Source organism: Artemia sp. Qi Xiang Cuo, chromosome 12, assembly GCF_049724085.1.
Source record: "Artemia sp. Qi Xiang Cuo chromosome 12, ASM4972408v1, whole genome shotgun sequence".
In the NCBI taxonomy this organism is placed as follows: Eukaryota; Metazoa; Arthropoda; class Branchiopoda; order Anostraca; family Artemiidae; genus Artemia; species Artemia sp. Qi Xiang Cuo.
This window is the reverse complement of record NC_142805.1, coordinates 31,995,721-32,119,777: the sequence shown is the minus strand read 5'-3', so window position 1 is coordinate 32,119,777 and position 124,057 is coordinate 31,995,721. Positions and strand designations below refer to the sequence as shown.

Genomic DNA, 124,057 nt, shown 5'->3' with positions numbered 1-124,057 from the left:
GAACTTCCTGAGAATCAATTGACCAAAAGGAAATATATGCACGCTACTACTAATAATCCTACCACTGTTACATTTACTAGTTATACTACTACTATTGATATTACTCCAACTACTACTTCTAGTTCAACTACTTTTAAGACTATGAGCACTTGTAAGACAAAAGTTATTTTTAAACAATAAAAAAAAGTTATTAAAAAAAAAAACAGATCCAAAAGCCGCACCTTGGTATTAATGCACAGTTGTTCTCGTGAAGGAAACATGTTAAGAAAACAATTCTTACTTCATAATATGCAGAAAAATTTTAACTAACATATGTTTAAGGCGCTTCCACCATTTTCATAAATTTGAGCCTTCCCACACCGGCTGGTGCATAAGTTGGCACTATCCACGACGACCTTTTCAATGTTTTGGATCAAGGATCCTCCAGGAACAACCACAACAGCGTAGCATCCTTCTCGGTATGGCGTTCAACAGCCACTCTCTCTCTCGTCCCCGTGTTATGATTCCAGTAGGGAGCCTACCAAGGCCACATTCAGGGAGGAGCTAAGGAGTTTTAAGTGCAGAATGTTGCATTAGTGCAACTGACCTTCGGGGAGGGGGGACACGCCTTTTGCCACCCCTGAATGTATATTTTTGAGGGCGGTAATATATTTCTGAGAAGTGTTAACATATTTATTTACTAATATATCTTTTATGTATTATGCGTTATATAAGACTTGTAAGACTATGTTAGTTCAGTGATCTGATCTTGATGTTTAGTGAACTCTTGTGAAATCGTTGGATTTTGATGCTATGGTTGATATTTTTGGAAAAATTGAGACCTCGTCGATTCCCAGTGTTGGAATAAAACTGTATATTACTTTCAAACTTAGGTTCTCTCTGTATTCATTAAACACTTTAAAATTGCTTTTTACTATTATTTGTCAATTTTGGGAGAGACCAGTGCTAACCACTGTGAAAAAATATAGCTCTTAAACAACTATGAGCCGGTAACTTTAGGGGGCCCAGAGAGGTATCTTAGACCTCCCTTGGTTCACAATGAAATGACTCCGCTGGGCATCATGAGGGGAATGTTCAACTAACCAAAAGGCAACATGTACATAATACTGCTATTATTAATACTGCTGCTATTGCTGTTACTATTACTACTAATATAACACTAATACTGCTGCAACCTTTCCAACTACTACCACTTCTGCTGTGACAATAATACTATTAAAGCTAAGTCTATGAAGGTGAAAATTTGAGAGAATATTGAGGGCAAATTTGAACTAAATCAAAAGAAACTATGTGCATTCAGATTGTGAAATGGGCCTTTCTCAAGACCTGATTTGGGTAATAAGTTGGAACTATCTGAGAATCCTTAAAGGGGAAGATCAATTGACCAAAAGGCAATATAAGCACGCTACTACTAATAATACTACCACTGCTACATTTACTGGTTCTGCTACCTCTATTGATGTTACTCCAACTACTACTTCTAGTTCAATTACTCGTATGACTATGAGCATAAAGGTGAAAATTTCAAGGTTATCAAAAGGTATATCGGCAATGTCAATGGCTAATCGCATTAATTTGAAATTTCCAGAACTTGACGACATGAATGTTCAACTGACCAAAACGCAATATTTTAATACTACTGTTGCTTTTAGTACCAGTGCTATTGCTATCAATACTACTACTAGTACTACTAACGCTTATACTACTACTATGACTACTATTACAACTGTACCAAATGGTATAAAGGTGAAATTTTCAAGGAATTTTCAGGAGGAGGGTGAACTGAATCGCAACACGCCGTCCGTGTGCAAGTTGTCGAAAAGGACACATAAGCAATATCGCTACTCTTCTATGAACTGGACTTTTTTATGCATTGCAGGTTTGGTTAATGCTAATGAAATAAAAAAGGATGACTATATAATAGTTTAGAAACAAATTTGGGCTATATATTTGCACATTAGGGGGGGGGGCAAAGCATAGCATATATTAAGTATGTGACCTAACCTAACCTAGGCACCTCTTTCCCCCCCCCCCCCAAAAAAAAAAAAAAAAAAAAATAACACTTGAAATATCGTATACGCAATTAAAACCACGCTATACATTGTATTTCTCTCCAGCAGAGTCTTGTATCATCCCGTTGAAAAACAGGTTTTTCAACGTGTCTCAAGTTTGAGATATAAAATGAGTCCAGCTAATAGAAGAGTACCGCAATATCTTAGCAACAGTTTTATGTGCGAAGTTGGAAGTTACAAGGATTATTGTGGGAGATGTTGAACTGACCAAAAGACAATATTTGCAGCCCATTGCTATTGCTTCGACTCATACTACTACTACTACTACCGCTACTACTACTATTATTACTACTGCTTCTACTGCTACTAAAACTATGGCTACTAATGATAACTCTACTGCTACTGTCAATACTAACAGTGCTACTACTAAAGCTACTAAAGCCAAGGATAATAAGGTGAAAATTTTGGCAATATTATAACTTTATTGAACTAAATCAAAACAAACAATGCACACACAGTTTTTCAAGAAGACTTATCAGCAGTGCTTTGGGAACGGTTGATGGCATATGGTAGCTGTGACTCTAGGGATATGGGGTTGTTCAACCCCCCACGCTTAAGCAATTTTCCCATTATGCTTTAAAAGTAAATGTTCCATTAAAAATAAATCAAAAGGCACTTTGCGTATGCTGGTTGCCAATAGGACCTTTCAACAATATCCCAAGAATGGCTGAGGGTATTGGGTTGAAACTTTTATCGCGTGTTAAAGGGGACGTCGAAGTAAACCAAGGTGCTTAGTGCATACTGCTATTAATGATAATACTGCTACTACAACAATTGCTACTACACAAGGGTATTAAGGTGAACCTTTTAAGGAATATGGCATAAACTTAGGACCATTCCAGGTCATAAGGAGACATGTTAAGAAAAAAATTCTTACTTCATAATATGCATAATAATCTTAAAGCGCGTCTCCATTTGGCAGATTCTGCAAATCTGCACCGCCAATCTGCAAATTTAATTTCAATGGAGACTTCGTTTCCAGCTCCGTATTGGCAGTTTGCAGATAGTGCAACCTTCGTCGTTGCTTTTTCTGTAAGATGGCAGAACCAAGGGTAATGGAGATCAAAATTAGCCGATACAAAATAACTACCGGACAAATAAAAGACTTTTGTAAATATTTTCAGAAAAGAATTTTTAAAAGAAATTGTTGGTGATTTATAAAGAAGGGTAAAACAGCTAAAGATGCAGAAGCTATAAAGGGGTTCTAGAAAATGTACATCAGAAGAGGTGGTTGCATTAATAGAATTTATGAATTTTGTGTCATTTGTTTGTATAGCATTTTCTACTTAATTCACAATCCAATAAAAGCTGTCCCAGTTTATTCTAAAATAATTGTGTAACTCAGCATTGGTGTATCCTTCACGAACATTATCCCACTCGTGAGTTTGGGGTATAACCCAAATCCTTTTGGACTAAAGCCCCCTCCTTAGTTTTTGCAGCTCCATAAGCTGTAAATTTACATTGACTCTCCTCCTTCTAGACCTTGATAAATTAATGAAGATTGAGTTTCCTATCATAGCTAGACTCTGCATCAAGATCATTAATTCTAAATTTGACTGAACCAGACACATCTGAAGCATTTCCCTTATGTTTTTTTTATACTCACGGATCTTTTGTTTAAATATTTGGCCAAATGACCGCAAATGGAGATTACAATGATTGTGGATTCGGCATTCTGGCAGATTTGCAGAATCTGCCAAATGGAGACGCGCTTTTAGTAACAAATTTTCCAGGCGGAGCACCGTTATCCTCACTATTCTCACTGTTGTACAATTTTTTTTAACAAAATTGTGAAAAATAAAGACATTCGACTGCTTTATCCGTTTTCAAATATTCTATAAATCAAAGCTAAACACCATCACTGCCATCTAACAAAATATACAAATATGCTAATATTAATAAATTTAGGTTAGGTTAGATTAGCTAGATGGCTCTTGGGTGTTTGTTTTATAAACAATTTTCAAGACTTGGAGAAAAGACAAAATATTGAAAAATGTGATTGAAAAACTGGAAAAACAAGGAAAATAGTTACGATAAAGGTGCTCCCCCTGGAAAATATGTTAACTAGGATACATTTGCATATTATGAAGTAAGAATTGTTTTCTTAACATCTCTCCTAATGACCGGGACAAACTATGAGCATATATATTATCAAGCGGGGGACAAAGCACTATCAAGAAGAGCTTACATTATTAAGACCTTTTCAGGGTAAGTTTTGGCGGATTTTCAACTAGCAAGATGATACTATGTGTATACTTTTAATAGTACTTCTACGGTTACTGTAACTAATAAAATTAAGGGTATAAAGGTAAAACTTTTAGTGAACATTTTAGAGGATTCTTAATTAAACGAAAATACTACTTTCATGCAGATTTTCAAAAGGGCATATAAGCAATATCATAGGCAGCGCTGCTCTATCATAGCTAGTAATATTGCTGATCTTTTAAAGGAGCTAATTCGATTGGAAAATAAAAGTCCAGTGCCCTTTTTAAGAGTCAAGGTGAATGAAGTGCAAGCCATCCTCCTCCTTTGCCCACATTTTCTCAAACACTTCCAACAAAAGTTTGAGACAGTCATTTTTTTAGGCATAGTTGAACGATATAAAGTTATCTTTCATAGTTGAAAGATATGGGGGTTTGTCAACCCCCCACACTTACGCAATTTGCCCATTATGCTTTAAAACTAAATGTACCCTTAAAAATAAATCAAAAGGCACTTTGCGTATGCTGGTTGCCAATAGGACATTTCAACAATATCCCAAGAATGGCTGAGGGTATTGAGTTGAAACTTTTGGGGCTACTACTCTTACAGTTTAACTAAATAAAAACAGTGTAGGGAAGATCAGGGTTGAACTGGGCACGGGTGAACTGAACGCCCTCAATTACTCATACCATTTGGTGAAAAATTCTACAAATAGTTGGCAAGAGTACCATCTAACTTTCATGTATCAAACAAGAATTCCTAGGTTAGTTGATGGATTCTTTCAAAAGTTAAAATGCAAAAACTGTTTTAGACAGGTCAACTTTTTTTATAGCACCTTGCAAATTGTTGTGCTATGCTGTAATTATAGAGCCAGAAATTTTTTCGCTTTTTTCTTTAAATTCTTGTGTCATTCTACATCTGTGAAAAGTTGCGCTATCTACCTTTTCTTTAATGCTCTTAGTCTACATGACTTCTCTGTCAGATTGGGATGGGGGTTGATCCGGACTTTTTTTTTTGGGTTGAACCGGACGGTTTTTGTTCTACCCTACATACGCAAGAGTAGATGATTGTTTTCGTTTAAGATAAGATAAGATAAGATTTATTGCTGATAAATGGCTATCACATGCCCAAAAGGGCCGAATTCGCACTTTAGCGTCAAATACAGCGAAAAAAGAACAACAAAAACAAACAATCAAACAACAACAGCCAATTACAAAAGGGCCAATGTCAAATACGTAAAAACTTTAAAAACAAAAATAAAGTACAAAGTAAACTCATAAAATTATAAGGCAAATATTATCATCAAAACTATAACAACGTAAAAAGTCAGCAAACAAAAAAAAAACCTACTTTGTATTTTTAAAAACAATCGAATATCTAAGCCCCGCATCAGTGCAAAATTGGTCTTAATTTAAGACCACTTCATTAAGGAGCGAGTGAGGGGGGGGGCAGTAGCTCTGCAGCGTGTGACAATTTCAAACATTTATGGTATAAAGTTTATTATATATCTTACCGTGCAATCTCTTATTGGGGCGAGACGGGGGATTTTTGTTGACACAGAACGCGGGAGGCGGGGTCGAAGGGGTGAATATTGACCGGGGAAAAGGGGAGTTGTTCGAGGGTTATGAAGGGCATTGTTAGCAAAACGCAAGATAATTTTTCCTCTCCTTTCCTTAAGGGTGACAAGATTAGCTCTCCTAAGAAGGGAAATATAAGGTACTTTACCCTCATTGAAGATAATCCTTAGGCACCTTTTTTGTACTGCTTCTATTCTGTCCAACAATTCAATGGAAATGCCAGGATACCAAACAGGACAGGCGTACTCAAGGGTTGGGCGTACAAATGACAAGAAAATCCTCAAACAGTGCGATTTAGGGCATTTAAATTTTTTAAGGAAGGAAAATGCGGCATTTGCACGTTTTAAGATGTCATTAATATGACAATCCCATTTTAAGTCGCTTGAGATGGTAACGCCCATTAATTTCATAGTGGTAATGGACATTTCAGGGGGGATTGGACAGGAGAAAGAAGGAGGAGTTTTAAGGAAATTAATAGTAAGAACAGTTGACTTTAAAGGGTTTACTTTCATATCATCAGTAAGAGCTTCGCCTGATATCGATTCCAAGATGTACATTGGGTTGCTTTTGGAATTTTTGGAACATGTCTCTAAGACAGTTAGATCATCAACGAATTTCCATCTATCCGGGAAATAAACGCCAAGGTTGTTTATCATTGTAAGAAATAAAATTGGACCTAAGAGGGTTCCTTGGGGCACACCATTATAAATTGGGAGGGGATCAGAATATACATTCAGGTATTTCACGACTTGCATTCTGTTAGAGAGGAAAGACGCAATTATTCTAATTAAATAAGGGTCAACTTGAAAGTCAGTGATAGCTTTTCTAATAGTATATTGTGGTTGATTAAATCAAAAGCTTTTGCGAGTCAACAGCAATAACATTGAGCCAGGTATTGGGTTTTTCGAGTGTGTTACATATTGTGCCCATAAGGTGAACAAGATAGTGGGTAGTAGATGCAGAGCGTAGGTTTCCGAATTGTCTTTGGTTAACATTTGGGATTATTTTTAATTTCAACCACTCAGCTAAAAAGCTTTCATATAACTTCGAAAAAACTGGAGTAAGAGTAATGGGACGGACACAATCAAAATCTTGATTTTTACCTTTCTTTTTTACGAGAGCAATAAAACCTAATTTCCAACAATTTGGAAATTTACCAGTAGAGGTAATTTCATTAAAAAGTAAGGACAAAGGCTCTGAGAGGTTGTCGGCAAAGGCTTTAATTAGTACAATCAGAATGTCTAATGGACATGTACTACACTTTTTAATGTTCTTAATTTTTGCCTCTACATCCAAGGGCGAAATAACGGGAAAATTGAGAGAGCACAAATCATAAGGAGAGTCAGAAGAAAGGGGAGGGAGGTTCTGAACTATGGAAGAAAGAAACCTGTTCAGATCATTGGCTGTAACTAAAGGGTCTTCTTGGAAATGGAAATCTATATTATTATGTGTTTTCCCACTAATTTTCTTTATTCTATTATACCATTGTTTTAGCTTTGTAGAAAATAAATCCTGGACTCTGCATTTGTAATATGAAGGAGCAGATTTATGTATTTCTTTTTTTGTATGTTTAACCAGAGAGTTCGCTTCGGATGTTTCACCACACTTTTGTGGAATCAATTTAGTTCTAACTATTTTTTTCAATTGGCTAGTAATGTATGGTTTGTCTTTAGAACATATTTTTACTTTTATCACAGGGAAGGAGTTTATGTATTTCTTGTTAATCAGATTTTGAAATTCGGAGATTTTAAAATTAATGTCATTTTTTCCTTTGAGGGCCAGCCAGTTTTCATTGGTAATCCAAGATCCAAATGTGGGCCAGCCCGTTTTCATTGGTAATCCAAGATCCAAATCCAAGATCAGTAACAGAAAAAGTATGATTAAAGCTATTGAGAGGCTTCGTTAATAAACAAAAATGGTAACTTCCTCCTAACGGGGGCATAGAAAGCCTGCAAATTGGTGCAAATCAAATCAAGGGTTGAATTTCCTTTTGTTGTTGGTATTTCTACTATTTGTTTTAAGTTTAGGGAACTACAAAGGGGATTTAACTTGAGATCATTAGCATCACCTTCTAAGAAAATACCAGCGTTCGGCGTTCGTTTCTTTGCTTATGACCAAGAATCTTAAATGATTTTAATCTTAAATCTTAATTAATTTCTATATTCAGTAATTAGTGACTGATTGTGAAAAATACCTACTTAGCCACTTCAAGGATAGCTTGTGTGTTTCAGCCTCAGTCTTCTCTCATGTTCTCTTCTTCTTCTTCGTGATCTCTCTCTCTCTCTCGTAAGGGTAGATGATTGTTTTATTTCTTCCCTTACGACTGTCTTTTTTTTGTAGGAATGCCCAGAAAGCACACACGAAAGATGGTTGTGAAATTTTACAAGATGGGACACCAATAGAGGTTAAGACTGTCCACAATATTCCAGCAAACAAAACTATAATTGATGCAGCTCTTGCAAAGGGCCTTGTCAAAGACTTCTTTCTGCACAGCATCAGCTTAGATATTAAGCTCAAAACCACTCACAAGTCTTATAGCCAAATCCAAGGACAGCTTGAAATTTCAAATCAAGAAAAATGTTGCCTGCTTGTCTATAATAACGAGAAGGATTGGGAAGTACTTACAATTGAACGCAATAGAGAGCATTGGGCCCGAGTATTCCCAAGCCTTTTAAGCTTCTGGAAGCAAGTCTTTTGCCAGAAATTGTTGATTCGCGCCTTCTTAGGAATCTAGAGCCCAGAGAACCAATATCTGATGGAGCAGCTATGAAAAAATCGGGCTATAATAGCGGTAAGAGGCAGATTTTGAACCCAAATAACACAAACCACAAAAAACCGAGAAAAGAAGAATTAGCAGCTGAAGAATTGTTGCCAATCATTTGGTCTGGCCTTGAACCTGAGCCATAGTTTTTTTTATTTTTATGACAATTTAATGAGCGATGAACATATATATCATTTATCAGTTTATTTAATATGGTTTTGAGTCAAATTTGATGAAAAGAAAAAAATCTTTGATAAAATTCAAGGCTTATCAGATTAATGATTCTTGGTTGATTGGTTATGGTAAATATATACCCAAAGGACGCTCTGGCTTTTGATGGGTTAAGAAGAAAGGCGGTCAACGTCTTATTTGTGATAAGATCTGACTTCTCATTTTAATGCTAGGACCTAGTGGGTTTCGTCTTTTCATCCAAAGTAAAATCTCTTATATTTATTTTTGATGTAATTACTCATTTAGTTGATATTTGTTTTATATTTAATTTATTCGATCATATCAATTTATGTTCATATTAAGTTTGACTTTTCATATGAATTTATTTCGGGTCATTTCAGATTATATTATGGCTCTTTACTTTTCGTTGAAAAGCTTATTTGAAAATGTGTTGTTTTTTGTTTTGTTTTTATCGCATTTATTGAAAGAGTTTCATTGAAGGTTATTCGTCGAAGTGTTTTTAGAGTTTTTCATTGCTGGATTGTCAGTTGTTTTATTTTTACCAAAAATACTGGAATGCGACAAAGATTTTCAAAATTAGAAAAATTTAAACATTTTGTCAAAATTTTCGATCATCCGTAGTTTTGTGCAATACCTTTTTACTAATATTTTTTTCACGGGAAGGAAGCTTTTAATTACACGGATTGAATATTAATATTTTCAGTCTAGCCTTGAGGCCGTTTCGACCCTTGGCTAGTAGAAGGCAGAAAAAGGCAGGCGGTCAAGGTCTTATTTGTGATAAGACCTTGATAAAATGTGATAAAAATGAACAAAAATAGAATCAAATAATCTACCAAGCATACAACTACCACAAATCAGTATCAATAAACAAATGAAACGCAAAACAAACATAAATCAAAATAAATCACAGAGTCAAACTCAAAACGAGCAGAAATTAATATGAATAGGGTTCTAAACCCCTATACTTTCTAAAAGCCAGAATATAATTTATACTTTACTGAAAAACATTCAAATGAATTTACTGAACAAAATGTGCATTGTCAGTTTAATATACATATGCTGATATTTATTCCTTAAAATCTTAATTAATTTTGATTTCTTAAAGTTATAAAAATGAAAACATTTAAAATAATTTTTTCAGTAAAGTACTTAATTTCTGAATATTCTGGCTTTTAGAAAGCAAAGGTGTTTTCGTTTATCTCCCTTCGTCCTTTTCTTATGCCCTGTAAGTTTCAAGCCAAAGAGGAGAATTTAAGGTTTTTAGAAATTCACGTGTCCCCACTTGATGTAACCGATTTTTATTAATACTTTCTTTGTCTTTATATGCTGATTAAAGGGGGCCTTTATTGGTTCTGTCTATATGTCCAGTAAGTTTAAGGCAAGTGAGAAAAGTTTTTTGGGCATTTTTATGCGCTTAATATTGATACAACGAAACTTCTAAATGTTATGTCTTTATTAGGGTCTAGTTCACCCTGTTTCATAAACACTGTAAGTTTCCGGACTGTTTGAGACTGAACAATTTTTAGGGTTCAAGAATTGATACAGCCAAAAATTAGTCTCAATCTATGTAACAGTAATAATCTTATTTTTTATGTCTTTCTTTTTTTTACTTTCCAGAATTGTTTTTCTTTCCGTAAAGACGATTCAACTAAGTTTAGTCAAACTTTTATTCCCGAGGCTCTTTATAAAAACTATACGGATGCACGTGACCTCGGGACCTGGAGGCTGAAATCCTAATCGACCTGAGGCCTAAAATCCTAATTTTTTCTGGAAATATCTGTATTTTTATTATTCAAATTATTATATTTTTGTATTTTATGTTAGAGTCTTCCTCGAGAAATATTCATGCACACATCCGTCCCACTAAAAAATTTCAATCACCAACCTGATCTGACTATATCTACATATGATGGGGGGGGGGTGCATAAGAGAGCTTAGAAATTAACCGAAAAAGTGTGGTTTTCGTATTGATTGGTTCTGCATAAATAACTTAATGATATTGAACCAACAGGATAAAAATTATATTGGGTCAAGGGTTTTGAGTGGATTATAATTCAGATACATTCAATTGGAACTTCAATTTCAAACATAAATTGAACAAGTTGTTTCGGCACCCTTGCTAATTTATAAACTTGATAACTGAATGACGACCATATTTTCATTGGCAGTCTGCCAATGCTATTATCTGGTTTTCAATGACTGTCCTACAATTTATCATTGCTTTAATCTGCTTTCTGAAATTATTGTTTTCTGGACTTAGACATTATGCTAGCAAAGATATGGGACCCATAGATTCGCATTCAACACTATTCCCATATGTAATGGCTGCTACCGTGATAATACCGTATCCCAGATCCCCTCCCAAATATGGTTCGATATAGCCCTAGCCAAACAGTTCATGGTAACGAACTGTAAGTAAGGAGCGACCCGGCTCAGTAGTAACCGAAACTCTAAAAAACGAAGTTTTGATACCAGTAGATATATCAAAAGAATCGAATTTTTATGCTCATTTTAAATATGTAAGTTTCATTAAGTTTAGTCTTACCCGGGGGTGATCGTACCGACTCATTGGTCCTAGAAGATCTTGAGAGGGCGCATTAAAACGGAAATTAAAAGTTCTAGTAGTCTTTTTAAGTAACCAAAAAATTGTAGGGCAACTAGGCCCCCTCCAACGCCCCTTTTATCGCAAAACAGTCCGATAAAAATTTTGAGAAAGCCATTTTCTTCAGCACAGTTGAAAGGCCAAGTAACCATGCCTTTGGAGATATCATGGCCCCCCACAGCCCGTGGGGAAAGGTCTTTACGTTAGAAAATGTGCCCATTATTCACGTATAGTATTTATTATTGGGAAGTTTGCATACATTTTTCAGGGGGGGGGGGGCGTCTGCTGGTGGGATTCTCCACGGGTATAATTTTTCATGGAGAGGGTAGTATCCAGGGGGTAAATTTTTCAGGAGAAATTTTACACTAAGGGAATTTGCCAGAATTCCTTAACGAAATTCTTCTTATATATTACCGACTCAATTTGAGGCTAGGAAATGTTAAGGGTAATTCTTCGGGGTAAATTTTTACCAGGACTGAATTTTCTGGAGAATAAATCCATGGACAAGAGAGATTTTTCCGTGGGGATGTAGTCAGATTTCCTGGAATTACTTAAAAAACGATCAGAAATTAAATTAAAAAAACAAGTTTTTCAACTGAAAGTAAGGAGCAAAATTAAAACTTAAAACGAACAGAAATTATTACGCATGTGAGGAGGGTTACTCCTCCTCAACACCTCACTCTTTACGCCAAAGTTTGAATTATGTCCCAATTCTTTAAGAACGACTCCCGTAACACTGTTTGTTTAATTAGAACAATAAGAAGCTTTTTTAAGTACTAAAAAACTTTAACGTCAAGAGCGAGTTTTTGAGGAGTAGCAACCCCCTCATATACGTAATAATTTCTGTTTGTTATAAGTTTTAATGTTGTTCCTTACTTTCAGTTGAAAAAACTCTTTTTATTTAATTTCTATACAAAACTGTTACTTCCTTTGTCGGCTGGCATGATTTTTTGGCGCTTTTCTCATCATCTTTGGCTTCAAAGCGCAAAAAAAAATATATTTTGAAAAAGAATATCAGTAACTTTGTATATAACTTAGGTCTATATCTTGACTCCTATGAGGGAAGACGCAATAGTCACGTTAGTGACCATGGGTAATAGATCGATGCAATGCCTGTTCTTTTGTTGCTACAGTGATGGGTTCAAAAGAGGCCTTGCACAATCGTGCTAACAACTAATGCCCCCCCCCTCAAAAAACAATCAGGGGCTTTTTCAAGATTTGAGGGCCAATTAGAGTTATACAACTTATTATCTCCCAATCAAGCATTCAGTCAACATACTCATAATACAATCAAGGAATAAATCGCCCTACGGGGTGAATCTATTAGTGAGCGGGTTATAAATGGGCGTGTGTCAAATTCGCCTGGTCTGTGTCTTCAATGTTAAGAATTTAAGTAAATTAACCTTAACGCAAACACAGAAAAAAAATTAACGCAAACACATAAATTCAACGTAAGCGATTTATTATACAATAAATTATATTAGTTACAATCAAAGCAAATCATATGTCGCCTTCTGGTAAAAATTATTGAAAAAAACTAAAAAATGACTCATCAATTACAATAATTTGGATCTACTCAAAGGAAATCAAATACAAAATAATTTGACCAAAGATAATTTATTTCTTTATTTTAAAAATTTCGAAAAACTGTTTTTAAAGAAGATTTTTTCTTTTTTTATAAGGACCAGTTTTTATATCATAAAATAGGAAATTAAAAATTAAAATCGTTTGAATAAACAGGGACAAAGAGAAACCTATATACAAATTTACACTGAAAACCATCGCCATACATCCTGCATTTTCTTTGTTGGTACGAAATTTATTAATTGTTAATTTATTAATTTCTTATTGTAAGAGCTAAAAGAGGATATTATAGAAGTGGGCCGTCCCAGCCATGACCCCTAGCCATGACAGATTTCTTACAGCATTTCTTTTATTTCTAATAAAGAATAATTCCCCGACTTTATCACCGAAATGTTTAAGTACCAAGCAGGGGGGTGGTACTAAAAAACTCAAAAACGCATCAAAAATTTATTTATATTCATTTTTGTTACGTTTCTACGAGTCAGAAAAACCTTTCAGGGGGTGGGGAGGAGGTACAAACCCCTTAACCCTCTCCTGGATACGGCATTGGTACCAAGGACAGTGAAATGAAATGTTATCAAGTTGTTGAAATGTTGAATTCAACTTATCAAGTATTTTGCAGTAGGTTACATCAAGACATGGCTAATTGTAGAAAGAGACAAGCCAAGACAGATAGTCCAAATAATTGAGAGGCAAATGTTTAAATGGCTGCGGCACGGGTAAATGGAGGGAGTAAGTATGACTCTCTTATTGGACACATACTTGTCAGGTTAGTTTTTGGAAAGGCAAGCGCAAACAGATGATGGAGCTGCAGCTTTTTTGAAGATGTAGCTGTCATTGAGAATTTATAAATTATTAATGTTTGATTTTTTTACGGACGAACAGCGTTGTCAAATATAAATAATTATATTTACTTAGTTACTTCAACAATTCAACCTGGCAACACTGAGTTAATTTGTTTCCCACAATACAAACATTAAATCTATTGACTTTTTTTTCACACAAAAATCAACAATATTTAAGAAAAATGTGTAAAAACTAAAACGCATAGCTTTATGACGAGATCATATTCAATAATATGGCCTCAATGTGTTACAGACTACTTTAAACTATTTTATATATTAAGTATCAATTTCTTGGTCATGCTGTACATATATTCTATTGATGTATTATTTTTTCTTTAAAAAAATCTTTAACTGAAAAGTATAGCTTAATAATGAGGTCATATTAAATAATATGGCCAAATTTTCTTGAAAAAAATTTTTCAAGACAGAAATATTTAGAAACGAAAGGGCACAGCTTTATGATGAGGCCACATTAGATATGGCCTCAACATCGCCTCTACTAATATCTACCTATGTTATAAATAAAAGAGTAGTGTTATAAATAAAAAAGTAGAAAATAAATTTTGTTGTTACGAACAACAAACCTAGTGATATAAATTTCCTTTTCATTGTCTTTTTTTATATTTTTAACATTGATTTATATTTTATATTAAAAAAAAACAACAGAGACAAATAAATTATCTTGGTCAAGCAAAATGATAAAAACACAAAATATACTATTGTGCTATGCTTTCATATAGATATGTATTTCCCTAAATTCCGTATACAAAGAATATACCATAATATACACATAACATTTAAGAAATAATATTATATCTTCATACGACAAATAACAAACTTGAGATCACAAATAAAACCCTAAATTAATATTTGGCAGCTATATCATATAATTGTCAAAAAAAGTAAACTAAATCAGGCACGTACCAAAGAGTTTACGTTCAGGCGCGGGGGGGGGGGGTAGTGAAAAAAATCTGGGAGGGGCACTAATATAAAAACTAATTTTCTTTCGGAATTGTAATAATTCGAGAAGATATATGATTTCGGGAGGACTGCCCCCCCCCAGTTACGTCCTTCGACTCAAGGTTCGTTCGTTTTAAAGGAATCTTCGTCTATTATTATCTTTATTAAACTGAATCATTGAAATAAATGTTGCCCGTTCAAAAAAGATAACCGTGGAGCATGTACACATACACGACTTTGTTATTCGGGGAGGGAAGGGAAATTCGTGCAACTCCCAAAAGTGAAATGTTAAATTAATATTTGGCAGATGTATCATATAATTATCAAAATAAAAGGTGGAATCAATCAACCCCCCTGACAATAAAGAAAAATTCTGAAGAGACACTATAATAAAAAGGTAAATTTTGTTTTTGATCTGAATAATTCAAGAATTTATGATTGCTGAGGAAGGTTTGGTTCTCGAGGACCCCCCCCCCCCCGAGGTATGTCCTTCGACTCAAGATTCAACCGTTTTAAAGGGATCTCCGTCTATTATTAAACTGAATCATATTAATAACCATCATCCGTTCAAAGAAACAACTGTCGAATAGATGCGTACACACGATTTCGTTTGTGGGGGAGGGAGGGGGAGTTCGTACAACCTCAAGAACATGGTTAAAAATAGGTAAATTCTATGGTAAATAGAATAAATCACAAAATTTATATATAACACCTCAAATCTCGAGGGTGGTGAATACAGGGGCATAGCTCCAGTACTTTTATTGGGGGGCAAGAGGGGCTCTATCCGGAGAGTCAAGGGGCGTGGGCTATATAATAACTATTTCTTCAAGTAATCGGGAGGAGACAACAGACCCCCCTTACCCCCGAAAAGGCGCAACTGGTGGAATATACCCCCTCTCCTTTGTCTACATTTTTGATGTAAGATAAACTCCTTAACAAGCTATGGAGTTGCCGTAAAGATTAAGAAAGAAAAGATGAAAGGCTACCCAAAAGGGACATTAACATAATTTCAAAGTGAAAGGCAAAATAATATTCTAAATCATTTATAATGGAACTAATTAAATCTGGTTCAAACTACTTAATTTATGATAAAGAATAATGTCCTTTAATATAATTCCAATATTTCTTGGTGGTGTGATTAGAAATTATATTGGATTTTGGCGGGTTTATATGTGTGTCTGCTCAAGTCAGGTAGTTGGAAGCCTTTCTTTAACATTTATAAGCTACTGTCATGTTTCATAAGCATTTCAACTCATTGAATAGGTTTATAACACTATTAGCAAGTAATATAATAGCCCTTCAGTATACTCCTCCCCCACGCTCATTACTACCCAATTATGCTACCATAAGTAGAAATAAAATTTCCCTATTTTTGAAAAAAAAATGGAAATGGGGATAATATCCCTTACATTCTCGCGTACGTGCCTGACTATTAGCTATCAACGTCGGGGCTGGTCCACTTAAATATGCTCTTAAATTTCGATCAAAAGCAAAATGCTGTAAATGTCACGTCACCCCTTGTCAGCACCATACCCGTGGCAAACTCGATTTTACTTGATTTTTTTCAATTATTTTTGCTAGTAATAAAATTATTTGCATGACTTTCTATGCTAAGACATATACCTAAGTCCAAGACTAAGTTATTTAATTTTATGGATAAAATAATTATAAATGATTGAAAAAAAGCGCATTAAATATTAAGACAAGATAGTCAGGTCCTTGTCGACGCCCCAGGGTGTGACAAGTCCATTTCTGTTTCCCCAGATAATGCTGCTATCAGATCCCTTGTTATCAGATATATATTTGATATATACGTGAAAGAGCAGAGGCAAGCTACAAGATAGGAAACTGTCGCTACTGTCGAAGAAAAAAAATAGATGGCTTTGGTGATTTCCTTTGTTTTCAGAAGAACCAGTTTCTACTCTTATCCATCTCTCTTTGATACACGTCTCTTATATCCCAAAAAACAATTAATCTGAAATTTATTTCACATTTAGGAATGCCGCAAGCCAGTTAAATATGTGAATTTACTAAAATTTATCAGCAACTTTCTTAAAAAAAGTAGCTAAAAAGACAGAGAACTGAAAAACGCCTAGAAAAATGGTTGAGGATTGCACTTGCCAATGGGCAGGGTTGCCATTATGTAATTTTTAAGTCTCCTAAATAGAGCTAAATAATATGACCTTTACTGACTTTGCTGTCTATAACTGACGTTTATATAATTTTTGTTTAGTTATTATATTTATAGTTTTTCTGTAAGTATATGTGTATATACCATAAAATAGTCTATAAAACAGGTTTACTAAAAATTTTAACCATTTTATATAAAAAATTAAATTTTTTAAAGCTCTAAATCTTGAAGTAAAGTTTTTTTCTTTTCCTATTTAAGGCATTTCCTCCTCAGAAATGCACCCTTGACTATTAGTTTATTCTAGAGATGGACATTGTCTACCCCCTAGCGATTTAATTAGTGATATGTGCCAAAATGTAATACTATCAATATAACAGAATTAGAAAAATTTACAATGTGTATCACCAAAATCTCCAGTATATACCCAAATCCTTCAGGTTATTCTAGAGATGGGCGCAGTCTACCCTCTATCAACTTTTCAAGTGAGGAAAGATTTTATGGAGATATATTTTGCCTATGCAAATCGGAGACATGTGCCAAACTGAATCGGCTGAAACACATGACAATTTAGCACAAATAGAAAAGATTACAAAGTTTAGCTGCAATTTGTTTCTCCATTTGCCAAAGTAAGCATTAAGCAGTCCAATTGTTGGAGGAATTTGCTTCGCAGTTTTTCTGTAAACTTCATCGGATATATACCCCCATCCTTCAGTTGAGATTGACACCATCTGCCCCCTAACCTCTTTTTATTTGAGGAATGTATTACGGGGAGGCATTTTGGCGATGCAATTAAAGACTTGTACCAAACTAAATTGGCTGAAATATATGGCAATTTAGCAAAAATACAAAAAAAAAATAATGTGCAGCTGGGAAAAGCATCTCCATTTAAGTTTTTTTTTTTTATCTCCATTAAGTTTAAAATCTCCATCTCTAAATGCTTTTTTTAGTATTCAAGGTAACCACCCCAGGTATATACCGTTGATCTTCAGTATATTTCAGAGATGGACGCCATTTACAACATAGCCTCTCCCCATATGAAGAAATGTATAAAACACATTTTGGTGGTGAATACTAGAGACATTACTGCAAAAAGACATTACCTAAAAAGTGTCTATTTTTGGATTCAGTATTTCAAATTATGTTAAGAGGTTTTGGAGCATTTTAGTCATAACTAAGGCTAACCCTCCCTACAGAGGCTGTAATTCACGAAAATGTATTCTCAAAATAGAGGGGGAGGCAAAATAATCTAGGGGAAGCACCTCTCTTTTCTCCCCCAACAGGCACCCCTGCTTCCCTACTATCCTCCCATCAATCAAATATCCCTCTAAAAACAAATACAGTGAATTTATCCATATTGGTACGAAATCACAAACCTTATTTTCTTTTTAAAGAACGAATCAAAAACTCTATGAGAACTAGAGAATTTTAAACAAAAATCAGAATTTGATCAGAATAATGGTCACGTGATAAAAATTGTCAACATGGCAACCCTGTCTATGAGCCGATACTGGTCTCGTCTTGATTGACATCATTTACCCTGCCAGCAGCATCTTTTGTAGGCGGATCATTTTTAAGCCGGTGACTATGATTGGACAGTCAATGTAACTGGGCAGTCTTCGAATATTCCGACGGCTATGATTGGATGTCCCTGCTACTGCCAGGGTGAATGGTGTCAATCAAGACAAGGCTTAATACTAAGAACAATATTACAAAGTAAAAAACCACTTCACTTTGATAAACAAAACCCAGCTTTGTCTCCTGATTTCGGGACGGAAAAAAATGAAACCACTGATCATATTGAAAAACTGTACAAATTATAATGAAATGCCTATAATACATGCATTTCCTAAAAAGTGCTCGAATTACGTCAAAGGAAGACGGAAAATAAATAAGCGACAACACTGTTGAGCAGAAAAATTTAGCAACAGGATATCACAACTTGAAAGTACAGCTTCCACAATTAACTCAATGTCAGCACGATGCGAACATTTTCCTAAATGTTCGGGTCCATTTTAAGTTGAAACATAAACGGCAACGCTGTCTAGCAAATCCGTTTTGCCATTGTTGGACTTTATAAGCTCATTTATCTATTTGCGATACTTCCATCAGTCAAACTATACCTAACTGTTAAACTTTTAGGCTAAACGTTTATTAATTAACTTTGATAATTTAAGTCACTGTGTGAGCATCTTATTTATCAAAAACTAAAAATTGGTAACAGCTAGCCCAATTGATAGACGAATAATTGAGAACCAATTGAGTCAATTGATTACAATCTCCAAAAAATAATTTATATTTAAATGACAAGGCTTAAAAAATCTAAATGACAAGACAAATTAAAGACTGAGTTCAAAAATTGAAAATAGTATGACTTAATTACTGATAAATAGTCAAGACCTGATAATTAGTGTCGTCTTTTTTTAAAGGAGTAAATATGTTTTTAATACAACTTTAAAATAAAACCCAGGGGCCAAACACGAGCTCTTAAACTAACATTTTCCCTCATCAAACCGATTCTTAAAATTGTTTCAATTTCTTGGAAATTACCAATTATAACCTTAAAACAAATTGATTTAGTTCCTGCTATAATTAATTTACATTTGCTTACTTAATTTATTATTTAAATTTGTTCAAAGTGTTATGTTAACTAATACAAAAGAATTTTATGTTAAAAATAAGGCAAAAAAGAATAAGTTTTAGAATTTAGACACAGTGTCAGTGTCAATATGTAAGGTTGATGAGAGCTACAAAGGGCGCAGGGACGTTAGCCCTTTGCCCCGTCCATTTAACAGGCCTTGAAATTGCATTACTTATCGTATCGTGGAAAGTCTATGAAGCTCACGTAGTTACTTGTCTTTTCACGAAAAAAAAAATCAAAGCAAGAACAACATATGACCGACTATTAATAAAATAGGTCAACAATTATAAACATTCACTTTTGAGCATTCAAATACTTATAAATCAAGTCTATCACAACCCCATCTATACAAGGAACCCCTCACTAACTGAAGCACTATTGGCCATTTGAGTCCTTAGAGTTTGGGCACTCGCGATAATTTTCTTCTGATGACCTAACAATGTGACACCCATGGCAGATAGGTCATTTGGTTCAAGACGTGCAACTGATTCGAGCGTCGTAATGTTGGCACGTTGAAAGTTGTCTAAATACCGCGACATTTTGATGGTTGCTAGCCATTCTTCAAGGGAATGAAGTCGGGTTAGGTCTGGAGCGTCAGGAGCCAATGCATGAGCATGTCTAAAATAGATAAGGTATTTGAGGCTATAGAAGTCACACTACAGAAGGGTACCACTACTGCTAACAACTGACTACAGCACCAAGCCACCTGAGGCTAACACACCTGCGCACGCTCCTCCTCCATCCCAATCTATCCTAAGCTTCCATCTTTACATCCTTCCAAGAGGGAATCAGTGGAGATTATGGAGATAAGAAGTAAGATAGCATAGAAACAAGAAGGTATAGAAGAATATGTGAATATGTGAACACTTTACCTATAGAACAAGAGTAAGAAAAACCAGTTTTGCTTGGATAACTTCACACGATAAACGTTTTGGCATTAGACAGTAAGATGGCTATGGAACTCTGTAAATATTACCATACTTTATTCATTGTTTATTTATTGATATCAATATTTTTGTTATACTTTATTTATTGAAAGAGTCAAAAATAGCAGTTTTGCTTCAAATACACGATGAAGGTTTTTAAAAAGGTTTTTGTGGATGAATTTTGCAATTATATACAATACACACACGTTATTTGTTAAAAAAATTAACAGTTCGGCTTCAAAACTTATATGAAAAAGTTTTCGTATTACAGACCATTCCATGGTCTTGCCCCATCTTTTTCGTCTGCTTGATTGTATTATTTTTCTTTTTGCTCTTCTTTCCTTTTTAAAACTTTATATACGTGTTTTTTTTTTCGTTGTCTCAATTAAAAGATTTAGCCGTTTCTTTCATTTCATTTTAATAATATTTCATAATCTTTTATTTAATATTTTTATATCGTTCTAATCGCTTGCTTCTCCGTTAAGGTTAAAGCCGTCAAAGGTTAAAGGCTAGCGTGGCGGGTCTTTAGTTAGTCCAATCAAGTCAAACCATTTTCGCTTATTAAATCTTCATCAAGAAATTAATAAAATAAAATGATTCAATATACTAAAACAATTCCAACGATTTTGATTCATTTTAATATTTCATGGTAATTGTCAAGTTTGAATCCTGAAGCAAACTCCGTGCAGTTGACTCACACTTTGAAGGACATCAAATCGCCTTACGACACTAAAGACAATATTTTTATCCTAACAATGTAAAGAATTTGCAATTCAGTAAGAATCGGGCAAGGCTTAACACCAGCACAAAACCTTTCAATCTCCGTCCGTACAGCAGGGGACGAAGGGTTACAAACACAATCCTCCTGATTATAAAATTTGCCCCCTTTTTTGCTATTTTGAAAACTTGACCCCCTTCAAAATCTTTTTTTCTCTATAAACGTAATTTTTCCACGAAAAAACATGCTCCCAATATCTCAGTTTTTACCGACGAAAAATAAAATCCGAACACCGGACCTGACATTGTGAGCCTGGTGCTCGACAAAATGATATAGAGACTTTCTACAATCTGAGATAGCCGGGCTTTTTAGTTGGTTTTACACCTTTGCCGTATCAATGTATACTAATAAACTGGTTTCCTATGAACGCGTTTTCATTGGAGTGGAAGACATTTACAAATTATATGCCATAAAGTAATATTTTGAAACAGTTTAATTTCTTTCGTTAATAGTTGAAACCTCAAATTAAATATGATTAATTAAGCATTTCCGTTGTCTTAAATATATTTAAATACATTTCCTTTATTTCTTGAGTGTATTTACTCTCATCATTTTTCACTCGTCGATCAATGTAAAGATCCACGTCGATCCATAGTACTGTGGATCCACATAGATTTACTGATCCAAAGTGTCCGTGAATGCTAGATTGAGAGGGGACAAGAATACTAAAGTGAGAGGGGTATATGCATTTGACTTTCCAGACAAAAAAAAAAAAGAAATGCAGCACTTATTTTGTCAAAACGACATATTTTTGGTAGAAAATCCACTATCAGCGAAAACTGGATGGAGAAAGAACAAGAATGTTGACATGGAAGGAGTACGCGCATTTGACACCCCAGAATGTCAAAAAGATATAGAAGGACAGCATTTCTTTCTCCAAAACTATATATTTTAGGCGGAAAACGCATTACCCGTGGATGCTGGACGAGGAGGGAATATGAGTACCGAAGTGGCAGGGGGATAGGCATTTGGATCTCCAGAAAATATAACAAGTGCATCCTTTGTTTAAAAAAACAACGTATTTCAGGTAGAAAATCCGTTACTCGTGAATACTGGATGGGGAGGGAACATGTGTGCCGAAGTGGGAGGGCAAAGGGGTGCCAAAGTGGGAGGGAAAGAGGCATTTGTCTCCCTATAAAGACAAAAAGTATAATAAGTGCAGCATTTCTTTTTCCATATCGGCATATTTTAGGTGGAAAACCATTTAATGGGAAGGGGATACGAGTGCCGAGGTGGGAGGGAGACAGGCATTTGACTCCCCACTAAGACGGAAAGACATAACAAGTACCCAATTATTTTGCCGAAACGACATGTTTTATGCAGAACATCTATTATCCGTGAGTGCTAGATGGTTAAGGGACATGGGTGAGGAGGTGGGAGGGGGAGAGGCATTTGACTCCCGAGAAAGTAAAAAAGATATAACAAGTGCAACATTTCTTTTGCCGAAACGACATATTTTAGGCGGAAAATCTATTATGCGTGAACGCTGGAATGGGGAGGGAACACGAGTACCGAAGTGGGAGGGGGGCAGGCATTTGGATTTCCAGAAAAATTAAATAAGTGCGCCTCTGTTTTTAAAAACGGCGTATTTCAGGTAGAAAATCCATTACTCGTGAATGCTGGATGGGGAAGGGACAGGGGAGCCAAAGAGGGAGGGGAAGAGGTGTTTGAGTCCCCAGAAACTAGAAGACAAATGCAGCATTTTTTTTAAGATAACATATTTTAAATAGAAAATCCATTATCTAGATTGTGAGAAAACAAAAAATCGCGTAAAAAGGAAGAAAATGAGGACAATTAACAGCCAGTGAAAAAATTGAAAAATTATGCAAATATTTCGGTCAAGACCTGAGCGGAGGTCTTGATGCATGCAGACCCCCTATACATTTGAAAATGTATTTTTCAAAATCTAGCGGGGAATTTGTTGGGTTCTTTCCAACAAAAATAGCCCCCCCCCCCCCAAAAAAAAAATGTAATTTTCGTTTATAAATCGGGGTTATTGTTGATATATTAAAACCATAAAAAGGCAGAAAAGCAAATAGATCATTTCTTAGATCCAGCTTTTCTTCACTAATGATAATTAAAGTACGAAATATTCGAATTTTATTATCATTAGTAAAAAAGGTTTTTCTTTTTTGGTTGTTTTCCGCTGTTTTATGACCAGTTTTTCTATATTTTATTTCTATAAAAAAATAATATAGCAAAACTTTCACAGATAACGTAAACCTTAACCAATTCAAACAAATCAGATTGCATTTCACTGACCGTGGTACTTCCAAAGCGCCATGCATCTGGCTCTTTAGTCTCCAATGTTCTTTTAATCGTTCTTTTTCTCAAGTGTTTTCTTTCGGTAAAATAAGGTGCCATATATTATAAGCCAAATTCCTTTAATATCGTTCGCTTACTTTGGATATAGCCCAGTAAAAACTCTTCCTCTTTGCCTTTTGGAATCATAAAAGAAAAGTTCAATTCTCTAGGAAAGTACATGTTTTTATGGCTTGGGCTATTCCCCAAGTTCTAAGGAATATTTCTCTATGGTTGGAAAAAAATTACCTTTTATCTCTTTTTCTTTAGACCGTATTAGAAGAAATATTCCTTAAGCAATTTTAGAGCTTTTTCAGAAACGGTTTTAACGGAAATTCCTTGAAAAGTTTGGTAAAAGTGAATAGTAAAGAAGGTCTGAAGCGTCTATATTTTGCTTGAAGAACAGGGTAAACAATCGATTTTTGAAAGAACTTTCTTTAATTTTGAAGATAAATAGTTAAGATTGGTCAATGAAATTTTCAGAAGTTTCCGGGATTTGACATTTTAGCTGATTTCTGACAAGTTTCATTCACCTGGCTCTACTATCTCTGAAATATCAAGAAGAGTTTATCTGGAGAGTGATCGTTTACCTAGTTCAAGACCTCACAATCTAGATAATTTCTGAGACCACACTGGCAAATCCTGATAAAACAAAAAATCGCGAAAAAAGGAAGAAAACAAGGACAATTAACAGCCAGTGAAAAAATTGAAAAATTATGCAAATATTTCGGTCAAGATCTCCGCTTGACCGTTAGGTACAATTACACTGCATATTATGAAAAAATACATTGCTAAATGCATTGTTTTCTAACTTCAAACTGTCCAAATACTTTGTCCCCCCCCTTAATGTGGTAATATATAGCCCAAGTTATATATTTCCCATCTATTATAGCAATCCTGAATTATGATACTATTTATACTTTCTTGGAAAGTAACCTAAACTTGCTTAAAAAACAGGAGCATTTTAACCGGTTTTCAACCTCTTTTTTCAACCTCTTTTCAACCGCTTTCAACCTTTTTTTAACCGGTTTTCAACCGGTTTTCAACCTCTTTCTACCTGACCGGTTTTCAACCTCTTTTTTTCAGTATTTAAATTTTGCTAACCCTTCATAGCTGAGATTTAGTTCTACGCCTATTAACCAAATTACATTTTTGAAATTTTATGGACAAAAAAAAAAGAAAAAAAAAACAACTTGAAAACGCTTCAAAAATTTTTTATATATATTTTTGCTACGTTTTAACGATTCGGAGGTGTCAGCAGTGTCGGCAAAAATGCAATTATTGAAAAAAAAATTAACAAATTACTGTGTTATTGAAAACTTTGCAATAATTCAATTTTTAGAAAATTTAACTTTGAATAATCTACACTAATCTACACTAAAATTGAGGATGAGGACTATCTGCAGAAATAGATTTGGGTTTTTCTTAAATTTCTCAGATTAAAGATACATTGAAAATTGGTTGAAAATCATTCAATTTACTTATTTTTAACCTAGTTTAGATCCTTCTCAAAGAAAAAGTCTGAAGAATATCACTATTCTGGCTTGGTGATTGGCTACGAGACCTTTAAATTCAATAGCATAAGAGCCATCTTCTTTTGTTGCAAGTTACATCTGCAGGCTTGTCGCAAAGTCGCTAGTTTTAGATGGAACATATACCTTAATTGGAAACTAACACACCCTATAGATCTTTAAAATTGGCAAAACAAATTTATTTTTAATTGTTTTTTTTTATTATTGGCAAAAAAATAAAACTGGCAATTTTTAATGAAAAAGACACCAAGATGTACAGTGGCGTCATTTCGTCAAAATCCTGGGAGAGAAAGGGCAAAGTTAGAGCCGATAATGTGAAAAGGATAAAGTGAAAAGTGAAAAAGTGAAAAAAGTGATTAAGTGAAAAGGATAAAGTGAAAAGGATAATGAAAACTGAAAAATGAGTCGTAGAGGACCATAAAGGCAAAGATATACTAAAGAAAACTAACCCTTTTCTGTGAACGCTTGAGTTATGCAGGCTCATCTTAGTTTTGACAAGATTTTTGAATAAACAAAATTTCAGCTGGAGGGAGCAAACTGGGGTATGGGGGGGCAAGGTCACAGAGGGGCAGTTGCCCCCTATCCCATAGCAAATTACGCCCCTGAAGATGTGGTTCTGCAGTTTTTGGTAGTAGCGGGTGCCAAATTATAAATAAGAAACGTGAGCTAAAAAGCAGCAACAAAATCAGCTAAAAACACGTGGTACTAAAAAAAATTAAGGAGTAGCTTTCCTTTGAAGGTATAGTTTTTCGGAATTAACATAGTTAATGTTTGGCTTCTTTGTTTTCAAGATTCAGCATGATAACACTGATGAAAATGTGGTAATGCCCTGAAAACTTCAGTTTTGAAACAACCAGAACAACAATCTTAGAAAATTGCAGTTGTCATAAACAATTGAACCGAGAATGGGTTCAAGAGATCAAGTTTTCATTTTAATATCATTGGTACTATACGATTTGGTGGTGAATGGAGCTTGTCCGGAGGGATGCAAACTTTGTTTGCTGATCACGTGCCACTGGATATGGGGCTTAAACCCGTGACTAATCGCTCCGAATACGGCTGCCCCAACTTCATGGGCGCGGGTGGAGCCCACCCTAGGGTTTCTTAATCAGAACCCAGGCCTAGGGACGGTTGGGCTTGCGGGACGGTCCCTCCTCCTGAAAATAATTGCAATGAAAAGAAATATTACTCAATCCTCAAATCATATTGGTTTTAATTTATTCCGACCTCGGCACGCCCCTGGGCATCCTTTGAACCTTGCTGACTAAGGTGGGTTGAGAATAGCCACCTGGAATGTTTTAACCATGAAAAAGCCGGGATCCAAACACTTTCTAGGGCTGGAAATGTTAAGATGTGGGATTGACATACTTGGAATGACAGAAACACATTTGACGAGATCAGGCAATGAAGAAATCGCCAGTACAGGTCACAGGATGAATTGGTCAGATCAAACCTCCAGTAGAAGCAGCGGTGTAGGCCTGCTCCTAAACAAGAAGGCAAAGAAATGCCTCATATCCCACAACCCAATATCAGATAGACTACTCACTGCCTGCTCCAACCACAAGCATGGGAAGATGTCGATTATTGTGTGCAAGCATGGGAAGATGTCAATTATTGTGTGCTACGCACCGACAAATGTCTCCCCAGAGGACGAAAAAGACAAGTTCTACTCAGCTCTGACATCTGCTCTATCCTGGATTTCCCCTCACGATGTTTTGTCGTGGGCGATTTCAATGCAACTTTATCCAACTCCAGCGGAGCTTTTAAATCTGTAGTTGGATCGGTTACCCCTGATTCTTTAAATGGAAATGGGACCCGACTCCTTCAGCTGTGCGCTATGCACAAATTGGTCATTGCCAACACCCTGCTTCACAGGAAGGACATCTATAAGCCAACATGGTACAGCAACGATGGGCGAACGCGGAAGATGATTGACTATAACATAGTCAACCAAAGATGGCGCTTATCAGTTACGAACTGAAGAATATATCGTGGCGTTAAGATAAGGAATACAGACCATCGATTAGTTGCCGCAAACTTCCGCCTGGGTCTTAAAGACCTGCCTTCAAAACGGCACCAGCCAAAGTTAGCCACCCAGAAACTAAATATTGAGGCATTCCACCAAAAGTATTCAGTTGAAATTCAGAATAGGTTTGAATGCCTGGATACACTTGTTGACCCCGACACGTTCTGGCAGACTTATAAAAAGGGGGTACTGGATGTTGCCACTAATGCCGTCGGTCGTATGATGGATTCAAAGATAGCCCTGGCTATCGCAAGAAGCACTGCAAATCATTGAACAGCACCGGAAAGCGCGGTTGGCCGGAGATATGCCCTCTTACAGACGGCTAAACAGGATTAGAAACAATATTATTCACCGTGATAAACAACAATTTGTTGATAAAAAGCTGAAGAGTTAGAAGATGCTGCACAAAAAGGTAACGTCATGTCACTATTCAAGCTTGTCAGAGACCTTAGCGACGTGAAACTACCAAAGATGGCGCAGTTAAAACCTTCTCTGGCGAAATGCTAGAAGATGAAAATGCGCAACTTGATCGATGGAGGGAGAACTTCGTAAAGCTATTAAACGCCGAAAGAATCACCATTGACCCCAACATAACTGCATCCACTCAGCAAACAACATATAAAAATCTACCAGAGACTGATCCTCCCTCGGTAGAAGAGATACAAAATGCCCTGCGGAGAATGAAGAACGACAAGGCACCAGGAACCTGCAAGATCACCGTCGAAATGTTAAAGTTCGGAGGACTGACAATACTGTTTCGGCTTCACATGCTGTTCTCCTTCATCTGGTCAACTGAATTTGTACCTGAAGAATGTAAGGAAGAATAATCCTTCCTCTATGGAAGCGGAAAGGTAGCCGTAGCGACTGATCGAATCACAGAGGAATCACCCTCCTGCCAGTGCCTGGCAAACTATTCACGATGACGTTGCTTGATAAAAGTATCCAGTTCATTCGTAAGTGCCACCGGATTCAGCAAGCGGGTTTCATGCCCAACAGATCCACAACCGAGCAGATATACACTATTCGACAGGTCATCGAGAAAGCCCGTGAGTTCCAGCGTACAGCTAATATTGCATTTGTTGACTCTTAAAGCAGCTTTCGACTCGATCGACCGTGAGTCCCTTTGGCTTATACTAAAACAAACGGGTCTTCCTGATAAATATTGCCACCTGTTCAAGGTGCTCTACACTGGTACAAAAAGCTCCGTCCAGGTTAATGGTCACTGAAGCCCACTATTCGAAATAGATACTGGTGTAAGGCAAGGCTGTGTTGCTGCTCCTGAGCTTTTCAGGAGCATGTTCAGATTGATTATGTCATGGATCGAACCACGAATTGGCTCCTATTCAGACTGAAATATGGCGATAGAGTCCAAGCCGATTGCGACTTCGCAGATTATATTGCCCTGATATGCACTTCTCCAGCTGAACTCGAGGTAGCTTTCAATACACTGTCGGAATAAGCCCTGAAAGTGGGACTACATATTAGCAGGCAGAAAACAAAAATAATGATCATCGAACCGGCAGGAAATTCCGCCAACTCACCATCATTCAACGTATTAGGGTACACTATCGAAGTTGTCAAGTCCTTTACTTGCCTTGGGTCTGTCGTCTCGGATAACGGCTCAACTGAAATGGAAGCCCAGTCGTGCATCGCGAAAGCCGCGTCTATTGTGGCTCGATTATGCCGTTCCTTGTGGTCAAAGCCCGAAATTAGCCGAAAAACAAAAATGAGGATCTAAAACACGACCGTAACGCAAGTCCTTCTCTACGGTGCTGAAACTCGGCCGGCAGCTGCTTCTGTTCGTGATGCCATAGAAGTGGCCCAAACAAACTTCCTAAGACGAATCGAAGAGATAAAGTGGTACGACTTCGTCTCAAACACCCGACTGCTGACACTAACGGATCAGACCCTCAACTCTCGTCAGCTCGCCGTAAGAACCCTACGGTGGTTTGGCCGCTTAATTCGCATGCCAAAAAAAGCACTCACCAGCACACTTTTCAATTTTGATCCCCCCCCCTCAACATGGCTAAAAGCACCCTCGTGGAAGACCTCGGTTCAGATTGAGGGACAGCCTTACCCAGTACCTCTCGATGATCGGTACTGATCTCCAAGAAGCAGTCACGCTTGCGCAGGACCGTTCGGAATGGAGGCGAAGAGTCACATCTCTCTCTACACTGGACCACCAGCAGGAGCTTTAAGTCCAGTAAGTCAAGTCAAGTATTGTAAGATGACTCTGAAAATCATTAGCGTCATGCATAGAACAGCAAGACAAGTGAATTTTTCGGCCGGGAAACAGTGGCGTGATTTCGTCAAAATCATGGTAGGAGGGGGGGGGGGCAAATTTGGAGCCAATATTCCCAAATTAAGCAAAACTGACAGGTGAAAACAGAAAAAATAGCCAGATAATAACAAAAATTTCTAAAGACAACTAAATTACTAAAGATATAATAAAGAAAATTGACCTGTTTCTGTGGATGCTTGAAATATATAGGTTTATCTTAGTTTTGACAATATTTTTAAATTTCAGCTGGGACGGGGGAAACTGGGGTTGGGGGCAAACTGAGGTCTGGGAGGGGCAGTTGCTCCCGTGTCCCATAGAAAATAATGCCCCCACCGGGAAGTGAATAAAAAAAACGTTTGGTATTTTGAATCAAAATTGCCAAACAATTCGGGAGAATTTACGATTAGAGCCCCAAAACTCTTCCCCTTGCGCACACCTCTGCGTGTAGTTTTACTGAGTTTGACTGAAAAAGTTAAAAAAAAAGTTTTAACACAAACATCGCGTGCGGACTAGCGATACATGGTTGAATCAAAGAAAGCATAGACGGGATAACAGCCTCACTTGGAGAAATTAGATGGCGCTGATATCTCGAGTTTCCATTCGAATGTCGGCTATATTAATCTAAAAGTTTCACCCTAGGTTATTTATATAGGCTACTGCCCAAAGGTTTTGGCTTTACCATTCCCAAAAACGTACATTATGCTTTTTCTTTCTGCTCTTTTCTGCTCTTTTCTTCTGCTTTTTCTAAATCTAGAGGGAAATTTTGCAATTTTTTTTAATGAAAATACCAAAAAACACCATTTTTAATGAAAAAAACCCACTAGAGGTTTCTTTAAAAAATCTAGGGGGGGGGGACGATTGAGGATAAATTGACGCCACTTAATATACATGGCTATGTTAGTTTCAACCTAGCCAATTCAAACAATCATTTTGCATTTTCACTTCTTGGTATTTTAAATGAAATTATTGGAAAAAACAAACTGTTCTAAAAAAGGGGGAAATGAAGGGGACAATATTAATAAAGCCAGCTGTTACTATATTATCCCACTTCTCGGGTTTGATCAAACGCCATAACAAATGTGTTTACACATTATATTGAACATGATATGATGTTATTGAATGATTACCAGCATAAAAGAACTAGATATTGTTTTATCCCTGATCTAATTGTTAAACTCCATGCAAGGCGAGATACAAAAAATTGTTTTCCCGAAAATTTTTTCAAAGAAGCAAAGCAATTGATTGTGATTAAATCTATACTCCTAAGGGCATAATTTATAAAAACATAGTAAAATCGTAACGAAAAAAAAAATGAAAAAAAAATTAAAAGTTACCAATGTTAAGTACACCAAGACAGTATTCCAACATAAACAATCGTACGTTCATAATGACAAACAATTGTTAAGAACGAACCTAGGTAAACGTTGAACTTTAAGCTGAACGAGCTTAAGATCAACAATATGATAAATGAAGAGATCTGCTGCACCTAGGAACTGCACCACAAATAATGACCGACTTTCACCTTTAAACGAAAGATTTAAGTTGGCTTCAATAAACATACTTTGCAAATAAAATACAAACAGCTCATAACAGGGGCGGATCCAGGATTTTTTTTAGTGGGGGGGGGGGCAAAATAGGTTGATCCGATAAAAAAATTTAGGGGGGAGACGCAAAATAGGTTGATCCGATAAACTTGCGTTAGGTGCAAGTTTAATTATCGCAAACGTGAGTTAATTAAGTAAAATACACTACTTTAGACTACGATAGGGGGGGGGGAGGGTAGTGTCGGATCCAGGGTGGCGCCCCCTAGCGTAGTCTAAAGTAGTGTAATTTACTTAATTAATTCAAGTTTGCGTTAATTTAACTTGCTCCTAGCGCAAGTTTACCGGATCAACCTATTTTGCCCCCCCCCCTTAAATTTTTTATCGAGTCAACCTATTTTGCGCTCCCCCTAAAAAATCCTGGATCCGCCCTTGGGGGTGCCCCCCTCGCCCCCTGGATCCGCAACTGGCTCATAAGCTCGTAACGTAAAAAAGAAAACAAACTCCACTTTTGAGACTTAGGAATTTATGTATTTTCACCTTTTATCCTTGGGTCTGTTTTAATTCAAACTATTTTTATTTTTCGGCAGAAATTACGACCAATTGACGCATTTAAAGTGCTTTGCTTTACTTCCTCATTGGGAAACCGCCCCTTCAGGATATGCCTCCCTAATCAGAATTTCCAATTAGTGCTTAACTTAGATATATACGATTGTTCCCTAAAATATATCAGGAAAATATCCCCTCCCCCCTTCATGTGTATATGATAATAGCATAAAATAAAACCAGAACTGTCATGACGTTGTTCAAAACCGAATCCTTCTTGCAACTCAACTTAATTTTGACATTATTTATAGAGTTAATATTAATTAATATCTAATCTTAAACGTACCCAAAATTAGAATTATTTTAAATTCAATTAACATCATTTTAAATAGGCATAATATTTATTGTACTATCCGAAATAACTATAGGAATTTACCCAAACTATGCCTGAACGATCCTTACCCAAAATCTGAAAAAAATATTTTGTTGCTGTTCGTTTTTTTTTCTATTTCTTTAAAGCCAAAGAAGTGCAATTTTTTGCGACTCCTGCAAAATTTTGCACTCTTTAATCATGTTTGGTCTTTGCACCGTATACAGTTGTCAGTCCACCTGTGTCGATTGGTGGCCATAAAAAGGCCACCCATGGCATTTCTCCCTTTTTCTAAAATTCAATATCATTCTTTATTCTCTTACTTGTATTCATTTTCCGGCTAACTTGGTGACTTACCATTAAAATTATTCAATTTTGTTTGCCCTTTTTTGTGGCATTTAAAAGTACAACTAAACGGTCTTAGATTGACTAAACAGGAGAATTACTCAGCTTTTTTTGTCCTTTTTATGTAGCATTAAAAAGTAGAATTTAACGGTTTTAGATTGATTTACCAAGAAAATTACTCAATTTTTTTGTCCTTTTTATATAGCATTAAAAAGTAGAATTAAACGGTTTTAGATTGACTTACCAAGAAAATTACTCAATTTTTTTGTCCTTTTTATATAGCATTAAAAAGTAGAATTAAACGGTTTTAGATTGACTTACCAAGAAAATTACTCAATTTTTTGTCCTTTTTATATAGCATTAAAAAGTAGAATTAAACGGTTTTAGATTGACTTACCAAGAAAATTACTCAATTTTTTTGTCCTTTTTATATAGCATTAAAAAGTAGAATTAAACGGTTTTAGATTGACTTACCAAGAAAATTACTCAATTTTTTGTCCTTTTTATATAGCATTAAAAAGTAGAATTAAACGGTTTTAGATTGACTTACCAAGAAAATTACTCAATTTTTTCTGTCCTTTTTATATAGCATTAAAAAGTAGAATTTAAAGGTCTTAGATTGATTTACCAAGAAAATTATTTAATTTTTTTGTCCTTTTTATATAGCATTAAAAAGTAGAATTAAACGGTTTTAGATTGACTTACCAAGAAAATTACTCAATTTTTTTGTCCTTTTTATATAGCATTAAAAAGTAGAATTTAACGATTTTAGATATTAAAGATAAAGAGACGAAAACTGACAGCGGTATAATTTTTTACTCTTTGCACATTTTTGGTCTTTGCACTATACATTGTCAACCATGTTGTATCCATTGGTGGTATCTGCAAATTCGTAATTCTTCTTCTTTTTGAAATTCTTGTTCAACAGTATTTTTGATTAAAAATTATTTGACTTCATTTTCCATCCAAGTTCTAACTGGAATAAATCAAGTCTTTATTTTATTTTTCTCAGAATTAAAAAAAATGGAATTACAAGATTTTAAATACTAAGCAGTAAATAACAAAAGACAACACTGCCTTTCTATAATACATAACAAACGGCAGATAACGAGGAATTATTTTAAGACAGTGAATTTTAAGACAGTGAATTATTTTAAGACTTTAAATAGTCGAAAGTGATTTGAGGGCAACTAGCCCCCCCCCCCACGCCCATCAGTCACCCAAACACATCCAATAAAAATATTGAGATAGCATTTTGTTCAGCGTAGTTGATTTCCAGATGGGAAATATGTTTTTGAGGAGGACACTCCCCCACAACCCTCAGGGCAAGGGTTTTAAGTTGTGTCCTGGGGGCATATAAGGTTTTTATAGAAGGCGTCGTCGTAAAAACTTCAAAAGAGGCTCATTCGATGGGAAGTTCAAAGGGCTGGTACCATTTTTAATAGTCGAAAGTGATTGGAGGGCAAGTAGCCCCCCCCCCCACGCCCATCATTCCCCCAAACACATCCAATCAAAATTTTGAGATAGCCATTTTACTTAGCATAGTTGATTTCCAGATAGAAAATATGTTTTTGAGGAGAACACTCCCCCACAACCCTAGGGGAAAGGGTTTTAAGTTATGACCTGGGGGCATATAAAGTTTTTTATCGAAGGCGTTGTCGTAGAAACTTCGAAAAGGGCTCATTCGATTGGAAATTGGAGTGCCTGGTGCCATTTTTAAGAGTCGAAATTGATTGGATGGCTACTAGCCCCCCCCCTACGCCCATCATTCCCCCAAACAAATCCAATCAAAATTTTGAGATAGCCATTTTGTTCAGCGTAGTTGATTTCCAAATAGAAAATATGTTGCCCTAGAGGGCAACTAGCCCCCTCCCCACGCCCCTTCAGTAAAGAACGATGTGGCCACAATATATTTTTTTGAAGGAGTTGTCGTAGAAACTTCGAAAAGGGCTAATTCGATTGGAAATTGGAGTGGCTAGTGCCCTTTTTATAGTCAAAAGTGATTGGAGGGCAACTAGCCCCCCCTCCACGCCCGTCATTCCCCCAACGCCAGAACAAAATTTTCACTTTACTGAAAAGATACAAATTAATGTGCATTGTCATTTTAATATACATATACTGATATTTAGTAATCAAAATGTTTATAATATTTGATTTATTAAAGTTATAAAAGTAAAAACATTCATATTTTTTCAGTAAAGTGCAAATTTTGTTCTGGCTTTAGGAAGGCATAGGGGTTCTGCGCCCACCTTTTCCCCAAACAAATCAAATCAAAATTTTTAGATAGCCATCTTTTTCAACGTAGTTGAAAGTTTTGGAAATTAGGTCTTTTAGGATGAAAACCCCTCCCCCCACAGCACGCATGACCCGGGTTTTAAGTAATACCCTGGGGGCATATAAAGTTTTTATTGAAAGCGTTGTCGTAGAAACTTCAAAAGGGCTCATTCAATTCCAAAATACATCCAATCAAAATTTTGAGATATCCATTTTGTTCAACGTAGTTTAACGTTCTGGAAATTTGGTCTTTTAGGATGATAATCCCCTCAGAGCCGTCAGTGCAAGGGTTGTAAGCTATGCCCTGGGGGCATATAAGGTTTATATAGAAAGTTGTTGTATAAATCATAGGCAGCACGATCGCGCTGCCTAAGTAAAGAACAGGGACACTTGAGAACCAGACAAGAAACGGGGACTAAGCAAAGAGGTTGGCACTCCCCCACAATCCTCAGGGCAAGAGTTTTAAGTTTAGCCCTGGGTGCATATAAGAACGATGTTGGCACAATGTATTATTTATTAATTTTTTCCTTTAGAACAGGGCACTTCTTATCGAAGAAATTGTGGTAGAAACTTCAAAAAGCGCTCATTCAATTGGAAATTGGAGTGGCTTGTGCCCTTTTTAATAGTTGAAAGTGATTGGAAGGCGACTAAAACCCCGCTCACGCCCACCATTTCCCCAAACACATCCAATCAAAATTTTGATACTGCCATGTTGTTTAACATAGTTGAAAGTTCTGGAAATCCGGCGTTCGAGGATGACAACCACCCTAACAGACCTTAGGGTAAGGGTTGTAATTTATGCCCTGGGGACATATAAGGTGTTTACAGAAAGCGTTGACGTTTCCAAAAGTAATAGTCGAAAGTGATTGGAAGGCTTGACATTTTTATAGTAAAGATCACAGTGGGTATAATGTATTATTTTTGAAAAAATTATTTTGTGGAAAAAGTTTTTTAAATTAATTTAAAGCAAAGAACGATATTTTTCAACCATAAATAGGAGGATCAATACTAAAGTGAACATAATCTGTGTATCATCACAATACTCTCTGGAATGACACTACGTTTCTGTGTTTTATAGCGCAATTCAAGCGTTAATAAGAATTAAAAAATTACACAATATTTATAAATTTGCTTATCGAGGAACTTGTTTTAAGGTAGTGGAATCATTTGAAGCTTTTCCTGTTTTTAGGGGATACACACATGTGCCGGGACACAGGTGCCTGAGAATCCCACCCTGAAATGTTTTTCCGACTCTAAAAACGTAATAGTAAAGAATGCAAAAACATTTTTGAGTTGGTTTTTAAAGTTTTGTAGCCCCCCCCCCCCGAAAAAAAATCCTGGATGAAGGCAATTGCCACCTCCCTTATGCACAACTATTGTAATAAAGAAATTTTCAGGCGTGAAAAAGCTGCTGTTTTAGCAAATCATTCAATAATTTTTAGCTTATTCATTTTACCATAGAACCAAACTTGTTTTCTGGAACACAATGAAGGCGTTATTGTTTTGGACATTTTAAGTTTAGACAAATATAAATAGAGAAGGCAAACATAAATATGATCCCTCAACATATCAAAAAAAGCGAAAATATCTGAATTTTCAAGAAAATGTGGACTTGAAAACGACATAAGCTTGAAGACAAACATCTAACAACCTTCGTCGAAAATCTACGAAAAATTCGAACATAAAACATTTTAAAGGGAAGTAATCAAATTCATTACATCAAACAGTTCGTGGTAACGAACTGTAAGTAAGGATACTTAAGGGACTGATAGTAACCGAAACTATAAAAAAAATGGGACTTTGATACCAATAGATACATCAAAAGAATCAGATTTTAATACTGATTTCAAAATATATAAGTTTCATCAAGTTTAGTCCTACCCATCAAAAGCTACGCGCCTGAGAAAATTTGGCTGATTTTCGAAAAAAAGGGGAAAGACCCTCTAAAAGCTATAGAACCTTAATGAAACTCACACCATCAGATTCAGCGTATCAGAAAACCCAACTGTAGAGGTTTACAGCTCCTATCTGCAACAATGTGGAATTTTGTATTTTTTGCCAGAAGAAAGATCACGGATGCGTGTTTATTTGTTTTTTTTTTTTTTTTTTTTCCAGGGGTGATCGTATCGACACAGTGGTCCTAGAATACCGTGGGAGGGTTCCCTCGAACGAAAATTAAAAGTTCTTGTACCCTTTTTAAGTGACCAAAAAAAAATGGAGGACAACTAGGCCCCCTCCCACGCTCATTTGTTTCTAAAGTCACCCGATCAAAAATTTGAGATAGCCATTTTGTTCAGCGTGGTCGAAAATATTATAAATATGTCTTTTTGGATGACTTAATCCCCCAAAGTCCCCTGGGGAAGGGCTGAAAGTTATGAACTTCACCCAGTGTTTACATATAGTATTGGTTATTGGGAAGTATACAGACTTTTTCAAGGGGGATTTTTTCTGGTAGTGGGGGGGGGGGGTTTGGGGGGTATGTGGGAGGTTCTTTCCATGGAGGATGTTTTCATGGGTAAGAAAGGACATTTCTATGAAGGGGGTGCCGGATTTCCGATCAGAAATTAAATCGATCAGAAATTAAATAAAAAATTAAATAGAAATTAAATAGATTAAATAGAACGATCAGAAATTAAATAAAAAAAATAAACAAGTTTGTCAACTGAAAGTAAGGAGCCACATCAAAACTTAAAACGAACAGAAATTATTAAGTATATGATTGGGTTCGCCCCCCCCCCCCGCCATTCAATAGCTCGCTCTTTAAGCCAAAGATTTTCTAGTACTTTCATAAGAGCTATTTACTCTAATTAACGGCCTTTGTGATTAAGGGGTCATTTTTAAAAAATTGGAACAAAATTTGAACTTTAGTGTAAAGAACGAGGTATTGACTAGGGGGCGAACCCCCTAATATATGTATTAAAAATATATGGATATAGAAGTTCGTTACGTAAGTTAATTCGTAAGTTGCGTATATTTATTACTAATAAAAACGTTTGTAAATAAAATTAAATCACTTTCGAGAAAGCCATTTAACCAAATACAAGTAAAATTAATATACAATTTTTTTTTTAATTATTCATGTACGGTGAGCCAAAATCAAAACCTCCATTGATTCAAAAACGTTCAAAAATTAAATTAAAAAAAAAACAAGTTTTTTAACTGAAAGTAAGGAGCAACATTAAAACTTAAAACGAACAAAAATTATTCTGCATATGAAAGGGGCTGTCCCCTCATCAATGCCTCGCTCTTTACGCTGAAGTTAGACTCTTTCTCACAACTCTAGTTTTTAAAACAATAAAAACTTTAGTGTAAAGAGCGAGGCGTTGAGGAGGGGACAGCCCCTTTCATATACGGAATAATTTTTTTTCGTGTTAAGTTTAATGTTGCTCCTTACTTTCAGTTAAAAAGACTTGTTTTTTTTTTATTTAATTACCATAAGCATTGAATCAAACTAGCTGATTTCAAGGTTTATACAATCTTAAATACTGACGATCCAAATCGTAAGATTACATTTAAAAAAAAAACAGATTAGAATTACAGGCGTCACATTAACGTTCTAACGAATTGTTTCCCCATGTCCCAAAAAGTAAAAGAGAAAAATCTGAAAAAAAAAACATTAAATTAAATTAGTACTAAAATGAAGCCACATAACAAACCAACAAACAAATGCTTACAGGAGGTCTCAGTCCATCCGGTAGAGAGATATGACATCGCAAAAATGTGTCAAATATTTCTCTTTTCAGATCATCAGATATTAAATCCTCGCATCCCATGATTTTCCATCAATTCAGCATCAATTCAAAGGCTTCCGAGTACAGATGATCGTCTGAATTCTGAATTATATCCTCTTGCATAGACATCACACAAAATTGGCAAGTTAATTGACCAAATCTAAAAAAAAAGATTATATCAGTGGAAATCCAGTCTGGAGGTTACTTTTTGACAACTTTAAACCTACTTCCTCTCCCTCTTCCTCTGTTAAAATATGCCCTTCCATTGCTACTATTCAATTCTTTTCTTTTGCTGCCTCGTCTGAAGTCTGACCTTCCTTGGCCTCGGTTAAAATTTGACCTTCCTCTACCTCTGTTAAAGTCAGACACCCTTCTACCTATGTTAAATTCGGTTCCTCCTCAACCTCTGTTAAAGTCCGAATCTCCTCTGCCCCGGGCACAGAAATTTTAGAGGTTATAATCATTTTGAAATTTATTTTATTAAAATACAGTAGAGGATGCAGTTGGCAGTAAGTATAAGCAAATTGAATCCAAAATTTCCAATTTTCTCATAATTTCATCACCATTCCTTGAAATTTACATTGGTGGAAAAGTAGACTTAGTAAAGAGCAATGTAGTTCTCACTTTTTTTTTTCCTGAGCTTCATTTGATAGAGCAGGTTATTTGAGACGGTTGTAGAAGAGCCGCGAGGTCTCAACTTGTGAGATCTAGTAGTCTTATTAGTAGACGACACAAATAGAAGAGCACCCAACTGTGTTTCCAAATTATTGAACGTGTTATTAGAACGTGTTTCCAAATTATTGCATAACATTGCAAATTATATTGCATAATATTGCAAATAATTTGCATAATAATTTGCATAATATTGCATAATAATTTGCATAATATTGCATAATAATTTGCATATAATTTGCATATAATTTGGTCAGGAACTGTGCACACAAGGTATGTGATCAAAATGGTATGTGATCATGGTATGTGATCAACTACTTTGAACAGAATGACCAAAAAGCCTAAAAATACGACTCTAGAGCAATGGGATGTATGTAGCCTTTGCGGCAATGGTATTAAATCACTTAAATACGCTTTTTTTTAAACAAAGGTATATTTTATTAAAATTCAAAAATGTTCGACCTGGTTGAAATCAGAGTTATGCCAAAATTCTTAATTTAACTACACGGAGCATCAAAAGTTGGACCTTTGGGCCAGATTCCCTGCTCAATTTTATTAACATAGACAGGGTGAATTATTTTTGACTCATGACATTTCAATGGCTACGTGTAGTATTATATATAATTGCATTAACAAAGTAAGTAAGAATATAAAATTGGAAGAAGTTTTTCAATAAAGAAAGTATCCAACACACAAAATATAAGGCTAGTTTTCTGACATGTATCCAGTCTTACTTCCGCTACTTCTACCACTACTACTCCTACTATAACTGTTTTAGTTGATGGCAATGCTCGCACTGCGACTACTACTGCTCATTTGGAAACGAATTATACACCGACTACTAATACTCCCACTACTGCTACTAATCCTGCCACTGCTCCTGCCTCAACAACTACTAGTAAAACGAATTGAGAGTAATACCACTAGTCGTGGTATTACTCTCAACATAAATACTTTTACCATGGCTATTACTGCTGCTACAACCGATACTCACAGCTACGGCTCACGATGCCCCTATTACTACGGCTCCTACTGTAATGTGTATATGCCCTGTGACACGGACGAAAGATTTTACAAATATCACACTCAAAAACGAAGCTTCATACATATGTTTTAAAAAAAAGGCAGACATTTTCCATCTTGTTGAATCAGAATCGTGCCAGGAATTACAGTCTGTATTATTAGTATTCATGAAGAATATATTGCGGTCTAAATTATCCCCCATCCCACCACTCCAACTTCGTAAATATTGCACGCCTTTTGATCCAGGCTATGCACGACAATCTATTGAGCTACCTAGAAATTTTTGAAACATGTTTCTAGGATAGTTAGGTCATCAACAAAACTCTATCAATTCCAAAATCAACATAATAGATATCTTATCACCTTGTCCATTTTAGACTGAAAACAATTACATTATAAATAGTTTTTTATCTTCATAACATCCAAAAATAAAATAAATTACATTGACGTCAATTCTTGAATTGCTGAGTTTCCAAGGTTTGACATCATTATATATATCAAATATTCTGTTTATTTTCATTAGTTCTTTATAATTATCTTGATTATTATAATGATTTATTAAAATACACATAGTTTTCAAATAACACAAATGACACAACAGGGTTCAGAACTTTTACGGAAAGGGTAGAGAGAAGGGTTCAGTAGCCAAACTACTTTATGTAAAGGAGTTTCCATATTGACCCCTGAGGAGCGTCAATTGAGGTGTTAAATATTAGGGTCCTTTTACAAAGAAAAGATATTATAATTTTAGAAGAGCCAGCTTGAAATGCATTGACAGATTTATCAACCAGTGTATTATTTTTAATTAAATCAAAACACGTGTATTGTCTATTGTTTTAGAGCCAGGTTTTTCAAGTTATTTTATAATTTGTTTCCATGAATAGAGCAAAATGGTGGATGAGCAAAGAAGAATGTAAGGTTCAGAACTGTTTGGGATTAATTTTCGGGATTTCAGTCCAGTTAGTAGATTTTTTTATCATCGGTAAACGTTGATTACTATCATCAAACGGTTCGTGGTAACAAACTGTAAGGAGCAACCCGGCTCAATAGTAACCAAAACTCTAAAAAACGGAATTTTGATACCAATAGATACATCAAAAGAACAAGATTTTTATTCTGATTTCAAATATATATGTTTCATAATGTTTAATTTTAACCATCAAAAGTTACAGGTCTGAAAATATTTGCTTTATTTTCGAAAAAAAAGGAAAAAATACCCTACAAGTCATATAATCTTAATCACACCATCAGATTCAGCGTAGAAGAACCCTGCTGTAGAGGTTTCAAGCTCCTATCTGCAAAAATGTAGAATTTCGTATTTTTTGCCCAAAGAAAGATCACAGATGCATGTTTTTTTTTCCTCAGGGGCGATCGTATCGACCCAGTGGTCCTAGAATATTGCAAGAGGGCTCATTCAAATGGAAATTAAGAGTTCTAGTGCCGTTTTAAGTGACCAAAAATTGGAGGGCAACAAGACCCCCTCCCACACTCATTTTTCCCAAAGTCACCCAATCACAATTTTGAGATAGCCATTTTGTTCAGCATAGTCGAAATATCTAAAAACTATGTCTTTGGGGATTACTTAATCTCCCACAGTCCCCCGGGGAAGGGCTACAAGTTGTGAACTTTGGTCTTTGTTTACATATAGTATTGGTTATTGAGAAGTATACAGACGTTTTCAGGGTAGATTTTTTCTGGTGGGGGGTCGGAGGGAAAAGGTTACGTGGGAGGATTTTTCCATGGAGGAATTTTTCATGGGGGAAGGGAATTTTATATGTAGGGAGCCGGATTTCCCAGCATTATTTAAAAAGATCAGAAACTAAATAAAAAAAAATAATTTTTTTCAACTGAAAGTAAGGAGCAACATTAAAATTTAAAACAAACAGAAAAAATTACGTATATGAGGGGGGTGGCCTCTCCTCAATAGCCCTGTCTTACGCTAAAGTTTTGTTTAACTTTTAAAAGAGGTCATTATTCTACTGAAACAGTCTTTGTGATTCAGGAGTCATTCTTAAATAACTGGAACAAAAATCAAATTTAGGTTATTATAAGGTTGTTATTAGTTTAAAAAAAGTAAAATTAATATGCAAATTTTCTTTTAGTTATTCATATACGGTGAGCAATCTTCAAAACCAGCATTAATTCAAAAACGTTCAGAAATTAAATAAAAAAAAGTTTGTTTAACTGAAAGTAAGAAGCAACATTAAAACTTAAAACGAACAGAAAGTATTCTGTATATGAAAGGGGGCTGTCCCCTTTTCAAAGTCCCGCTCTTTACGCTAAAGTTTTTTATTGTTTTAAAAAGCAGAGTTGTGAGAAAGAGTCAAACTCTAGCGTAAAGAGCTAGAGGTAAAGGCATTGAGGAGGGGACAGTCCCTTTCATATACCAAAAATTTCTGTTCGTTTTAAGTTTTAATGTCGCTCCTTACTTTCAGTTAAACAAACTTTTTTTTATTTAATTATGATAAAGTAGGTATTTCAGCTATCAAAGACGTATTTTATTAAGAAACTTTCTAAAATGTAGGGGAGGTCAAAGATCCTCAAATTCAAGTTGAACTTTTGCATATGTCATTGTTCTTAAGTATCTTTCTATCCGAGTCCGTTTTACGGAACTGACCTATTCTAAGATTGTGTATATTTTTTACCTTTTCACTTTTTATTACATTGTTTGTCCAGTCGATCTACTCGTATAATGATTTACGACAGCGCAGATCATTTTTTTTTGATTCTTTTAACTGAAGAAAAAAATACAAATTTGAGTTCCACTTGTGATAGTTCTTTTGGAATAATAATAAAAAAAAATAATTCATCATTAAAGACCCCAAATCCTTGTCATCGGTACCGGTTTAATCTCAGGTAGCCTTCACAACCTACAAAGGTTTTCCCAAGTTAACCTAGCTGAAAAAAATATGTCCTTAAATTATCAATAAATCTATTATTTTATTTATTTCTTTATGTTTCATTTAATTTTATTATGTTATTTATTTATTTAATTACTCCTTTAAATTATTTCATTTTCCACTAGCCAGGGAAAAAGCTTCCGCATATTACGACAAACATTAGTACTGCTACCACGGCTATCACCACTAATGTTACTATAATTTTCAACTTTATGTTACTACCTACTGTTACAACAACTTAATGAAAACGGTATTTAAGCTCACCTTAGCTACGAAAAGGCAGTCTTCACAATACAATACTCAAGCAATAATTTCAACAGGACTTGTGCCAAGCCATCTTCAGACTCGTTAAATTTGAAAACGCGCGCCAGAGGTAGATAAAAAGGACACAAAAATGAAATCACTGTTCAAGTCAAAGTAACAACATTATGACATCTACATTAATTTGAAATAGTAGAAATTTTCATCAACCTGGCTGGCGCGTACTTTCACACTTAACAAGCTTGAGGATAACCTGAAGCAGGTCCCTTGAAATTATTGCTTGAATGTTAAATCGTATAGCCTGTTTTTGCATACCTACGGTGAACTCAACATAATTTTCACGATGTTAAATAATAAACCCATCCTAAGCGGTAGCGCAAATATAACTAATATAACTTTCAGGTTTATATCTGAGGCGGAAAGGCTTTTTAAAACAGTAAGTCACCCAGAAGCACAGTTTCCTTTATTTTTTACACCTGAGGAAGTGTAGAACTCAAATAAGGCTGAACGAGATTGAATAAAAAATTAATTCCATCGCTGTTATACTAAAAGAGTGTATCTGACATTTTCACACTTACGAGGCAATTGCCAAGACTATTTACAAAATAATTCTCAAAGGGCGGACCAAGAGGTTATTACAGATCAGGATGATAAATAATTTCTGAAACCACACTCGCTAATTATGACAAAACGAAAACAAATATCGTAAAGAAGAGAGAAACGAGTAATCTTGTAATCTACGTTTTTCACTGGCTTGTTTTATCCTCGTTTCTCTCTTCTTTACGGTTTTTTTTTCGTTTTATCAGGATTATTGACACATTACTAAATATACATTGCCCCGCCAATCTTCCCTTTGAGAGCAGCTCAACAAACGATTTTTGGAAATTATTTCAGAAGTTTGAAAATGTTAGATACGATCTTTAGTGACGATTCCATCGCTGAAAACTGCATTATTTTATTATTGTTTCTCTCAGAAGATTCTGCAGAATATATTTCTTTTTATTGCCAAATAGATAGCAGCAAATCTGAATCATGGCTAATGCGTTCAGTCGTCAAGTTGGAGAGTAACAACGTCAAACTTATTTCTAACAGCACTGCAAACTAATTCTTAATTAATCAATTTTCAGATATTCAGTGAATCTTGGCCATCAGCCAGAGGTTGACGCTTCTTCACAAGTAAGTCGTGATACACAACAGGAAGATTCATGATTCCCCACTTGCTCTGGTGGTTTAGTGTGGATGTTTGTTTTCGGCTCACCTTCTTTCTCCTTTTTGGTTTGTGCATTCAAAAAGCGGATGAACATTTGCTAGATGTTTTCCAGAGAAATTGCTTAAGGATTGTTCTGGGTACCCGGCTGACTGACCGTATTTCAAACAATAGGCTGTACGAAAAATGTGGTTCAATACCGCTCTCTAGGGCTATGATGAAAGAAAGGCTGAAGTGGCTAGGGCACGTTGTGCGGATGAAGGAGGACAGATTGCCGAAGATTGTTCTTTTCGGCCAACCGTCTAGGGATAAACAGAAAGCAGGTCGTCCTCCTCTGGGGTGGGAGGACGTTATAAAGAAAGATTTAAAGGAAATGGGAACTTCGTGGAAGGGTGTAAAAAGGGAGGCGCTGAATAGATTGGGATGGAGGAGGAGGAGCGTGCGCAGCTGCGTTTTTCTCAGGCGGCTTGGTGCTGCGGTGAGTTGCTAGTAGTAGTAGTAGTATAATGAGGCAAATATAGTGAGAAAAAAAAGAAAAACAAGTAGAAATTTACGAAAAACTTATACTTAAAAGAAACATAAAAAGCTCAGGATGTGTTCTCCGTGAGATGATAGCTTGGTGAAAATCAATGCAAGCAATCAATTTTTTTCTAGATTTTCTCAGCTGTTTATTTTATGAGCTTGATCATTAGTCACATAAATAAAGAAATGAATAAGAAGGAAAATAGAAAAATAAATAGTACAAGGAAGCGAAAGGAGGAAAAGGCGGATATATAATTAAATATAAGAAGAATAAACATTTTCCGAGAACAGAGCAGAGCTTGTGGGACTGGGAGAAAACTAACCAACAATCATAATAGATGAAATCTATCTCCATGATCAAGTAATATAATAAAGAAAGAAATGAAGAAAAAAGACGAGGATAGAAATAAATTGTATGAGGAAAGGAAAAAAACAGACACATAATTAAAATAAGCATTTTCCCAGCAGAGCTCGAGGAGTTGGGAGAAAGACCAACACTAAGAAATAATAATGAAAACGAGAGTGAAATTGCAAAATAAACAAAGACATTGAAAAAGAAGGAAATAAAAGAAAAATAAATAAAACATAGTAGGGTTAAAGGGTAAAACAAATACACAAAAAGAACAAAACCACGGCGCTGAAAAGTGCAGAGATCGTTTAATAATATAACAAAAAAAAGAAGAAAACAGCTCAGTAGGAACAGCAGCGACAGTACTATGGAATCAAAATTGACTGAATTTATAAAAATAAAATGATCTTTGGCCTCCTTTTAGAAATATGAACAAAAATTATCTGTCATAATCTATATATATTCTCCTTTCAGAAATATTTATTAGTGAATTCGGTACCTTAACAAAAATACTGATCCCTCAAAACAACAAGGAGTTCCTCCTATATTTTCGTGAATTGGCACCGCCCTCCCCTTTGTAATTATATTAAATATTACATAAAAAAAAACTTTACTCTCTTCAAGCACCAGATAAAAATAGCTAAATGAAAAGCACCAGCGTTTCAATTATATTCCCTTTTATGTTCGTTTTTTATTCCTATTCTGAATTTATTTAGGGAGTTTGTATATTTAGTGATAAGTTATTTTATAATTTGTGTTTCTTACTGTTATTGATTAGTATATTATAGCGATTAGTATATTGTAATGTTATTATGCTGAGTAGTTATTCTTAGTTATTTACGTTTAATTTGTACAGTGTAGTCAGTCTATTTCAACTGTATTTTTTTAATTTGGAGGATTTTTTTTGTGGAGGATCAGCAGATCAAAGGAGTTTTTATTAATTACTCTTTCTTTCCAGAATTTTGCCTTTATTTTGCCAGAATATTTTTATTTTCTCTCCCTTTTTGCAAATTATTGGAACTAAATGAAATAATATTATCCAGAGGTTAAGTTCACAGAGGGGAATATTATTCAATTTGACCTTCATCTAAAGTCAGAATCTGTGAGGAATCCATAAATGTGAGTCCTAAAGACTCTCTCTGGAGTCCAAAAGAGAGTCCAAAGAACTCTCTTAAAGTTTACTATATTATATCTCCTCTTTGAAACCTCCTCTTTGAAAAAGAGGAGGCTCCCCTATTCTTTGAAAAAAACATTCACGTTGAGTTTTATTGTTCCTTTTGTTTTTTTTTTCTTCTTCTTGTTTTGCTTAGCTTTTCAGCCTACCTTTTTGCTCCGTTTACTGAGAGAAAAATTTGTAACTATTATGCTTCAGGAAATAGCGTAGAAAATTACCAAAAAAAAAATAGTGTAAAAAAAAATTAATATCCTTCCACGTTGTTTTTTTCCTTCCAAAAATAACAAGTTGGTGGTTAGAAGCCACCTTAAGAAAACGTGGCTTCAAATACTCCACCTGTCCAAAATCTCAAAATTAGTCAAAACTTCCTTGTTATTTATATTAATTCTATGAAATATATCCATTTTTTGATTTCCTCTTTTAAATGTATGTATCTATATAAATTCCTGCACAGGTACCTGAATCAGATCCATCAGGTCCTTAGACCCCTCCCCCCCCTCGAACAAAACATCTTGTTTTAGGAGAGAGCCCATACTTACCGTTCAGCAAAGGCTTTCACTAACTCAGGCGAGAGTCTTTGGATGGATTCAGATTGATAGTTATACGCTAATCGTCGAAATACCATTGCTATCCCAACGACTTCTCTTTCATTCAACTCAACACTGAAAAGAAATAGTTTTCAGGCTAACTATAATATATATCAACTATATAACTATATATATATATATCAAAATCCAAGTATCAAACTACTATCATTAAATAAATCTTGAAAAAAATGCACAGGAATTATAAAATTCAATATAGATAAGTAAAAATTCCTTACTGATAATCCTGTAAATGTCCTACATTAAGCACTTACAATGTTTAGCCAAGACTGTCATCAACATTTTCCATTTATCATTCAATCTAGTTATCCTTCAGTAATCAGAAGTGCTAATGAATACCTTCTACATATCCTCAAGTCTACTTATCATACAGGAAGTAGAAGTATCGTGAAAACCTCCAACTTATCCTCTAGGAAGCAGAAGTATCACAAACACTAGCTTATCCTCCAGCGCGCAAAGGTATAACGAACACCTTCTACTTATCCTTAAATCAACTTATCATCCAGAGAGCAGAAGTCTAACGAACACTTACTTATCGTCCAGAACGCAGAAGTATCATGAACACCTTCTACATATCCTTAAATCTATTTATCCTACAGGAAGCTGAAGTGTCAAAAACACCTTCAACCTATCCTCGAATCTACTTATTCCCCAGGAAGCAGAAGTTTCATCCGATCTAATTATCCTTCAGCGAAAAGTTAAGTTAGGAACACCTTTTATACGTCGTCCATTCTACTTGTCCTGCAAGAACCAGAAGCGTCACGAACAGCTACTTGTCGAATTTTCTCCAATCCTATGAACTTTTAAAATGAAAATGCCTGAATAGTATTTCATTATCCATCTACTATTTATCCATCTAATATTTATCCAATCTACTATTCTACTATACTACTTATTCTACGAATCTACTTTTCAATTTACTATTGGAGGATTGGAGATAGTACTGAATAGTCATAGTTTCAGTTATTAGCATCTAAAAACCCTTGTATGTAGGATTAATTTAAAAATCTGTTTCCACAAATTAAGTTTTTCAAAGAAAAGTAAAGAGCTACATTAAAACAAAAATGAGCAGAAATAAAGTCAAATAGTTTTCCAAGCCGGAAATCACCATCAATAAACATCATCACAACCAAGATTACTGTAAAAACCAACAAATGAATGTAGATTGTCAGCTTATCTAGAATGTGTCAAAATGAAAGTCAAGCACAAACAATTATGCGGTTAGCAGACACGCGAAAGCGAGCATCAGAACATGTCAAAAATGAAAGTAAAGAACAAAGACTTGTCCTGTTAGAAGGCAAGCAACAGGGTTGAGGAAGGGGCAGTGCCCCTCCTATACAGAATAATTTCTATTCGTTTTAAGTTTTAATGTTGCTCCTTACTTTCAGTTGAAAAAATTTTTTTATGATTATTATTTAGTCTATGTCTAGGACGAATGTTTAAGAGCATTTAACGTATTATGATAATTTTCTTTTCCTGGGTAAAAACAGCTCTATTATGTCGGTAAATTTAAGATGCACTTTATTTCCTAGAATTGTAGAGTTTTCGATTTGTAAATTCTTTTTTAAGAGGTATGACAATTGATTCTGAGCTTTCCGGGACTGCTTTTTTAATTGTGCTCTAACACAAAATTTATATGATTTATATATAGTGGCGTCGTTGAGGGGGGCAGTTGCCCCCCCCCAAAAAATTGGTAACAAATTATTGTTTATTAGGTAGCTTTAAAACCGTTGCTCGTTTAAAGTATCAAATTTGGTCATTTCTTTGAGCAGATAACTTTTTCAATTGATCCATGCTCGTTTTCAACATAAGGATTACATTACATAATATATTCCACATTAGTATTTTCCTAAATAAACTGCTTTGAAACCTTATCATCAAGTAAAAATGTAAGCCTAGTTAATGGCAAGATGGCAAAATGTAAGCTTAGTTAATAGCAAAATTGAAAATGTTCTATGCTTCCTTTTTCGCCTCATTTGTCCAGGTCAATTCTTCCCCTGATATTTAAGGTGCTTTTACTTCCAAAATCTATAAGTTCAATACTAGATTCTCTTGCTTTAAAACTTTCAAAAGTGGAAATGAATACACCCTCTACATCTGCAAATAGGGCAGAAATGGAATCATTGAAGAATAGGAAGGTAGAAATACAGTGAATATAATTTCCTGAATGAACAAAAAACCATTGAAAAAGAAAATAAGGGTTATTGCTCTTTATAATGATATTCGTACTATAACTAGATAGGTCAAATCGGTCACTTTGGTCATGGAATTTGGTAGAGGGGGAACCGCTCCAGGAATCATTTAATTGTTTTAATTTTTATTTCCAGTATTTAATTCAAACTCCGATTCTCTTATTTGTCATTGAAATGCCTAATAAACACTGATAACGCCCTATTCCTTGCGTTTTGGATTCACATACTAACACATAAATATTGAACAGCCTCTATATTCAATACCATGCTGACTTCTCGTTATTTTTGCTTTTCTAAATATTTCTTTGAACAAGCTCCAAAAAAATTGACATCAATATGCTAAGAATTATGACTGAAATTAGTCGCATTTCACTCAACGCCAGCGCTACTTCTGATACATTTATCTCTGCATCAGCATGCTGTACGAAATGTCTTCTGAGAATAGAACAAAGTGAATTTAAACAAAACATGTATATGTTTCTCACAATTTAGAAGATTTTGTGCGCACGTTTAAGTGGTACCACCCCATTCGCTTTTTCTATCGTTATCAGTTTCATCAAGCAGCACAGGGAGACCAAGCACATAGAATTCGTTTTTTTTTTAAAAAGATCAGGGGCGTCGTTTTTGGGGGGCAGTTCCCCTCCCCCTAATAATGTGGAGAAAAACATTATATATCACATGCCACTTGACTATCCGGATATGGACCCCTCTTGCCCCTCCCCCTCCTCCAATAAAATGCTGGAGATTCGCCCCTGACAAAGATACAAAGGGGAAGGTAATTTTCAAACTCTAGGAGTAAATTTTCCCGTCCAATTGGCATCCCTGGAAATTTTTAATTAATTTAAGGTTTCGGCTGCATTGATGCTAAAAATTGTTCAGCATCAATGCATATTTTCTGGATATTCTTTGTCAAACAATGCCCAACGGATAATTTAATAATTCTAACTTTATTTTTCGAATACTTCCAAATTTGAAATACGGTCGCTATTTAAGTGGGGGAATATGTCACCTTATAATGTTACAAAATATGTGGTAATACTTTGATTTATCCTGTATCTTTAAGAAGACAGCGTTATTGCGCTGCCTATGATTTTTGTTTCGGCTTTATCTGGCCCGCTGATACCAATACTGTTTATTAATATAAATCGATGAACCCAATAATGAATCAATTTAATAAAAAATCATAAATAATATTTCAACAAATCACGTATATTATAAGTTTATTACAACAAATTAAATCTTACAGAGTCAAAATCCATTCAAAATTACGAGCAAACGAATATCACGGTACCCTGGGCTATTAGAATAGAGCTTGGTTCAATTATGAGATTGAGCCTCCTGTGCTGGCATGGGGGTTTGGCGAAATGGTGGGGGGATATGTACTGCAGCATTGGTGATGAATCTGGCTGAAAAAAGCCAAGTGTATACGACATTCACAATCGCCCACTCGAAAGCTTGTTTGCGGTATACTACTGTTGTTTGCAGCAGCTCATTGCTGACAATTTTAGTAAAAACCAGCACCTCAGTAAAAAAAAGCTGACAATTTTAGTAAAAAAGCACCAGCACCAGCACTTATATTTATGATTGTTTAGTTTGTGTTTATTGTTTATAATGTATTGGGTAATATTTTTCAATTCACCAAGTAACGTATTTGTTAAATAGTTACTTTTCTTCACTCCCACTTGAATAGCACCTACTTCAATAGCACCCTCCCATACCCCCTCCCCCGTCCAATAAAAATTATGTAGCTACATCCCTGTACATATATTAATGGTTATAGTTGTGCAATATGTTGTTTTTTTATATTTATTAAGCTAACAATAATAAAATAACAGCACCATTTTTCAATACACCTAGTAAAACTCTAACTCGATGGCTCTAAGAAATGTTTTGATTTTTAATTAAATATTGCCAATTGAAACAATTAAATCCAGATTCACTTAATTATGCATATCGCCCTGGAGTGTCCCGGATTTGCGGGAGCAGAGTAGTGCTGAGACAAAATTGCGACGATAGGATATCATTATATCTTTGATTTATTTATCTTTTCCGCCACTCGTTATGTGTCATACCAGAATATTACCTTTTCATGTTTTGAAATACCAATCGATATAAATAAAACCTAAAGTCTGCTGACAGCTAAAAAGAAGTGGTTATACATTAATTATTATAACTCAGTATAAATTTAAAACTGTGACTTATCATAAGGAGACATGTTAAGAAAATAATTTTTACTTTATAATATGTATAATGATCCTAGTAAACATATTATCCAAGGGCAGTGCTGCCAGATGGGCTTGTTTTCCGCCCCGAGGGCTTGTTTTAGCCGTCAGGGGCGGGCTGAATTTTGGAGTGGGCGTGGGCGGGAATGTGGGCTTTTTTTTTAAAGCCCTGCTATACATTACCCCCAGGCCCTCCCCCTGAATGTGCAAATACATAGCTGAGATTCGTCCAGTGTACCAGTAACTATAATCAACTGTGAAAAAACAAGAGCCAGAAAAGCAAGTGATGGGTGGCAGAATGCATTGGGAATATATAATTTGGGCTATATATTTGCATATTAGGGGAGGGAGTTAGGGATAAAGTATAGGTGGGATGCATGGGATATGTGTTACAATTATTCTGCATATTATGAATTGTTTTCTTAACATGTTTTCGTCTCTTCGTGTCCTTCTCTAGACTGTTGTTATTAACACTTTTTAACTGCAAGTTTACTATACTTTAACCCCCGCCCCCCATAATGTGCAAAAATATATAGTCTGAATTATATACGGTAAAATTCCAGACAAGCTACTTCTTGCTATCCTGGGAAGGGGTTAGGTTACGAAAAAGATACTTTCTGGGATGGGTTTACAGACTAAAGTGTGTCCTGGGAAGATATTTTGAAGTAGCCAACCCATCTCTACTCCTTTTCCCTACAGAGGGCACTGACCTTTGATGACCTTTAAAAATATTTGTTTTATAAAAGTGAAACCATGTAAAATAGATCTTCTGCTTAAAAAACAAGTAAAAGAAAAGTGTTTTCAGCCTTACAACTTTGCTCAATCCAAATTTGTGAAGTTTTAGAAATCTGGATATACATTTCCTAAATTTAGAAAAAAAAACCTTTAATATAGCTTAAAATTCTAACAACCGGAGGTGCATTTTCAAACTAAAACTAAAGAAAACGAAACTCAAAATAAGGGGTATAATGTTGTTTTGTATAATTTCCAAGACTTATAAATCAGAAGGGCGTTAATATAGTAAAATGACAATACCTTCCCGAGTATGTTTTTGGCCCTGGATTCATCACTGAAAGTTTTGTTTTCCCGTCCTAACTCTGAACAAACGCAGACCAATTTTGTCTTTTTGAAGAGCTGCAGGGTTTGATACTAAATCTCCTGCGTAGGATACTCCGCTCATCTGCAGTGTCTGTGACGGTTAACATGGACTTCGAAATCAATTATTTGTCGCCAAATCAAGTTGATTACGGACATGAGTTCCTGATTGAACTGTCAAAATCTAAACTTTCAGACACACCGAAGAGCGAGATCAAAAATACGGTGTTTGGTGTTCCTGAAAACTGCGGCTAAAGCGGTGCTTAAACGAACGCCTCCTGCTCTGGATTCGCTCCTCAAACTGAAATTTTTATCCCCTGTGATTTGCTTGTCTCAGTTTCGATCCCAATTTGAGACTTGCCATTGAGAATTGTTGCTACCACTGATCTCAGTGCCTTGAAGAATCAGTGGAGGAAACTGTTGTACGTTAATTTATCATTTGTGTTTGGAAGTACAATCCCCAAAGACTCCTCTCATTTCTGGATAGCTGCCCTACATTATTTTGATGCTGTCAGGGCATCTCCTTCTCGGGAGTTAGCCAAGTGGGCATTGACCCTGTTGGGTTTGCCAATTAGCAATGCGATAGTGGAAAGGTCCTTTTCTATCATGAATGTCGTTAAGAGCAAGCTCAGAAACCGTATGCTCTTGTCCATGTTGAACTCAATACTTGTGTTCAGGCTGTGGTTGTCACCATGGGGATCTTGTTGCTCGACGTTTGAGCCTGCAAAGCGTATGCTGCTTTTCAATAGTGATATTTATAAGGTTTGTAAAGTTAAAGGAACTGACCAAACAACTGATCTAATTGATCTAGATAATATCCTAGCCTCCTTTGAGTCCTAAATCCCTTAGTGCCTTATGGATCTAAGTGCATTTCTTTTATGTTTTTGTTTTTTTACTTGAACGATAAAAAAAATGTGTTGATTTGTCGTGGGCGTTCTCTCGGTTAGCCCTGCCCGGTAAGGCGTCATAACATCTAACCGTCAGGAGCACTAAAGTCAAGACATCGACAAAATCTGTCATAACATCGACAAAAAAATCCGTCAGAACCACTAACCGTCATAACATCTAGAAATTTGAAATTTTAAGTTTTTTGCGTTTAGGGGGGGGGGAAGGTAGGCTACCTGTGTTAGGCTGGGTTACGCATTTAAACTATGCTATGCTTTACCCCCACTCCCCTGATGTGCAAATATATAGCCGAAATTTATTTCTAAACTATTATATGCTTATTACTATTATATAAACTATTATATAACCTATTATATTACTATTATATAAATTTTTTTAGATGTTATGAAGTTTAGTGCTTGTGACGGTTAGTCGAAATGGTAGCACCCAGCCCTGCCCTGTCCTTTTCTTCTTTTTTTCTTAATGATCGGTCTTTAGCTGCCCGTATTACTTCATCTTGGGATTATGAAGGCTTTTGTACTAACCCCGTTTCTTTTTCAGGCCTTACTTTAATTATAAAGTTATCTTTAAATAATGTATTACAACTGTACCAAAACAATTTGTGTGATAATAAACCAACGATATTGTATGTCTTCGGCTTGTGGTTGCTACTAGTATAGACTACTAGTGTAGAGCTACTAGTGTATCCATAGGAATAAACTATATGAAGTTCTAAAAGTTAATAAAAAGAGTTTACAGCTGTTTAACCATTATGACGCATAAACCTGCAGCTAAAAACAGATAAATTTTGGCGGATCAAAATGGTTGTTCTTCCGTGAAAGCGGAGCAGGATGAACCAAAGGTAAGCAAGCAAAGTAAAAGTAGAGTTAGATTAGGGGCAAAACTTTTTCTGACTTTAGCACGAAAGAACTATTTTAACACTATTTCATCGTCCGTAGCACTGCAGCACGCGCTTCAATTTGCAGCACTTTCGTAACACAATTTTTTTATTTTGCCATGGACGAAATGATGAGGATTTTGAAAAAGTCTAAGGAATTAACAAAAAATTTGGACCGCATTTGACCGTATTTGTTTCAAAAGATTTGTGCGAAGTTTGATTTAACCGGACCACCTTTTTGCCGTGTTCGTTTCGAAAGATAAGCGCATTTTGATGTATTTTTCAAAGGCTCGGGCTTGTTTTTCGTTTCACTTTCTAGCAACACTGTCTAAGGGGAGTAACTTTATCCTCAAATCTTTCCTCTTTTTTCCTTCTTTTTCCAACTTAAAAGAAAAAAAATTACGATTTTTGCCATGCTTTACTTGAAAACGTTTATATGTTTTGAAATTTCAGCTATGAACTTTTTTTAGAGGTGGCGTTCATCCCGGTCGCGTTTAAATATTTTTTCAAAAAAAACCTTTTTAAAAAAAGTTATAATAACATCTTTAATTTCTTATGAACAATATATTAACAGAGTATATACCTCCACCCCCTTATGTGCAAATATATACCAAAAATTGCATTCTGAATCTTAATATAACGTTCATATGCATCACAAATCAATTTTACCCCCACCCCCCTGATATCCAAATATATACCCTGATTTGGATATATTTAGGGGGTTGTGGTAAAGCTCATTTGGTTATATGTAGATTCAGAATGTAATTCTTGTTATATATTTGCATATTTGTGGGGTGGAGTACATACTCTTTTAATATATAGGTTATAATATATTCATGAATGTCTTAGAACTGTATTAATTTTTTTTTTAACTTAATTAACAACGACCGAGATGAACACTATCCATAAAAACAATTATTATAGCACAAATTTCAAAATATATAAACGTTTTTAAATATAGCATGGCCAAAATCGTAATTTTTTTCATTTAAGTTGGAAACAGAAAGAAAAAAAGGAAATATTTCAGGATAAGGGTTCTCCCCTTGGATAATACGTTAACAAGGATCTTTACACATTTTACAAAGTAAGAACTGCTTATTTAATATGTCTTCTTGTCATAAGTCACAGTTGTAAATTTATACCTATAACTCTTCTACAAAAAGAATGTGAACCAAGTAATAGAAAAATTTAATTAGTAGATACCTTACGATAGCACAGTGGATGCGACCTTGAGCCCTGATCATGGGCGTTCAGGTTCAAATCCACCTATCGTAAGGAAGGAAAAATGTATAAGGTAAAGTAATAATTTTTTTTAATTTAATAATCAGTTTCATATCTCTGTTTCTTTCTGTTCCTTTTAACATTTGGGTAAAAAAATAAACTTTCTTTAGACCTCAGCCTAAGTTTAATAAAGAAAACCAAGCCAATTACAATAAATACTGTAGCTTTTTATTCAAGTTTTTTTCAGCAGCTTTGGAATGCTGCTAGGTGATGTTAGATAGTGTTGGTTGTTTTTTTTTGAAAAAGCAAATTTGAATTTTGGCGTTTGAGTTTCTCTAGTCTGCGGGCGAAACAACGCATACGAAAGAAAACTGACAGTCTGAGGTTGCGGTTTCGGAAAATCTGTCTGTCAATCCAAACGACTAGACATACTTTTACGAATGCTTGGGGGGGATGCAGACAATGATTATTGTCCAAGTGTTATCCCAAGGTACGGCAACACTAATTTTGAAAAAGATACAGTCACCTTTTGTATCACAGTATCAACAATAACCGAAATTCTTTCAAGTGTAATTTTGATAACAATGTGGACATCAAAAGATTTGACTTTTTATGATGATTTGGTTACTATAGGCTGCGGTTTGCCTTTTACGAGGTTGCAGCTACAGCTGCAGTCATAATTTTACAGCCACTCCACACACCCCTACACTCCTTTCAGTTACTACAAGCTATAGTTCATTTTTTTACTGTAATTCTTTAAAACGAGAAATTAAACAGCTCCGTATGATGTTCCAGTGCCTCGCTATACAAACAGAAAAAGCCTATGGCTCTATCGTATTTTGAATGGTAAAAGACGAAACTCAGAGAATATGGCAGCTAAATAAGTCAAATATGTGCTGCGATTTTTTCTTTACTAGACTTCAGCTATCTCTGCAACCATGATACTAATGAAACTTACATAATTCCTATTTATAAACAACTATACTGAATAGCTGGTCAAAATTGCCTGAAGAACTAAAGCCTGATGTCTCCTGGACTACATTACCATATCTTTAACCATAACTAGTACCTTTATCAAATTTTGTTATTTCTGTTACTATGAGCTAGGGTTCGTTCTTTACTGTAAATTCCTGTATCGGGGTTTTGGACAAGGCGGTTCAAATGGTGTACTTTTTGTTTTGATATGACTTCTTTTTTTAGGAGTTATGGGTTTTTAAATTTCTTAACATTGGACGTGATCGTCTCTTACTAGGTTGCTAGCTACCGCTGCAACCCGGATATCGACCCATTATATATTTCTTATATTATCTTGTTGCGTGTATAAATATTTTTTTTACTTATTACGTCATATATATAGATACTACCTACGATTATGACGTCATCATTCATCAAGCTTTTACAGCAAAATTAAGGTTTTTTTTGTAAAAATGATTCAATTTTTAAAATAATTTTTTTAATTACTAAAGGCTCTAGATGAGGTAATTTCATTGGAAATGAGCCATTAAACAGCTCTCCATAATTTTCGAGTGCCTACCTAGCCTTGGAGGGAAAAAACAGAAAAAAAGATGACGTAGATGCACGTCTTGCAGGTCATTTTTCTTTTTTTTAAAGCCAACATCTTTTCTTTGGTGTTCAAGCCAAAAGACTTTGTGTTTTTTACATAGGACATTCAGACAAGGCGGTTCTAATAGTGTACTTTGTAGTTCGATCTGAAACTATTTTAAGGAGTTATGGGTTATTGTATTTCATAGTATGGGACGTGATCGCCTATTACTAGGTTGCTAGTTATCGTTGCAACCTGGATTCCTTTCGAAAAATAAAGTTTACCTTTTTAGGGGGGCTTTAGAAATATTCAAACAGTTTACTTTTTAGTTGTCTCTTACTAGGTTGCTAACTACCGCTCCAACCCGGATTTAAGTTGCTATATACTAGAGTTCGTTCTTTACTATAATCAGCCAATATAATTTCCTTGTTGTTCAAGCCAAGAGACGGTAAGTTTTCTATACAGGGGTTTCGGACAAGGCGGTTCTAATAGCATATTTTTTGTTTTAATCTGACTCTATTTTTAGGAGGCATGGGTTATTTTAGTTTTTACTATGGGGCGTTATTTATTTTATTTTTATTTATTTATTTATTAAACGTCAAAAAAAGGTACAAAAGACGGAGTATCACTAAAAAAGAAAAAACAGACACAAAAAACAAATTCCAACACAATACACATAATCGAACAAATTACAAAGACGAGAAACAAAAACTCAATTATACACTGCACTGCAGGTACGTAAGAAATTTTACTTTTTAAACTCCCAACTACTGAAGAAACATAAGCAATATGATTGATAACTTCAATTCAACTAACCTAACCTACAGCAAAATACTCAATAACTTCAATTCAAAATCAACGGACACAATCAACTAGTCTAAATATGACAAGAGACGGTAAAAAGACTAAATATGACAAAAGATGTGCAAATGAAATTAACTGGACAACAATTTTCTGCCTTAGCAAATGATACCAAGGGTTTGAAAAGATTTTTTCGTTGTAACATTTAATTTGTTCAATTACAGCTGTCGTTGAGGCCGCACTTTTAAATTTTTTTAAAATTCGTGCATTTTTTGTCCACGGCATGAGCTGCAACAACAACTTTGCAGACTTAAAATATGTGGATCTGAGCTTTCTTTTCTGTGGCTCGTGAAAAATTCTCCAAACGGGCTTAGACACAGAAATAGGGAAGGGATACTGCGTTATAAAGTCGAGCCAGAATTAAACGGTTGAAACGGATTTTAGATGAGACTACTCTACTGTAAGCAAAAGCCAGGCGTTTACGGAGATGATCAACAAGAAGGGAGCGGGTAGTTTTTAGATCCTTTCCAATTGGTAAACCAAGGTAAATAATCTTCGAGACAGGGGCTACAGACAGTTCTCTCAGCCTCAGAGACGAGACCTTTTCTTGACGCCAGTTGAACAGAAGAACATCAGACTGCTGCTGGTTAACTTCAAAACCCATGCGACTGTAATTTAACTGTAGAGTGGAGAAGGTAGTCTCTCTAACTGCGACTGTACGGCTGGGATTCAAAATGTCATCGGCGTAGGCTATCATTGTAACATTTATCCTCCGACCTATGCATGTTGTCTCGATAGTAGACTATGGTTCAATAATACAATTATTAAAGGCACAAGGAGATGTGACTGATCCTTGTCGAGCCCCCTTTTTTACTGGGACTACAGGAATCCCTCGGTAGGACAGCATCATGTCTGGTGTATATTCAGTGAGGGCTCGACCATGGCCAGGAAGTAGGAGTTCAGCCTGTAGGTGGTCGTACATGTCTTTAATGGGTAGTAGGATGTCCTTCTGTACACCTCTCTTTCCCATATCCAGAATGAGTTGGTCATGGAGAAGTGAGTCGTAGCCACGGCAGACGTCATGTAGACCTATAACAATGGACTCCTTTGATTCATTAGCGTCAATCAAGACAGAAGCCAAAGCAGAAATGGCGTGGCCGCAACCAAGACCCCTCTGGAACCCAAACTGGGAAGAGGGAGTCCAGCATTTTTTGCAGATTTCATCAGCGACCAAAAGTTCGAAGATTTTGCAAAGCGTTGGTGCTAGTGTGATCGGTATGAACAAAGCACATTCCAAAGTAGTTTTTCCTATCTTCGAGACTGGCCTAAGCAACACAGTAATGAATGCTGATGGTACGAGTCCACTAGTGAAGATCATCTGAAAGAGAAGTTAAGTCTCCCATAAAAGTTGGGCTGCGATGGCTAAGCTGGAGGGTAGATAAACGGTCAATGCCAGCCCACTTCTTCTTCTACAACCGTTGGACCACAAATGCAGCCTGTTATTGTCTAACTATGAAATCTGTATCTGGAATTGATGAGAGGAGGGATGAAAACTTTTCTTGAACAGAAATGTAAAGATCCTGTTTTGGGGCTGAAAACTCATCAAAGTAATAGTTTATCCATGTTAAAGATGGGATATCCGACTCAGGACCCGCTGACTCCTTCTTATCAAACATTTTCCATAACAGATTAGGATTTTTAATTACTTTTTCAGAAAGCTCAGATTTCAACTGCACACGGTGACGAGCAAGTTCCTTCCCAAACCTACGCTTAGGTGCAACTCTAATCTCTTTTAATTACTCCTGAGTGTGGTCTACCACATTCTGTCCATTTCCTGTACCAGAAGGTAGCTCGGTCCCATGCTAGTTGTACGAAAAGGTTAGAAGACCATCCCTTTTCTTGAGATTTTGGTCTGGCACAAGATTTGGATACTCCCTGAGATTCAGCAAACAGAAGAGCATGGGTCAGTTCAGTGTAATAAATATTAAGGCATAGACGCGCGTCTCTTTCATCACAATGAGAATTTCATAAGTAGGTCAAACAGTATTTTTGGCAGAATAGGATCACTAGAATTTTAGAACTTGTCTTTATCAATCTTATACCAAACTGTAACTCTATATCCCCTTTTAGGGAGAACCAGCTAATTTTTTATAGCGAGAAACGGGGTAAATCAACTAGTAATGTGTTAAACTCGGAAATGATTTAAAACGGAACTATTAGAGCGGGCAAGATGCTCATCTCATAGCAAAAACTAGAGCTAGCATAGTGGTCTTTATTGGACATAAAACCAGATTGGTAGATATACGAAAAGTTCTGGCTCTTCTGGTGAATAGTAAAACGGTTCTCAATCCCTATTAGGATACAGCAACGACTATTTTGGGCACTAATATCAACTTCTAAATTACAGTTAAAGTCACCTACTATTATGCACTCAAGGGACTCGCGTTCGGCTTTTTTAAGGCAGCGGGCTAGTTTAGCAGCACTTATAGCAAAAGCACTATCAGATTTGTCGTCACGGTAATCAGTTGGAAGGTACACATTTATAACTAGCAGGTTATCTAGTCTAGTAGCAAGAAAATTGTCGCTGTTATTGTACACGTTGCACGCGAGACGACTGCTAACCAACGCGGCAAGCCCACCAGACAGACGGTCCCGCCGGGAAGGACGTTCCACAAGCCCAGAGAACAAAGATTAAGTCAGCCACAGATTTAGTAAGTCTCGACCAGCTTCTATTGTAAAATGGTCTTGCGACTATATCACATTATATTTATATAGAAACTGGTCAACCAAAAGAAAATGCTCAAAAAAATTTCCGTTTATATTACAAGAAAGTACTGAAATGTTAGAGATTTCGTTATTCATTATGTTAATCAGTTGCCTTTTTCTGGTTTTTTCGGCACTTTATGCTATAGCAGGTATGACCCGCTTTCTTGCAGGAAACGCAAAACAGCAAGAGTAAACTTTTCGGAGTTGTGCTTTTTGGAGACGTGATCAAACACGCCACAACTGGAGCAGACAAGGCTACTGGAACACCCGGCAGCTAGGCGACCTTGGTTGTAGCATGGAGCAGCAATGATGGGGTAACAAGAGGAATTCATCAGTGGGCAGTTTTTCGTAATAGATCTTCACAGAGTCCTTAAGAAATTTATCTAAATCCGATCAACAGCGGAAAAATACTTTGAACGAATAGGAACGGCCAATCTCTTCAGACTTGGTAGCTCTGGGGAGCAGTGCCGTTAGGTCATCCACTGATACATCAGAGAGGAATCTTTTTACTACACCAATTTGTTTACGGCTCTTTATGGCAGCAGAAATCTGCAGCCGGATGGTCTTGATTGACTAACAAATGGTTTCAGCTTTGTTTTTCGAATAAACTGCCAGTTTCCAGTCCAATTTGACCATCTGTAATTCGGATATGTCACTACTATCCGCACATACCGAATCTATGAATCTCTTCCTAGCACTCGCTTTGCTATGCTAGTGGTAGTGCTATCGCTTTTTTTTACTATGGGACGTTATCGTTTCTTACTTGATTGCTAGCTACCGCTGCAACCCAGATTGCTAACTACCGCTGAAACCCGGATAGTAAGTGGCTTTTCTGCATTTTTGGAGCAAATGAAAATTGTCTTAAAGTTATAACTTTTTGAAGTTATAAATCACAAGCCAATTTAATTTATAGAAAGGAAAAAAAATTTAATTAATAGTCAGGAAAGACAGAAAAAATTACTTTCAAAAGAGAAAGTAAATTTCACGCTAAAGGAAACTTTATGTTTCTATAGAAGCGATTTCTATTTCCTTTGAGTATTATTTTGTAAAAAGTAGCCAGCAAATTCTTAAAAGATACTAATTTCCAAGAAAATCATTGTCGGAAAATCATTAATTATAATTGATGAGCTACACCCCGTTATTTAAATCTATTGTGTTCAAATACCTGTTAAGAAATCCCAAAAACGGACTGACAAATTTTTCTAGCCATTTCGTCCTCTCATCTCCTATAACGCTGGGCGGAATGTGCAACGATGCAAGCTGTGTGAGGCAGTTAACGGTATGATGACTCAGATCCGGAAATGTCCGAAGTTTCCAGTGAATCTGCCAAAAAAAGTTGTATTTATTAACATTAGTACATAGGGTTGAAAGCAAGGGGGGGGGGGAATTAAACATTCTGTCCATGAATGGGAGCCAAAACACAAAAAAGTTCATTATTTTTAAGATTTACTTTGGGAGTCGGTCAGAAAAAAAGACTCGTATTATCTCCCCTATGTGCAAATATGAATATACTATCATAACTGAACGCAAAAAAACACTTCAGAAAACTCTCTGTCATGTCGAACAGTATTTTTGGATGAAGTCTGTAATTTGGGTGCTCTGGGTGATCTTTGGGTGCTCCTCGTTTATTGCAGACATATCTTGCATGCAACATAAAAGATTACATTAAAGGGAGACAGCACACAAGGGAGACAGCAGAGGGGGTGGCCTCATGAGCACTACCGAGAATATCTTCCGGGGGGGGGGGCTAGTACAACCAGTAGCACTTTTTTTTAACAAGATGCTCCGTTTTGCTTTTTATCCGTAAAACGTCCGACTGAACCAGGACTTAAAATAAAATTCTTTTAAACACTTCTGGAAAAATCACCACTTCTCACTGCCACTTCTCTTGGTCATTTCTCTGGAAAAATCACCTGACCCTCCTCTACCTTACCATTAACCTTTACCATTAATCTTTCTTACCATTAACCTTTTGACAAATTCTCGTCCCCCTAACTCTCAAAACGCCCAAATTTCATTTATTTCACTAGAATTTTTATCTAGAACCATCAAATAATCTGCATAGTACAGGTTTAGGAGAGTTTTACTATCTCAGTTCTCCCATAGCTCGTGCTATGCTTTTTAGGTAAAGTCCATGAACATAATCCGGAAAAACGGGGATAGAACACAAGTCTACTTAAATCCTAATTCCGCGTCGAACCAACGTCTGACCTCTCTTCCTACCTTAACCGCAGCAATGTCGTTCATGCATGTACCACGAACAACTTTAATGACGTTACCTAGTATACATAAAGATATACTGTTTTCTAAATAAACTTGTTAATTTGGTCCATTGTTGGCACCCTTGTCACATTGGACCCCCCCCCCACGATTTTTCTCTGCAGCAATTCAATTTTTTTAAATAAAAAAGTATTATGTGGAGCTTTCTTGCTAAGTTGATGTTCGCAAACTTTAGTCATAAACTAAGTTAAAAAAAACTTTAAAAAACGCATCAAAATTTTTGTTTATGTGTATTTTTATTACGTTTGTACGAGTTGTACAATTTTATTTGGGGGGGGGGTCAAACAAAAGCTAGTCATAATTTGTCTTGAAATATATAAGCAATGGTTGTAAAAAGTAGAAAAATCAACACTTTTCGGTCGTGTGAAGCATGAAAAGTACATCATATTCGTAGTATTGATAATGCCTAAAAAATAGCTCCGTGACATCACATTTTAGGGACATATAAATCAATTACAAAATGGCTCAAACAGTGATTTCTGCTCCTCTTAATAGCAGATTGCTTGTACGTTCAAAAATTTATCTAAGAGACCACATTCCGAAGAATATCAAGGTTTATGAAAACTCCCCCTAGTGAAGGTTGACCTATTGGCACATATGGATAGTAATGTTTTTCTATCACTCATGCTAAATATTTTGAATTGAAACCACCATCTTTCACTTTTTTGATTGACATAATATAGATGGCAGATTGGTTTTCATACCCAAATACTTTTAAAAATTTGTACTTATAAAAGCGTAGGACGGTTCAGTCCTGTGATGGCGCAGTTGGTTTGACCACGACTTAGTAATAAAAGACCCAGAGATCGAACATGGCTGTAGCAACACACTGCAGGGCCGACACAAGGACCCTAGTAGTCAAGGAACGTCGTTAATACGATTATTTATATTTAGGACGGTCCAGTCCTGTAGTGGCACAGTGAGTTTGACCCTAGCTTGGTAATACGGTACCCAGAGATCGAACCCGGCTGTAGCAACGAACTGCAGGGTCGAAGCAGGGTCCTTAGCAGTCAAGAAGCGTCGTTAATTAAATTACTTACACTTAGGACGGTTCAAACGTCGCGGCAGGGGTATATGAGAACTTTTTCTAAGGACAGGGTGGCGGCTAAATAACGAAAAATATCTTAAAACAGGGTTTTCGAAAATCGTATTCTTGGAAAATGTGAGCCTAATTACAACCAAACTTTAGCAGTGGATTATGTTCCTCTTCAAACAGAGCGAATATGGTGATCCCAACTTTGATCCCAACTATGCCTAAACTACCCGAAGGCCCCCTTCCCAAAAAAATTCAAAAATTGTAGCCTAAAAATATTCAGTATTATGTTTATAGCCCTCCACACCACTCCTCAGTTTTGTATTTATAAACCTCCACTCGATTATCTTCCCTAGATGGTAATAACTGTGCGCAACTATGAGTTTTCTTACAAAAACCCTGTCTTAACTATGGCTTTCCGAAGCAAAATCGGCTAGGTGAAAACAGCTTTTTGTTCACTGGATTCCACTTTTCCTGAAATTAAAAGCCAATTCCACTAAAACTAATCTATACCTTTGGGCCTTAGAAGGAACCAATACAGGTTGGAGCTGACAAAAAATTCAAAAAGCATGAGCGACTTCACCTGAAAAAGCCACAATGAAGACACGACTTAACTCGTGTTAAATATTTAAAAGCGCCATCGCTCATAATCTTTAAATATCGAATATAGATGGCAGCTTCATTTTTCTAACTTACCTGTATTTACACAATGACGAAAAATGAAGCTCAAGGCAAAATGAGAAGGTTTTTTGAAAAAGGTGAGGGGGGAAGGTTAAAAGCGAAAAATACCTCAAAAAAGAGCTCTGGTACGTCCGATCCTAGAAGCATGTTGAGCCAATCACGACCAGGCTTGAACGGTGGGTTCTGCTCAGCTTCAAAAAGCCCAACTAATCTCTTTCCAAATGCCATAGAAGGAACAAAACTCCAGCTCAAAACTGATTCACTGATAGCTAAAAGACGGCTTAAAAGGGTGTAGGTATTTCTATCCGGTTGACTTGGAATGCTGTCAAATAAGGCGTTTAGAGCATTTAAACAAAACTCAAATATCCTTCTCAAGTCGGCTGTCTAAAAACAGAAATAGGGTTAAACTTTTATGAAGGGACATACGCAGGAGGGGGCTACCCTCCGAAATCCTAAATTTTCTGAAATCCTAAACTTCTGGGCATTTCTTTTTCATATCATCAATTTTTATTTTTATTGACCCCCCCAACCCCCATTTTTTATTTCCCCCCCCCCAAAAAAATGAATCTCCCGGGTGCGTGCATACGTTTAAAAACTTAGCTAAATATCTCATAGTTACAATGGCATGCAACCAACGTTTTCAAAGGCAAGCGTTAACCACTTTGTACTAACACTCAATAGCTGCGTTCGTTTTCACCGTTCGTCGTTCTTAGTACTAAAAAGATTTTCTCGGTTTTACTCTTAAATTGCGTTTTATTTCGCCGTTCTAAGAACTTCGTTTTAACTGAAAAAACGGCTTATAAGAGCTTTCCTTAGCCAGATAAATTTCACAGTCACAGATAAAATTTCAATCAACCAGCACAACAAAAATGGAAAATATACTCGTGAATGTAGCAAAACAAGCAATAGAGTTACTAGAGGAAAGTGACTGTTGCACCGTTGTATAGAGTGCAAATGGGCACTCTTGCTTTTGAATGCTTATGAATGGGCATAGACGTTATATTAGTTGAAATGGGGGTGCAATCCTAAATAGTGGACTCCACATAGGGACACATGTTAAGAAAATATTTTTTACTCCATAATATGGACAATACTCATAGTTGTGGCACTTAGCCTAACACTTAATCAGCCAAATGTCCTTTCTAAATTTTTAGCTTAAGACGTTTGAACAATTGAATAAATTCCTAAGGGTATTGAAACCTGGGGTTAGCTGGAGTTTCTTAGTATTAGTTGTAATCTAAGATATCTAGAAATTCTCCCATGATTTTTCCAAGTGACCCCTAAGGAATTTTTGAAAGTTTGGAAAGCAATTTATCCCAAAAATGCTTCCAGAACTTTCTGAAGATTTCAAAACTGTGCCACATATACGAAAAACAAATCACTACCATTTTTTAGATGAAAGACCCCATCAACAAAATCTACAAAATTAAATATGAATAAACTTGTTTTCTGTCATGTTTTTTTTTATTTTAAAACTTGGCGCCAAAAAGTAAAACTAAAGTTGTTGAACGGAGTATGAGGCTCAGTTCGTCGTTCTAAGAACGACGGTACTAAGAACGAAGGACGGCATTTCAAAGAACGGCTTATAAGCGAAACATTTCATAGAACGGCGAAAACGAACGGCTTAATTGTAAAACCGAGGATTTGATTTCCATAGAACGACTAAAACGAACGCAGCTAATGTTCCATTCCTGGGTACTGATTCCAAATACCCTTCATTAGTCTGGCCTTAAGGACTGCTGAAAAGGGTGCAAGTGTTTTACCAGTCTGATATGGAATACTTTGACCTAAATGGCTGGTTCAAACCGACCTAGCTTGTTCAAACAAGGACCAGAGACGAATTAAACAAAACTAGAAAATTCTTCTCAGGTCAGCTGTCAAGAACGTCGTAGTTAGCTCAAAATGTCACGAAGGATTAACCAAACTGTCAGCAGTTACAGTATCATCAGCCCAACAATTTCATGATTCTCTCTGCTGAAACCTAGTAAAGAACGAACCCTATCCCATAGCAACCAAAAAATTTAAAAAACACGTTGTAAAAAAGAATATAAAGGGAGGAATGAGCGTTATCTAAAGCTGATTCAGGAATGTTAACTATTACGTCGGTTAATCTTAATGGTAAAAGGTTTAAAAACAGATCTATGGGAACTTAGAAAAATTGTGCAAAACCCCACAAAAACCAAAAGGGAAACTGGACCATATTATCTCCCACTGAATCCCCACTGAATTTCTGAGAATTGCAGTCCCTATCTTAAGTAGAACTTTAGGAGATATTACAGCTAAACATATATTTACAATCCCTATATTAAATAAGCCCATTTAAGAGATTTACAATCTTACTTACTTACTTAACTCCCACCTAGTCGGGTTGGCCGATTCGGGGCTTCTCCTCTAATGGCATCATAACAATATTTTCGGTATGCCTTCCTGTTTATTGCAGTCCTCAGGAGTACTACTTGGGTGGGGTGATCAGAAATTTTTTTTACACCAGCACTTGGGAGGTCATCCCTGAGGCGAGAGGTATTTATTCTTACCTCAAAGGCTAATTTAAGCAGTTAGGCTGGGGACATACGTTGAACGTGTCCTAATCATCGAAGCTGTTGGAGTATGATGGTCTGCATGATGGTTTGAGAATAATTCAAGGTGGTCAGCAGTTATTCGTTTGATACTCGGTCAAGGTAAGTGATACCACTGAGCTTTCGGAGCGATTTAGTTTCAAACGCCGCCAGTCGGTGCTTATCATTGGCTTGTAGAGTCCATGTCTCTGCTCCATAAGTTGAAACAAGAATCACTAAGGCACGGAAGAGTCAGATCTTCAGTTTTAAGGGGAGGTATTCATTTTTCCAAATACAGCGCAGTGACTTGAAGCATGTTAAAGCAAGAGCCAGGTGTCGTTTGATTTCTTTTGAGGAGTCGTTTCTGGATGTCAGCACACTTCCTAGCTAAAAAAAACAAAACAGGGGGACCCATTTGAATTCCTCGTCCCGAATAGTGACTTTTGTGAGAGGGGGGCAGTCTCTGCATGCCGTGTTACTCTCATCACCATGGCCTTTCAGGCGTTTATCTTCATTCCAAAGCAACTAGCTGCTTCGTCGATAGCGTTTGCGCTGGCTTAGATTTCCTCTATTTTTCCATTGAGACGGTTAATGTAATCAGCATATGCAAGTAGGTCAAAAAGGTATCCTTCCAAGACTATTCCCGTGTTATCAGGGACAAGTGCCAGCACACTGTTTAGGAATAGACAGAAAAGAGTGGGTGAGAGAAGGCATCCTTGGAGAACACCTGTAGAAGTAGAAAACTCCTCAGTGACTCCTTCACTAGTCTGCACCATGTTTCTCGCCTTCTCGTTACTACTCCTTATAATATTGATAATATCAGAGGGAATTCCGTAGTGAGCCAAGATATGCCAGAGACCATCTGGCCAGATTAGATGAAAGGCTTGCTTAAAGTCGATGAACAGTTGGTATAACTCTTTAAGCGAATTCCAAATATTGTTCCATGATTTGGTTAATGACAAATATTTGGTCTATAATGGATTCTGACAGAATCCAGTTTAATACCCAGGCATAACATGCCTTGTCATGTTTCTTATGCGGTCTAGCTCTAGGAGTATTTTCGCGAGGATTTTAGCGGGTTGGCAAGTAAGGGATATGGGTCTGTAGTTGTCACAATGGCTTTTGGATCCTTTTTTGTGCAAGGGAGCTATGACAGATACTCGGAATAGTATTTTGTTTCCGAAACAGCTGTTACTATTCGACGGTACAGATCGATGATAGCGTCAGATTCTAGTCTGAGTAATTCTGTTTGTATACCGTCTATCCCGGGTGCTTTATTGGATTTGAGGAATTTACAGCGGTTTCTACCTCTGACCTTAAGGGTGGTAGGGGTGGTTCCTCATTTATTTGTGCTGAAAACTTCTGAAGGACTTTAGGATCTGGATTTACTGTGAGATTTAGCTTTTCCTGGAAATGCTCTTTCCAACGATCTCGGATTTCAGCGCGAGAGGTAAGTTTGTGCCCATTTTTATCGAAGGGTTCCAGTCACTTTGTATCTTTATGATTCACTAGCTCTTTACCACGTTTGAAGATAAGGTGTGAGTTACCTCTTTGCAAGTCGTCTTCGTCCTGTCGACACTTTTTGGTTATCAGGTCTTTAAGTACCTGGCGATTTTTCTTCTTGATTTGGCGTTTCAGTTGCTTGAACCTATCCTAGCTTTCTTAATCTTGTTTGTTTCTGAGAGTTCGTTTCTCCTTGCTCATGTCAACAATCTCCTGGGTAATCCATGGCGTGTCTCTGGTAAATTTACGGAGGAGAATGATCTCGGCTGCCTCACATATAGCCCTGATACTTGGCAACACAAGCTGATCAATGTCGACTGGGTTAAATAGGACAGGTGTTTCTTGCATGACCTTCAATAGTCTTTCCTTTAGCTGCTCTCTATATTCTTGTTTCGTCTTCTGGTCCTTCAGGGCTTCCACGCGGAATCTTAGGACCTTTAGCTTGGATTTCACAACGGCCTTTAACCTTAGACGAATTGATGACATAAGGAGGTTGTGATCACTGTCAAAACATCCAGCAGAGTCACTGCGTCTGTGAACGAGGATTTCCACCGGTTTGATACCAGTATGTAATCAATAATGTTGGCAGTCCTTCCATCAAGGGACCACCAAGTGACTTTCCTCTTTCGCAGTTGTTTGAACATTGTGTTTGTCATAAAAAGGTCGTTGTCTCAGCAAAATTCAACGGATTGCTCTCCTTTGCTGTTGATCTGTCTAATTCAGAATTTGCCCATAATATCTTCGTTTCCGCTGTTGTCATTTCCCAAGATTGCATTGAAGTTTCCAAGGACTATAACGAAGTCTTTCTTTGGAATGGTGTTGACAAGACTCTGAGGTTGAGAGTAAGAATCTTCAGACTCCTCATCCAACCTTGACAAATCAGGGGCATACACCTGCACGAGAGAGAGGTTGATGAACTTGCTTTTGAGTCGGATAATCATCAATCTTTCCGAGACACAAACTACTGCCACTAGAGATTTTCTTGCTGTTTTCGTCAGCAAAAAGCCAACACCTCGCCTGTGTATTCCCTTTTTCCTGCCAGAGAGTAGTAGGGTCGCGTCTCCTATGTTCTTCGCTGTTACCTGATAGATGCGTCTCTGAGAGACCAGTGATATCCCACTTGTATCTATTTACTTCGGGAAGGAGCATGTCTATCTTTTCTGGTTTTGCAAGTGTGCGGAGGTTTAATGTTCCGATTCTGGTTGTGTCTTGTACATAAAGCTGGTCTATCATCCGTTCGAGATAGACTGGTCAAATATCCTCTAGATTTGTTTCCAACACTGTTGGCTGTCAATACATCGGTTGCCCCGAATACGGTAATTTGTCCGTCGGTTTCACCCGCTTCGTTTTTCTTTGTGTTTCTTTTTAGTTGCCGCTAAAGCAGCGCAGAAACGGTTCATTTAAACTCAGCTTTCCAGCGGTGATGAAAGTTTTTTTGTTGTTTCAATATTATTGTATTTGCTAATTTTGCTATTATTTATTTTACTTATTTTTGAAGAAATCTATTTACAATAATTTTTACTTAAATTAGCTATATCATCGCACTATTGTAAATATTTTTTTTTCTTTTCGTTTCAAGACAAGTTTTTCAGTGAAAATGAATATTTAATTTCATTATTACTCTATTTATCCTTTAAAGCTCATCATTTAATTATAATATCGTCCTAACATTTTACATTATTTCTCATTGCTGCAAATAATAATATTATTATTTCCATTAGCAGAGGATTCAAATTAGATATTAAATGTTACCATCTTACAGGTAACATGTACCATCTTATTTCAACCCCATTTTATAAAAACACTCAGACTACAGCTGCTTTTTCATTTCAAAAAAAGATCACAAACTCTGGCCTCTAGTTTTTTAAGGAGGTTTATTATTTCAACATTATTTCATTTGTTAATATAATTTTTTTTTCTTTCACCTTTTGTTTATTTAAATTCATAATGCAAACAGCAACAACATTCTTTCCTTTAGTAAATGATAAAAAAAAACATTTGGGTCATTTTATCTAAGCCTTTCCTTATAAAGACATAAATAATTTCTTAGACCACACTCCTTTTCCATTTACGAAAAATAAAGCAAGAAAAAACGGGTGTTAATTTTAATAAAGCAGTGAAACAATAAATAAATAACAACAAATCAACACTTAATTAAAAAATACTCCGAATATTTCGGCCCCATGTCCGGGAGCCTTTCTCAACGGAAAAAAAATGAATGAGCGAGGTCAATTTTTTTTCCCCGTTGAGAAAGGCTCCTGGACATGGGACCCAAATATTCGGAGTTTTTTTAACTAAGTGTTTATTTGTTGTTATTTATTTATTGTTTCACTGCTTTATTAAACTAACCCCCGTTTTTTCTTGCTTAATTTTCTTATAAAGACACACTCAGACTCCGTCCACTTTTCAACTACAACAACAACAACATAACTTGCCTCGAATTCTTTTTTCGTTTTTAGGTGGGTTTCCCATCGTAGGCCAACGTCGGATGACTTATATAATACTGCATCCAATAATTTGCCATAAAATAGGATAATAAATAATAGGATAAGAAATGAAGGAATTAATCTCTTTTAATCTCTCATAATAACATAAATGATATAAAATGCAAAATAATAAAATAAGATAATTAAAAAAAAGATGTAACTTCACTTTTGTAAAAGTGCTGTGTGTAGTTTTGGTTTATTTGTAAAGCACAACAGAATAGATCACAGCAACAGAAAAACACACGTTGCGAAATCACAGTTAAAATCTCTGCGCGTTTTAAGTTCTATACGTTTCGAACTTAAGGAAAGAACATATTCATATCAAAAAAATCTAAACTTACTAAGAAAAATATTTAAAAGTCCATTCCGTGAAATGAATATTTATAGTTTTATTTTATTTCTAAAGCAAACAAAACAATCAATGACTGGTCACACTGAAACGTCAACACCATTACCTACAAAATATCCAGGATATTTGTCCGGGGGGGGGGGAGTGTACAAAAAAAAATCTTTACAAAACGTATCAAAATTGCATTTTTACTACTTTTTTTATGAGTCGGAAAAAATTTCGGGGGGGGGGGGAGGGGTCAAACCAGGTAAGCCACCCCCTCCCCTGAATACGGCCTTGATCATCAGCTATATCAATCATAGTTAAGTCATTTTATTATTTACTATTAAATAAAGAAAAACTAATTTTTTTTAACTGAAAGTAAGGAGCGACATTAAAATTTAAAACGAACAGAAATTAATCCGTATATGAAAGGGCCTGTCCCCTCCTCAATACCTCGCTCTTTACGCTAAAGTTTTTTTTATTGTTTTAAAAAAATAAAGTTGTGAGAAAGAGTCAAACTTGAGCGTAAAGATCGAGGCATTGAGGAGGGGACAGCCCCTTTCATATACGGAATAATTTCTGTTCGTTTTCAGTGTTAATGTCGCTCCTTACTTTCAATTAAAATAAAAACTGGTTTTTTTATTTAATTTCTGAACGTTTTTGAATTAATGCAGGTTTTGATTTTGCTCACCGTACATGAATAATTAAAACGAAATTTGCATATTAGTTTTACTTTTTTTTGGTGAAATGTCTTTCTAAAAAGTTGTTTAATTTTATTTATGAACGTTTTTATTAGTAATAAATATACGTAACTTACGAATTAACTTACGCAATGAACTTCTATATTCGTATATTTTTATTACGTATACTAGGGAGTTAACCCCCTAGTCAATACCTCGCTCTTTACGCTAAAGTTCAGATTTTGTTCCAATTCTTTAAGAATGACCCCTTAATCACAAAGGCCGTTAATTAGAATAAATAGCTCTTATAAAAGTGCTAAAAAAAACTTTAGCGTAAAGAGCGAGGTATTGACTAGGGGGCAAAGCCAATCATATACGTAATAATTTTTGTTCGTTTTAAGTTTTGATGTTGCTCCTTACTTTCAGTTAAAACCTTTTTTTTATTTAATTGCTGATCATTTTTTTAAATAATGCTGGGAAATCCGGTGTCCCCTTCACAGCAATGTACCTTCCCCCATGAAAACTTCTTCCATGGAAAGATCCTCCCATGTATCCCCCGACCCACCCACCCCTCCCCCCCCACTACCGAAAAAAATCCTCCCTGAAAACGTCTGTATACTTCCCAATAAATGTAAACATTGGGCAAAGTTCATAACTTGCTGCCCTTCCCGCGGGGACTGTGGGCGATCAAATCATCCTAAAAGACATAGTTATTATATTGTTTGACCATGCTGCACAAAATGGCTATCTCAAAATTTTGATCGGGTGACTTTGGGAAAAAAATGAGCGTGGGAGGGGGCCTAGTTTCCCTCCATTTTTTGTCACTTAAAAAGGGCACTAAAACCTTTAATTTTCGTTTAATTGAGCCCTCCCACGATAATCTAGGACCACTGGGTCGGGACGATCACCCCTGGGGAAAAGACACAAAAAAACAAATAACACGCATCCATGATCTTTCTTCTGGCAAAAAATACAAAATTTCACATTTTTGCATATAGGAGCTTGAAACCTCTACTCTGGGGTTCTCTGATACGCTGAATCTGACGGTGTGACTTTCATTAAGGTTTTGTGATTTTTAGGGGGTGTTTCCCTCTTTTTTCAAAAATAAGGCAGATTTTCTCAAACATGTAACTTTTGATGGGTAAGACTAAACTTGATGAAATATATATTATTTGAAATCAGCATAAAAATCTGATTCTTATGATGTATCTGTTGGTACAAAATTCTGTTTTTTAGAGTTTCGGTTACTATTGAGCCGGGTTGCTTCTTACTTACAGTTCGTTACCACGAACTGTTTGACTTAGCTGATCAAATTGTTTGAATTCTTTTGAAAAAATGTATTGTTATAAACTAAAACAAAGGTGTTACTACTAAGTTGTGTTTATGTTGTTCGACACTTGTACATGCCAATCAGCCTATGGTGTCATTACACCACTATATTAATCATCGTTGAAAATTTACTACTACTACTAACAACTCACCACAGCAACAAGCCACCTGAGGCCAAAAAAGCTACGCACGCTCCTCCTCCATGCTAATATATTCAAAGCCTCCCTCTTTACACCCTCCCGGGAGGTTCCTATTTCCGTTAAATCTTTCTTTATGACATCCTTCCACCCTAACCGCGGACGACCTGCTCTCCGTTTAGCCCTAGACGATATCGAAAAAAGAACGAAAAATTATATAGGGTAACCAAGCTCGGCAGCGATTCCTTACGATTAACGAGTAACTAATGGTTAACGGTAAGTAAAAAAAAAAGTAAGTAAAGTAAGTATGACAGCACTAGATCCTTAAGGTCCAAACCGGCGGTGCTGATCTCCGTTTCTTGGCCCTTCAGCCAGAAAGTGCAATGGGGGGCTGGGGGCCAGCCATCCTGTGCTTTCGCACACCCTTCTTGTTTACCTTCCCCAGATATCTCCAGGTAACCATTTAGAGGTGAGTCGACTCTGTCAAGGCTGACAAAGTAACACCACTGATCCACGTCCCGAACCAAAGAACTGGCCATGCCAAAAATCGAACCCGTGTCCCTTGGACAAATAATTTTTAACCCAACGCACGTCCACATAGTCAGGACGGCTAAGTAACAGCATGTTAAAGCATACACATGCCTTATCAAACCCCAAAACAGCAATTCAACCGAATATTGCATCGTTTCATCATGACTATCGAGCAACTACGAATCAGCGGCAACGCTATAGCGTTGGAAGGTTTAAAAGTTATGTTCTAGGAAGCATATAGGGTTTTAATGGAAGAGGGGGTCGTATAAAATTCGGAGGGGGCTCAAATGATTAGAAATTTGAAAGTTCTAGTTCCCTTTTTAAGAGTCAAAAGTAATAGGATGGCATCTAACCCCCCATGCCCTCTTTTCCCCAAATGCATCCAATCTAACTTTTGAGATAGCCATTTTATTCAAAATAGTCTAAAGATCATATAACAATGCCTTCCGTGTTGACACAATACTCAGAGCCCGGGACAAGGGTTATAAGTTATACCTCGGGAGCATATTAGGTTTTTTGGAAGTGGCGGTCGTATATAATTTGGAGGAAGCTTATTTGATGGAAAATTGAAATTTCTAGTTCCTTTTTGAGCTTTAGAACTGATTGGCGGGCAACTATCCCCTCTCCCCATGGCCTCTTTTCTCCAAATGTATCGGATCGAAATTTTGAGATAGCAAATTTTAATTTTTAAAATAGTCCAAATGTCAAATGACTAGGGTTCTGGGTTGAAACCCCCCTCCTCCAGTCGTCAGTGAAAGGGCTGTAAATTATGCTTGTTACCCATCGTTAACATATAAAGCTTTTACAGAAGGCGTGGTTGTATAAACTTTGCAGGAGGCTCATTCGATTGAAAATCGAAATTTCTTCTAGCCTTTTTAAGATTCTAAAGTGATCAGTGTTCCCCAATTACGTCCGATTAAAATTATGAAACAGCCATTTTTTTCAAAATAGTCCAAAATTCAAATGTCTATAACTTATTGGTTGAAAAATCCCCACAGCCCCCGGGGCAAGGTTTGTAACTTTTGCAAGTGCCCATTGTTAACATATAAGGTTTTTGTGGAATGGGTGGCCGTATTTACTTTGGAGGGGGGCTCATTCGATCGGAAACTGAAACTTCTAGCTCTTATTTAAGAGTCAAAAGTGATCAAGGGCAGTCAGCCACCTCCTCCTTTCCTCCAAAGGTATACGGTCAAAATTTTAGAGATAGCTATTTTGTTCAAAATAGTCCAAAGTCCAAACAAATAGGCTTCCAGGGTTGAATACCCCTCCCAGCCCCCAGGGAAAGGGCTGAGAGTTATACAAGTTGCTTATTGTTACTTTGATTCTTCGTTTACTTTAATAATTTCTTTACTTTGATACTTTTTTACTTTGATATTGTTACTTTGATACTAGTTTTGATACTTTGATTTTAAAAAAAAAATGATTTTCAAATAGGGAATTTTGAAAAACTTGAAACTTTGGATCAAGACGAACAGAAATTACTTTTTAAAAAAAAACTTCGCCAAAAATAATTTTTTCAAATAAAGTAAAGGTAGTATTAAACTCAATATCAGCATCAAAAAAAATCTATAAAATTACAAAAACTACATGACCAGAAATTACTATTAAAGAATAAATGAAACCCAAAACGAACAGAAATTAAACAAACAATCATAGAAAAAAAAACAAGAGGTACTAAATGAATGAATAAACAAACTTTAAAACGAGAAGAACTTAAATTGAACATGCAAATTAAGCCTAAAACAAACAAACATCACTACAAACATGAATTTGGCGACTGCCCCCTTTCCTAACGGTAAAAGTATGAAGCCTACGGCGTCATTGGCACTTTAATGAAAACTATATGTATCTTGAACAGTCTTGGAAAGAACTAATCAAATTAAACTGAATATTTGATATATAATGATATTAATAGCTGAATGCTCACCAGCTCAAGATATGATTTCGTTCAGACTTTTACAGTTAGGGAAACGGCCAGTAGCCAAACTCATGTTTGTATTGAAAACTATATGTTCCTTAAACAGTCTTAGAAAGAACTAATAAAATTAAACGGAAAATTTGATATATAATGATATTAATTGCTGAAAGCTTATCAGTTCAGAATTCATTATGATTTTCATTTTATTTTCAATGTTGTAACCAGTACAAAAGAAGCTTTATACTCCCTAGGACATATTGTTTAACAGAGAAGAGAAAGCGCTTGTAAAAGTATTATCTGAGTGATAGGTCATACGAACATAAGAGGAAACATAAAAAAAAAATGCAGAAAGCATTAAAAAATGAGCTAAGGAGGTATGAGGGGGGGGGCCATGGATAAGATTGCCGGGGATCTGAAAGACGCTGTAAGACGGCATTATAGTAAAATATCGTACTGGCATGTTAATAAAATGAGAGGGTGTAGTCAATCTGGACTTGGGCCAATTAAAAATAGAAATTGAGCCATAATTAGCGATAAAGAAAGAACTAAAGAGAGATGGGCAGAACATTTTGAGAATGTGCTAAACCGAAATAGAGATACAGGAAAAGATATAGAGGAAAATGAAAAAGTTTGTGGCACCTTGGACGTGAAAAGTTGTGGCACCTTGCAACTTTCATTTTGTGAAGAAGAATTAGCGACAGCATTAAAAGGATTAAAAAATACTAAGGCCCAAGTGCTGATAGCGCGGTAAATGAGTTTCTTAAATATGGTGGTTATGAGGTTAGACATAAGTTACTGAAGATTATAAATATGATTACTTAATGATGATTTTAGTTATTATATGAAGTATCTAGCGATTTTAAGAAAACCCTAATTAAACTTTACTTTCGGCTGGAACCAGACGATGATCCATCCTGCCCGGCACCAATGGACGATGGGATGACTGACGTAGTTCAACACGATCTGTCAGCAGCAGCCTCTTCTGCAATATTCAGCCAGTTTTCATCCCAATGACGTCCGTGTCGTCGAAAGCCACCCCAAGGATCCAGGTCATTCTTGAATGTCTGCCAGAGATTCTTCCTTTGGCCGCCTGGTCTCTGTTTCCAAGTTGAAAGGGGGTCTTAGATGAGGACATCACGGGATATAGTTCCAGCTGGTCGTCGTAGTGTGTGTCCCAAGAGTCGTCGTTGTTTTATGATTGCCGAGACGGGGGCCTTCTGAGCACACTGCCTTAGAACCCCAGCGTTTGAGATATGAAACCATCGGCTGACCCGTAGTATGTGTTTCATGCAGCGATGGTCGAATACTTCTAGTGAACGTGTTTCTTCGGCCTTTAAAGGCCAAGTTTCAGAGGCGTACAGCAGGATCGATTGAACAGTTGCCTTGTAGACGCTCACCCTAGTTAAACCCCTGTATAAAAAAGGTGATAAGAGTGAGTGTGGTAATTATAGAGACAATAGCCTGGCTTTTGTTGGTAGCAAATTACTTTGTATGATGAAACGTTTTGGACTTAAAAATGCTGTAGACAAAGTTTTGAGGGAAGAATTAATGCGATTTTAGGAAGGATAGAGGATGTTTCAACCAAATTTTCCCTCTTAGTCTAATAACTCAGAAGTGCCTGAGTTATTAAACAGCTTTAGTCCTCAGTTTTACACATTATGAGCAATCGTTTGATTCTGTTGATAGAAGAGCTCTAGCAAAGGTCTTATTCTTGTATGCGAACTAAGATTAGAATATTGAACATTATAATATTGTAAGATACAGTGATGACAGTGGTAAAACATAGTTCTGAAGCATGGGCGCTCAAAAAAACGGAAGAAGATTTACTAGAAGTTTTCCAGAGAAACTGTCTACTGATTGTCTAGGGTACCCGACTGACTGACCATATTTCAATCAATAGGCTGTACGAAAAGTGTGATTCAATACCGTTTTCTAGGGCGATAACTAGAGAAAGGTTGAGATGGCTAGGACACGTTCTGTGGATGAAGGATGACAGATTCCCGAAGAGTGCCCTTTTCGGCCAATCGTTTAGGACTAAACGGAATGCAGATCGTCCTCGGTTGTAGTGGGAGGATTTTGCTAGGAAGGATTCAAGGGAAATTCCTGGGATGTTGTAAAGAGCTTGGATAGAGATGGAGCAGGGGCGTGCGTAGCTGATTTGCCCTCAGACCGCTTGATGCTGCGGCGAGGTGTTAGTGGTAGTGGCAGTAGTAAAAAATAGTAAATATTCCTATTCCTTATTATTGTCTTTCCTGTTTCTTATTTCATGATGAGTTTGTGAAGCGGAACTATTTGACTACTAGTTACTACACATGTTTTCCACGCAATATCCAAAGTGATCAAAGGCCAAATACCCAGTGTCTCTAAGTAAGCATAGTATTCTCGGAAAAAATCGAGCGAGGCCATAAAATGACGAAAAGACAATGACAAAAAAAAGAAGGCAATAACGAAAACGGACGAACAGCCAATAGTGAGTCAATTCAAGAATTGTTAAAAGATAATCACACATCTATTCCAATCTCTGTGGATGTTGCCCAGCCTGAGATTGATGACGAAAAACTGTTTTCATTTTACGACGATGATAATTGTTGTTTCATTTCTTATTATGGCTATGGTGAAAATAGAGAACTGGTTGTCAGAGTCCAAAAACTAGGGAATACCCCCCAATCGTTGAACTTTTATGTGATTCCTCTGTAGATAGATTTCTGTTTCGGTTTTCTTATCTTGGATTTTCTCTGTTGCCACAAAACCAGAAGTACTAGCAGTTCCAAAGTTACCTTTGGGCAAAATAAAAAAAAGTCCAGAAATAGAGGGTGTGTGGGCTACCATTTTTGTCCAGGTGTCTACAACTTTCAAATGTAAAGGGGTTCTCATTTGAGCAGAATGATACTCATTTGCTTCCATTCCTCTTAATTTCAACGTTACCAATAGGAGTTATAAACACATTAACGAGGGACTTGACAGATCTCCGCTTCCAATCACAGTCTGGACATAGCATACGAATTCACTTCAAGCAGAGTAAACATCTCCAAAAGGTGTTAAAACGCTTTGTGCATATTCAAAATCAAAGCATTTCTTACTTTTAAAAAAATCCATTTGAAAATATGGTGCATTAGTTTATATGCCCTTGAGAAGCATAAGGAGAAGCATTAAAGAGAGACTTACCATTGACGGATCTCCGCTTCCGATCATAGTCTGAACATGCTGTAGTATTTCACCTCGAGTAGAGCCGGCATCGTCTACACTTTTTCGCTTGACTATGACCGCTACAATCTTTAATATAAGAAATAAGTTCAAATAAACAACATAAGGTTTCGTCTAGAATCAGTTAAAATTCGACTAAACATACATTTTGAAACAAATTTTTAGTCCTAAGTGGACGAGTCGCTGATTCTTGTGGTTTTAAATTTATCGTAATATATAATATATAATTAAATTCATCATAAGGGGAATACTTTACACTTCTTCAGTTTCTATACAGCGTTATAATAAAAATATATTAAAACAAAAATACTCCTTGCAAGAACACGTGCAGAGAAAGCTTAAAACTAGGCTAGGATATAAAAATTAGATTTTTCAAAAAATATAAGTCATCGAAATTCAAAAATGTTATTTTTCAATCGTATTGTTTCGCAACCGTTTTTCATCAGTGTATTTATCTCAGAGAAACTAAATCAGTATAATTGAAATGTCAGATAAATGTTAAGACAACCCAACAAAAACAATTAGTAAAATTCTAGTTGAGGGGCTTCTTGTTAGTTTGGAAAATAGTTGAGTTAGATGAAGAAAAACTTCCAGGAATGAATCCAGAGACTAAATTTACCCCAGGGAAATATTGGTACCAACCTGTGGTGGGACTCAGGGCCATATCAAGTATTTTCCTTCGAAGGGGGGGGGGTACTTTAGCTGGGAGGTTTTTTACAAAAAAAACTTTACAAAACCCTAAAAATATGGGTTTACATGTATTTTAATACTATTATACAAGTCAGGCTTCCGGGAGGGGGGAAGTCAAACCAGATAAACCCGCCTCCCTGGAAACAGCCCTGAAGACATCCCACTAGATTTAGGTGAATTGTTCAGGGACTACTTTCACGTGAGCTTTTTTTTTAATTTAGTTCCACATAAATTCAATAAATCTTGAAAAGCAGTTAAAATTTGGCACAATCTGTCAAGATCAAACAGTTCGTGGTAACAAACTGTAAGTAATGAGCAACTCGGCCCAATAGTAACAGAAACTCTAAAAAAGCGAATTTTGATAGCAGCTAAATCACTAAAAGAATAGGTTTTTTATGCTCATTCCCAACATATGAAACCCATTAAGTTTAATGTTACTCCTCAAAAGCTAGGATCCTGAGAAAATTTGCTTTATTTTAAAAAAAATGGGAAACGATCCCAAAAAACTTAGCCCTACTGTGGAGGCTTCAAGCTCCTATCAATAAAAATATGGAATTTTGTAATTTTTTGCCAGAAGAAAGATCACGGATCCGTGTTTATTTGTTTATTTTTCCCATGGGTGGTTGTACCAACTAATGGCCCTAGAAAATTGAGAGAGGGCTCATTCAAACAGAAATTAAAAGTTCTTGTGCCATTTTTAAGTGATCAAAAAGCTTAGAGGGCAAATAGAACCCCTCCCCTAGGCATCTTTCCCCTAGGCATCCCATCAAAAAAATTTATAACTATTTTGTTCAGCATAGTTGAAAGATCCAATAACTATGCCTCTGGTAATGGTATGACCCCCATAACCCCTAGGAGAGCTGTAAGTTATACAATTCGTCCATTCTTTGCATATAGTATTTGTTATTGGGAAATATACAAAAAATTTCAGGGAGGGGGATTTCTGTGACAGGGAATTTTCCACAGGGGAAATTTCCCGTGGGGAGGAAATTTTCCAGGAGACATTTCCCAAAGAAGGGGGTTGAGGATTCCCCGGCATTGTCTGAAAAACAATCAGAAATAAAACAAAAAACTGTTTTTTTTTTAACTAAAAGTAAACCATTAAAACTTAAAATGAAAACAAATAATTCCCCTATGAGGGGTGGGGGCTGTCCCATCGTCTAACCCTCGCTCTTTACGCTAAAATTTGAGTTATTTCACAATTCTTTAAGAATTACTGCTGAAAAACAGGGGCCATTCAATTGGAATAAAAAGATTTTTTTAAATACTAAGGTTTAAGCGTGACGACCGAGGGTATTAGAGAAGGGGGCAATATCCTAATAGGCTATACGGAATAATTTATGTTCTTTTAAAGTCTTAATGTTGCTCCTTACTTTCAGTGAAAGACTTCTTTTTAATTTAATCTCAGAAAGATCAGTTCAAACTAAAATAAAAATAACAATCAATGAAAATGTCCTATTAATAGCTGTTTTTGTAGCTTTTCAAGGAGACGGCCTATATTCTTTTTTAGCTAAGACTAAGCCTCCCTCATTGAATGGTACACATTTGAATCATAGAAACGTATTTGCTTCACATTTTTTATAATTTCTTTGCAAAAATTTGGAGTTCACAGTGAAAAGTCCTATTAATAGCTATTTTTTGAACTTTTCAAGGACACGGCTCGTTTTTTGCCAAGACTAGGTTTCCCTGATTGAATAGTACACATTGAATCATAGAAACGTATTTGCTTCGTATTTTTTATAATTTCGTTGCAAAAATTTTGAATTCATAGTGAAAAGTCCTATCAACAGCTATTTTTGGAACTTTTCAAGGAAACGGCCCATTCTTTTGACCCGTAACTAGGCCTTCCTGATTGAATGGTAAACATGGAGACGTATATGCTTCATATTTTCTATAATTTCGCTGCAAAAATTTGGAGTTCACAGTGAAAAGTCTTATCAACAGCTATTTTTGGAAATTTTCAAGGAGACGGCCCATTTTTGGGCCGTCTTTCATTTTGCATTTAAAAACTAGTAAAAAATAGCAGCTAAAAGCTAAATATACTAATTGTCCTTAAGCAGCATGAGATGACGTGACATTGGAAAGCAGTTGAGTGAATGAAACTATTAGGATTTGTTTCGGTAATGCCTTTTGAATTATCTACCTCCATCCCCTCCCCCTTTTAAATACAATGACTTTCGATGACCTCGGAAACTTTGTATAACAAAATTGAAATTTTCGTGAATAGATCAGTAGCACATATTTAAACCAGGGAAAGCTTTTTGAGCCTCGTGCCATTGCTAAATACTGATATCTAAGGTTATGAAAATTTTGCAAAAATTCAAAATTTAATTTAATTCAAAAGAAAATCCCAATAAGGACTCACACACGTAGCTTTTTTGGCACCGATTTCAGAAGCTAAGTGAGCATACGACAGCGGTACAAAAAAAATGCCTTTTGCGTGAGATTTTCAAAATTAATTATCATGGACACCAATAGTCGACTGCAATTTATCAATAGTTGCATGATTGATCTCAACTTATTATTTAGTTCTTTTATCATTATTGTTATGTTCTTTTAACATTATTTTTTTTAACTTTTTAATTTTTCTTTCATAAAAAAATCCAATTAAACTTTACATTCTTTTACTATTAAATTATGAAGTTTGCTATTATTAAATATTTAATTATTATCATTATTTAGTTATTTTGATTTTCTTGCTGAAGAGAAGGAAACGAGTGAGGATATATTTTCATTATTATTATTATTATTATTATCACGATAAAATTTAGCGCTGATTTCCTAAATCAGAACTGAAAACAAGAAATTTTTGCAAGCTTAAATCGCTGCCGCTTTCTCTGCAATTTGGCGTCGAATTGGTAAATTGGTGCCGTAAAAACTACCTGTGATCAGCCCTTTAGAGCAAAGAAAAGAAGACTCAAACAAAATTAATAAAAAAAAAGTGTTTGCCAAAACTGGGACAAGAAGGCCTATAGTTAGAGACGGAAGAAGGATGGGGGCTTGAAAAGGTCTTCCCGGAGCGCAATTTAGAATATGATGCAATGCTGAAAGTTCCATTCACCCACTACTTTCCCTTCACTCCACTGTTATTTATAATTTAGCCAAAATTCAACCCTCTTAAAGTTTACCCCAACATTATTCCCAGAAACTACTTTTCATTTTAGACCAGGTGTTTTGCAATATTCGGTAGTATTCTTGGTTATATTTCACGCCTTTCGGTGAAAAAAAAAACACCTTTATTGGCATAAACCTGTGTAATTTCATTCACACCGCTAATTTGTTTCATCTTATCTCTCCCCCAGGGAAACCGGCGCTTACCCCCCTACCTCCCAGCAAATAACCACCCCACGGCTGGTTGGTCTCCGATCAATTTCGACTTAAAAGAAAAGGACTAACTCTCAATTTCTGACGTAATGAGCACCTTACAAAATTTCTGCAACCATGAGGTGGAGGTTGGGATGAGGAAGGGGCAGTCCTCCTCCAATACGGAATAAATTCTGCTCATTTCGGGGTTTAATGTTACTTTTTACGTTCACAATAACAGCGCAGACTAGAGATATTCCAAGAAATCAAGAGGGATTAAATATAAATTTAAATTTTTTATTTGTTTTTTTTAGTGTTTAATTACCCTCCCCCCACAGCTCGAAAAAAACAAAACAAAAACTAAATTAATGTATACGGACCGAGGGAGTAAAATTAAAGTTATAAATAAAATCTACATTCATATATAACTTATAAATAATTCTGTATTTATATTAATGCTCAATGAGAGTTGGGATGTTTTGGAATTAAAATGTATCCTTTGTGGCATCTCCCTCCCTCCCTAACAACCCAACACACAGAGAATCCCATGGGAGAGTTTTAAATCACTTACATGCCAATGTTAGGAATTGTAAGACAACAGGAACTTTACCTATGATAGTGACATGTGTCTAGACCTAAACAATATTTCGGCAAGTTAGGGAGAGAGGGATAGACCACAACGAGTTCATTTTAATCCCAAAACATCCCAGCTCTCATTTAGCCCTCAGATAAATATAGAATAAGTCCTAAGAGAGGTAAGAGGGGAGGTTGGAGGTAGAAATTGATGTATAATCCCCAGAGCCGTATCCAGGACTTTTGTTTGGAGGGTTATTTTTTCGAGCGGGCGAAGGAGGGGGGGGGGTTAACAAAAAAAACTTAAAAAATGCCATCAAGAATTTGAAATTGATATTTAATCACTCTTGATTTCCAAGAATATTTCTGGTCTATGCTATTATTAATAACCCCAAAATGAGCAGAATTTATTCCGTCTAGGAGTGGGACTGCCCCTTTCTCATCCCCACCTCCACTTACTGGTCGTAGAAACTTCGGAGGATGCTCAGTAGTACAGCAAGTTAGCCGTATGGTCAATTTTCGATCAAGTCGAAAGATATGGCAAACTAACCCGCCGCGGGGGGATCTTCTGCGGGGGGGTGAAATTTTCTGGCGGGGCATTTTCCGAAAGGGGGGGGTATTTTCTACTTTCCCCCCAAAACACACACAAACACATCTCTCGAGCGGGGAGCATTTATCAATTATATTTATACAGACAGGTTTGTGTAGTTGGTCCAATTTACAACCGACTCCAACTTTGATTCCGACTCATGAAACTTTAAACATTGCTCCGACTCCTAACGTTTTCTTAAAAGAAGTAAGAACTCCAACTTCCCCATTCCTGCTAATTTACTGCAGAAATTAATCAGAGAAATTGATTAGAGAAATACAGATAAATAATATTATAGGCTAATTATAGTCTATCATTAGGCTACAATATTAATTTTCTTTATTATTGCCAGATTTTAGTAGTATTTAAGTGATTTTGGCTTGACTCCAGCCTTTATGTGTTTCAATAGCTCCGAATTTACTTCCGGCTCATTGGGTTTACATTATTTCTTTTACTCTGACTTATTTCATCAAAAACTTACTAAAACTCCAACACCACGGCCCTATATATAAAGCTGCCGTAAATAATTTCTCTATTTTCGATTTTTTGAAAAATAAGGTAATTTATTTTTTATAAATATTTTTTTTTTCATTTGGTACAGAGCTGTAATGATAAAAATTATGGGAATTCCGTAAAACGTGAATAAATCGTAAAAGATTTTAAAGCTATCGCACGATACACCAGTAACTTACCTGTAAGATTTTTTCCCGAACAAAAGCAGCCAAAGTTGGTTTTCCTATGACATAATTGAACAAATACTGACACCAAAAATTGATATCTGACTCTGGGATACTCTTCCATTCCCTAATAAGGGATTCCTTCAGTAAACCAGCTGATTCAAACAACACCAAATCAACTGAAGAGTTATCTGCAAAGACGAAAAACTGCACTGGCGCCGTAGTACCAAACTCTCAGGAGGGGACATAAAAGGTATTTTTCAAAATGTAGGAGGGGGAGCATTTAAAAAATTCATCAAGTATTTTTTTTAATTTACAGAGGAACTGTTGCCCCCGCCCCCGCCGATTGGCACCCATGACAACCTGATGATCGAACTAGTAGGTGCATAATCAAAAATTAAACACGTAATGCAGCTGTGGTACAGACATATAATTTTTGGCATTTAGCCATTCATGGAAACCTCTGATGAGTGCGGTCCAAACCTGCTTGTGGCAAAGTCCGTCTCTCGGGAAGGGACAATGAGGTTATTATAGCAAGAAACTGGCACAGTTTTGGGCTATGTTGGTCTCAGGCAACTTGAGTTTGTGGTGAGTTGTCAGTATTTGTATCTAACCCAATGGTTCCACTTTTAGAATTTATTTTTAAATAAATTTCCCATTTATGAGTCTTCTTATTACTATTATTTTATTTAGATCCTATATCTAAATTAATTTAAAGTAATGGACCTAAATATACAGTCAAACTATCAGCTTGTACTTTAAGGACAGGTGGAGTACCCTTTTACCTTTTTTATGATACCTTTCATGCGAAAAAATAGACCAAATTGCACAGCTGGCCTCTAGACTTAAAAAATACATTGTCCCCTCCCCATAAGTTTTCCTGAATTGGCAAGATAAAGCACAGCATATATTAAATACATAACCTAACCTAGGTAGCTTTTCGCCCCCTAACCCCCAAAAAACAATCGTTTAAACATTGTAACTCATTGAGAAACACCGCTTTGCAATCATTTATCTTCTCTGACGCTCAATCCTAATGAAATATACCAAAGTAAGATAAACATATAATACTTTAGAAACAAATTTGGGCTATATATTTGCACATTAGGGGGTGGGGTAAAGTAGAGTGAGTCCATTTGCCTAATGTGTTAGGTACAATTATTCTTCATATTATTAAGTAAGAATTGTTTTCTAACTTCACATTGCCCAAATATTTTAATTGTTGTTCATTGTTGTATAATTTATATCTCCTTTTTCTGAATTGACCCCTCCTTTCCTCTGAAATGAGCTATTTATAATAATAATATTGATGAACCTACGTCTATCACCCTTGACCCTAATTCCCTCCGTCTCCCTCCATCTAGATTTTAATGACTCGTGGAGTGATTTTGCGTATTGTATTCGAAACAGACAGTATGTTTCGTAGAAATTAATCTCTAATCTCTCTTAGTTCTAGGAATATTTTTCGACTTAGCCTGTAACGTGAAAGTTGCGGGATTACAGCTTCCCACTTTTAGCATTTATTGATGGTGATTTGTGGTAGTTTTACCCTTGGTAGATTATTCGATTTTATTTCTGCTCATTTTTTGTTTAACGGAGTTCTTTATTATTATGTGAAAAACTCATTTTTGTGGGACAAGTTTTGTTACAATCGTGGCTCTGGGCTCGATGTTACAGCAGCGTATATCTACATGGACTAATAAATGGGAACTATATTTAAAAATAAATTCTAAAAGTGGAACCACTGGGTTAGATACAAATACTGACAACTCACCACAAACTCAAGTTGCCTGAGACCAAAGTCAAAAGCTTCACTTATCTTGGCTCGCTATTAGACTCTCGTAGAGGTTGTGACCTTGACGTGCAGAACAGAATCAACAAAGCCCAAGCCATCTTCTCTCAACTTCTCTCAACTTCGCCATCTTCTCTCATCTTCTCCAGGGATGGAGTTGTCAAAGTTGAGATATTCGCGCGATTAGCGGTCGTCGTATCGTCGGCTGCCCCGGACGCGGTAGATCTAAACGCATGGCCTTCGTCGGTTTCCCCGGACGCGGTAGCACTGGTTCTCACAGTCATTTGTTTGTTCATTATCATCATAAAAGTAAAAAAGAGGTTTCTTGGCTGGCGTCAGGACAGTTGTAAGCCACTCCTCTCTGTCCCTAGCAGGGGCCGACTATATCTCCTACCGATAATGCGCCCTTATGGCATCCTGCATCACCAACAATTTACCCATTGCTGGGGGAGTGGATTGTTACTGGCGGGACTTGTCCACGCGCCGGTGGGCCCAGCCCAGTGCACATCAGAGGGGCCATCCTCCTCCTCCACCTGTATTTATGTCCCCCAGGTGAGGGTGTTCCAGTTATATCTCAAGACCCCCAGAAACTGGGTCCCCCCTTGGTCCGCGCCTCCTCTCTCCATGGAGGTATCCTATATATCTGTAGAAAATTCCCCTATCCGCCACCTGGGGACGCGCTGAGTGGCCTGGGGGAGGCCCCTGCTGAGAAGGTAACTCAGTAGGTACTCAGAACTGTAAATGAAAATGTACTGCCTGTAAGATAGTACTGCTTGTAAGACTACATATAAATTGTATTAAAATATACAATTAAAATAAAACATAGAACTGATATTTTATATTGCCTCAAACCAAATATTTCAATACAGAAATCCCAAATAAGATCAATTAAGGTTATGTTCCCAGCAAGTATTTATCCAGGGGGCGGGTGTAGATATTTCAGGGAATGATAGACTAAGCAAGAGTATAACTGTAAAATCAGCAACATTTCATTTGCAATTGGAAGAAGAAGTTTGTGCCACCTTCATTAAAAATTCAAGTGACATTTACAAATATGAAAGAACTCCAGACTTTGAATGAACCCTATTAATGTACCCTCTCGACCAATGAGCCGTAAATTATCTGTGACCCAGAAGTAAGTATTTTATTCTGTATAAAGTTTGTTTTCATTGTAATACTGTAATTTATTTGGTGATGATGATCATTGATGTGGTCGAAATATCCAAAATGTTTTGTATCTGTTTTTCACTTTCTAATAAAAGAACTTATCCCTATTTGAACTTTTATTTGTTTGGGGGTTACCAAGTTTGAACACCATCCTTAAACCTTGTCCAGCTGAAAAAAAAAACACACAAGAAAAATACATATAAACAAATATCGGACGTGTTCTTTTAATTTTTTAACCCCCCCCCACCTCGATCCCCCCCCCCCGAAACAAAATCCTGGATACATTTTTTGTTCCCAGTGCAAATTTTTTTGCTAGACCTGGGTTAGTTTTCTGTAGTCCTTCGGCTTTAATGCTTCCATATAAAACAATAATCTTCCAATTATTCAATAATTAGGGTTAACCTAAAGCCATCTACCAAAATGCATACGAGAAATTCGTTTTGCAGTCGTTTTTTATTTTTATTTTTAAAAGTTAAATAAGCTGAAAATCTTGTTAAGTAGTAATATTTTATATTTTTTACGCAACTTAAGATAGATTATTAAGTATTTTGTCTTTTTAGTGCAAGCTATATCTGTAGGCTTGTTGCAAAATCATGTTTCACAAAAAACATAAAACTATTTCACGAATTTTGGCCACATCACACATTGATTAAATCACAATCATGTTTAGATTTCCAATTCGCACAATTTATAAGTCCACAATTGAGTCCTTTAAAAGATTCAAATAAACTATTGCGTCAAATACAATTAGTTGATGACGAAATATAATTTTATACCTTGTTTTTTATTAAACATTGCAAAATAAAGATAGCTCAAACTTCTGAGGATTTGTATTTTTTTAATCAATTTAGCTAGTTTAACATACCAATTTAATTATCCTAGTAAAAATCAATTTACTTAAATATAGATTTACTTAAATATCAGTTTATTTAGTATAATGTGTGACAGAGCTATCAGCCTTTTTTTCCTTTACACTAATTGCTTTCAAATCTATAAAAATCAATCAGCGGAGTTATTGTTAAAATGAAACCTAGATAACTAGTTTTAAGCTGAGCACGAATGATTCATGAGCCTGGGAGGAAGGGGGGGGGGCAGACAGTGCTTAGCCTACTAAATTGTACATTTATAAGTTTTTATATTCCGAAAAATTTTGATGCAAATATTGTGGTACATTTTTTTTTTTTTTTTTTTTTTTTTTTTTTTTTTTTTTTAATTATCTAAAGAGAAATACCCTTACGTAGGATATGGCGAACTAATTGATAAGGAGATCTCAACTTCCGGAAATCCAGATAAATGGTCTATGCAGCATTTCTCTGTTCATTTGTAACAACATTTGGAGGGGCCTAAAATAAACCTGTTTAGGTACATAGCATAGCCTAGCTTATTTAAGAAAACAAGAATTGGAACATAAATTTAAAAAACTAGAACACATCATGCCTGAAAACAGGTGAGATTCTTACAGGAGCCAAACAACTTTTGACAAGGCAGGGTTGAAGTATGGAAAAAGTTACAAAGCTACCAGGAGCAGAATTCCAAAAGTTGTCAACACTTAGCAGCACAGCTTGTGTTTTGACAGCTTTTCTTTAAGCAAAATGTATTTTTATATGTAAAAGTGGTATTTTCAGACAAAATGTGCCAACAAATTTTAAAACTACAAAGTAGCATTGCTACTTTTCTACCACACTTTTTGCACAGAGGCCTGGGTTACAAACTTCTCACTCTTACTCCAGGAAGCTAGGACCTATTCTAAGATGCAAAACCCTCCTCCCCGACGAGTCAGTCTTGCTTCTGTTCACATCCTACATCAGACCAGTCATGGAATATAAATGCCCTCTTTTTGCTGGTGCTCCACAAAGCTATATTGCTTGACTCCAGTGCCCTCAAAATTGAGCAACTCCTGGAAACTCTGATGTCAGACCCCTACAATCAAAGATTGTTTTAGCATGGTAACTATGTTGGTCTTTGAAAAACTAAAGCATAACCCCACGATCAGAGGGGTTACTGAAAATCGTTCCTGAAAGAACAGAGTCTCTAAGGGCAACTGGTCAAAGCACAGCCTGGCGTGACTACGTTGAGCAGGGTACACCAAGTCAGGAATAACTGAAAGTGAGCTCCCAATGATTCATCTTTACTTGGCAAACCCTCCCAGCAGAAGTGGTCCCTGAAAATTCCTCTCTTGAAGCATTCAAATGAATGTACAACAAACACATCAAACCTAAAAACAAAATGAGGAGATTACCAAGACTAGCAGCATATCAACATGGGTGATTGACCTGCAAAAATTGTAATGAAAAAAAAACTACATTTTTAGGCCACAATTTTTTCCCATAGGAAAAACTAAATGGGTGCAAAACTTTCATAAAGGATTTGTTGAAACAATTTACAAGAGTAAAGGAAAAAATCACAGCCTGCATTCCAGGTAAAATAGTATTTTGTGTTTCCTATCTAAGTATGAGAGGAAGGGATAATGATTAATTCCCCATTCTTAATATTTCCCAAAAATAATACTTTTAGCTGAAAACTAGGCTTTGAAGAGTTTTTAAATAATTTAACATCTTCTAAACACAGGTTTTATTACCTTTTTCCTACTGAAATTCCTTATTTCCTACTTCCCATAAGTTTGGTTTGTGGGTTATGCGGAATCAAAGAGGATTAGTTTTTTGGTTGCTTTTTTTGTTGGTTGGTTGCACTTTTGGATCCTAGTAGGTAACAATTCCTTATTTGTTTACCGATTTTGAACTGCTAGCGCCTACTGCAAGCCCCAGTGCCTTTTTATGCTTTAAAATTGATAATGTATGATTTTGAGGCACAAAATAACAATTTTAACTGAAAAAGGTATCAGCTGGACTGCATGCAAGCTAACCTCTAACCACAGCCTCTGAACATGCAAAAATAGGAACTTCAGACAGGTGTTTTCTTTGGCCAGAGGGGGGAGGTATTTGCACTAATATTGATGGGGCTAATAGAGAAGAGATAATAGACAGGTGATAGATGTGCTGAAATAGTTCAAGTCCTGGTGTTGCTGAATATTTGGTTTGGAACAAGGGTTAGCAACAAGGCCGTATCCAGAGGGGTGGTTAGGGGGTCTTGAATCCCCCACCCTCCAAAACTTTTTTTTTGTATCTTAAAAAATTAAGAACAATGGGTATAAAACTATTTTTTTTGGGTTTTTTTATTTTGTTTTTTGTAACCTCCCCCCCCCCCGAAAAAAAATCTTCGAGTAGAAACCCCCTCCGAAAAAAAAATTCCTGGGTACGGCCTTGGTTAGCAATGAACTGTATAACCTAAGTCAGAATTGACCTAGCTTCAAATGGGTACCTGGAGAAGTGTAGGGGGAAAAACACTAGAAGCATCAGATGATTTGCCCACAACCATGCACAGTAGGTAGTAGTAGTAGTAGTAGTAGTTTCCTGTTTGTTTTTTTCTAGAAGGGCTAAGGGCTGGCCAGACCATAATAGAGAGGTGCGTAATAGCTAATTCGAAAGTTACTTAAATTTTTAAATGCCCATTTTAAGTGAAAAAAAATATTGGTGGGCAAATAGCCCCCCTCCTTACCGGACCCCTCCACCCACACTAGTCCCAGGACAATTTTGAGAGATCCATTTTGTTTAACATAGTTACAAGGTCCGATATAGATGGTTTTGATAATGATAAGGCCCTCCATAGTCCCGGGGATGAGCTGTCTGTGGTATCGGGCGAATTGATCTCGTGCGCAGTTGTATCGCATGTATCGTAACGGGACTATCGGTCTCGGTATCCGTTATTGTTTTTTTTTCAGTTATTTTCTAGGTTCATTTTTTAAAGCATGTCCCGGCAAGGAATCATGGTTGCAGCAGCAGCTTCAGCATAGTAAAGAGTGAACCACAGCCCATAGTAACCAAAAGTTAAAAAACGCGTTTTTAGAAAAATTGCCAAGTGAAAAAAATTCCCATCTGACACTGACTCAGGAATGTTAACTATTATTTCGGTTCGTCTTAAAAGTATAAGTTTATTGCAAAAAAACAAATGTATGGTGATTTCGAAAAAAACCTCAAACCCCTCGAAAATGGTATCAGATCAAAATGAAAAGTATACCATTGGAATCAAGATGGTCAGAAAACCTTGTACAGGAAATTGCAGTCCCCCTCCCCTTCAACAACAAGTAAAATAACTTTTTTGCATGGTTAGCACTTATCTGTCTCCTGTTTTGTTTTTTTTTTCTTTCTTTTTTTTAAACAGGTCGATAGAGCTGCCAAAACAACATAGAGATAATATTAATGGTTCATTCAAAAGCTTTTCCTCATATTTAAATGCTTCTTATATATTCTGCCATATGCAAGTGCCATATGGCACTAAAATGGAACTTTTTGTGCAATTTCTCAAGGGGTGGCACTAGCAGGATATAAGAACATTGTTGACAGATCTTTTATAGCTCCTATAAAAGATATTGCCCATATCTACGTCTTTGATATAAATTCCACCATAATCAAGTTCCAAATGGCACCAAAAATGGTACTTTTGAAGTCATGTCTCAAGTAGAAAAGCTGGGGCTATTGGGCTAGCAGAACTTATAAAAGTGATGTTTAATGACTCATTTGAAAGCTATTGCTCTTATATACGTGTTTTTTTGTTTTTTTTATTTTTTTTTTTTTACATTTGTAAGTGCGATACAGCACTGAAAACAACACTTATGGTGCCACTTCTTAAGTGGAAAATCTTGGAAGCATAAAACGGTACTATTATAATAATTATGGTCCAAAACCCTTAACTGGAGGTTTGCAAGAACACCTCCTGCAAATTCCTCCTCCAGTCCTCCTTAATAAGCTACGCAATTACAGTCCTACAAACACCAATATATTAAATTAAATTATTAGAGGCATGGTTCTGTCAGTACAGCGCTAGACTTAAAATCAGATTATCATGCGTTCGATTCCAGCTTGGATTTATTTTTTTTCAATCGTTGTTTGTACCTTCTTATGTTAAATTTTAAGATAATCCACTATTTTTTTATACGTGACGCACTCATTTTTTTAAAGCATATCCTGGGACGGCAGATTTTAAACCAATTACTCAGATCCACATGCTTTTTTTATCAATTTTACCATCCAAAAATGCTATACAGAAATAAAAAAACGGCACTTTTGGTACCACTTCGTAAGTGGAAGAGTTTGGAAGTATTAAACGGTAGTTAATGAAGCATAAAACTCCAGTTAAGGTCCAAAGCCCTTAACTGGAGGTTTATAAGATCCCCTCAAATATACTCCCCCTCCAGGCGCTCTTAGTAAGTTTCATAAATCGTCTAGTCATATTAAAAGTAATAGATTTTTGCAAAAACAAATTAACTAAAACTAAAAACTTTTCAACTGAACATCTACCAGCAATTAAGCTTGATTGATCAACAGTTTTGAATTGAACCTTCAAACTTCACTCGGTGATGAAGCCTGTGTGCTAGTTCTAACAGCGGTAATTGAGGGGGAACAAGCGTCCTTGCCCCCTTAGTTTTTCTCTTGCCTAGGTTTTGAAATTACGTTTTTTTGTTCATTTAATTGGAAAAGACACTTGTTTCATTTAAAAAAGTTGGGGAAACAACCAAAAGTGCACTTTGTGGGAATGTGCTATCAAGTCAAATTTATAAAAAGCGATTAAGTATAAATATAAGCTTTTAAATGAGCCCTTAAATAGCTTTCTTTTGTTACAGTAGCCTTCTAGTTTCTGCTATACATTAGGTGATTTATAAAGCCCTGTCTTCATTATGGCTTTCTCAGGCAAAGTTGGCAGAGTAAAAACAGCTTTTTGCTCATCAAAAAACAAACGTTCCTGAAAAACATGTATTGTTTTGTGAAGTATGGATAATGAGCTTTATGTTATAGACTGAAAGTTTTTCTTAGCTGTCAAGGTTGTTTGCAGTATTTTTTAGAGGTGTCTTATCTCCCCTAGATTGGTGATAATTAGAAATTATATTAAAAATAAGTTTTCAACTGAAACTAAGAAGTGACATTCAAACTCTAAACAAACATACATTATTCCGTATAAATAAAAAAGATCATGGCAGCGTTGTTTCTACATTTAATCAAAAACGAGCGAAGTTTATTTTTAAAAAGCCAAGTTTTCCCAATGGAAGTAAAGAGCAAAGTTGAAACTTAAAACAGACAAAAAATATTGCTTCACATTTTATTTAATATACATTAATATAACTAGTACAAATTAACCAATTAATTATGTTTCCCTATGCTTTTAGGATTATACAAAACTAATGCTTTACTGAAAACAAAATAATATAGGAGTTTTTGTACAGTAAAAGTAAACCAATTAAGGACACTTTTTGTAGAATCAAAATATTATCAATCCCTTATAAGATAAAGCAACAATCCATTTTAGGACTTTCTTTAGTTATTTTTTTTTTACATTTAATTTGATATCACTTCTGAAAAATGGCTCAGTTCAATATCTGGCTCTCGTTTTGGTTCTTAAAAGGACATGTCATGATTAGTTTGTACACAAGTTCAAAGTAAAGCCATCGTGATAGTATTAGGACTATAGACTAGCTTTAAAATTTGTATCATAGCTTGAAATTAACTCTTGTATAGAGAGAAAGAATTGGATTTCCAGAGTTCATATAATATCTTATTTGATCTTCATTTCAATTGATGCTAAAGCATATTTCTTACAATTTAAGACTGTATATTACCCACTGTTGGTATTATAGCTGGTGAGAGCAAAATGCTGCTTGATAAATCAATCCAATATTTCTATATGTTGTTCAATTCCTTTGTGGTTATTAACAAATATTTAGTTTTAGGTTTATGTTTTTAATATAATTTTAATTGTATACTGAAAGTTACTAATGTTGCAACTGGTGTAAGACTATGAAAAGCTTTATAGATTTGTTTAGTCTTGTTAGGCTACATACTCACTTTTGACTCTTAAATCAATAATCCTGTTTTTAGTACTTGACTTTTGTGTTTTTAGTAAAGCTCTAGTTTTGTATAGTCCTAAAAGCATAGGGAAACATAATTAGTTAGTTTATTTGTTCTAGTCAATATATATTAAATAGGCTATCACGTAATAATTTTTTTTTCCATTTTAAGTTTGAACTTGGCTCTTTACTTAAATTGTAAAAACTTTGTTTTTTTTTAGATTAATTTTGTTTAATATACGTATGATGTGCTGTTAGTGAATTTTAGCTGCATGGTACTGGACATTCTGAAGTTTATGATGTGTCACAAAAATAGGTGTTTTTTTGTTTTTTTTAAATATCAGCTTTCTTTTAGGAGTTAGGGATCTTTTTTATAGATATTAAAACTTGTTTGTTGAGCGGCATAATGTTAATGTAACAAGGAATTACATCAGTCCCCAATATGCCAATTATGATTCTCAACAGATAAAACACTACAGCATGTCTTGTTTGATTGCAAGCCACAGTGTGAGGAGATTATTACCCTCAAAGTGTCTCTGCTCTATAGCTAAATTCATAATACTTTTATTGCAATCCTAGTTTCCAACCTCTCTCCTCATTATGGCAGAGAGATATTTAAGTCATTTATTTGAGATCCTAAAGAAGAGACAAATTTACTAGTGGCTACTATGTGGTTGCAGGTGCTAGAGGTTTTGAAGTTTTGACAGTTTGAGGTGCAAGAAGAGATTTAAAAATTAATGCAAAAAAGACAAGTTGCTTAGGCTAGGAATAAATGAGGATGAGGAGGTAATGTTGAGTTATAAGAAGACTGATAAGTGGATATTGTCACTTATATGAGTACTATTATAAGTATATACCATATATTTGTAGCACTATTAGTATATATAGCACATACTACTACTACTAATAATAACTCACTGCAGAACCAAGCCACCTGAGGGCAACACAGCTACGCATGCTCCTCCTCCATTCCAATCTATTCAAAGCCTCACCTTTTGCACCCTCCCAAGAAGTTCCTCTCTCCTTACAATATCATCCCACCCTATTTGGGAACAAATTGCTTTTTGTTTGGCCTTAGGCCGTTGGCCAATAAGGACTATATTTAGCAACATACTTCATCTGCATAATGTTTCCTAAGCATTTCAGTGTTTCTCTCAATTTCTCTGGAAAACATCTAGCAAATTCTCCTCTGTTTTTTTTTAGCATCCATGCTTCAGAACCACACTTGGCCAGTGTCATGACTGTAGCTCCTGATATTCTAATTATGGTTTGCAGGCTTATCTTCCTGTTTTTCCAAACTTTTTTCAACTGTGAAATAACACCCTGGGCCTTTGCTATCCTACTTTTAACATTTTCACTGCACCCAATGTCTTTACTAATAATACAACCAAGGTAAGTGAAGCTGCCCACCTGATCAATATTCTTGTTACCCAACATGACCTCATCACCTTCACTTATTGCTTGTCTCAACAACATAGTCTTCTTAACGTCAATTTTTAAGTGATTAGAGGGAAGCTAACCCCCCTCTCACACAAACCTATTCCCCAAGCACATCCAATCAAAATTTTGAGATAGCCATTTTGTTCAACATAATTGAAAGTTCTGGACATTAGGTCTTTTAGAATGACAACCCCCCCTCAAAGCCCTCAGGGCAAGGGTTGTAAGTTATGCTTTGGGGGCATGTAAGGTTTTTATAGAAAGTGTTGTTGTAAAAACTTCAAAAAGGGCTCGTTCGGTGGGATATTGAAATGGCTAGTGCCCTTTTTAATAGTGGAAAGTGATTGGAGTGCAACTAACCTCCCTTCCATGCCCACGATTTCCCAAAACACATCCAGTCAAAATTTTGAGATAGCCATTTTGTTCAATGCAGTTGAAAGGTCTGGAAATTATGTCGTTGAGCTGGACACTCCCCCCAGAGCCTTCAGGACAAGGGTTGTAAGTTATACCCTGGGGGCATATAAGGTTTTTATAGAAAGCGTTGTTGTAGAAACTTCAAAAGGGCTCATTTGATTGGAAATTTAAAGGGCTAGTGCCATTTTTAATAGTCGAAAGTGATTGAGGCAACTAACACCCCTTCCACTCCCACCATTTATCCAGACACATCCAATGAAAATATTGAGATAGCCATTTTTTTCAAAGTAGTTGAAATGTCTGGAAATTATATCTTTGAGGATGACACTCCCCTCACAGCCCTCAGGGTAAGGGTTGTAAGTTATGCCCTGGGGGCATATAAGGTTTTTATAAGCTTTGTCATAGAAACATGAAAAAGGGCCTCTCATGCCCACCATTTCCCCAAACATATCCAATCAAAATTTTGAGATAACATAATTTGCACTTTACTGAAAAAAAAATACAAATGAATATGCATTGTCAGTATAATATGCATAAACTGATATTTATTAATCAAAATATTAATATTATTTGATTTATTAAAGTTATAAAAGTAAAAACATTTATATTTATTTCAGTAAAGTGCAAATTATTTTCTGGCCTTGGGAAGGCATGGGTTTTGAGCCTACTCGTGTTAATTTCTGCTTGTTTTGAGTTTGACTTGGTTATTTATTGTAATTTCTGTTTGTTTTGGGTTTCATTTATTAATCAATGCTGATTTGTAGTTTCATGCTGGGTAGATTATTTGATTTTCTTTCTGTTAATTTTTGGTTTAATGGAGTTCTTTACTTTTCTTTTAAAAACTTGTTTTGTGTAAAAAGTTTATTTTAATTAAATGTAGAAAAAAGAAAAGACAGACAGTCTGAGTAATTGAGAGTCAAAAGGTTTAAACGGCATGGGTCAATGGTGGGAGTAAGTCTGACTCTCTTATTGGACAAATACTTGTGCGTTAGTTTCTTGAAAGGCACAACTGCCTAGAGTCTCAGGTGGGTTGACCAAGAATTTAAAATTGACATAGGACCATTAGATTGCCTGGAATGAGAGGCAAACAAGGCACACCCACCTATGGTCTTAGAAAAGCTGACCCAGAATTTAGAATTGACACAGGGCCATTAATTTGCTTGTAATAACAGGCCCAAAATCATTTAAAACCATCTTCATCTTCCAAATAGTATCTAGTCAGTGCCCAAGATCAGTACTGCATCCTGAGAAAATTTTAATTTTGATAATGTGAAAGAAAAAAAATCATCCAAAGGTTTTTTTTATTATTCAATAAAATTAATCTTTGAATATAACAGCATCTTTCATAAGGCCTACAAAGATATGGTGAGCTGTTGTGGGAATCAATTTTCACAGATAGGGAGTCATGACTAAATCATTGTCATAATAAATGATCAAGGACTTCGCTTAAAAAACACAAGACAGTGACTGGCTAGTAGCTAATATTGGTTTCAGGATATTTTCCTTGCTTGAGGATAGAAACAATATTGAAGCTTAAAAGGGCATGGGAGGGGACTGGCTACCCTTTCACCATTTTGAACATTCCACTCAGCTTATCCTAAGAGTTTAAACTTAATTCCCTCAGCTGTTCTTGAGATAATGCAGGTATGTGTTCTTGTAAATGTCTTCTTATCCTCTTGATGCACAGAGTATCTTTTGCTCTAGTTAAAGCTGCTCCCTGAACAGTTCTGAGTTTGAATATCATCAGCCACTCCTTAGATATTGCTTGTATTTCCTTTTCAAAACCAGAAGGAAACAAGTTTTTTTTTTATTATGCTTGACATCCTTCTTGACATAATACTAATTGAAAAAATAGGTAAGTATGTTATGAACAGCAGATGTAAAATGACTAAAATAGAGCTGGGCAATGTATCTCCTTGAGCAAAAACTAATTGTCATCCAATAAAAGAAACAGCATAGCAGAATTTCAAATTTAACGGTCTATATGATTTTTTTAAATATAGGGAAAATCAAAATTTATAAGAGGGGGGGGCGGTAAGGACCGATTATTTATAAAGGGTAAAAAAAATTACCTGCTTTTTTTTTTTTTTCTCTTCTTTAAATATACAAAAATTTAATGTCCAATAGTGTATTATAAATTATTATTTAAAATATAGCCTTTATACACGAAAATAAAATTAATATAAAAATACTGAATTTATGTAATTAAAAATTTTTACTAGTGTTTCTTTCTTAAATTTTGTATGTAGCATAAAATAGTATCTAGTATTAGTAGAGAGGGGGGTCTTTGTATTGACAATAATATTTTGACATATATTTAAAAGAGTACTTAAATAGTAGTGCTGTTTTTAAATTTTAAGATCTATAACAAAATTACAGGAAATCAAAAAAAAAAAAAAAATATGGAAACAACTTCAAAAAAATAATAGACAATTAGTTATATCATTCCTAGAATATCTTTCCTGGTTATTTTTTTGATTAATAATCTGTTATGGTGAGACAGTGTTTATCAAAAATTATGTCCTAGTGACCAAGAAAGATTTTGTTGGTCAACATTGCTGATGAAAATGACCACAATTGAAATTGCTGTTAGTCAAACTTGTGAGTTAAATGAAGTAGAAATTGCAAAGTAGAATACCATGGGAATTTTTTGTTCTTATAATCTTAGAAGAGAAAGAAGAATCACTTCATCATAAGTAGATGTATATTTAGGGAGACAGAGGGGGCACTTGCCCCAGGTGCAGAAATTTTAGGGACACAAGTTTCCAAATTGATAATCTATAAGTTATAATCATTATGTAACTTTCTTTGTTTTAAAATAAACTAGTGGGTGCAGTTGGAAAAATTTTATTAATAAATGAAAGTTTGATTAACATTTGGCCTAGAAATTTTATGAAATTGACTTTGAATTAATGCTATTTATTTTTGTTAATGATAAAAATCTGTGTTAAGGCAAAATTTCTGTTAATCCAAAATTGCTGAAAAACAAATCTGTCATCATGATTCAGTATGATTAACAATGTGTTCACCAGAGAAGGCCAAAAGGCAGATTACTTTACTCCTCATCCCTGGTAAAGCCTCTGATCTAATATTTTACCCAACATGAAATTTATAGTTGGACACAATATTAAAAGGCACAGTGGGTGATTTATTTATGTTTTTACTAGCAAATAAATCTAGATACAAAAAACAAATCCCAGGTTAAAAGGATGACATAAACTCTACTGGAACCACTTCAACTTAATTGCTGGGTCTACTTAAAGTAAATTAAATAATTTCTCTGATAAGAATAAATTAAGAATTTTGTTATTATTGTTGTAAACCTGGGTATAATTTAGAAGCAGAATCTAATACCAAGATTATGAAATCATTTCCTTTTTCTTTTTAACAAGTGACCATTTTTAAAGGAAGTATGTTAATAAAATAAGAGTAGAACCATTAGACTCATTTTTTTTTCAACTCTTTCTAGTATCATATTTTCTTTTCTAACAGTTAACATTACCTCTCCCCCTCAAAGTTTCAGGTGTGTCCCTGAGAAATATACTTCTTTGTTATTAGGCTGTTTATCTCATGATGCATCATTTTTTCCTTATTTAAATGGTTTCTGTGCATTCTTACCCATGAAAACCAATCCGCTTAAATGATTCCTAATACAATTGTTTTATAAAAATATTATATATAAATGTGAATAGTAACAGAAACAAAGGTGAATTTTTAACAGATCATATTATTAACTTACAAATAAAGCAAACATACCACTCAATGCCTTTTTTATGCTCTTTCCAAATATAATAATCATGTTTGTCGGAAATGAATTTTATCTCCACCCCTACATATAGGGGAGACCAGCTCACCTTGACCACTGCCCAGGTTCGTCATTTCAAAATTACTCGAACACATAGCGTTCAAAACCCAGGAAACTTTGCCAATGGAAGAGCCATCTACTAGTGATACTTTATTAGTGCAGAGAATTTGCCTTCAGTTGTAAGTAAATTTTTTAATAATTGGTATTTTTTTTCCTGCAGAATACTATATTTTATGTCTTAGAAAAAAGCTATTCAAGAGCTATTTTAAAAGATTTGGTAATTGTCTGTTACCTAATATATCTCTCAGTTTATGCTACCACTCTCCTTAAAAGTATTTGGCACCATCTATCAAGAATTAGAGATTAGATCAAAACTTCATGTTGATGGCCCTTTGCCCACGTTTGCCACAAATATCCGGCTCAGGTTCGCCAGCCTAGGGTATGGTGAACCATGGCTGGCGAACCTGGGCTGGTGAGCTTTCATTTTGTTTTCATTGTAGTAGTTTGTTATGTGTTGTTGTACTATTCTGTATTTTACTAGTTCTGTATTTTTCAGAAATATTGTGTATTTTACTAGTAATATTCTGTGTTTTACTAGCCTATCTAAATGAAGAGTTGTTACTGGCAATAATAATAGGATAAAAACAATTGGATCGAGTCGATTTGCATGCCCAGAAGTTGCGACATTCATTCGAAATTTAAGAGCTTGTTAGGTTGATGTGACATTTGACAAAGAATATTAATACAAAACGTAATACCTTTAGGTTACTACGTAAAAAAGACCTCTTGAAATTTTATTTGATCTTTCAAGTTCAAGACACATCATATTTCTGATAAAAACAAACAGAGGAATCCAACTAACATATTCTAAAAGATTGAAGTAGTCATTGTTGTTTCATTGCCAAAATAAGTAGGTTATACATCATGACAAAAGACAAGGCTGAAAACATTGAAAAATTTAAGACTGGATATGTAGGCTAAACTTCTTCTGCAAAAGTCTTTAATGTTACATCAAGCATATTGGTGCATTATTCTGTATTTTATAAATAGTATATTTTCTTTTGTTTTCAGAAATCATGCGAACGCCAAAGCCTGCTACAGAAAGGAAAAAAGGTACGACTGAACCACAACTGCTTCGTGAAGCTGTGCTAGAAGTCATTGAGAAGCAAGTTCCAAAGGCAACAGCTTCAAGAAAATACCAGATTCCTCGTGGAACCTTACAAGATTATGTTAAAAGAATCAGCAAGAACGGCCTGGAGGTTAGAAGTTTGCCTCTCTCTTTTTTTTTCACCACGATACGCCACTCATAGTATTTTTACCGACGAACAAGAACGGGCTCTTGTCAAATACCTGCAAATAATATGCCATATGCATTATGGACTATCACCACTCAAGCTACGTCAACTTTGTTACAAATACGCCACGTCGAAGCAGCTTAAAATTCCAGATTCATGGACTTGTGGTGAGAAAAATCAAGCTGCGGGAGAGGATTGGTATCGGGGGTTTATGCAGCGACACCCCGAGCTTACAATCCGACAGGCAGAAGCTACCAGTCTCGGAAGGGCTACTGCCTTCAACCGCTTTACAGTTCAGCAGTTCTTTAACAATCTTTGGACTCTATACAATCGTCACTGCTTTAGCCCAGAAAATATTTGGAACGTCGATGAGACAGGATTATCGACTGTTCACAAGCCAGGCACTGTCATTGCTGAAAAGGGCCAAAGGCAAGTTGGAAAGGTAACGTCTGGCGAAAGAGGGCAGAATATCACGCTTTGTATCTGTGTTAGCGCTATTGGAAATACAGTTCCTCCAATGATGATTTTTCCCAGAAAAACGTGCCCTGATATCCTACTAAAGGGAGCTCCACCAGTGACCATTGGGTTCGGAAATAAAAAAAGCTTCTGGATGGATGACGACCGAGCTCTTTGTTATTTGGGTGAACCACTTTATTAGTCATGTAAAACTAGCAAAATCAAAACCTGTTCTTCTTATTTTGGACAATCATATTACCAGATATTCTAGCGATCTGCTTGAGCTGGCTAAGGAGAATGGTGTTAATCTTTTAACCGTGCCCCCACATACGACTCATAAACTGCAGCCTCTGGATCGCTCCGTTATGTTTCCGATTAAGGCATACTACAATCGAGAAGCCGAAGCTTTTATGAGCAGAAACAAATGCAAAACCATAGCCATTGCTAATGTTGCAGAAATTCTTGGCTCATCTTACTTCAAGCCTGTTACTCAAGAAAGCACAATCAGCGGGTTCCGCTGAACAGGAATTCATCCATTCAACCCAGAAATTTTTCAAGACCACGAATACCTAAGTTCATCCATTTCCGATAGAGCAGAAGTACCGCCACTGGCCCCTTTCAGCTCAGAAGGTAACTCTGCGCGATATTCAGAAGCACCATGTGCAAGTGAACCACCCCTGAGAGACTCAAGTCCAGAACAGCTGCCTGTTACAATATCTGGTTCTGTTAACGATAGCTATTCAGAAATTATAGATCTTTTCCCATTGCCGAAAGGATCTCCCAGGAAGCAGAAAAGAAGAACATAAAATAGAAAGAAAACAAAATCTTAACAGATACTCCATTAAAAGACATAATTCCGCAAGAGGTTGAAAAGAAAAACAAGAAACAATGCGATCTAGAAATGAAGAAATTAAGCAAGACAGTTGCAAATCACTATAAATTTCCAAAAAAGAAGCGATTTCACGAAGCAGTTGAGTATGAAAGCAGCTCTGAAGATTTTGTAGTTGATTCTGATTGTTGCAGTGACGAGAGTCTAATGTTGGCGATGTCGAGGCTGAAACTGAAATATCTGCAGAGATTACAGTCGGTGATTTCATTCTCACTGGAATCGATGGGAAAAGAAGTGGGAAAACAAACTATGTTGCGTCGGTGCTAGAAATCAATGGTGATAATCTTGATGTCAAATTTCTCAAAAAGGTTGAACCAAACAAGATTGTTTATACAGATGAACAGGCTTTTGTAGAGAGACAATCAGTGGAAATTAAACTTGATCAACCCGTCTCATGCGGAGGGACTAAAAGGCAATCAGAAAAGCTGACATTTGGTGATCTTTCCGCAAAGGCTACAATATAAAATGATCAGACAAATGTAATATGAGTTACCTGTATTAAATTTTCTTATACCAATAGCTGATGAGTATTAAACATATTCTTAAATGAGAATGGCTCTTCTGATTTTTTTAAAAGTGGTTTTCAATGCTTGGCAAACCAGAAACGGGGGATGGCGAAGCTCTACCGGGGTCGTACAGGTTCGCCATATCTGACCAAGGTCATTGTTCTTTGAATTATGGCTATAACTGATAGGCTAAAAAAATATCAAAATTTTGCTTGATGTCCTGAATGTGTAGGTACATTTTGGTTGGAAAAAGTTGACCGTAGATTGACTAGCATAGTAGAAAAAAATTATTTTCTAAAAAAGTGATGAATGTGGGCGGGTCTCCCCTACCAATTCAGGGTATATATTTGCACATTAGGGGGTGGGGGTAAATTTAATTTCTGATGTAAATGGGAGGTAAGTTTAAAATTTACCCCAGCTCCCCTAATGTGCAAATATATACCCTGAATTGGTATATATAGGGGAGGGGATAAAATTCATTTCTGACAAACATGATTATTATATTTGGAAAGAGCATAAAAAAAAGGCATCAAGTGGTATATTCACTTTATTTGTAAGTAAATAATATGATTTTGTAAAAATTTACTGAAACAAATAGGCCTATGATAAGACGAGTAACAGAAACATGCAGGTAAGAATTTTGTTGTTGGGTGTTTCTTTAACTTTAAAACACACTCAATCCTAGCATATTTTAATTAGGCTAAAAGTGGTGATGAACTATAACCTTGATATTTTTTTCAGATTTGATTTTGATGAAGTATCAAAGGAAGTCAGCCTATTGATCAAAAGTAGACTGAAGATCACACTAGGCTTGCACTAACAACATGTTTATACCCTCTACTCTAACTCTGAGAATGGTGTTCACCCTGGTAAGCAATTCTAATAGTCCTAATGAATAAAAACTCCCTAAGCTAGATTTTCACCATGATAGTAGCCTAGGCCTAATTGTATTGAGAACCTAGCCTAATGCCTAGCAACCTTAACATTCATGTTATAGATTGTTTCTATGCATTTATAAATTTTGTTTTCAAGCTTTCCACATACAAGTAGAACACGAGCTGCTTCTTCCAGGTCATTAGTAGCACGAACGACATCCATTCTGTTAGCGAAAGTCTTTCAGTTTCTCATGCCATGGATCTGATTTTTAAATCAACTTATTTAATAGTAAAACGTTTATAAGTACAAGCGAAAATGCTGCAATACACGAAAAATTCAAGAATAAGCCAAATATTCAGATTCTGTCGACTGGAGTGACACAAGACAATATATATATATATATATATATATATATATATATATATATATATATATATATATATATATATATATATATATATATATATATATATATATATATATATATATATATATATATATATATATATATATATATATATATATATATATATATATATATATATATATATATATATATATATATATATATATATATTTTTTTTTTTTTTTTTTTTTTTTTTTTTTTTTCTTTATATATATATATATATATATATATATATATATATATATATATATATATATATATATATATATATATATATATATATATATATATATATATATATATATATATATATATATATATATATATATATATATATATATATATATATATATATATATATATATATATATATATATATATATATATATATATATATATATATATATATATATATATATATATATATATATCCAGAAATCTGCTTTAAAGAATTGTAATCTCCTAACATCATAAGTTGTGCTATGGGGCGAAACTTACAAAGTTTGATAGAAAATGCGCGAACCAAAAAATTGATAGTTCCTGCCTGGTGTTGCAAATTGATTTTTAGTCAGGGAATTGGGATTTCTGTCAGGTTTGCAAATGGTCTTTAAGGAAAATCCTATGTGTCTGAACTTAAGATGCAATTACACTATGCGGAAAACCGTGTAGAGGGGATCCTACGTTTTTCCATGCAGATTGAACAATTTTATTTTCAAGTTTAATACTATGTAGGTCATCGTTATTTTCAAGTTTAATACTTCGCGGATGATTCACGCTGACGATATGAATGTCCAAGATGAAGACGTTTGTAATAAAATTTTTTTGGAAGGTTTTGAAAATTCAGCCTGTTAGAATGGCTTTTGAAAATTAATGTTCAGAAGGCTAAATGACTTAAACTGGAAAAAAATGAATATGAAGAGGGGGTATCAGATAATGAAAAGATCAATAAATTAGACATTTTAATTTACTTAAGAAGTATTATTAGTAAATATTGTGGATCCATCACCAGGTTTTTTTCACTGTTGAAAAAAGTTTTAATGAATATGAAGATAAGTACCCTAACCAAGACCCTAATATTGTAAACCAAAGTGATGACAATAATTAGGTATGACTGTGAAACCACTGTCATCACTGTAGCTTCAAGTTTTCTAATCTTTGTTTGCAGTATTATCTTCCTATTTTTCCGCAATTTTTTCAATTGTGAAAACACATCCTGTTTCATAATTCTAAAAAGATTTAAATTAGTCCCATTAGCAGTTCCTGAAATATATTAGATACGCCCTTTTGAGAAATTTTGCATTTAAAATTTTCTGTGTCAGAAAAGTTTCAAACTTTTAAAAATATTTAAAAAACTTCTTTACTAAACTTTTTTAATCTTCTCTTTTTAATGATAAAAAATCTCAAACATTTGTTGGGAAATATTTTAAACTAATTGAAAAAGTGTGTTTTGTGGCATTTTTAATTTTATTAAAATTATGGGGTTGCTTCCAATTTTTGCAACAGAGAATAACAAAACAGCATCACAAGTTCTTAAAAGGCCGCGAGCGCCTTTGTTCGTTAGTAACCAAAGTAACCAAAGTCCATAGTAACCAAAAGTTAAAAAACGCGTTTTTAGAAAAATTGCCAAGTGAAAAAAATTCCCATCTGACACTGACTCAGAAATGTCAACTATTATTTCGGCTCGCCTTAAAAGTAAAAGTTTATTGCAAAAAAACAAATGTATGGTGATTTCGAAAAAAACCTGCTCATACCAGCAGGTATGACCCGCTTTCTTGAAGAAAACGCAAAACATAGCACGAGTAAACTTTTCTGAGTCGTTCTTTTTTGAGACGTGGACAGACGCGCCACATCTGGAGCAGGCAGGGCTATTGGAACACCCGGAAGCTAGGTGACCTTGGTTGTGGCATGGAGTAGCAATGACGGGGTAAGAAAGGGAATTCATCAGTGGGCAGTTTTTCGTAATAGATCTTCACAGCGTCCTTAAGAAATTTATCCAAATCCGATCGACAGCTGAAAAATACTTTGAACGTACGGGAACTGCCAAGCTGTTCAGACTTCGTAGCTCAGGGGATCAGTGCAGTTAGCTCGTCCGCTGATACATCAGAGGGGACTCGTTTCACTACACCAATATAGTTAGGGCTCTTTGTGGCAGCAGAAATCTGCGGCTGGTTGGTCTTGATTGACTCAACAATGGTTTCAGCTGTGTTTTTTGAGCAAACCACTACTTTCCAGTCCAATTTGACTCTCCGTAATTCGGATATGTCACTACTATCCGCACATACCGAATCTATGAATCTCTTCCTAGCACTCGCTTTGCTATGCTAGTGGTAGTGCTATCGCTTTTTTTACTATGGGACGTTATCGTTTCTTAATTGATTGCTAGCTACCGCTGCAACCCGGATTGCTAACTACCACTAGAACCCGGATATTAAGTGGCGTTTCTGAATTTTTGGATCAAATGAAAATTTTCTTAAAGTTATTAATTTCTTAATTTGTAAATCACAAGCCAATTTAATTTGTAGAAAGGAATAAAAATTTTAATTAATAGTCAGGAGAAACAGAAAAAATTAATTTCAAAAGAGAAAGTAAATTTCACGCTAAAGGAAACTTTATGTTTCTATAGAAGCGATTTATATTTCCTTAGAGTATTATTTTGTAAAAAGTAGCCAGCAAATTCTTAAAAGATACTAATTTCCAAGAAAATCATTGTCGGAAAATCATTAATTATAATTGATGAGCTACATCCCGTTATTTAAATCTATTGTGTTGAAATACCTGTTAAGAAATCCCAAAAACGGACTGACAAATTTTTCTATCCATTTCGTCCTCTCATCTCCTATAACACTGGGCGGAATGTGCAGCGATGCAAGCTGTGTGAGACAGTTAACGGTATAATGACTCAGATCCGGAAATGTCCGAAGTTTCCTGTGATGGATAAACTATTACTTTGATGAGTTTTCAGCCCCAAAACAGGATCTTTACATTTCTGTTCAAGAAAAGCTTCCATCCCTCCTCTCATCAATTCCAGATACAGATTTCATAGTTACCCAATCACAGGCTGCGTCTGTGGTCCGACGGTTGAAGAAGAAGAAGTGGGCTGGCATTGACCGTGTATCTACCCTCCAGCTTAGCCATCGCAGCCCAACTTTTATGGGAGACTTAACTTCTCTTTCAGATGATCTTCACTAGTGGACTCGTACCATCAGAATTCATTACTGTGTTGCTTAGGCCAGTCTCGAAGATAGGAAAAAGTACTTTTGAATGTGCTTTGTTCATACCGATCACAGTAGCACCAACGCTTTGCAAAATCTTCGAACTTTTGGTCACTGATGAAATCCACGAAAAATTCTGGACTCCCCCTTTCCAGTTTGGGTTCCAGAGGGGTCTTGGTTGCGGCCACGCCATTTCTGCTTTGGCTTCTGTCTTGATTGACGCTAATGAATCAAAGGAGTCCATTGTTATAGGTCTACATGACGTCTGCCGTGGCTACGACTCACTTCTCCATGACCAACTCATTCTGGATATGGGAAACAAAGGTGTACAGAAGGACATCCTACTACCCATTAAAGACATGTACGACCACCTACAGGCTGACCTCCTATGTCCTGACCAGGGTCGAGCCCTCACTGAATATACACCAGACATGATGCTGTCCTGCTGAGGGATTCCAGTAGTCCCAGTAAAAAAGGGGGCTCGACAAGGATCAGTCACATTTCCTTGTGCCTTTAATAATTGTACTATTGAACCACAGTCTACTATTAAGACAGCATGCATAGCTCGTGGTATAGACGTTACAATGATAGCCTACGCCGATGACATTCTGAACCCCAGCCGCACAGTCGCAGGTACTGAGACTACCTTCTCCACACTACAGTCAAATTACAGTCGCATTGGTCTTGAATTTAACCAGCAGCAGTCGTATATTCTTCTGTTCAACTGGCGCCAAGAAAAGGTCTCGTCTCTGAGGCTGAGAGAATTGTCTGTAGCCCCTGTCTCAAAAATTATTTACCTTGGTTTACCAATTGGAAAGGATCTAAAAACTACCCACTCCGATTGGCATGATACACAATATAGACTATTAGTGCAAGGGGATTCTTTGGTATGGCCGTGTCCAGTTTGCGCACAGTGTCCACATATCTGGGGAACTTTGCATTCTTTTGCCGTATGACAATCATTTTTGTCGTAATTATAGCATCTGCGAGTTAGATACCAATATTTTTCAACGTAGACGATCTCGTATTCAAGTTTAGGGGGATTTATAAAAAATTTTCTAGATCATTCTGAGAAGCGAACGATAATTTAAAAGCTAATGAAAGCCCACAACGTTAGGCCTTGATGCAGTTAGGAATCAAGGCTTGTAATACATAATGAAACTCAAATGGTACCTGCATTAAGATGCCCAAAAACTGTTTAGCTTTAATTTTTACAGCTACACTATCATCCGAAGTTTTAAACGAACCTGCAATTTTCTCCGCCGTTTTAACATTGTCTTCAAGAACTTTAAACTCTTATTTGCGACGACGAACTGCAATCTTATTTCTTGAAGGATCCATATTGCATACTGAATCGATAGCTAATTTACGAGCTTCAGGAGTCAACAAGCATTTAGGGGGATTTTTCACCACTAAAGAATATAGTAGAGGGGTTTTAACAGTATTTCTATCCAAACCAGGGATTTGGATAGAAAGGCCATATCCATGATGTTATTCTCATCATCAAAGTACTTTACGCATCTATCTATTTATATTTGTAATATAAATATATAGATCAAATCAATTGTAGTTTGATGATGTATCTACTCTGGGAATGGTCTAATGATTTTAATTTCTACTTCTAATATCTAATAAAAACTCCAATAATTCTCCAAGTTCTCTTATTTGTAATTGAAACTCCTAAAAAACGTAGATAAAGTCCTATTCTTTAAGTTTTTGAATTTTTGTCTTAATATATCAAACAGTATGCGGTAATGAACTGTAAGAATTAAGCTGCAAGGCTCAATAGTAACCTAAATTCTAGAAACGGAATTTTGACATCAATCAATATATCGTCGGCTTATTAAGTTAATTTCAAATATATAAGATTCATTAAGCTTAGTTTTATCCATATAAGGCAAAAAAACTGTGAAAATTTGCCTGATTTTTGAAAAAGAGAGGAAACGCCCAATAACAGTGAAATAATTTTAATTAAAATCAAACCATTGGATCTGGTGTATCAGAGAACCGTACAGAAAGGTTTCAAGCCCCTATCTACAAATGTTTAATTTTTGTATTATTTGCCAGAAGAAAAATCACGGATGCTTGTTAATTTCCTTTTTTCCCAATGTGATTGTATCCAACCAACGGTTCTATAACATCATGAGAGGGTTCATTTGAACGGAAATTAAAATTTCTGGTATCCCTTTTATTTGACCCAAAAGATCGGACGGATACTAGCCGTCCGATTTCTTAACTGATTGCCCATCATATGTCCATATCAAATATGATCCCAGAGCGTTATAATCAAAATAATAGGCGAACTATGTTAATCGCAAATTTGCAAAAATGTTCAATACTTCCTATTTTACAACATTTGCTCAGGTCCGAATTTTTGTCTATATGTTTTTTTCTCTCTCTGTAATCTTTCAGTTCTAAATTATATTTTCTTCTGTTAAAACCTTTGAAAGTTGAGTGAATGGTGGGTATGAATACAGCATCTACATCTGCAAATAGAATAGAAATGGAGTAATTGAAAAATAAGAAGGTAGGTATATATTGAATATAATTTTCCAAATAAAAAAAAAAAAAGAAATCATTGACAAAGAAAATGGGGCTTTTTATAATAGGAATGCTTTTTGTAATAGAATTTTTTACACAATTAGATACATAAAATCGATTGTAGTTTGATGATTGAAGTCGGATGGGAGTAAGGGAAGGGGGAGTATCTACTCTGGTAGTGGTCTAGTGATTTTAATTTCTACTTCTAATATATAATTAAAACTTCAAATTATTCTTCAAATTCTCTTATTTGTAATTGAAGCATCTAATAAACACAGATAACGTACTATTCTTTAAGTATTTGGATTTATATACTATTTAATCCAACAGTTTATGGTAACAAACTGTAAGAATGGAGCTACTAGGCTCAAGAGTAACCGAAATTCTAGAAATGGAATTTTGATATCAATCAATATATCATCGGCTTATTAAGTTGATTCTAGATATATAATATTCATTAAACTTAGTTTTACCCATAGAAGGCTAAGAAACAGTAAAAAATTTTCGATCAAAAGTTTGAGATAGCCATTTTGTTTAGCATAGTTGAAAGGTTCCAAAACTATAACTTTAGATTTAACATGATCCACGCAGCCACTGAGTATTAATCTGGGGATAAAATTAAGCTCAGGATACTTTTCTAACGTAATTAGGGACAATGTATGATGTATGGAAACCAGTTCCATAACCACAAAAACAAATAATGTGTGACAGACTGGCGTGGATTAGTAAAAATGCGGCAACATATTTGCATATTAAGGGTAGAGTTGAACATTCAGCATTTTTATTGGGTACACGTGGGGTCCATATTAAGAGAGTCAAAATGCTTGAGAGTGATAATTTTTTTTTATTCAAATCTTGGGGGAGGGGGCACGTGCCCCCCTCCTTGTTGCCCCCAAGCGACGCCACTGATAAAGCGGGTGGGGGTAAGATTAGGTAAGATCTACTTTAACCCAAAACCTCCCTAATGTGCAATTATATAGCCCAAACTATATTATTATATAAACTAAAGTATTTTATTTTCATCACATTTTGGCATATTTCATCAGGATTAACATAACTGTACTTTTTGGTATGTTCCATATAATTAACAACCGCCTATTTATTTTTAAGAAGCAATAATACAGATACTTACCGAAATTTGTCAAGAGTGGGACACATTTTTTTTTTATGGAAAAACAGGTTATTTTATTTATTTTTGCTGGTGCCCCGGTAATTATCCTTGCTCGACTCGAGTAAAAAGAAAAACAGCTTCTATGTACCGATTCGGTAAGAGGGAGAAAGCAAGGATTTTGTTCCATTCTCCGCATAAAGATGCAAAAAGGCATTGCTCAAACTTTCAAGGGTATTTTTGCATGAGAAAAAACAAAACATCAAACTAAAGGTGTTTTTCCACATCTAGGGGGAAGTTTTAAGCCCTTCCTGTAGGGGTGACTGTATAGAACATGGTAAAGAAACAGAACTATAATTAAATAAATATCTAAAGATTATTTTAATTCTAGTGTGGTTTGGTAAATAATATTGTTATTTGTGTGATTCTTTAGTGATTTTTTCAAGAATAAAGTGATTTGTTTCGAGAATCTACTGATTTTTTTCTCACCGGTCGGCAACACTTCATGTATTCAAAAGTATCAATTTCGTAAATATATTAGAAAACAATTAATTGAGATTATTTTTAGTATTTGTCTAGGTTTGTACAAAATTTGTCATTTTATTATTGAAGCCAAAAAATATTATAATTAGGCCTAGGTAATTACTGGAGACCAAAGAGGCCTATTTTCAAATTGCATACAAGTTTTAATAGACAGAGACCACAAAGATTTGGCTTAACCTAGGCTATTAGATTCAGGATTATTGTTTATTCTAGGGTAGGCCAAAACTCAATTCCATCTGTTGCAAATGTATCCATGTCCCTCCAATGGGGCTAGGTGCAGCCTTAGGCCAAGGGATAGGTTAGCCTAGAATATGCAAGATTCAGGCTAAATTTTAGCTTAGCTACTTTTTGTTATCTTGAAAAGTGAGCATGGATCCAGGGCCTCAATTTGGGAGGGGTGGTCATGCCAAAAGGAGAAAGTAGAACATCCCCCCCCCTCCCCCATCTACAATTTTGTTTAAAATAAATGAATTAAGGCCAGGTTTACTCTCAACATAATGTAATAGGGCTGTTTTTTAGCACTGAGGTCTTTCGTCTTTCTCCAAAGATTATTGTTTTTTCAACTCATCTTTGTTCTAAGATCTTACAGCTCACTGATGTTAGCAAAAAGCATGAAAGACACCATCTTTCTGCCATATAGAACAATGACAAGAGAACTCCGATGATATACTCATCATTGTTCTCAGACTGCTGATCAGAGCAGAATGATGAAAGACATTTGGATAAAATCAACAAAAGGTGTAAGATCTTAGTTCAAAGATTCACTTTTAAGCATTTTCTGACAAAAGATGTAAGATCTTAGCACATTGATGAGTGAAAAAACAGTCCTAATGCAGTGGGAGATCAACTGGATCATGTTGCCACTTGTGCAAGGCATTAGGGCCATTTTTTAGCACTAAGATCTTACATATAAGATCTTTCATCTTTCTGCAAAGATTACTGTTTTTTCAACTCATCTTTGTTTTAAGATCTTACAGCTCACTGAAGTTTGCAAAAACCATGAAAGACACCATATTTCTGCCATATAGAACAATGATGAGAGAACTTTGATGATATACTCATCATTATTCTCAGACCACTGATCAGAACAGATTGATGAAAGACATTTGCATAAAAGTACAAAAGATGTAAGATCTTGGTTCAAAGATTTCACTTTTAAGCATTTTCTGACAAAAGATATAAGATCTTAGCTCATTGATGAGTGAAAAAACAGCCATACTGGGAAACTTTGCCAAGGTTGAGATTATTCAACAACATCTATTGACCAAACAGAGGCAACCTCAGTCAAAGGGAAGGTTATGCACTTGTTGCCTGTTATATTTGGTGAGTTGTAATATTTTCAATTGCTCTTTGATACCATCATGGTGAGGTAAGTTTGCAATATAAGCTGAATAGGCAATCTAAGCATCTGGACACCAATTTAGAAATACTATGTCTGAGAACAAACCCATTGTTTAAATGATAATGTTTGATGATGAGGGGAGTATTTCTAGTGTTTCTACTGGTATTGTTGGCAAAGGTACTCAAAAGAAAAAGGACAAGGAATAAGAAAAAGTCTAGTCAGTTGGCTGGGAAAGGAAAAAGTTTTGCTGAGGGTGCAAAACTTATCCTTATCAAGGTAAAAAGCAGATGTATCAAAAGATTGGCAGAATATAAACAGTGAATTTTGATGCATTGCACAACAAACTCTTGAGTCAGTTTGATTTTTGGTCCAAAATTTTTCTCTATGAGACTAGAAGAGAACTCAATCAGGGTCAGAGTATAACGTCAAGAAAAGAAGGTCAAAGGGGTGATAAATGGTGCTAGTATACCTGGCCCTAGCAGCAGGAAATGCATCTTCCATATGCCAGAAAGGATTGTTGGCTGTATGGTGCCCTTCAATGGGTTCCACATTTGAGAAAAAATAAGTATAATCAGGTTTCATGTCAAGGAAGATGTGAGATATATTCACTTAACTATTGACTTAGACTTGGCTGAAGAAATTGAGAAGCAAAATGTCCAACTCCCAATTGTATAAGGCAACACATGCTTCTTATATCTCTTTACAATAGAATGCAAAACCATTTGGCATTAGGAAAGATACAACCTTGACCCTTATAATAGGTGACAAGCTGGTATCTTCATCACAACTGTAAGCTATTTTGTGCCATCAAATGCAGCAGACATTAGATTGTTGGCAGATGAATTGGCATCAATGTCGGGTACTTTGTATGATGTTGTGTGGCTGCCAGCCAGGAGGCAAACATTTACAGCATTGGTGAAAAAATCTTCAATTTTTTCAAGTTCAGTGGTGGAAATAAAATTATTTCATTTGGACATATGTATTACATACACTTTATCTGTGTCTCTGTCTCTGCAGAGCTGTAATAAGTGACACCACCCTTTGCATACTTATACAGGCCACAGCACTGTCACTGTCCAATCTTCTTGTCTTGGGTCTGCACTCCCTTGGGCTCTCTAACAGCACATAAACATTTCAATTTTGCATTTATCACATGTACCATCTTTTAAAAGTTTTATTGTATTGGTATGTTTCAGTGTTTTTATTACAGAAAATGATTGATTTTTAGTCCTTATTTCTTGTAAACAGTACCCAATAGTATAATCTAGGAAGGATTCTTAAAAAATTTGTTTGGGAGGGGCAATCAGTAATGCAGCCCAAATTGTATTTTTTATAGGAATTTTTCATTTCTTGACTTTTTTTTTCAATTCAATGGGTTTATTTACATAGACAAAAAGTAAATTGCACATAATACAAAATACTCAGTCCATTTCTGGATGCTGAGAACCACAATCAATGTCATTTCAACATAATACACAGGGTGGTCACCATTCTTACTCCCAGACACAACATTACATCTTATTAATCAAAAAAGCAAATAACCATTACCTTCCTGCTCCTATCCCCAAAGGAAGCCACCCTATCATAAATAAATAAAAAAAAATCATGCTTTGGTTATTTATATTTTAATCTAATCTTAAACTGCAGGGGTATAATTTGTTTTGAGGCAGGGGTCAACTGCCTGCCCCTAGAAAACAGACCCCAGTTTGCCCCTCCCCCTCACAGATGAAATTTAAAGTGGTTTTTACATATTATCCAGAACAAACTCAAGAAGTGAAGTTAGGTTAATCCTAAATAAAATATACTAAAATACAATGAAAATACAATGCTTCAGAAACAAAATTCTGAAAACTACAACAGAGAATTATGGAAAGCAGGCCACCCAGAATACATTATATTAAATGGCTAACATAACCACCTGTATATATTACTGTGCTGATGATGTTTTTGATTATATATTTCCTCTTTGCTGCAAAATCTATTTGAAAAAAAGAGTAATGTAATCAAGAAAGGAGAAAATACATGACTTAATTTTTTTTACTTAAAGCTCTTGCTTGGCAGCATTGCCAGCATAGAGGGAACCAAAAGTCAGCGCTGCTAGTTGTCTCCAGAGTGGCCTGTTTTGGGCCAGGGTAGGAGCTTCACTGGGGTCAATTCCCCACACCATGAATTGATTTTGGGTGATATCCGCCCATCTCATATGTGGTTTACCTCTGGGGTGTTTCCAGCTACTTGCAGTTGGATCAAAGTCAAATATAACTTGGGCAGGTGTTTCAATGGGTAGGCAAAGTAAATGAACATACAAACGCAGCAAGCTGGACTCAAGCTGTTTGGATAGTGGTGGTAATTTAAAGGACTAGAGGAGATCCATGTTCTCCTCTGGTCCATGATGCATGGACTGGAGGCGATCATTGGGAAATATATAATTTAGACTGTATATTTGCACATTTGGAGAGGGTAGGGAAGCAAAGTGAAGTACTTTTGGGAATGATTTAAGTGAATATCTTAGGATTTTTAAAAATTGTTTTAGAATTTTATAGTGACATTGATACCAAGTTTCATCATTATTCCCCCCTCCCCCATGTTTAGCCATGGGCTATATACAGAACTCAATGGCAAATAAGATGGTAAAATTAGATTCCCTTAGTTTATGCCCCTTTTCAATATAATTCTCATTTCTCTGACAATGGACCCCTCCCCCTAATATGCACTTGGCCTATATAAACCTAATTATTTAGCTTATTTGTTTGTTGTTCTTTCTGTTGATTAATCTGTTGTAAAGCTGGTTATGCTGTGTAGAATCAAGATATCCAGTTTCGCCGAGTATTTTTACTGATTGTTGGATAAAACATGCTGTTTTAAATGAGTTGAAAATGTGAAAGCATCTTTTATAAGTTTGAATAAGCAAAGAAGTAACACGTCAGTTAGCCCCTAAAATGTCATCCCTTGGTACATATGTTTTTTTTTTTTTTCTTTTTTTTTTTTTTTTACAGCAATATTTCAATCATTTTCCTTTGTATCAAACCATTAGCAATAAAATTATTGAAGTATGACAAAAGTGTCAAAGGTCTGTATCATAAAGTGATATCAAAAAAGAAAAAAAGTCACAAAAACACATGACTTCTTCATCTGCAGGGCCTCAGGTGATTGCCTGTATTTGCCCCTCTCCCTCCCTCTTGGGCCAACCCTGACCAGTGAGTAGTCATCTGATGGTAGTTTCTCATGAAAAAGTGGACTATTTGTTTTTGTGCTACTATACTTTGGTTTATGACTTGTAGACAAATATTGTATGTTACTTATGGAAGTTAGAATTATATGATGTATTTGCAGTTTAGAGACTTGTAATCACAATCATTGTACTCCTGGACAGGAGTTCAATAGTAGAAACATTATCATTACTAATATCAAATCAGGTCTTGAATTCAAAAGGAGTAAATAAAGGAGGCTGGCATCATTTACCAGAAGCTATTCTATACTTTTTTCAGCTTAATTTTCATGAGTTGTTACCTCCCATTAGGTGCTTTGTCCAATGAAATTAGAGTAAGGGTATTTATTTATTAATACTAACATATTGTAACCTTTATCACACTAAACAAATATATGACAATGTTGTCTATGTTTAAAAGTCTATGACAATGTTGACAACATAATACACACATACAATTCTGTGATAAGTAACACACTCTGAAAACATAATAACTGAAACATACAGTAACATACTGAACTAACTGAAACATATCTGTTAATAACTGAAACATACCGAAAAGTAAGCATACAAAGTAACTGAAATACATACTGGTTACAAAACAACTAATACAAAAAATAAAAATATTCTCGAAACGGATTGTTATAAGACCTAGATAGAAATCTGTAGATGCTAAACTATTTTTGAAAGACTGGACTGTGGTACTTGCAACTATTTCCGATGGAAGCGTGTTCCAAGTCTTCCACACTCAGCTAGATAAAGAGTTTTGGCCTAATCTTTTCTGTGAACATGGTGGGTAAATTTTGTGTTGGTGTAAGTGAAGAAGTGAGTTGGAGTGGTATTGTTAATGTTCCTAACAATGTGGAATGTATTTATTAAGTTGGCTCTATCACATTGGAACTGAAGACTAGGCAACTGTGGTCTCTGCATTCTCTGGTGGTATGGTAGATGTCTCAGGTAAGGTATGAGTTTGGTGGCCCTACATTGTACTTTCTCAACCCTCTCTCTATCTCTCTTATTAGGGAGATACCATACTGATGAGCAATACTCAAGTATTGAACGTACAATGGATACATGAAGTGAAATCAATGAATGAAGGTTAAACTTAGAAAATCTATGCTTTAGATGGAGTAATTGGTAATTTGCCTTATGAGTGATATTGATACATGTTTATCAAATTTGAGACTTGAATCAAATCAAACCCCAAGGTCTCAAGCACACTCCATGCTTGAAATTGATTTACCATCAACAAAGTAACGGTAATGTTGAGGGAGCCTACTCAAACAGTACACAGCATTGCACTTGGTTTTGTTAATGAGCATAGAGTTTGCCCTACACCACCAGCAAAGAGCAACCAACTCCTCTTGAAGTAAAGAAATCTCATGTTCATTCATGACTTAACTGTAAACTTTCACATCATCTGCAAACATTTTAAGGTTGAATTCCTAATAACATGTGGCAAATCATTGATAAAAAGGCAGAAGAGCACTGGCCCAAGACAGCTCGTCGGCTGGGAGGATGATTGTCGTATCTGACTCGAGACGAGTTTCAAGAAAAACGCGATTGAAGTTTGTAACGCGATATCTTTTTTATTTAATGACGAATCCGGAATTTTTTTTATCTCGACTGTAGTCGCACTCAAGGGCTACAACCTGGTTGAAATTCGTTCACCTGGAGCACCTGGATCTTGATATATTGCTTGTTGAAAAACAGATACGACAAAACGCTCGCGGAAATTTCTTTTTACGGAAAACCAATACGACAATTTTGCTCTGAAAACTAGCAGCGTAAATGTCTTATCTCTTAGGAATTCAGTTTTGCAATCTTTAAATTTTAATCAATTTCGAATATAAAAGCATAAGAAAAACTCAGCACTACTTCAGGTACAAAGAAACATCGTTCCAACGAAACTGGACCTACTTTTTTATGTTTTATCGAAAAATGCTTTGTAGTATGCTTGGTCCTCCAGCGGCATGAACTTTAGGAGGCTTTTCACGTCCTTGATCTTTTCCTCAGGCAAGGAAGAGAGCCTAGGGAGTGGGCCTGGCTCAAGTAACTCCCCAATCACAGTAACTTTGGAGACTCCCCTTCCTTTTTTAACTACTGCAGCCTCGGGTGCAATCTTCACCAGTTCATGTGAGGCAGAGCCAAAATTCTCCTTGTAATACACTCTTTTGTGCTCAGTTGAAACAAATCTCAGTTCCTTGACTTTTGTGAAGGGAACTTTCGAATATCCTTTGTATTCTTTGGAGCAGCTCTGAAAATCTAAGAAGTCAGATCTTTTCATTTGGATCACAATGTACGGTTCCTTTTTCCTAGCTTTAATCATAAGTCGAGTGAGGGTCAGAGGTGAATGAATTTCCAATTTAGCAAAGTAATGTTCGATGGCACTATGGACAGCGTCCACTTCTTGGATCGATGAGTGTCCTGGCTCGCAAAACTTCATTGTAATGGACTGAACATGGGGGAGCTTTTTCAAAGTATCCTGCATTTGGTAGCTCATGATACTGTTCCTATTTTGCGGGACACAGGAGTCAGACCACGTTATAAGCTCTTTGATATTTGGATGCCCTGAAAAGACTTTTGACAATATAGCCGCCACTGCACTTGCAATGTCATTTCCGGTCCGCCCTCCAATCAACTCAGACCAGAGAGCACAATAGATCTCCTTTTTCGTCTGTTTACTTGGATCTGGTTCAGCACTGTCCTTGTAATGCAGCACAGCAGTCAAGTTATAAGTATTGATCTTTCTTTTGTAAAAGAAACAAGATGCGTTCCCTCTTGGCAATGCAAATACATTTTCCAGATCAAAACAGAGGACTGGCTTGGTAAGCAATCTATCCATATCTCTTTCTACTTTGGTTTCTGCTTTTGACCTTTTATGATTTTCAAAAATAGCTCGTTTTTCGTCAGATACCGTAATTCCATTCCTGCGTGCAACATCAAATTCTTCGCACAAATCACACCGGTCATTTTTTGGTGTGTGGAACGACAAGTTAAATTCCGTATTGAACACTTTCCTGTATACAGTTTCTGAGGCACTCTTGCGGCCCTCATCTTCGCACTTTTCACAATATAAGCTATACATCCGAGCCATGTTCAAGTTAGACTCCAAATATTGTTTGGAAGTCTCAGCCCTTCGATAGTGGGACTCGATCTTTGGAAAGGAGTTAATGTGGTTACGTATGAAGTCCATGTCTTCCTCTGATGTTTTGTTTTTGGCGATCTTCTTCCTTGGAGGCGTGGGCGTTCCGCAGGTATTCTTCTGCTCGTGAGCGTAGTGCACTCTCCTCTCGGTTATGTCGAACGTTGTCAGATAAAAAGATCTGCAAACCTGCCTTTCTTTTCCGTTGATGACAACAAAATACTGGTAGGTGTTTTTCCTCCTTGTCACTTGTTTTTTGTTTTTCTTCTTAGGCAGGGACTTTGTGGTTTTCAGATAAAACATTTTCTTCATTTCAGCAGACAATTTCCAGAAATTATCAAAAGCATTCTGTCTTTTTTCGGGTGGGATTTTGTGACATTCGTAGGAGCAATCTTCAGTACACTGTGAAGGCTGCACAGAACGGACTCTGCTATGCGTTTTCTTAGTCTTGGGGTTAACGTAGGCAGTCCCATCATTATTTGCTGTCTTGATCTTAGTTTTTATCCATTCGCTTTCATTCCTCAATCTTTTTCTCGTTGATTTTTTTCCAGGGTCAACGCCTTCTGTGCCATTCCTATTTCCAGCTACAGGCTCTGTAAAAGAATTTGAACCTCTCTCGACATCTTCAAAATAACTAGTTTCATTATTCCGATTAGCTTGTCCATAATCAGTCGAAACATAAACCAAGGGCAACGGGGAATCGGAAAGAACTCTTTCACCTGCATCAGCAAAGCTTGTCTCGTATTTGTAATAAATGATGCTCGGTTCTTTTGCTGATGAGCACTCAGCAATACTCGGTGCATATTCAGAAACTTCGTCAGAATTTTCACGGTCTTCGTCAGAGCTGTAAAAGAAAAAAAAAATTATAGTGGTTACTCCAGCGATGGGCTCAGTGAAGACCTGCAGGTCAGGAAAATGAAATTTTCAGAAGACTAAAGATAGGCTTTGTAAGGATAGACTAGTCTAGGCCTAGTAATAGCAAAACATATTTTTAGCTCTAATATTTATTAAAGGGGAGAAATCAGATAAAGAAAAAAAGGAAATATACCATTAGATTTTCTATTTCCTTGTCTATTCCCCCACAAAGCCAGATACACCTTTAGGCTTAACAAAACAGTTTGATTTTTCTTTAAACTAGCTTTATTTGGTAATACACATCAGCTGCTGATGAAGAACTGGGTATATTATCCAAGCACCCCTGGTGTTTGGATAATCACTAACTTTGGACAAGCAACCGAGCATAATTTGATTCAAATAGAGCCTATATTTCCAAGCAAGCTCTTAGTCTTGCATATGTATAGATTTAGATTACCTTGTTGGGATTAGCTCAATTTGATCTCAGAAACTTTTTTATACTGAAAATTAAGCTTAAAGAAAAGTTAGCAAACCCTAGTAGCCTATTTTTCTTTACAGCACATGTCTGGGATTGAATCTATTTATGTTTGAGTGGTTTTGTATCCTACAAGGCCTATAGGATCATGTGTTTAAGATTGGGCAGTATTTTCTAGAATTAGCCTAGGCTATGCTTAAACTAAATTGTGTATTTGTCATTAGACTCTACTATTAACTATCAATGCATTCAAAACATTCAGCAATCCATATGGCTAAAATATTCAGCCTAATCAAATAGCCTAGGCTAGCCTACTTGTTCAAGAAAATTTGATACTTCCTTTGAGTTCTGCAAATTAGCAAATCGCATTATGAGATGGTGCAGTGGTAAAATAATGTGCGTAAATAGACAAGACAATTCTGTTATCTAGGAATAGAACCATATTCCTAATTCAATGTTGTTTCCAAATCAAACTATATATGCACCAAAAATCATAACAAATCAGGTAGCCTATTTGATATACTCTTGGGTAAAGGTGCAGTGTAGCTCCCCCTGTACTATTGGGTGCAGAGACCCTACTCTATACTATACTATAGGGTGCAGAGGCCTAGAAGAAATCGACACTTTACCTGCCAAATTCATCAAAAATTGCTTCAAAATCCCTCGCCAAGTTTTTCCTTGGACGCGCCATTTTCTTCTTATCTGAAGTGCGTGACGGCAAAACAGCCAGATACGACAATTTTCCAATACGACAATTTCGCTAGCGGATTATCAGCGATAATGTCCGATACGACAAATGGTTTTTGGTCTTTTACTCAGGAACGGTAGCCAGTAGAGCAAAACAAAAAGCAGATTCAGATTCTACGCAAAATTTTACACTAGATGGCATTCATAACTCAATTTTGGCCGGAGATGCCTAATACGACAATCATCCTCCCAGCCGACGAACTGCCTTGTGGAGCCCCACTTATGACTGACATAAGTGATGACAGAGTATCACCTACTGCAGCCTCTTGGGTTCTATTTGTAAGATAATCCATTATCCATCCTTTTGTTTGTGAGCCAATACCATATAGTTGACATTTCTTTATCAGAAGTTGTATGGGAATCTTATCAAATGCCTTGGAAATGTCAATATGAATACAATCAAACAAAATACCATTATCTGCCATCAATTGAAAAACATGAATTACCTCCAGAAGTTGCGTGTTACAAGATCGCCGTTTACGGAAACCATGCTGAGCTGAATGCCATAAATTATTTTCGCCAAAATGTGCCTGGATTCTGCTCATCAGAACTTTCTTCATTATATGGGAAAAGATTGATATATTTGAATGGGACTTTGAACCATTTTTGTAAAATTGCCTAATGATTGCTCTTCTCCAAGCTGAAGGATACTCACCAGAAGAGATACAAAGATTAAAGAAATATGTGAGTGGTCCAGCAAGCACTGATGCAAGTTTGCATAACAATCATATTTGAAAATTCATCAATATCCAGCGCCTTTCCAGGTTCAAGATTTTGGAGTGTTTGATAAACCTGCTGGACTGTAAAATCTGAATCATCAAATTCTTTTGTTAAATCTAGAGGAGTAAATTGAGTTCATGTTTCTGTGTGTGTTTGTGTGAAAACTGAACCAAATGCCTTATTGAAAATTTTTGATTTTACATAATTGTCATCTATATGTGAAAGTTTCAGGATCTTTAAAGGAAGTGGATAATGGGGATTGTGAAAATTGATTCCTTCTTACGTACTTTCAAAATCTTTTTGCGGAACTTTGAACTGATGCTATAACATTTGACTCAAACTCTTGACGATTTAGACAAAGAGACTTGTGTGCTTTATTTCTAGCTCTTTTATGCTTTGACCATCATTCAAAGGTTTTAATTTTTACTTGTTCTCGCCACCTATTACCTTTTTCTTTTAGTAATTGTACAATATACCGAGGAAGGATCTGTCTCTTTTTGAAAAACTGTCTTGTAGTAGATATTGGTACATATCGATCTTTACCTTCTTTAAGGGCTTGCTTAATACAATCAAAGGACACATCAGTGGTAGCGTTACATTGGTTTAGCTCCTCTCGGATAGAAAGAAACGAAATGTAGTCAGAAAATGCAACGTAATTCGCTCTACCATAATTATATTTGGGAGAACTATTTGGAATATCAGCAAAACCTGAAAAAAAATTAGTGATATCAGCAAGACCAAATGATCACCTTTTCCCAGTGGTGGTAAAAACTCAACACTTACAATATCATCAGGTGATTTCGTAATTACAAGGTCTAAGACTGAAGGGGTCGAATTAGCGCGCTAATGAGTAGGGTTATGAATGTGCTGATACAAGTAATTCTCTTGTAAAGTTTGTAGGAATTGACTTTCAAACGAATCATCAGAAAGTCGCGTTGTACTTGAGGTCCAATCGATACAGGGTGGGTTAAAGTCAGTAACTACTCTAAACTTGGAACTAGATAAAAAGACAGAGGACAAATACTGTAATATTTTTTGATTATTAAATGTAGACAGTTCACTAACAATAGGACTACGATAAATGGCTACAACTCTAAAAGCAATTGTGGACCCTGGTAACTGAACATCAACAACTAAAAGTTCACTTTTATACTTGAAGAGATTGGTCATAAACC

At 35.8% G+C, this 124,057-nt stretch overlaps 3 protein-coding genes, 1 long non-coding RNA gene and 1 pseudogene across 5 annotated transcripts; 2 read left to right on the top strand and 3 right to left on the bottom strand.

Annotated features, from left to right (window-relative positions):
- Nucleotides 1-14,430: 14,430 nt before the first annotated feature.
- On the bottom strand, nucleotides 14,431-71,092 carry LOC148946021 (exportin-4-like). The gene is made up of 6 exons (XM_089097963.1): nucleotides 71,035-71,092; nucleotides 64,654-64,925; nucleotides 61,717-61,874; nucleotides 46,863-46,985; nucleotides 38,159-38,375; nucleotides 14,431-20,182 (listed from the first exon to the last, which is right to left on the bottom strand). Exons 2-5 carry the CDS (start codon nucleotides 64,771-64,773, stop codon nucleotides 38,267-38,269), a joined length of 510 nt encoding a protein of 169 aa, XP_088954089.1. The 5' UTR covers nucleotides 64,774-64,925; nucleotides 71,035-71,092; the 3' UTR covers nucleotides 14,431-20,182; nucleotides 38,159-38,266.
- LOC148946022 (protein CFDP2-like) lies at nucleotides 26,445-26,876 on the top strand. The gene has a single exon (XM_089097579.1). The coding sequence runs from the start codon at nucleotides 26,445-26,447 to the stop codon at nucleotides 26,874-26,876; it is 432 nt and encodes a 143-aa protein (XP_088953705.1).
- Nucleotides 71,093-71,098: 6 nt separating the features above from the next.
- On the bottom strand, nucleotides 71,099-104,854 carry LOC148946019 (uncharacterized). Of its 2 annotated transcripts, XR_016142527.1 has the most exons (5): nucleotides 104,752-104,854; nucleotides 89,248-89,353; nucleotides 85,067-85,242; nucleotides 79,182-79,288; nucleotides 71,099-71,124 (listed from the first exon to the last, which is right to left on the bottom strand). It is a non-coding gene; the product is annotated as an uncharacterized LOC148946019 (long non-coding RNA). The 2 variants fall into 2 exon arrangements; XR_016142528.1 differs by lacking the exon at nucleotides 89,248-89,353.
- On the top strand, nucleotides 101,900-102,833 carry LOC148946020 (uncharacterized; annotated as a pseudogene).
- Nucleotides 104,855-122,311: 17,457 nt separating the features above from the next.
- LOC148946018 (uncharacterized) lies at nucleotides 122,312-122,722 on the bottom strand. The gene has a single exon (XM_089097578.1). The coding sequence runs from the start codon at nucleotides 122,720-122,722 to the stop codon at nucleotides 122,312-122,314; it is 411 nt and encodes a 136-aa protein (XP_088953704.1).
- Nucleotides 122,723-124,057: the final 1,335 nt, after the last annotated feature.

Excerpts from the sequence above, each read along its gene's own strand:
- LOC148946022 (XM_089097579.1), top strand. The coding sequence starts at position 26,445 with ATGTTAAGATGTGGGATTGACATACTTGGAATGACAGAAACACATTTG.
- LOC148946021 (XM_089097963.1), bottom strand. The coding sequence starts at position 64,773 with ATGGCATTTGGAAAGAGATTAGTTGGGCTTTTTGAAGCTGAGCAGAAC. Across the intron at positions 61,875-64,653 it reads TACCAGAGCTCTTTTTTGAG|ATTCACTGGAAACTTCGGAC; the intron begins GTATTTTTCGCT and ends TTTTTTTGGCAG. Across the intron at positions 38,376-46,862 it reads GTGAAAGCCTTTGCTGAACG|ATTTGGTCAATTAACTTGCC; the intron begins GTAAGTATGGGC and ends CTTTTTTTTTAG.
- LOC148946018 (XM_089097578.1), bottom strand. The coding sequence starts at position 122,722 with ATGAAGAAAGTTCTGATGAGCAGAATCCAGGCACATTTTGGCGAAAAT.